This window comes from Tasmannia lanceolata, unplaced genomic scaffold (genome assembly GCF_043159265.1).
Source record: "Tasmannia lanceolata isolate RefF3 unplaced genomic scaffold, GAP_Taslan_0.1 ptg000003l, whole genome shotgun sequence".
NCBI classification, from domain to species: Eukaryota; Viridiplantae; Streptophyta; class Magnoliopsida; order Canellales; family Winteraceae; genus Tasmannia; species Tasmannia lanceolata.
Window position 1 is genome coordinate 6756805 of NW_027518680.1, and position 144179 is coordinate 6900983.

The 144179-nt window shown below is 38.5% G+C and overlaps 10 protein-coding genes and 1 long non-coding RNA gene across 14 annotated transcripts; 6 read left to right on the plus strand and 5 right to left on the minus strand.

The window, feature by feature from the left end:
- Positions 1–3026: 3026 nt before the first annotated feature.
- Positions 3027–13458, minus strand: LOC143849665 (glucosamine 6-phosphate N-acetyltransferase-like). Of its 3 annotated transcripts, none has more exons than XR_013235757.1 (4): positions 12926–13458; positions 4096–4161; positions 3392–4018; positions 3027–3302 (listed from the first exon to the last, which is right to left on the minus strand). XR_013235757.1 is itself a non-coding variant. In XM_077358784.1 (2 exons), exon 1 carries the CDS (start codon positions 13419–13421, stop codon positions 12954–12956), a length of 468 nt encoding a protein of 155 aa, XP_077214899.1. In that variant the 5' UTR covers positions 13422–13458; the 3' UTR covers positions 3027–3302; positions 12926–12953. The 3 variants fall into 3 exon arrangements, 1 of the variants encoding a protein (XP_077214899.1); XR_013235758.1 differs by lacking the exon at positions 12926–13458 and adding an exon at positions 5520–5977; XM_077358784.1 differs by lacking the exons at positions 3392–4018; positions 4096–4161.
- Positions 13459–21449: 7991 nt separating this feature from the next.
- On the plus strand, positions 21450–25310 carry LOC143860640 (inactive rhomboid protein). 2 transcript variants are annotated; one of them, XM_077371386.1, is made up of 7 exons: positions 21450–21860; positions 22279–22455; positions 22631–22774; positions 23448–23567; positions 23662–23748; positions 23870–24363; positions 24927–25310. In XM_077371386.1, exons 1-6 carry the CDS (start codon positions 21492–21494, stop codon positions 24335–24337), a joined length of 1365 nt encoding a protein of 454 aa, XP_077227501.1. In that variant the 5' UTR covers positions 21450–21491; the 3' UTR covers positions 24338–24363; positions 24927–25310. The 2 variants fall into 2 exon arrangements, with proteins under 2 accessions (XP_077227501.1, XP_077227506.1); XM_077371391.1 differs by having other exon boundaries at positions 24968–25310.
- Positions 25311–29954: 4644 nt separating this feature from the next.
- Positions 29955–39596, plus strand: LOC143849672 (ras-related protein RABA4d-like). The gene is made up of 2 exons (XM_077358803.1): positions 29955–30569; positions 39042–39596. The coding sequence occupies exons 1-2, from the start codon at positions 30343–30345 to the stop codon at positions 39490–39492; spliced, it is 678 nt and encodes a 225-aa protein (XP_077214918.1). The 5' UTR covers positions 29955–30342; the 3' UTR covers positions 39493–39596.
- A 4479-nt stretch (positions 39597–44075) lies between these two features.
- LOC143849680 (uncharacterized) lies at positions 44076–49453 on the plus strand. The gene is made up of 5 exons (XM_077358816.1): positions 44076–44360; positions 44575–44996; positions 46792–47075; positions 47496–47723; positions 48824–49453. Exons 1-5 carry the CDS (start codon positions 44353–44355, stop codon positions 49295–49297), a joined length of 1416 nt encoding a protein of 471 aa, XP_077214931.1. The 5' UTR covers positions 44076–44352; the 3' UTR covers positions 49298–49453.
- Positions 49454–50065: 612 nt separating this feature from the next.
- Positions 50066–51004, plus strand: LOC143849688 (Histone superfamily protein). The gene has a single exon (XM_077358835.1). The coding sequence runs from the start codon at positions 50450–50452 to the stop codon at positions 50858–50860; it is 411 nt and encodes a 136-aa protein (XP_077214950.1). The 5' UTR covers positions 50066–50449; the 3' UTR covers positions 50861–51004.
- Positions 51005–51714: 710 nt separating this feature from the next.
- LOC143849693 (Bifunctional inhibitor/lipid-transfer protein/seed storage 2S albumin superfamily protein) lies at positions 51715–52508 on the minus strand. Its single transcript, XM_077358848.1, has 2 exons — positions 52088–52508; positions 51715–51972 (listed from the first exon to the last, which is right to left on the minus strand). The coding sequence occupies exons 1-2, from the start codon at positions 52410–52412 to the stop codon at positions 51956–51958; spliced, it is 342 nt and encodes a 113-aa protein (XP_077214963.1). The 5' UTR covers positions 52413–52508; the 3' UTR covers positions 51715–51955.
- LOC143849683 (uncharacterized) lies at positions 51715–65383 on the minus strand. Its single transcript, XM_077358822.1, has 8 exons — positions 64710–65383; positions 55832–56005; positions 55634–55726; positions 55344–55412; positions 54716–54922; positions 53618–53743; positions 53340–53509; positions 51715–51972 (listed from the first exon to the last, which is right to left on the minus strand). The coding sequence occupies exons 1-7, from the start codon at positions 64986–64988 to the stop codon at positions 53357–53359; spliced, it is 1101 nt and encodes a 366-aa protein (XP_077214937.1). The 5' UTR covers positions 64989–65383; the 3' UTR covers positions 51715–51972; positions 53340–53356.
- A 10076-nt stretch (positions 65384–75459) lies between these two features.
- Positions 75460–78414, minus strand: LOC143860651 (DNA double-strand break repair RAD50 ATPase). The gene is made up of 2 exons (XM_077371404.1): positions 77880–78414; positions 75460–77097 (listed from the first exon to the last, which is right to left on the minus strand). Exons 1-2 carry the CDS (start codon positions 78087–78089, stop codon positions 75595–75597), a joined length of 1713 nt encoding a protein of 570 aa, XP_077227519.1. The 5' UTR covers positions 78090–78414; the 3' UTR covers positions 75460–75594.
- Positions 78415–92762: 14348 nt separating this feature from the next.
- On the minus strand, positions 92763–98766 carry LOC143849698 (cytochrome P450 93A2-like). Its single transcript, XM_077358855.1, has 3 exons — positions 98195–98766; positions 97344–97781; positions 92763–93612 (listed from the first exon to the last, which is right to left on the minus strand). The coding sequence occupies exons 1-3, from the start codon at positions 98717–98719 to the stop codon at positions 92959–92961; spliced, it is 1617 nt and encodes a 538-aa protein (XP_077214970.1). The 5' UTR covers positions 98720–98766; the 3' UTR covers positions 92763–92958.
- A 4937-nt stretch (positions 98767–103703) lies between these two features.
- Positions 103704–117647, plus strand: LOC143849705 (uncharacterized). Its single transcript, XR_013235788.1, has 4 exons — positions 103704–103940; positions 104340–104475; positions 104575–105840; positions 117339–117647. It is a non-coding gene; the product is annotated as an uncharacterized LOC143849705 (long non-coding RNA).
- Positions 117648–137916: 20269 nt separating this feature from the next.
- On the plus strand, positions 137917–139486 carry LOC143859529 (polygalacturonase inhibitor-like). The gene is made up of 2 exons (XM_077370210.1): positions 137917–137923; positions 138711–139486. Exons 1-2 carry the CDS (start codon positions 137917–137919, stop codon positions 139484–139486), a joined length of 783 nt encoding a protein of 260 aa, XP_077226325.1.
- Positions 139487–144179: the final 4693 nt, after the last annotated feature.

A 144179-nucleotide genomic window follows, 5' to 3' on the forward strand; every position in this document is an offset into this window, starting at 1 on the left:
CAATACTTTGGGAGAGATATCTAGTTTAAACCCCAAAATCAGTTGAGAAAATCCCTAATTTTTAAAAAATTAATCGTTTAGACAAACAATTGATAACAAATTATTAGTTTAAACCCTAAGTATTTTATAAATCAGTTGATAAAGACCTAAATTTCACAAATAGTTTAAACTTATACGTTCACATACATTATTGGTTGAAACACTTAAATTGTGAGAAATCATTGGTTTAAACCTCTAATATTTCTGAAACCACTTGAGAGAATTCTTAATTTTTTAAAAATCAATGGTTTAAAACCTATAGTTTTTAACCCATTATTGGTTTAAACCCATAAAGTTTGAGAAATAAATGGTTTGAAGCAATAATTTTTAAGAATTCATTGGGTTAAACCCGTAATATATAACAGATTAGTTCAGAAAAGTCCTAATCTTTTAAAGATCAATGGTTTATACAAATAATTTCTGACACATTATTGGTTTCTACCCCTAAAGTTTGAAAAATCAATGGTTTAAACCACTCATTTGTGAGATATCATATGTTTAAACCACTAATATTTTCAAAATTAGTTGAGAAAACCCTTAATGTCTTAAAACTTCATGGTCTAAACCTACAGTTTGTCAGAAATTATTGATTTAAACCACTAAGTTTTGAACTATTAATATTTTAAACCAATACTTTGGGAGAAATATCTGGTTTAAACCCCAATATCAGTTGAGAAAACCCCTAATTTTAAAAAAATTAATGGTTTAGACAAACAATTGATAACAAATTATTGGTTTAAACCCTAAGTATTTTGTAAATCAATTGATAAAGACCTAAAATTTCACAAATCAATGGTTTAAACTTATAAGTTCACATACATTATTGGTTGAAACAATTAAATTGTGAGAAATCATTGGTTTAAACCCCTAATATTTCTGAAACCACTTGAGGAAACTCCTAATTTTTAAAAAATCAATGGTTTAAAACCTATAGTTTCAAACCCATTATTTGGTTAAACCCATAAAGTTTGAGAAATAAATGGTTTAAAGCAATTATTTTTGAGAATTCATTAGGTTAAACCCGTAATATATAACAAACCAGTTAAGAAAACTCATAATCTTTTAAAGATCAATTGTTTATACAAATAATTTCTCACACAGTATTGGTTTAAACCACTAAAGTTTGAAAAATCAATGGTTTAAAGCAATAATTTGTGAGATATCATATGTTTAAACCACTAATATTTTCAAAATCAGTTGAGAAATCCCCTATTGTTTCAAAGATCAATGGTTTTAATCAATAATTTCTCAAACATTAATGATTTAAACCCCTAAGTTTTGACAAACAATGGTTTAAACTAATATTTCTGAGGAATCATTGATTAAAACCCGTAATATATCAAAAATCAGTTGTAAGTTTTGAACGATCAATGGTTTAAACCATTAGTTTCTCAGAAATTATTGGTTTAAACCCGTAAAGTTTTGAAAATCAATGGTTTAAACCAATAATTGTTAAGAAATCATTGGTCAAACCCTTAGTATTTAGAAAATCAATTGAGAAAACACTTAAACTTTGAAAGGTCAATAGTTTAAACCAATAATTGATTAGAAATTACATGTTTAAAGACATAATATTTCTAAAATCAGTTAAGATAACCTCTTATTTTTGAGAAATCAATGTTTTAAACCTATAAATTGTTACACATTATCGGTTTAAATCTCAAAAGTTTGAAAAAAATAATGGTTTAAACCAATAATTTGTGAGAAATCAGTTGTTTTAAATACTGAAGTTTGAGAAATCAGTTGAGAAAGCCCGTAATTGTTAAAAAATCACTGGTTTAAACCATCATTCCATTGCATTGCACCAATACTAACCTCTCTTCCATGGAAAGGTATGTAGTTCCCTTTCCATTCTCCTCTCTTTTCATTTTTAGCACGCTTAAATTGCTTTAAACAACGTCTAATCAATTTTTAATTTTGTCTTTACAGGAGAGAGGAACGAAGGGCTTTTTTTGTCTTACATGTCGACGGCATTCTAAAGGATGTGGTATCATTTGAATACGTCGGCGGGAAGAAGTTGCCTCTTATTGTGGGTCGGGTAACAAATTTTAGAAATTTTGACAATCTAATTCATAGCAAAATTGGGACCAATCGAAGTGACGTTTCTCTATCTATAAAGTGTCGATATATTTTTGACCCATCTCAGATCATCTTATATGATATTCAAGATGATGACGACCTTGATCTCAGATCATCTTATATGATATTCCCGTTGGCACTTGCAGTAGTCGAGGCCGAGACGTATAATAGCTGGGTATGATTCCTGCATTTGTTCCGTCAGAATTTCATTTCAACAGGACGAGATGTCATCACGATTGGGTCTGATCGAATGAAGGGGTTGCCTAGAGCCGTAGCGGAGGCTCTGCCAAGGTCGCACCATTTCTACTGCATCCACCACCTCAGTGCCAACTTCCATGGAAAATTTAAGAGTGAAGATCTCCGAAAACTTTTTATGAATGCTGCATATTCCCTAAGGGAATATGCTTTTAAGGATGCGATGGAGAGTATTAAAAGCATGAGTAAAAGCGCAGAAAAATGGATATTGGAGATTCCTAAACGAAATTGGACCAGCGCGTATTTTGAAGGTTCTCAAGACCATGCATAAAATCAAATGAAACATTTAAACAATTGGCTGACGTGTTGAATTTTTCATGTAGGTGACTTGTTTTTGCACCCAATACAGTTTCAATGTTAGATTTCTTTAAGAAGTCCGGGGTCGTCAACTGAGCAATTCAACCAGTGAGGATTCATCTGAAGATTATGAAGTTATATGGGAATGGCCTAGCATTATGTCTAGATATGTTTTTTGAGAAATTTTACTGTTTTATAACCTATAATCTACATGCTTGAATTTGCGCCTAAGAAAATTATTTAGTCTCTCTATATTTCTCTCCATGAATGAAGCACACTCACTCTCACAAGAAAAAGATATACAAATAAAAAGCCTAAAGTCTCTCAAGAATAATCTAGGCTCAAAGCACAAGAGATAAGCCTAATACATCCAAGGGATCTAACCATCATATAGCAACTATAGAAATATAAAGCTAATACAGCCCAAAAAAATCCAACAACCATCCAAAAAGAAAATCATAATACTGTCCAAACCAACAGATGGCTAAAGGTGCCCACCCATCACGGATTTGTCTGATAAGGGCTGCCTGGTTACTCCTCCGTGTTTCGATCCCTGTGATCCACTTTAATAGGCGTGGATGTGCATCTGGAGCTGAAGGTGCCCACAAGGTAGTATGCTCGAAGAGCCGCACCTGGAATGAAGACAGACAGTCAGTCTTTAGAGAACAAAAAACCAAACTAACAAAAGAGTAATCATGTATATAATATATGTACTCTTTACCTGTAGCACAATAGCGCATCCGGTGATATATCCCGTCTTCCCGTTTTTGGAATATGAATCTAATGACTCTACCAGGAAGTCGTAGACGGGATATGCCCAAGCAATTCTCCTCACGGTCTCTGCTCTTAAGTAGGGGAAGATGCAGGATTTCGTCCTGTGATCCACAGGGTCAGCCCAGGCAAAAAGCACAGAGCAGCACAAGAGCGGCAACACATGTCTCACTGTTGCCTGGACCGATGCAATCTCATCCGATCTGGACTCTGCCATGATAACATCTGCAATCTCACCAAATCTCGCCCAAGCATCGGAAAACCTCAAACCTTCGACCTCCTCTGTCGAATGCCAGTCTACCTGTATTCTATCCCCTATAAGGCTTAGGCTCAATGCCAATGCTAAATCCCTGACCTCAAAGGGGACTAATATGCCACCTATTTTAAATGTCCTCGACTTCGGTATCCAAGACGCAAGAGGACGGTCACTATTGCCTTGTGCAATTTCAGACCTTCTAGATTAAGCAAGGCCCCAAATGCTGCTCTCTAACATATCAGTATGTGCTTTCCTCAACTCAAGGGACCTGAAGAAGTCGTGAAACTTAGAGGGGCAGCATCTCGACGTAGCATAAGACGCCTGCAAAACAAACCGTTATCAAATATATACAATATTTAAAAAAAATACAAGGCTTAAAAGAATAACGGAGGCATTACCATGGTTTGATGAGATGATCATTAGGTGGAAAAGATGAAATCAAATCCAATAAATCAGATTTGGACCTGTTCAGACAGAATGTGATGAAAAATGTTAACAACTGATTTCTCAAATATTAGGGGTTTAAACCAATGATTTCTCATAAATTATTGGTTTAAACCATTGATTTTTCAATATTTAGGGGTTTAAACCAATGATTTATATCAAATATTAGTTTAAACCATTGTTTTTCAAAACTTATGGGCTGATTTCCGAAATAGAAGGGGTTTAAACAAATGATTTGTCATAAATTATTGATTTAAACAATTTATTATTCAAGATTTAGGGGTTTAAACTAATAAGGTGTGAGAAATTATTGGTTTAAACCATATATTTTTGAAAAATTACGGGTTTTCTCAACTGATTTTCTAAAAAATAGAGGTTTTAACCAATGATTTATAAGAAATATTGGTTTAAACCATCATTTTTCAAAACTTACGGGCTATTTTCCAAATAGAAGGGATTCAAGCTGTTTTTCGAAATAGAAGGGATTCAAACCAATGATTTTTCAAATATTATTGGTTTAAACCATTTATTATTCAACATTTAAGGGTTTAAACCAATAATGTATGAGAATTATTGGTTTAAACCATACAGTTCTCAAAAATTAGGGGTTCTCTAAAATGAATGGGATTTTAACAAAATATTTCTATCAAATATTGGTTGAAACCATTGTTTTTCAAAACTTAGGGGCTGATTTTAAAAATATAGGGTTTTCTTAACTGATTTGGGAAAATATAGGGTTTCCTAAACTCATTTTCTCAATTATAAACTAATGGTTTCTAACAAATTATTGGTTTAAACCAAACTTTGGGGGTTTAAACACATAATTTGTGAAAAATGGAAGCAATTAGGGGTTTAAACCAAACTTTAGGGTTCTAAACCATACATTTCTAAGAAATTAGGGATTCAAACAAAACTTTAAGGCTTTAAACCACATATTTCTAAAAAACATAAGGTTTTAAACCAAACTTCAGGGCTTTAAACCATAGATTTCTAAAACAAATTAGGGTTTTAGTTGCTGATTTTCCAAACTGAAAGAGAGAGAGTGCCAATCCTAACTTATTGTTTTGAGTCTAAACTGATTTGGAAAAATTAGAAGGTTTTCTAAACTGATTTTCCAAAATATACGGTTTTCTCAACTGATTTGGGAAAATATTGGGTTTTCTAAACTGATTTTCCAAAATATAAGGTTTTCTTAACTGATTTGGAAAAATATAGGATTTTCTAAACTGAATTTCTAAACCAAACTTGGAGGTTTAAACCTATAATCTGTGAAAAAATTTGAAAAAAATTAGGAGTTTAAACCAAACTTTAGGGCTTTAAACCATAGATTTCTAAAAAAATTAGGGGTTTAAACAACTGAGAGGGAGAGACTACCAACCTGTGAGAGGAGGTTCGCTCAAAATCAGAGGCTACCGGAGAGAGGTGCACGGACCTGCGGGGCGTTGTGGCCCTCTAATGGACGGTTGTGATCATCCCATGAGAGAAAGAGGGCATTGTGGCCCTCTAATGGATGGTTGGGATCATCCCATGAGAGAGAGAGGGGCATTGGGGCCATCTAATGGACGGTTGGGATCATCCCATGAGAGAGAGGGGGGCATTATGGCCCTTTAATGGACGGTTGGGATCATCCCATGAGAGAGAGAGAGGGGGGGGGGCATTGGGGCCCTCTAATGGACGGTTGGGATCGTCCCATGAGAGAGAGAGGGGCATTGTGGCACTCTAATGGATGGTTGGGATCATCCCATGAGAGAGGGGGGCATTGTGGCCCTTTAATGGACTGTTGGGATCATCTCATGAGAGAAAGAGGGGGGCATTGGGGCCCTCTAATGGACGGTTGGGATCATCCCAAGAGAGAGAGAGAGAGAGAGAGAGAGAGAGAGAGAGAGGGGGGGCATTGTGGCCCTCTAATGGACTGTTGGGATCATCCCATGAATGAGAGAGAGAGAGAGAGAGAGAGAGAGAGAGAGAGAGAGAGGCATTGTGGCCCTCTAATGGACTGTTGGGATCATCCCATGAATGAGAGAGAGAGAGAGAGAGAGAGAGAGAGAGAGAGGCATTGTGGCCCTCTAATTGATGGTTGTTATCATCCCATGAGAGAGAGAGAGAGAGAGAGAGAGAGAGACATTTTTAAAATGAGGGTATTTTTGTCTTAAACCCACGCAAATCAGTCATCATCACTTTAGATTGGTTATTTCCAAGTCTCCCCCCTTGACAGGTCATTATCATATCAAAGCCATTTTTTTTAGTCATTTTCTCTAAATAATATCATGAATTTAAAAGGATATTTTCATGACATTTTCACGATTCAAATAAAATATGGAGATATCTCAAGAGATTTTCAAAATCTCAGCAACATTTTGAAAATTTGTCATTTTAACAAAAAAAATTGCTAAGTATCAAAAGATTTGTGACTATGGTCTCATGAACATGAGGTTCTGCTGAACTGAAGGCAAGTGGTGCAATAGTAAAGCCAGATCGAGAAACTGAACTATATTTGATGGAGACCCTGCAATTAGTTCTAGAACGACAATTTTAACCTTAACGACTATCACCCATCTCCCCTGGACTAAGTTTGACAAGAGCCCTTTGATGGCTTGAAATCTAGAGACCTATAAGATGAGGAATATCTCTTTCAGATTTGAGATGTGACCATGCCACCCAGAATTTTAGCAACTCTTTATTTTTTAGTGGGAAAGGAAAACAAACAGCAGAGAGATCTTCCATATATTCAGTTCTTTGGTTGAACTAAAAAGTTCAAAGGTGGAACTTTGGACCAAGAAATGCTTTGGGAATATGTGGGTTCAAATTTTTGAAGCTCAAAAGCTGACTAATGATATCGACAATAAGGGTTGGACGGATGCTTGGTGGGTTGCAATGGTCAAGATTCAAGCTAAAGAAGTCATGTAGCAAATGGCTCAAAGAAGGGAAAGGAATACATTATTCTTTCACGACTCAGTGATGATTCAGAATGAGGGCTTTTACACCTAGGATTGAATTCTCAGACGATTTGTGGATAAAATGAAAGAAGATAGTGTTGGTGAAGAAACTGGTCACTATTTTAACCATCTTTTGAGGCCCTATAGTGCAAGAGAAATGCTTTTCTTCTAGAGTATACTCAAACTATCAACAAAGTACCAAAAGTAAAACAAGTGGAAAAGTGGACCAAATCAATAGGAAGAGATGAGAAGAAGTGGAAAAGAGAAAGAAGAGATGGAGAAATTTTGTGTGTGCGCATGTGTTTTGAGCATGGGAGATGGTTGGGGGTATGAATGTCGACATCTCACTCTCGCCTCTTTATATTATTTTATTGCAATATAAGCAATAATGCCATCCATAAGTGAAGAAGGATAAAAAGACCCAATAACCCCAGTATAACACACATATACCATGTGTAACACATATATACCTCGTCTCTCAACACTCTCCCTCAAGTTGGTGCAAAAATGTCACTCATGCCCAACTTGCTAACTCTTAGAGACACTTATGAATGTCGACATCTCACTCTCGCCTCTTTATATTATTTAATTGCAATATTTACAATAATGTCATCCACAAGTGAAAAAGGATAAAAAGACACAATTAGCCTAACACACATATACCATGTATAATGCATATATACCTTGTATGTCAGTTCTCAACACTTCCCCTCAAGTTGGTGCAAAAATGTCACTCATGCCCAACTTGCTGACTATTTGAGACACATGGTCAGTAGTACAACTTTTGTAAGGTTGTCAACCAGCTGTGCTAGGGTAGGAATATAAAGCCTATAAATAAGTTCATGCTTGGGCTATTCTTGTATGAAGTTCTGATCAACCTCAATATGTTTTGTGTGATTGTCTTGAATAGGATTATTGTGTGATACTGGTGACAGCTTTGTTATCAGAAAACAAGGTCATAACACCAGATGGAGAAAGTCATAACTCAGATAACAATATCTTAATATATATTAGCTCACATACTCCATGACCCATGGACCTATATTCTGCTTAGCACTGGAACTTGCAACTACTGACCGTTTCTTTACTTCACCAGGTGACAATAATGCCTCCAACGAATGAACAATAAACAGATGTCGATTGCCTATCCGTAATGGATCTAGCCTAGTGAACATATGTATATGCCTTAACTCTCTAGTGTTCATGCTTCCCAAACAAAACCCCCTTACCAGGGAAGCACTTTAAATAACTTAAGATGCGATATAATAAGTCCAAATGTGTGGTCCTTGGGTCATGCATGAAGCCATGAACTGACTGACAACACTCACAGCATAAGCAATATCAAGTCAGGTAAGGGATAGATAAATCAATCTGCGTACCAATCGTTGGAAACGAGTAGCATCAACCAACATCCCACCATCCTCATCACTTAGCCTATGATTCTGTTCAATGGGAGTCGTTATCGGTTTTGCTCCAAGGTTGCTTGTCTCCTTCAAAAGATCAAGAATATATTCTCTTTAGGAAAAGAAGAAGCGGACAAATCAGGAACTGACCAAGACAACTATTGCACTGCCCATGCTAGTTGCCCTTCCAAGTAGCAATAAATTGTGAGAGGAACTAAAGAACCATGTTCGCGTGCTATATTCGTCCTAGCTTGAAAAACATTGAAGCAGCATAATTAAACAGATTTCCTAAGAACCATGCTTTATTTAGTCATTCTGTATGGCTGCCCATCCTTTTTTTTGAAAGATGACAAATTTTCACTGATGCTAAGATTACATTGGGGACCAGGAGTCCCATCCTGTATTACAAAGTATCTGAAAGGCTGGTCAGGGCATACCATGGACCAGGAAACTTAAAAGCGGAAATTAAATACAATACCCAGAGCCTGTTTTTCTCCATTATACCAAGAACGAAAGAATACCAAGTGCGACCCAGAGAATTTCCATGGTACCCACCTCTTACACCACGCCTACCTTTACTCAATAATCTCCCCACAACAAAATACCAAAATTTCATCAACCCTATTTAAATACTCCTCCCAAGGCTAGTTATAGCAAAGCGAAAAGATCCAGACGAAGAGCCACTCAAGGCGAAAGACCATGGCCTCTCCAGCCTTAATTGGTTATAATATAGCCCAACCGGATGCAAACCCATTAATACAACTACTTCTATTACTGCCAAGATCATACTAAAGTTTCCTTGGTAATTTTGAAATTAAAAACCGGCAACTAAGAGATCCTAAAGGAACTTCTACTCCAACCTAAAATTCACCTACCTTCCCTACGATTCCACAACCAAGAAATCAATTTCAAGTCACAACCTTTCTCAAGGGATTGCGATCTACCTATGACTCAACACCTAAGGTAGTCTCCCCGACACCAGCCAATGCTCCTAGGACCCCAGAAATTTGAACACACAAAGATTTGGAGAAAGGTTTGCTAGAGATGGATACAAGAACTGAAACCTAAACTAAAGAGATTAAAACGCCTAGACAAAACAAAGCTAAGAGCCCATTACTTACCAAGGTCCCCCTCCCTAGTCTTCTTTGCAGTCTCTTTCTCTCTTTTTACTTCCAAATCCCTTGCGGCCATTGCCCGGAACATATCTTTTGTGGCTCCTAAATCTTCTTCATATCCAATCCTAAACACATCCCAAATTGACAGCAAATCATCAAATTCTTCTGAAACGTACCCCCGATCCTCAGATTTTCCTGAAAAATCTTCCACCATTTTTTTGTTGCCTTTGGTATCCACATTCGGACCCAAGTGCTCCCGAACTAGCTGACTTACTTCCATCCCCAACATATCTCGAGAGACATTAATGCTCTATTTGGTTGCTTGTAGATGGCTGGGAGATTAGGAGAAGAAGAAGTCAGAGAGAAAAAGACGAGCATGGAAAATTGGGAGAAGATTAGGAGAAAGATTTGTGAGTAGTGTTTGGTTGCGCGAGAAAATTAGCGGAAGATGTAGGGTGCCGTTATCAAAATATAGGGTGGAAGAGAGAAAAAGAGAGAAAAAAGAATAAGACAAGAATCTTCTCCTAATTCCCCATACAAATTTCTCCATTTTGATGAAAAAAGGGGAGAAAATTATGTGGGTGGGGGGGGGACATCTCCGCCACGTAGGCGCCGCCTAGGATAAAATGCAATAATGATGTCTACAAGTTGTCTAGTGGTCAAAGGTCTAAATGACAACCAAACATGCTTTGGGGTGATCTTTGGAAGATCTAAAGCATTTGAAACTCCTACAATCCCCCCCAAAATGAGCAACCACTCATCAATCGGGCCATCCTGCAACTGCTCTAATTTCCTTATTACCACCATCTTTTCCTCCTCTCACCAACGTCTACGGGAGAGCCTTTCATTTTCCAATATTTCACTGAAATGAGGGAGCTTAAGAAGGGGAACATGCATTTCCTTGTCATCCTTCTTTCCAGATAAACTGAAGCAGCTCCCCTCATTACTTTGAGCCTCCATTTTGGACGGATTCCATTGCTTTTTCAGAGGACCTGGAGAAATTTCACTTGGAGTAGGGAGCTCCTTCCTGGCCAGCATTTCGTTGTATTTCAAGTCCTTCAGGAGTTCTAAGTCTCCGACTTCAAAAGTAAATTCTCGAGCATTCTTTCTTTTCCTTTCTTGGTTAGTAAGTTCTCGAGCATTCTTTCTTTTCCTTTCTTGGTTCCCTTCCTCTCCCGACATGAATGGATCGGAAAGATTATCAAATCTTGAAGAATATGTTGAGATTCCAATACAAGCTTCATTTTCCTAATATCCTCTTTCCTGAAAAGGCCTTGGAGTCTTCTTTTAAAAACGGAGAGCCCGCCTCTAGTGGCTAATAACTGTGCCTCCGACTTAGCATCTCAACGCAATGAAAATCCTTTCCCGATACGTAAACGCTTGTGAGCCCTAGGTTGATTGGTACAAACCACCTTTTCGTGGTTCCCATTGAATCTTGGATTTCTCAGCTTTTCTTTCGTATGGCTGCCCATCCTTATCCTTTAATTTGTCGCAAGGAGCTAAAACGGGTGTTGGGACCTATCCAATATGTGAGGATCTCCTTGCCTCAATCCTATGAAACACCCAAAATAGTCAAGGAAACTCCCATTCAGGATAACAAAGAAATTGGTTGACGGTACATAGGAGCTCAAATCAACATGTTCTTATTTTTCAATATCCAATCATAAATTGTTCCCTTTGCTCCCCCTCCTTGAATCCAAGCATTATTGGCTACTTGTAATCCTATTGAAAGACTTTCCTTTAGCAAAAACTCTATGGTAAAATAGTATCTTCCAAAACCTCTTTTAACATTGAAACTTGTTACCATCTTGTACATACTACATACCTTATTGGTAAAAAAATTCACTGTTTTTGTGTGAGTAGAAATATATGCAAAACTGAAATCAATATAGAAATGTATGTGAAAATTGGAATGACTAAACATATTCACGCAGATGAACATATCCATAATCACTCACATAGAGATTAACATATACAAACATATATATGCTTTTGAAGCACCATGAGTGGAAGCATGGAAGTGAGGCAAAGTAATTTAGGGAAAACTCAAAAGGCTTAAGTAGGGGAGCATCCAAGCAAGGGCACAAGGAGGAACTTTCCGTTACAAGTGATCTTATGTCGGGCTCCTTAAATATGAAAGATTATTTTTTCTTCTTGACCTCTTCATCATAATCAATTAATGTTTGGATTTTGTTGCATGATAACCTAACTGACCTCACATAACCATAGTTGCTTCATGGGTTTCTCCTGCACTCATTTGATGCTTCAACTTATCATATGGCTGGCTTGAACTGACTACTGACATTGAACACACATCTTATCAATGATTGATCGATGGAATCATATACTGCCCACATTGTTCATTTTCTAATACAGCTCAGGCTGTAATGCTTAGGTATTCTCGGTATTGAAGCAGCCCAATTATTTGCCATCAGCATAGCTGATTTTGACCAAAATATCTGCCAAGGTATCTCTGTTTATAGTAAGTTTTCCAAAGAGACGTCTGCTAATCACATAAATGCACTCCTTAGAAATTAACTCCACCTTATAGCGTGCCTTGCTTTCGTGGATTCCAAATCATCTGAATTCAATGAACCTAATGGGTGTATAAAAAGAAATATGCAGACCTATCAATTTTCGACACTGAGGATTTCAGATTTCTATCACTAAGTTGGCAGCATATACATATAATTCATTCCCCAAATATCCCCACTGATTAAGCAAATTTGGTACCCATTTTCTGTCACTTATCTTGAAATAACCCACTCATTAGATTGTAAATGTGAAACACATTGAGCTTCTCATACCCACTAAAATAAATTAAATAAAATTAAAACCAAGAAATAAAATTACATAAGAGAACCATTCAAAAAAATTAGCATAAGAGGAAAAAAAAAACATTGAAGCAGTTAAAGAAGTGACTAAGATCTTCCTTACTCTTCTCCATAGATGAAACGATATAACCCAAGTAACAGAAATCGGATTTCCTATCAACTATTAATCAAAAAATAATAATAATAATAATAATAATCATGCCACTACATTATCATCACATAAATCTAAAGAAAGAAAAGAAAGACTGTTTCTGATCAGGGCCAGTATTGCCACCCACAAATTTAAGCAACACTCTTGCTACTTTGTTCTGTTTGATATACTTTCACTTTTAAAATCCAAGACAATTTGACATGGTGGAAGTGCCTATACCTTCCCCCTTTCAAGAAATCATGGGTAGGAAATGTCAGAGGAAAGGTAGTTAAGATAAATTAGGCAAATAGTTAATAATAGGAGATTAATAGAGATTAATCGAATCAATAGGAAACTGTATGTTACCAATGGAAAATTTAGTGCTTCAATTTCTTCAATCGAAATACGTTGCCATCTGGATGCTTTTCTCTTTAAATCCACACTTCTCATAGAAACCCTTATTCTCAATACTACAATCTAGGATCACTTTGTAGCAACCAACTGATCGGGCGTGCTCGGAAAGATATCGGATAATTTTTTTCCCTAAGGATTTTCCTCGGATGTTGGAATCTACTACTACATCTTCGATGTGGCCTGCTTTCCCACAATTTCTTAAGAATTTCTTCTCAATGAAGATACTTCCAGTGGCAATGATCTTATGGGATTGATCATCTTCGATTACGCAGATCATGTGGTCATCGCCATGGGAGGTGAGATCTTGAAATCTGGATTGGAATTCTTGGTCGGATATAGAGTCGGAGAGACTCAGCTGATTTAGAAGCTCGATGAAACCCTTATTCTTGTCTGAGATTTGGAGTCTTCGAATGGGGAAAGATTCTTCCGCTGCGTCTGATCTCTGCATTTTTTTTTCCTCGGCCTCTTGCAGAGCACTGTTTGGATTTTTTGTTGGAAATGATAAATTCGCCCTTTTATGTACCTGGTTTAATCGAAATACGTCACTAAGAAGGGGTAGGGAACCGTAAGTGGAAACGAACAAATAGCCTATTCGCACGTTTTTACTTGATTTTGGGTCTTTTCGTCCCTTGAAATGGTAGACCTTTCGCATGCCACATGGCATGTGGAGATTTGTTTGGTTCCGCTCCAGGTTTTACTCCCAGTCTCCATAGAAAAAGAAATTAGGGATTTTTTTAATATTATGGCATAGGGTATCCTCACCCCAATTTTTAGGGCGGGAAAGAAGGGGAGATAGGGGTCCCCTTGTCTCAACCCATAGTGATGGAGATGCTCTCCTGCATTATCCAAGGAGTCCTCAGAAAAAACTTCAAACACCATTCAAAAGAGGTAACCTTCACATATCTCATTTGTTTTTTGCTGATGATGTCTTGTTCTTAATGTACTCCTCCCCATAAAATGCTTCTTATATGAGAGATTGTCTGAGAAGATTTCAAGCTTGCTCCGGACTAGAAGCCAATCTAAACAAATCAGAAATCATGTTTTCAAACAGTACAGGTATCCAAAAAGATCACATTTGTGATCTCCTGCAGATGAAAGAAGGAAAATTACCCTTCAAATATCTTTTTTTGTAATGGAGAATTTTATTTTATTTTTTTGAAATGGTACCCTTCAAATATCTTAGACTCCCAATTTCCTCAGGAGGCTTACCTCTTCGATGTGCAAACCTTTGATTAACAAAGTCAGAAACAGAATTGCAGCTTGGACTAACAAACACTTGTCTAGAGCAGGCAGAGTGGAATTAGCTAAGACAGTCCTCCATAGCTTCCAAATCTACTGGTCCCTTGCCTTTTCCATGCCAAAGGAGACTCTAAACGAGATCGATGCCATCATCAGAAACTTCGTTTGGAGTGGACCTTCTCTGATTAAAAAGTACCACCCCATTGCTTGGAACATCCTTTGTAGGCAGAAGGAGGAAGGAGGGGTTGGAATGAGAATTCCCCAAGATCTGAACAAAGCAGCTCAAATAAAAAGCCTATGGAGGGTGCTCAATCCCTCTCTCTCTCTCTCCCCCTGGACAGAATGGTTCAATCAAAAATATATGAAAAAGGGAAGCCTATGGACCTCTAAAATCCCCTCAAATTGTTCAGCAGCAGCTAGGGGAATTTTCAACTGCAGGAAAATAGCCTTTGAAAAATTCTGCTATAATATTGGAAATGGGAAGGGCATAGACTTTTGGAAGGACCCATGGCACCCAGACGGACCCATTCAGAACTAGACCTCCACTATATTCACCTCCTCCCCTCCGAGAATTTTTGTGGACCATCTGTGTATAAATGAGAAATGGGATGCTATCTTTGATAACCCTCGGCTATCAGAACTCAAGAAGATACTTCAGACAACATCTTTTTCTGGTAAGAAAGAAAACACTCATGTCTGGAAACCGTGCCTGGATGGCATCCTCACAATGAAATCAGCATGGAACCAGGTTCGAAAGAAAAAAAATGAGAGTTCCTTGGTACAAAACTGTTTGGTTCAAGGGACATATACCCAAACATGGGTTCAATGCATGCCTGGTGCTTAATTACAAGTTGGCAACAAATGATAGACTCCAGCTCATTGGGATCCAAGTGGATACTAGATGTCTTCTCTGTAAAGCAGAACCAGAATCCATAAACCACATGTTCTTTTCATGCTCTTATACAGCATGGATCTGGAGATCCATCCTATGGAGATTCAATCACAGAAGGAAACCAAAGCCCACTCTCACTGAGGAAGAAGAATGGATCAGATCGAATTTTACAGGTGGAAACCAGGGGGCAACGACGATCAGAATTGCCTTTGGGAGTGCTCTATATGCCATTTGGCTGGAGAGAAATAACAAGTTATATGGGGGGACCCCAACCCACAAAATCACCATCCTAAGGAACATCCTCAGCCAAGTCCAAGTGAGAACTCTTCACAGCAATCTAATGGACTCCACAACGACCAGAAATAGACTCATTGCTGAAAACATGAATCTGCCTATTATCCACAGGGTGAAACATACTAAAATAGTGCAATGGCAGAAACCGGATGATGGTTGGATAAAGCTTAACACTTATGCCTCAGTTATGGAAGAAGGTGCGAGCATAGGGGGTGTCATTCGAGATCCGGAAGGAGCAGCAATTGTAGCCTTCTCTCATAGTATTAAGAAAGACAGCATCCACTTGTTAGAATTGGATGCCATCTATCATGGGCTACATCAGGTAGTATCCAAGAACCTCAAGAAAATATGGGTCGAATCTGACTCCGTGATGGCGGTGAAGACTATTGAAGGCCATTTCCCTTGCCCCTGGAAAAGAGCTAGTACGGCAGAAAAGATCAAAAATTTGCTTTCAAAATGTGAAACATGGAAGATATCTCATATCTGGAGGGAAGGAAATGGGGCAGCAGACTACCTATCCAAATGGAATTGCCCTATTAAAGGTGAACAATGTGATAATTTCCCTGATGATTTTTCTCTCGTTCTTTGTAATGATGCCTCTGGCACTCTATATCCGAGAGTGTAATTCATTCTTATTTTGTTCTTAATATATTTGGTAGGGGTCTGCCTAACCCCAGTTTGCTCGTCAAAAAAAATAAAATTTTTTAGGCCGGGACTGTTCCCTAGGTCTTCTTTCCCTTGATGCCGCAGACAAAGGACCAAGTTTGAGGATTAGTGTTGATCTTCTTCAACAGTCAAAGATTGCAAACAAACCGTCAGGTATGGTAAGATGTAATGAATGAGAGCGCAGTGATTGTATCTTCTAGTCTATAGGATGACGGAAACTAGAGGTACGCCAGAGGGGTCCAGCGTGATCCCTGTTTCTCTGCCAGGGATGGTAGCCCCTACAAGGGACTCCAAGCGCCTTTGATTAGAGAATCTAAATCAAGCCTACAGGTAGTAGATCCAAATGTTTTTAGTGTCGGGCATGCAATCACCCATAAACCACGCGCATCGGGTAAGTCCAGGGGATTCGAACTCATGTCACTGAGGAGCATACCCATGACTTTAAGCCAAAGAGCCACATCCGTACGGGTTTAGACATTAGGGATTTGCTTGGCAATTTTGTGGGAAGCATTTCGTGGCCGGCTTTTGCATGTGAGAACAACCACACTGGTCGTCTTTTTGGCAGACTTTGTCTTATTCATTTAATTCATACGAGGTGGCTACTCTCACATGCAAAAGCCAGCTGCGAAATGGCTTTCAGCGAAATTGCATAGCAACTGTCAAGAAATTATTACCTGGATCAAATACCAAGGGCGGCTGCTGCCCTGACAGTGCATGCACGCTCACTAATCATATAGAATCGTGCAACTAAGCAAAAACCAATTTCGTGGATCCTCTTGCTTAAATAGAGAAAAGCCACCCCGTAGCAAAGTTTGCGTATATGAGGTCTACTAGCATTCTTGGCTCCCACGCAATGCATGGGTGAAAATAATTGGGGACCACCACATCGAAACATGGTGTAAAATGGTGGGACCCATTCTATACATGGGCTTGGGTGGAGATCGTGGGACCCACAGCCATCAAAACATGAGGTAAAATAGTGAGCCCCACCCGACATGGTTTGAGTGGAAGATGGTGGTACCCAGTACCCACATTATCAAAACATTGTGTACAATGGTGGAACCCATCATCCTAGGCGTGGATTTGGGTGGAGATAGAAGGCCCACACATAGGCCTCCTCTTATCAAAACATATTTGTAAAAGTGTAAGCCCCACCCCATGCTATGCACGAGTAATAAAGAAAAAAATCCAGTATAGAAAAAAGTTTGCTTTGTCTTCATCTCTTTTAGAAGGAGGTTGTTCGAAATCATATCTCTCTCAACATTCCATAACAGTTAGCACATCATTTGCAAAATTGAATAAAATCCCACAAATAAATTGGCAGGATTCTCTTACTCAAATTCTGCAAGATTTTATCCATGTATTGGCTAGGTGAGATTTTCTCTTCCCATTTCAACTCAACTACACGTAGGGTGAAATTTAAAAAATTGACTAATTAACCATGAACCTAATGTCAAGAGGTGAGATTTTCTCACACAATAACTACCCGATTTCTGTTCTCTAAATCAAGCCTTTATCTTTCTTTGTTAGAAGCATAATCTGGTTCGACTGATGACAATCAAAGGTTGTCACAATATAAAAGGGTAGCCTAACTACCAATATAACTTGCGATCAGAATTCTAAGTGTCTGTGAAGAGGGTTTCTCACCATCAGTTAGTTCACTTTTGCCAATTGTCCACATTCTTAATTGAAGATGGGGAAGGAAAATGAGAGAAAATAACAGCAATTCGCCTATACTTTGCACGGAGTCAAATAGTTTATCCATGATTCAAAAGGTCTATAGAGAAATACGGATTTCACAACACCGGAAAATCATCTTCTCAAATAGTGAAACCAAAGTTTACACTAGCCCAATAACAACAACCAAAGTAGAAGAAGAACAATGCCAAAAAAAGATGTGCTTCAATATATGAGAGAACAACTAAACATATAAGATAAAGAGCACAAAAAGAAGAAAGCTTCAAGAGGAAAGCTTGCACACAAGAGAGCTTCAATGAAGGTCTAGGTGGTGGAGAATCTCTACAAAAGTGAAGTAATGAGAATTAGGCTTGGTCAAGGAAAGTAAAGAGAAGATAGCTTAGGTAAGTGGTAGCGGGCATGGGAAAGTGGTGTCTTAAATGCTTAGGGCAGTAGTGGGTTTGGAGTTCCAAGTAAATTTTTGAATTTGAAATAGGTAGGTAGTGGTAAAAGATGGAGCAAACATGTGTGGCTCACACATGTGCAAGCTAGGCAAAAAGACCAACATGCCCATGGACACAAAAGTACATATTTGCCCTCACTACAACACTCAAAATAAAAATAAAATAAAGCTACCCAAAAAAAAAACACTTTAAAATTTAACACTCCCCCTTAGAGTGATTTTTTGGAAACTACTCCAAGCTTATCCCGAAGTAGCTCAAATGGTCCTTTGGAAAGTGACTTAGTAAAGATGTCAGAAATGTTCTCTTTGCTCCTCACTTCCACTACACCAATTGTACCATCTAACACTTTTTCACGAATGAAATGATGCTCGATCTCAATATGCTTTGTTCTTGTATGACAAACCGGATTTGTGGCAAGTTTGAGCGCACTTTGGTTGTCACCAAGAATAGTCGTCGCATTGTGGATAGGTAAATGGACAACTTCAATCAACCGTCGCAACCAAACACATTCTTGAGACGCAAAAGCGGCGGCCTTATATTCCGCTTCCGTTGTTGAAAGAGACACCAAGTCTTGTTTCTTACTACACCAAGAAACACCCGCTGATCTACACAAAAACACATAACCGGAAGTAGATCTCCGATCATCCAAGTCCCCTCCATAGTCGGCATCGGTAAATCCATTCAACACAAAATCAACCCCTTTCTTGTAAAGCAACCCAAAGTCAAGGGTAGAATTTACATACTTCAAAATTCTCTTTGCCGCCTCTAAGTGTGGTTTCCGTGGCGCTTGCATATAGCGACTAACAAGCCCAACGAAAAATGAAATATTGGGTCTTGTGATAGTCAAGTAGATGAGACTACCCACAAGAGCACGATATGGCTGTGGATCCGGAAGAAGCTTGCCTTCTCCCCCACCTTATCTTTATGTTGGGATCAAGAGGAGTAGAAGATCTTTTACTTTGACTCATCCCAAATCTTCCAACTAATTTCTCCACATAGCCTTTTTGAAAAACTAGCACATCATCCTTCAAGGTCTCCACCTCCAAGCCAAGAAAGTGACTTAGCTCTCCCAAGTCCTTCATCTCAAAACGAATAGATAGCTCCTCCCTTAGCTTTGCAACCTCAACATCATTGTTGCCGGTAACTATCATGTCGTTGACGTAAAGAAGCACAATACAAACAAGCCTTTGTCTTTCTTCACAAATAAACTAGAATCAGAGTTAGATACAAAATAACCACAAAATTGTAAGTATTCGACAATCTTACCATACCACGCCCTTGGAGCTTGCTTCAACCCATAAAGAGCTTTCTTGAGCTTGCAAACATGAGCCGGATGATCACTTAAATTGTAACCCGGTGGTTGCTCCATGTAGATGTCTTTGTCAATCTCACCATACAAAAATACATTTTTTACATCAAGTTGAAACAATTTCCAACTATGACAAGCGGCCAATGAAATTACAACTCGAACGGAAGTCATCTTGGCAACGGGACTAAAGGTCTCCTCATAATCATCTCCATACTTTTGAGAGAACCCTCTAGCCACTAACCTTGCTTTGAACTTATCCACACTCCCATCCGCTTTCCACTTGAATTTGTACGACCATTTACATGTAACCGAGTTCACATCATTAGGCTTAAGAACAAGATCCCAAGTCTCATTTTTCACAAGTGCATTCTTCTCTTCATCCATGGCATCCTTCCATTTTCTCACCCCTTTTGCTTCATCAAAGCAAGAAGGCTCATTGTCTTCAAATGGACCGGAAAGGAAACAAGAATAAGTGCTCACCATGTTTTCATCCCGATATGAACCCTGAGCCTCATGGCTTCTTCCTAGTTTGCTCCAGCATGGTACTACACGATGAATAATAAAGAAAAGAAGGGAGCCAAAACCACTTGTCCAACCAAACGGAGCCTCATAGATTCGATTTTTCAATGGCCACTAGCCTTACAATATCCGATTCCTTTTAGGACTTCTAAATACTAGCATGAACAATGTTAAGATTTGTCATATCAGAAATGGGAAAGTCTAACCGTTGGATCATCTTGGAGGTAGATTGGGCAAATTGGTTAGTTTGGGTAATCTAGATATATTAAGCAGTTAGGTTGAATTAGAATAATATCTTTTCATAGTTATCTAGATTTGATTCTGTGCTTATCATCTAAGTGCTCTATATATATATTAATGAAATTTTAAAATTTATCAAATAATGTTAATAGTAATAAGGGGTTGAGACTCTAGCTCACTGCAAAGGCTTTGTTCTTTAACCTGAGGTGGAAAGTTCAATCCAGCTTATATACCAAAATTTTTTTTAAAAAAAAATCCCTTCTAGAAACTTTTAACTTAAGGAGGAATGATAGATATAAGGGAGCCCATGCATAAAGAGCCGCAAAAGGCGCAAAAGGGCTTGTGATTGGATCCACGTCATCAACTGTAATTGATGTTTCTTTTTCATCCCATGAAAAGCCTTTTTGCGGCTCTTTATGCAAGGGCTTCCTTGTATCTATCATTATTCCAACTTAAGATGAACGGAAGAAAATAAAACAAGTGACTGAAAACAAGACATGTGAACGATGTAGGCCCCATTACTAATACTAATCCTACTAATAACTGCAGAAATTTAACCCAAGTAGGCGCGTAAATTACAATTAACCAATCAGAGGCTTACATTATAATCTACTAATTAGATGCTTACATTTGTACGATCATATGATTTTCGAGAAGAACTAGCCCACCTAATCAACGGCCGCAATCATCTCACCTAAATGCATTATTGACGTCGTATGCCTCATTGTGGGCTGCCCTATTACAAGCAACTTTCTACATTTTACTACACTGGCAACTGGCAAGGGATTAGAGATTTAGAGGGGATTTTCACCTTCTGATCTACTTAGGAAGAGTACAAAAATAACTTTATTTTTTAATAAGCATTTTGAATTTCCATACATAAGATTGGAGGTTGTTTCACCTCCGTCAGATATCAGCCTTTGGCTTTGTCAATAACGGCTGAGATTAAACTGACGAAAAAAAGGTCAATCTACACCAATAATTTCAACCCTGAGGCTATTCTCGTCATTTCAGTAACCTAACGGCTAGGACTGCCTTCGTTTAATAGGCATACTGCCACGCGTTCTTCTCCAATTGGTCCGCACTTACAAACTTCCATGTATTTTGCCTTCCCTCCCATTAGAAATTTTGAAATACTCCGCTGTCTACACCTAATACCACTCTCTCTCTCTCTCTCTCTCTCTCTCTCTCTCTCTCTCTCTCTCTCTCTCTCACCTAATGGAAGCCGTGGATCACGCTCTAGGCGCGGCTCCTACGCCGGGACCGTCTCTGGTCTCGCTCGCCCCCTTTTCTCCCTGCTGTTCCCCCTCTCCGCGACGGCTCTCGAGCAATTTCTGCCAGCCGAGCCGTCCAGTTTCGGCTTCCCGGCGCTTGTCCTGGTTGTCTCTCCAAGGCCGATTGATTGGCGTGGCTGAAGCCACATCTGCTAGAACCATCGGGCCCGGCTTGGAGCCGGACGAAGCCGTGTCATGGGAGCTCTTCAGCCCAATGCATCGACTCCTCCTTGTCGCCGTCGCTGCCGTGGCCTCAGCTGATTCGAATAAAAATAGGCAGATTTTTCATCTTCGGCAATCTGTAGAACTTAGGGTTAGTAAATGAGCTCCTTTTACTACTATATTTCTTTTTCCTGTTTCTATTTTATTTCTTGTTCTTGACATTATCCATATTGAAAGGTTAGTTTCTTATGTTTCATTTATTCCTCAATTAGTGAATTTTTGTTATTAACTTCTTATTCTTCATTTTCTAAATTGGATTTACATGGATTTGTAAAATCCTGGATTTTATAGGCTAAAACCTGCATTTTACAATACTGAAAATGCACAGCCTAGGTTTTAACTTATAAAATCCTCGTTTTACCTTGTAAAATCCAGGATTTTACAATGCTGTATTATAAAATCCTTGTATCCAAAGGGCCATTTTAGGTATGAATGTTGGGGTTTTTTTATTTTGAAAGATTTAAGGGTTTTTTTTTATATATAAATTTTTCGTTTTTTTGGTATTGCAGGATCAGGTGCTGTCGAGCATGCAGCAGAAACTTGACGATTTGTGTGAGCAGATGAACTCCATGAAGGATCGATCAGAAACCGTTGCTGACAAATTGTTTCCGGAGTACGATGGTAGATATAGTGAAACTGGCAAAACTAAACTCTGTAATTGTGAGCATCTTATTTCCAACTTTAAGGTAAGAAATGTGTATATTGAGAAGAACTATTAGTATGGAAGAGGAATTTCTTTGGTTTTTTATTCTATTATGGTATTGATTCGTGGTAATGGGAGTGGGAATTTGCAGAGTTGATAGCAAAATTTGCTTGTTTTCACTTATGAAACTCTCATAAGGTTTTGAATTATTGTATTAGAGGGATGCAATCGACAAAGAATCTGGTGGTGATGAGGATTTCAAGTTGCATCATTCGAACATGAATGTAGCAGAGCAAGAGGAGCGACGAATGTCTGATTTATCTGATTGGTGTTCGAGTGTCACGTCGGCTGCTGATATCCAGGTAAGGAACACTCCAGACAGGTTTGAGGGTACAATTTTCCTCTGGAATACTTTGTCACTGTTCAGCTTATGTTGGGAGGTCTGTTGCATTCGATGCTTAATGGATTCAATCGTACTCGATTGCCCTAGTGGGGTCTCAGTTTGTACAATGGCGAGAAGTTATAGAACTGTCTGTTTAAAGCTACTGAGTTTCATATTTGAATTTATTGGCTTGATTTTGTATCACTTAAGAGATATTAATGTTTCTTAACTTCAGATTCAAATAGGATAATGCTTTGGTAGTGAAATTGTCAAAAAAAAAAAAAAAAAAACACCATTGTTTAGTAGTTCTACAAATATCTGGTCAAGCTAGACTGGATTTCAGGTTTGGATTCTGTGGGTTTGTGCCATGTGCTCAAGTAGTAGTGCTTATAAGTTACAGTCTTATAGCCAGATGCTTAATCCCATCTTACCTGCTGAATAGAAAAGGCATTTTAGATCCGCACTGAATTTTTGGAAAAATCAGTCCCCATTGAGCACTAATCACTTTCTGGATTTGGTAGAACTTTCTACACTTCATTGCCGAACTAAGTTCGGATTTCACTTTTAAAAGTAGTTTGGAACTTAGTTCTCTGTTACCTTTTCTTGCACTGACCCAAAATTTTAATCATCAACATTTGAATATTGCTATGCAGCTGAATGCACTAGCTGTAGAACAAGATATCTATAATCTACAAAAGGCGTGTGAAGAGAAGGATGCCACCATTAAGGAGCTGGCTGCTATTGCCCAAGCATCAAATGTTGCTGGTTCTAAGGTCCTTAAACCCTAACTCTTCTTTCCTTCTTGTACATGTTTTTTTATGAAATTAATTATTTACATGGCTTATTCTTCTTTTCTCTGGAGCACAGAGGATTGCAGACTTGGAAGACATCATCAGAAGGAAAAATACAATAATTACAAGACTGAAAAAGGATATGATGATTCTAGAACAGAAGGTGAGAATACTTTACACTTATGTTTATCTATACATTTAAATTCGTTTAGTTTACTTTGTTTTTTAAGCATATAGATATTTCCTCTCATGCACACATACTGAATATACAAGTTCAACTACAGTTAATGCACCTAACAAGGCTGCGAAGACCATCTTTCTCTCCCTCGAACTCAAATAATATGCCGCTTCCAGCCATGGCAACTAATCTTCTTTATGACATGGATAGTAGCACCAGCCCATCATCTTCTGATTCTGATTGTCCCATTGACCGTCAAAATTCTCGAGAACACCTATCGAAACATTTAGACACTCATGAGGATCAGAACATTCCTCATCAGAATGACATTGCTGAAGGGAAAAGTCAGAAACTATCTTCAACAAAGGTTCCTATCTCACTATCAAGATCAAATGGGTATCCAAAGCAGCGATCTGTCAGCCCTCTTAAAGAGAATTCCATGAATGAAAGGGCTGACTCAAGTATGGTTTATAGGCCGAGGCAATTGGTATCTGCCAGTGCATATTCTACGAGGAACAGGAAGCATATTCCACCAGGTTCAAAAGATACAGCAGCACATAAGAGATGGGTCTAGACTTCTACTGTTCTGCATTCATCTTGGTAATTTTCCTTTGTTTCATTTATTGTTCTACTTTTGTTACGCTTGAAGAACTTTTACTTAAGTTTTTAAAGGAAACCACAATACTTTTTTTTTTTTAAATTAAAGGAAACCACAATTCTGTTATAGCATTTACTATCTAGAAGCTGGATTCTCTGTTATGATTTTCACAGGGCATCAGCATCTTATAGCTTTTGCCCTTACAAGAACTCTGAAGGTTTAAAGTTTTATCATCATTGTAACCTTCTTTTCTGACTTCTCAGCAAAGCAGTAAATTTTTTTAAGGCCTTGAATTCTTGTCAAACCATTTATCGATGCGCCATAGATTTTCCTGGATTTGGAACTTTTCATTTGTCTCAATAATCTTCTTTTACTTGGCTCACAAAAGCATTATGTTTTGCAATCATAATACTCTCTTCAGAACTTCAACTCGTGCTTTTCTAGGAATCGGCATATTATGATGTCTTAATCATCTTGGTAATACTTTAGTGGTGAATGACATGTATAAATATTTCTGTTTTGCTCTCATTTCCTGCATTTTCCTTTTTTTTCATGCTATTCCCAGTTATAGAAGATCATGATATCAGGAATTTGGTATCTATGTAGTTTCAAGTGTTCTCAATGGGTTCGGGCCACTCCAGTTTGAACCCATATGACCCAGCATCCAAAATACAACCCAGAGGGGAGGGTAAAGGCCCATGGCTTGCAAGAAAATCGCCGGAGCTCATCTTATATTGTATATATAGGAGCAGAGATGGTAGGTCTAATGTTTCTTGTTTTATTACTTCATAGTTTAGCAGCAAAGACCTTTTTAAGGGAGATTGTAGTTCTTAGTTTGGATAATTCAGTGGATGATTTCCTGTTTTATTATTTAGTAATTTAGTAGCAAAGACCCTTTTAAGGGAAATTGTAGTTTTTATTTTGGTTAATTTAGTGGATGATTTTTTCAGTACTATTAACCTTTGTTTGGAAACCTGTGCGTCGATTCAAACATAAACTGAGTTGACTTTGGCTCGTACCATAAAAACTCGATGAGTTGATAATGAAAAAATCTAGTAAGGAAATTGAACAACTTACCTTGGTTAAACTGTTGGCGATTTTCTAGTATCATTGCCCATTGTTTGAAAACTAATCGACTCTGACATCAGCTAAACTTACTCTGATATTTCATCGATGAGTTGATTCTATGCCAGACTTAGTGAGTTTCAAATAGACTCGGATCAGCGTTGGAACTTTCAAAGGGTAAGTAATCATGATTTCTTGATTGGTAAGCTTAAACTTGTGGATAACAAAATGTTCATCAGTGTGGCCTAACACTGTGTCATATATGTGTGTATGCGAGTGATTTTAGGTTCTGGTTTCTACATATATCCATGAAAGAGATGAACAATTTGAATTATGGTGGCCTAACACTGTCATATATGTGTGTATCATAGATATGCCAATCTTTTAGGGCCCGTTTGGATACCTCATGCATTTGTATTTTGATTTGGATTTGAGTTTTGGATACAAAACACATCAATCATCTTCATGATCATGTTTTGAGAGAAAGAGAGAGGGAGGGAGAGAAGAATGTCCCGCTGCTGCCGGAGCAACGTCGAGGAGCAACAATGGTGAAGGAAGTTGCCACAAATATTGATTTCCAAATAATGTCTCGTAGAACAGATTTGAAAATCGGAATTTTTTGCACTGTTGTAGCTGATTTGGAAATCTAAGGATCTGATCCAGTTCAAAATATTAACTAAATCCAAATTTAAATCTTGTTGGTATCCAAGCGTGGCCTTATTGTCTTACATTTCTTGTCCATTTTTACCACTCGTTTGTTTGAATATTGAGTGGTTATGAAACAATTCAAATGAATTTTTAAGCTCACCTCTTTACTTATCAAGAAGAGAGAGAAAATTCCCGAATGAGGGTGATTTGATGTATAGTATATACACTGATCATTATAATTTGAATTTGATGGCTAGATGGGGATGATGACTCAGTTGCGAGGGGAATTAAGGAGGGAAACATGTTTCTTCTTAGCAGTGAAATCGACGAGAATCTAGTTGTCCCTGAGTTCTAGGATGTTAGTGTCGAACATGGACAAGTAAGGGTTCATATCATTTGGACATAACTTTTTCTATGGTAGTGCCCACCCCACCTCACCTAGTGCGAAGTCTCTAAGCAACTTAGGAATAAAGAGAAAAGGAGAGGTAGGAACGACAGAAAGACATTTTCACCCCTTTTGTTTGTCTTTATTTTACATTTCCCAAAATACGAGTGAATTTCCTCTCACCCCTGTGTATGTCTTTTCTTGAAAATAAATTTATTTTTAAGGCAAGAAGAACCATTAGTTTTAAATAGTATAATACCATTTTCCAATATATTTTGGTATCGGCATGCTTCTAATTCATCGTATCAGACTATATTTTGTGATATTTTAAGCGGCGATGATTTATCACCCTCCCTAGAACGGATGCGCCCCCCTTTTAACAATACTGGACGTAAAAAAGCGTAAGTTGCCCACAATTTACGTTGGGGGCATCCATCCAACAGGGGGTGAAAAAATCATCTCCCTATTTTAAAGGCTACACATTTTCATACTACCATCTTTTGGTAATGGGGAGAACTTACCGTGTCTTGGGATTTGCTAGGCAATTTCGCAAAAAGCCATTTTGCGGCTCACTTTTGCAAGAGAGAACAGCCACAACACACATGTTCACTTTTTAGCAGATTTTGTCTTATTCAGTTAATTCATATGATGTAGCTGTTCTCACCCACAAAGTGAGCCGCGAAATGACTTTCGCAAACTTGCCTAGCAAATCCCCTTGTCTTTTATTTTTGGGATAAATACATTTACACCCCTTCTAGTTTATGACACATCCACTTCGACCCGTGTAGTTTAAAAAGTGACAAAGACATCCCCTCTAGTTTCAGTTTGTCTAAGGTTTGCCCCCTCAACTGAAGGTTTGTCCATAGATTGAAGGGTTAGGATGATCCGATGGAGCTGATTTTTTGGGCACACCCTATCTATGTCAGGGCCCATCAAATGAACGCTTTGGATCATCCAAATAATGTGGGCAAAAAATCAGCTCCATCGGATCATCTTAACCCTTCAATCTACAGACGAATCTTCAGCTGAAGGGGCAAACCTTACACAAATTGAAACTAGAGGGGATGTCTTTGTCACTTTTTAAACTACAAGGGTCAAAGTGGATGTGTCAGAAACTAGAGGGGGTGTAAATGTATTTATCCCTTTATTTTTTCTAATCGGTTCGCGAGTGCGGTCTGGGAATTGTAATAAACTTTGACAACTAGTTAAGTAATAAAAGACGAGTTGAGTTTCGTCCCATTGTCAAAAAAAAATACGGTACTGCGAATATAGTGGCCTATTTTAAAATACCATTCTGGGGCTCCCATTTGAAAGAGAGAATAGCTACCTCAATTGAATTAAATGAATAAGACAAATTCTGCTAAAAAGTTAGCATGTGTGGCTGATCTCTCCTTCATGGGATTTGCTAGAGTCTATCGCAAAAGGCATTTCGCGTATGGTCTGTTGCATCTGACAGCAGCCACCTCGTGAATGAAGACAAAATCTTCTGACAAGTGAGCTTCTGTGGCTGCTGTCAGGTGCAACAAACCATTCGCGCGAAATGCATTTTGCGATGGACACCAGCAAATCCCATATTTTAAAGCTCTTATACAACTCAATATTTTGAAATAGCAATATTTTAAGGAAATGATATTGCCCCCTTTTCTTTCCGGGCCACCCCTTTGTAATGCCATATTTTAAAATTTTAATACAAGGGTTATTCACTGTTACATGCTGTACATTTGAAAAAATGACGAGAAAATATTGACTTTTGAAAAAACTCTAAGAAATGCTATTTTATTAAAAAAAAATAACTTTTTAGGATGAAACTACCCTTAACCTTACTTTATCTTTCTCTTCTTTGTTTTTACACTTTTTTACTTTTACTTTCAAGTTTTACAGTTTTATTTCTAGGTTTTACTCCGACCCTTTTTGTGTGAAACAACCCATTTTCCGGCGATAGAAGCCTTCTTCTCCGGCGAAACATTTTCATTTCTCTGGCATATGCTCATTTGTCTTGAGAGTGTAGAAGGAGTTCTCTAGAGACGCCCCTTTCTCATTTTCTTTTTCCTTCTCAAAATATCCAAAATCTCATTATCTTTGTAAGTATTTCCCCTTTTCTAGTGGCTGTAGCCAAAATAGGTGGCTGTAGCCAAAATTAATTGCCTAAAGAGCTCTCTCTAGGCAAAAGGGTAGTGGAAGCCAAAATGGTACTCGCACGGATTATTCATAGCAAAAAAATAGGTTACTTGAAGCTAAAAAAATGTAACTCGAATCCAAAATCGATAGCTCAAATTCACAAAGTGATAGTCCAAGCCAAAATAAGAAGCAAGGCACTCGAAGCAAAATGTAAGTTATTTGAAAGCAAAAATGATAGTCGAAGCCCAAAAAATGCTAGTTGAAGCCAAAAAAAAGTTACTCGAAGCCCAAAATGATAGTTGAAGCAAAAAAAATGATAGTCGAAGCCAAAAAAAATTTACTTAAGCCAAAAAACTAGTTGATGCCCAAAAACAAATTACTCAAAGCCAGAAAAAGTTACTTGAAGCAAAAAAAAAGTTAGTTGAAGCCACAAAAAAGAAGTCGAAGATAAAAAAAATTTAATCGAAGCCAAAACGTGTTAGTCAAAGCGAAAAAAGAAGTTTGTCGAAGCCCAAAACGTGATAGTCGAAGCCAACAAAAATTTCTCGAAGCTAAAATATATTAGTTAAAGACGAAAAAAGTTCCAAATGTTACTGGAATTCAAAAGTTTTAGTCGCAGCAAAAAACATGTTAGTCGAAGCAAAAAAACCAGTTATTCGAAGCCTAAAAAAATTTAGTCGAAGTGAAAAACACAACGGCGAATGTTACAGGAAACACATTTTTCACTTCGACCAAGTAATTTTTTTCTTCGACCAAGTAAATTTTGGCTTCGAATATCCTGTTTTGGCTTCAAGTACTTGTTTTTGTGTTGAGAAGAAGAGGCGGAGATCTCGAAACCCTTTTTGAGAAAGATTTGACGAGGCAGAAGGCTGATGGGTTCAATTTTGTGCATTTCAAGCAAAAAAAACCTTTGAATACCTTAAAAAATGGAAGAGAGAGAGAGAGAGAGAGAGAGAGAGAGAGAGAGAGAGAGAGAAGGAGATGATGTTAGATGGAGTTTTGAAAAAAAAAATAGAAATATAGAGAGAGAGGGAGAATGAGATTTCAGGCTTACCTTCTTACGTATTGCCGGAGAAAGGACTAGGTTTCGCCGGGGAAGAAACACTTCAACTAGGTTAAAAACAGGATAAAAGTAAAACTATAAAAAGAAGAAGGGAAGCATAACAAATGTACTGAGAGGCATTTTGGTCCTAAAATTTTGATTTTTTATAAATCAGCATTTATTCGTTTTTTCTCGACGTGACAATTTTATGTCAATAATCTAACTCTCTTACACGTAACAGTAAATAACCCTTAATACAACGAGAAGGACAAATGAGGTATAGTGGTCGGTGGGTGGGTTTTGGCCTGTAGGTTGAGGTTGGGGAAACCGTTGATGGCCATCCGCAGAAGCCGTTGGTCTTCTGCTGACGTGTCTCCTCCGTCAACGAGATCATGTCAAAAGCACAACTCTCTTTTTCTCTCTCTCTCTCTCTGCTTTAATTTCTTCACCTCTTTGCTTTCTAAAGGCGAGAAAGAAAAGAAAAGTTCATAACGATTCTTCGTTTCCAAGGTCCGAGAAATAAAATAAAAAAGAAAAAAAAAAAATGCTCATGAGAGATTTTCATATCTCCCAAATTCTTCTCCCCCCTTTTCTCAAGAACTCGAGCTCCAGATCGTGTCCGGTTTCACCTGATCTGCTGTTCTTATTTTTCTCCATTTTGTCTTAAATCAAATTGCAAGCTTGAAAGGGAGAACAGAGGAGGAGGGATTTGATTGGAGAGAGATGACGAATTTGTATGGAGATTTCAATCAGAAGATTGATTACGTTTTTAAAGTGGTCTTGATTGGGGATTCGGCGGTGGGGAAATCTCAGCTCCTTGCGCGATTCGCGCGTAATGAATTTAGCTTGGATTCAAAAGCAACGATCGGAGTCGAATTTCAGACGAGAACGCTCGTCATCGATCACAAGACGGTCAAGGCTCAGATTTGGGATACAGCTGGCCAAGAAAGGTATTCTTCCATCTCTCTTCTTTAATTGATTCCGATCCATGAATTCGGATGATAGGTTTTCTAGGTTTTTCAGTTTGGTTGACTTTTGGATTTTAATAGTAGGGAATGATTTGGAATTTATTCCTATTTTGTTGAATTGGGATTTATGTCATTTGTTTAAGATCTATAAAATGGGATGCAATTTATTACGATTGTTCTATTTTCATTGACTGAGCAATTGTGCTTATTTGAGGGCCTTGTATTGTCTGTACTTTGTAGCAATGGAATTGAATGTTTTTTCTGTTGTAATTAGACATAAAGTATACTAACTATTTTCTTGAGATGAAGCATAAAGTGTGTGCTTGGATTGAAACTTGGAAATCTTGAAACCACTACTTTTCATTGTTGATTCAAGTGATCTTGATTGTATGCTTTAGCAGGATTAGCCTACCCTATTGCCCGACTTCAAATGGGGTCTAGGTTTCCTAGGATTTCATCTTGTTATTTATGCTTGCCATGCTTGCAGGCACTGTCCTTGATGTACCTTCGATAAAATTACTTAAGGGCCCGTTTGGATACCTCAGATTTTGTATTTGGATTTGGAATTGAGTTTTCAGTACAAAATGAATAGATTTGTCAGCTCATGTTGAGGGAGACAGAGAGGGAAGGGGGTAAGTCCTGCTGCAGGGGAGAGGTTGAGGAGCCAAGAGGGCGAAGGAAACTGGCAGATCTGTAGATTTCCAATTTCTTATTTTCACAGCTTATTTGGAAATCTGATTTTTTTCACTGTCAGTCGCTGAATTGGAAATTGAAGGATTTGATCAGGATCCAAATGTCAACGCAAAAAAGGCTGCAAATGTGAGAATTCCAAATCAAAATCTTCTCAGCATCCAAACGGGCCGTAAAGGTGACAATGAGTATTCTGATTTGGGGGGTTGTTGCAATTGGGGAACTGGGTTGGTTTCACTTTTAGACTCACTAATATTGGTCTTAGATGCTTCAGGCTACAGTGGAGGAATTATAAGTAGATGGATGGTGCTTGGGATTTTCCATCTACACCACAAACTGTTTTCGATTGAAGGTGTCTTTGCAGAATACATTCCAATGAGAGGGAGACCCCTCCTTCAAGGATCATGGCTGTTTTGGCAATGTCTTTGTTGATTGCGTAATTATGGTAAAATGTTCAAACTTTGGAGGGCAATTCCTGCCTGAATACCATATTTGAGATAACACCACTCTCATCTTCTTTGCTTATGCATTAAACTTTTCCAGTCAGTTTCTAGATTCCTGACTTTTAAATAGCAAAGCAGAAGTAGCCACCCTTGATCAGGCAGAGTCATATGTCATGGACATTGTTTCAATCCAGATTCTTCAGTCTGTCTTCAGATCCCTGCGTAAGATTAGGGACAAGCATATTGTGCTTATGGAGTTATGGTACCTCATCATAAAAAACTTGGTGATAGCTTGTAGATTAATCAACATCTAGTCTGAAAGAATTACTTATTAGATATTGAAAGAATTAACAGCAATAGTCTATCGAATCAAAGCGATCTGAAGACACATGGTGGAGAGGGTGGAAAAAAGATTGGACACACGGAAAAGGAACTTCGTCTCCTTGGTGGGGGTGGGGATTACTCTAATCAAGATAGTACTTACAAATATTCCTATCTATCAGCTATCAGTATTCAAATGTCCACTGAGCGTGGTGAACAGGATAGAACAAATGCAAAGAAGATTCTTATGGCAAAGGGCGGATGATAAAAAAAAAGATGCACTTGGTGCGTTAGGAAGAGGTGTGCAAACTAATAAAGGTTGGAGGCTTAGTATAAGAAAGGTGAAGGATGTAAATATGGCTCTCTTAGGAAAGTGGCTATGGAGATTTGGGGACGAAGTCCAACGATTAAGGGTTAAGTTGTTAAAGTATAAAAGATTAATAACGCCTTTCTCCAACATCTTAAGCTTTTGGAGAAGTTGGTTATTTAACATGGTATCACAGCCAATGGTCTCGAGTTCAAACCTCCTGGATAGCAAAAATCCACATGTGATGGTTGGCCCAAAGTGGGGCCACATGTGCCACGTGTTTGCCAAGTGGGCCACACGTGCGGGGGAGTGTTAAAGTATAAAAGATTAATAACACCTTTCTCCAACAGCTTAAGCTTTTGGAGAAGTTGGTTATTTAACAAAAGTAATTGAGGGAAAGTACGGGGTATCACTAGGGCGATAAGTATCAGAGGATAAGTGGTGGCATCGAGGAGCCACTGTGTGGAGGGATATTTTGGATCGGAAAAGAAAGTTCAATGAAGGGTCACGTTTAGAGTATGTGATGCAGTTGGAAATTGCCAAGAACATGCGGCGTGGAAGAAGTTCTATTTTTAATTATTATTTTTGTCATTTTATTTGTAGCCTCCGTTTTAGGCATCAAATCACATCCATTTGGCATGATTTTGGTATCTTTAGAAAGATTTTTCAATTACCTATCTAACGAGCCCAAGATCACACGATTTGGTTGTGATTTGAGTGAGTAATAGGCATTTTACGGATATGGTATATGCTTATTATGGGATTACTATTTTAGGTAAGTATTAGTCAAGATTTTAGGTTCTATTTATGTTATTTTAGACGACGGCTATGATTAGTTGCTTGGGTATTGAGTTAGCTTTGGGGTTTTCTCTTCTTATAAATTAGATGTTATGAAAGCATTGTAAAAGAGACTTTCTTTGATTATTGAATGGAAATTTGCCTTTAGGCCTTTTGGGTTCTTTGTGAACTTTTCTATTTTATTTGGCTCGATCTCTTAATGTTTTACTAAGGATCTAAGCACGTATTGATCGTGGTTCGCTTCTTTGTCTCATTGTTTGTTTTGAGTTTTGGAATATATTTGGGGAAATCTAATGTTCTACTAGATTTGTCGAAGTATTTCCAACCTCAGCCGACTTTGATTTGCTTATAATCCTGTGGTTTTGCTGCAATCTCGAATGAGATTGCATCAGTATGCTTGGGAGATAGAATCAAATTCTGGCTTCACACGTGGTGTGGAAAGGCCCCGTTGAAAGAAAGGGTCGACCAATTCCTCCTTCATTGCAAGATCGCTAGGTATGCATGGAGTAAGATTCTAAGCAGGTTTGGAATAGCTCGGGTGTTTCCATCTACGTTTATAGAACTCTTGGATAGATGATCGTCAGCTCCATGGCTGAGAAAAGAAAAGATCTTGTGGAATGTATTATTATTGGCGGTAATTTGGGTCTTATGGAAAGAGAGGAATGTTAGGGTGTTCAAAGGAGTGGTAAAGTCTCCTCATTTCCTCTACATAAGGACAATTGCCTTAATAATAGCATGAGTTAGAGCCTTGCCAAGTTTCCAATTTGTGTAACCATATGATCTTTGGAGGGGGTGGCTAGAGGTTTGTTTTGGTAGAGAGGCACAACCTACGATCACTCAGGCTCGGAACCTCATGACAATGGTGTGTTAAAAATGAACTTCGATGGATCAAGCTTAGGCAACCCGGGGCCGGTTGGAATTGGGGGATTCTTAGAGATGAAAATGGAGCATCACTGCACAAAAAACTGGCCAAACTGATAAATCGAACCGAACTGGGCCTTTCGGTTTGGTTCAGTTTGGTTTTCCTAGGCATTGGTTCGGTCACGGTTAAGACTTTTACCGGCTTGGTTCGGTTGACGGTTTTTGAGTTTTAATCCGAAAATGAACCGAACCAAATTGATGGGAAACTGTAGACACCCCATTTTGGCCACCCCCTTTAGACGCCCATTTTTGGCCGCCCCTGCTTAACTCAAAATTGCACCTCCTTTTTTTGTCTTCTTATTAGAGGGCATTTTTGCCATTTTGGGCAGTCTAGGGGTAATTCTGTCCTTGTAGTCACCCTAAGGGTATCAACCCTTGATATAAATGCAACATAAAAGCCTCATTTGAGGAAGGATTTTTTTTTTGGAGCTAGGTTAGAGGTGGACAGCTACAGATTGCAGAGAGAGGAGAGGGTTTGAGGAGAAATGGTGCAAAATTTGATTCATAGTAAATAATTAATTGTAACTTAACTTTTATGTTTATTTTTCAGAAAATATCTATGGATTCGAGGAGAAAGGATGCAAGTTGCTGGCTGGATTGAGTTACTTTCATCTATTAAACTTATTTATGATTGTGTATTTGTGTTGATGACTTCATTTGGATATGTTTGTAAGTTGATGGCTGGATTGATGGCTAATTTGGATAGATAAACCTTTTTTCCTTGGATAGATAAATTTATTTAACTGCTTGATTTGAATCTGTATTAAAGTTGAACAAAAAACCGGATAAACTGTGAAGCGAACCAAACCGAACCGATTTTGACCGGCTTGGTTTGGTTCGGTTATACCCCCCATCGGTTCGGTTACGGTTTGGATTTTCTCCAAACCGATGGGATCGGTTCGGTTCAAGAAAACCTCCCTATACCAAACCGGACCGAACCGTGTGCAGCCCTAAAATGGAGATACGATTTTGGGTCTTTTCAGGCCCGATGGGGATTGCTGACTCCAACGAGGAGGAGATTAGGGTGGTGCATCAAGGAATAAAGTTGATGGAGAAAGGTATCTTAGACAAGGTCATAGTGGAAGGAGATTCCTTGAATGTGATCAAGTGTTTAGAAGGAAAGGCAGCTCCTCCTTGGCCTTTTGCTCAATGGATCGACGAAATCCATGATCGGGTTGAGGGAACATCCATCGTGTACCGTCACATGAGGCGATCGGCGAATTCCGATAGACTTGCTGGGGATGGTTGTGCAAGGGCGGAGATAGAAGTCTTTGATTTTTTCCCTCCCTGAAACATGCATCTAGGGGCTTCACTCTTTTTATATTTCCATTGTATTGCATGTGATCATCTCGATCTCTGGGGTAGTCCTTTTTTTTTACGACATAGGGTATCCCCACCCCATTTTAGGGAGGGACTAATCCCTATGGATGCGCGCAATCACCCGTAAACCACGCGCATCGGGTTACTACGGGGGGATTCGAACTCACGTCACTGGGGGCAGTGCATGTCTTGTTCCTTTCTTCCATCTTATTATTTTAATTCATTATCACTGAAAAAAAAAAAAAACTGTCTAGTAATTCAAGTCTTTCAGTTTGAAGATAGGTCCACCTTCAACCTTGAGTTTTTTTTATTTAATTCCCAGCTCTCTAGAGTTGGGAGATGGTGAGTTTCATAGCCATTCATACATGAGTTTCTGGGATTCAGTTCTCTGTTAACTGAAAGACTTTTGTTGAGTTTTAATGGTGGTACTTTTAACATTCATTGATGGAACTGTTACTTTACTGGGAAAATTTTGTCATGTGGACCATCAGAAGAATTGACAAATTGTTAGAGCTCCTTTCAATAAGGGAGGTGGTCCGAATTCCCTGTTCCACAAACTTAAGGAAAATCCACATTTTTCTGGCTTGAACGTTCTTTTGGGTTCTTCATGGTTCATGCTGGTTTCTGAATTTTAGGAAATGGCACTGACATGCAGCTAAATACAGGGGAAAGTGAAATGGTAAACATTATGTAACAATAGCCTCTGGTTTATCTTCTTTTGTCTCTAACTTCTAGGAGTCCGAAAATATCTTGCCAGATCAATAAATTTAATGTCTGATTTGGAAAAATTGTTGCTTCATCAGAACTTATGATTGAATTTTTCAGGAGCGAATAGAAGCATTATACAGGGCACATTTTGTAGATTTCTGAAAAGATGGAGCTTCTTTTTAGAATCAGAAGATGGGACATTTTTAGAATTGCAAGGGTAGCTTAGCTCTTTGTATCTGCAAGAGAGGAAGACTTCAAGTGAGCTTGGGAGTATTTTTGTTCAATAACCAGTGCTTTTTCTGTAGAGGAGAGGACTGTGGGTGAACCAGCCATTCGATGTGATATATTTGACACGGGCCTCATTTTGCTAAGATTACATTTGGAGGGGATTAGATGGATATCGGTAAATTTAAGTTTCCCTTTGCATGAAGAAACCAATATTACCTTGGCTGTCGTTTTCTCTCAAACATTGACTGGTTTCCAAAACATCAGTTAAAGTTATCATCGATAACTCTTATGTGCTACCCATTACTTCAACCATACAGAACTCATGACGTTGGAAACCGATTTCCTCAATTAGAAAGTTTGTATGAAAGACCTTGGCCTTTTGAAGTCCTTGGACCTGATGTGAGATTACCTACTACCGTAACGCAAGATCTGGGTTTGAAGGAGAAGGTGAAACATTTTTGTTTTTTTTCTTTGTATATGAGGGAGTAAGATGCAACAAGACTGTTTCTTTATAGCCATTAAGATTGTTCTCAACTGTTTTGATCAGAGGGATTTTTTCTAAACACCTTAGGTGAAGGAATAGAGAGATTAATTATCATTAAATAGCAAACCAACCATTTACCTGCCTCACTATAAATAGGGATAAACTTGATTGACAGAGGTCCCACGCCTGGTTTAATAGACCCAGGTCTCCATCTCATTGCCGAAGCGCCAACGGAAACCTATCCCAATTTGATCCCAACGAATGACATTGAGGGAATCGCTCTCCACTACAAGGAGCTCAAGGACCTCCGCATTGTTAGAGCCAGCCACCCTGATAGGACCCCACTAAGCAGGTGTTAGTTTCCATGTGGAAGCTTATGGTTGAACTCTCATTAACGTCCATGATCAAGGACTGAGAATTAAGAGCTGTTAACACTTCTTTCCTCGTCAAGTCTCTCTTTTGACTAGAGTCTATAGAGCCTTTAGTTTCTGTAAGACTGTAACTGCTAGGATGTGAAATCCAAATCAAGTTCCTACAACTGATTTCACATAACCATGACTCCTGCCAACCAATCATTTAATCCCATATCTTATACATGCAGTTATTTTGAAAATTATATAGTTTTTATGAAAACATTTTATGCAAGTAAACTAGGATTAGGGATTATATACACATGTTACAAGGTTTTGACTAAGCTCTGATTTTACCCTCATGATATGATAAACTATTAAGAAACATCTTAGGAGAATTTTAATGAATCTTGCATGGAGACCTTAAACTTTAAGTATGCCCATATGGGCTCTAGTGAGTATGCTTCTTTAAATTAATGAAGCTACCATTGACTTGAAGGGATGGGATCATGTTGTTTGTCTAGTAATCTGTAGTATTCAGTGTGCTCTATGCAAGAGAAAATCATTCTCATAATGGCACACCCTCTCATTCCCTTTTTAAATACATTATTTATTTGAATGACCAAAATACCCTCTGGAACAAGGGCAGAGATTTGAGAAGCCAGGAAAATTGGGAGAACAGAGGAAGAGGGAGGAAGAAAGAGGAATAAGAATAGGAGAGACTTCAGCAACCAAGCCTTTTCACTATCACCTGTGACAAGTCAGTCTTTGAATAGATCCTCAGGTTCCTAATCAAAACATTCAGAAACCCTGTCCTCATAGTGCCTCGCCAATGTTGAGGATTTCCAGGGATGCTGCTATCTAGAAATGTTGGCCTGACTCCTGGCTGCTCCTCCATGTCCATTGCCGAAAATTCACTTTGTAAGTGGCCGTCTGAACTCAGGGTTTAATTCATCCAATTTGATTTGTCCGAGTCTAATTGAGTTGCAGAGACCCCGACACATGAATCATCCATACTGGGGAAGTCAAAATCAAAATTAGGGTAGCCATGACAAACTCATCCAAATTGCTTGAGGTGGGGAACAACTGATCTGTCAACAATGTTTTTATGAAAAAATTGGGTAGATCATGTGTGTTTTATTTGTCATGCTATGCCTTTTTTTAGTTTTTGGGTGTGACCATGTTTTGCTCCAGAGGATATATGGAAATAGCAATTCGGTTCCTTCGCTGAGTCATCCCATTTTCATATCAGAGGGCGGAATAAAAGAGACGAGACTTGGGCTGATTTCCAGAAAGTGAAAGGAAAGAAGAGATGAGAAAGGGAGAAATAGGAGGATGTGTGTGTGTGTGTGTGTGATATTGGAGTGATTGAAAGTACCCCCAAGATCGATCAGAGATTTTGATAAGGTGCAGAATGTGTTTTAATGGTTGCATCCACTCAATCTCTCACTCTGTGATTTCTCTAGCCTTTCCCTTACAATTATTGCCATGGTGTAACCTCTACTATCTTACTAAAAATAAGTTTTACAAACTACTCTCACTACCTTCAAATATAGAAAGGTACTGTAACTCCTATCAATAACTTTAAATGTAGAAAACTATTGTAATTTATACTTAAATTGACATCCCGAGCCGATTCCTTTGTAAAACATAAGATGACCAAGCCTAGATTTTAAAAGTCATGGATTCAACTATTGTCGTTTTCTGGAGCTTGTGGGGCAGATGAAAAATTGGCAAAGGCAACTGCGATAGAGTGATTTATCATGCTCTGTGAGAGTTATTACCGTAACATTTACGTCAATCATAAGTCATAACAAATAGTTTCAACTTTCGTTTAAAACTCTTCATCACTAGCCATTGGCTGACACTTGGATGGGGATCTAGGTACCGAGCGGTGACAAGTGCTTACTACAGAGGAGCGGTCGGGGCAATGCTGGTGTTTGACATGACAAAACGTCAGTCATTCGACCACGTGGCAAGGTGGTTGGAGGAGCTTCGTGGTCATGCCGATAAAAATATTGTCATCATGCTCATTGGCAACAAGTCTGACTTGGGCACCCTCCGAGCAGTCCCTACGGAGGATGCCAAGGAGTTTGCGCAGCGAGAGAACCTCTTCTTCATGGAGACATCCGCCCTTGAGGCCACAAATGTCGAGACCGCATTCTTGATGGTCTTGACAGAGATCTACCGGATCATTAGTAAGAAGGCCTTGATTGCCAATGATGAACATGAATCCGGGGGGAACTCTGCACTACTCAAAGGTACCAAGATCGTCGTCCCTGGCCAGGAGAAGGAATCCGGCCCAAGTAAGTCCTACTGCTGCTCGTCCAGGTAGGATCGCTCTTTTTGTACCGTGTGTTATGTGATATTCTTGATCTCTGTAATTTTTGTCCTATATAATTCGGATTTTTTGGTTTAATTGCCTATCTTTTTTATGGATATCTTTTTTTTTGTTGGTTAGTTGATGTAAGCTCGTTGGGTACACAAGAATCTGGACAGACAAACATTGTCAAGATAAATTTAGGTGGTTAGGAGGAAATGAGAATGTAGGGAGTCCTGGTGTAGTGTGCATACTAACGCACGATTTTTATATACTCACTTGTATTGATAGGAACGCCCCATCCCTATGGGAAAAAGTTTAAAAAAAGCTTTGCTATGGAAAACGGTGGTAAATTTTTTTGAAAAAAAAAAAACTTTTGAACTTCTCTCATGAAAAATGACTTAAAGTACCCATATCTCATGAAAAATAACCAAAGTACCCCTATTTCATAAAAAAATAACTAAATAAAGTTGGGACGGACTCTAGTAATTAATGCTCCATAAATTTATAATGTGTTAACTCTTACTGCTTAGACTAGGAACCATCATTGTTCCTATGCTCATAATTTATATTTTCTTATTTCTAATACTTAATACAAAAATCCATTGATGTAAGATATAAGATAGTGCCTTGTTATGAAATGTTGTTCTAAGTAAATACTGGTGAACAATAATGTTGTTCAAAGTACATATTTTATTTTTCTTGAAAAGCAAAGTGCATATTCCATTTAGGTACATCATATATACAGGTGCATAGTAAACGTTCTTCAGTCTCTTCAGTGAAATCTTCAATGGAATCTATTGTGGCGGTCTCATTAGCCATAGGCTCACTTTTCAACAGATTTTGTCTTATTAACTAGGTGGTTGCTCCCATGCAACAGCCAGCCCGCGTAATGCCCTCTGCGATGGTCCCTAGCAAATTCCATGATACATACATCTACCTCTTCTATTTATAGAGTTTTCACCATATCAAAACTCATGTCAACACTATTAGGTATCTTGATAAGGGAAATGATTTCAGCACTCCATTGTTTTGATAAGATGTGCACATCATCTTGTCGTTTAGTATATAAAGCTCTTATAAGAGCTTTTTGAGTACTGTAAAATCCTCTTGTCAGCCCTTTAAATGCTAGAAGATAAGATGCTTCGCGCATCTTATCAAAACATTGGTGTTTTGATATCATTTCCCTTTGATAATTGATATAGATGACTTTGAAAAAGATGAACAGTATTATGTTCTTACTATGTGGTTGAGATTAAGGTGACCCAACATGGATAAGAATTTTTTGGAGTTTAATTTGTCTCCAAATTTTTATTTTCCATCTAAAGTGACGTATCAGATATTTTCGATACCTTTAGATTTTTTTAGTATTAATTTAATTCTGAGGAGATACAATGTATCTCATTGATAATAACCAATACTTTCCTGATGTGAACAAGTCGTTGATAAAAGATCTTGAAAAAGTGAGTCTCTGGATACATTGTTTCACAGAAGTATCCCTCTCATAGAAAATGACCAAACATACCCAATCTCATGAAAGATGATAAAAATATATACCTAACTCATGGAAAATGATAAAAATACATATATTATAAAATGATAAAGATGTGATTGAGATAAAATGATACATGCATCTAACCAAGGTTTTAAATTTCGGTTTCGGTACCGATTTCGGACCCCACGAAATCTGAAATTTCGGACTGAAATTCTGAAATTTTGGCAGAAATTTCCAATTTCGGGAAATTTCGGTTTCGGTCCCCACTGAAATCCGAAATTTCATATTTCGGTCGAAATTTAAAACCATGCATCTAACCCTTCGATTTGTAGAGTTCACCATATCAAAACTCATGCCAAGACTATTAGTTATTTGATAATTGATATAGATAACTGTGAAAAAGATGAAATCGATTATGTTCTCACTATGTGATTGAGCGTAAGGTGACCTAATATGGATAAGACTCAACTCAACTCAACAAATCCTTTGTCCCAGACTAGTTGGGGTCGGCTAAATGAATCATTTAGAAAAATTTCATGAAGAAGGTGACCTAATATAGTAATATGGATAAGAATGGAGTTTAATTTGTCTCCAAAATTTTAGTTTCCATCTAAAGCAGAGTATCGAATATTTTCGATACATTTAGATTTTTTTAGCATTAATTTAATTATGAGAAGATACAATGCATGTCATCGATAATTATATCAAGCAAGTCGTTAATAAAAGATCTTGAAAAAGTGAGCATGTGGCTGTTCCCTCCTGCAAAAGTGAGCCGTGAAATTGCCTAGCAATCCCATTTAATAACATAAGGTACCAAAAAAAAAAAAAAAAAAATTGTTCCTGATTTCCTACTATACACTGCAACTCCTTTTCACGGAATCAACGAGGTCCTGAAGAAGAATACCATAATCAGAGAAATTATATGGTGAGCAGGCCGACATGCTCGCATTTGTGGTACGATATGGAAGTACCACCCTTGATATTTAATCCAACAGCAGCTTCTTAAAAACTAGGCTGCTGCTTTTGTATCAAATATCAAGGGTCGAACCTCCAACCTGAGCATGTCCGCCCATTCAGCATGTAAGATCTCCCATTATCACTACTGCTCTACATGAATTAAATGTTCATCAATTAGCAAAGAGGCAAAGAAGGGATTTGTATTAATCGTGGACCAGTTATTACAAACCTTTGTGACAAACTGCTTTCACCGTTTGCTATTTAGCCCCCATTTATCAGTGCCGAATATCCCAATTGGTAATACTCTCTCTCTCTCTCTCTCTCTCTCTCTCCATATTGTTGGCTGGGAAAATTATATTTACACCCCCTCTAGTTTCTGACACATTCACTTCTACCCCTATATTTTGAAACGTGACAAGTGCACCCCTGTAGTTTCAATTTGTACAAGGTAGGCCTCCTCAGTTGACGGTTCGTCCACAGATTGAAGGGTTAGGATGATCCGATGGAGCTTATTTTTGAGGCACACTCTATCTATGTCAGGGCCGATCAAATGAACGCTTTGGATCATCCAAACAATGTGGGCCCATATCCGAATCTAAACACTACCAAAAACACAGTGGGCACACACTCTTTTTTATAGTCTTCCATATGGTGTAGTTATCAGTTAATGGCCTTTTAAAGAGGCCTTAATGTCCATTTGCAAGTTAGTCAAAATTAAAATAATCTAGTTAGGAAATAAAAACTAATTTTGGTGGCATAGAAAGAGGCCCTTACCCGCGAGTAGGATTTGGGAGAGGTTTCTCCCAAGGAAAGGGAGATGATTTTTTCAACCCCACTGTAGAATTATGCGCCCCCCTCTTAAAGTCACTTATGGGCAGACTGGAACGCTTTTTAACGTCAAATCACTTACAAAGGGGGTGCATAATCCTACATGGGGGGAGAGGGGGAGGGGGGGGGGGGGGGTGAAAAATCATCACCCAACGGAAAGTGTCACTCGCACGTTATCCTCCGTATTACGTTTATTCCGTGACCTCTTCTTTAACAACGTCAACGACGGCGGACTAGCTTGCCTGCCCACTTGCTAAAGGTGGAGGAACCCACACTCTTTGTTATTTTTTTTCTTAAAACGTGCAACATGTGGGGCCGACGCTCATCATTAACAAACTAGTTCATCGGAAAGTGGGCTTGAAAAAACATTTCATTGGATACTAAAAGGGAAGTGATATTTACGCCCCTTTTCATCACCAGGACACCCAACGCCAGTGTACGTGGCAATCAAGGCCACTAGATTCTTCTGACATCAAGTACATTAGGCCCCCTTTAGTCATTGGTATACTGGCACCAGGTGTCCCTGGTGATGAAAAGGGGCGTAAATATCACTTCCCTAAAATTATCCTGTAACTCTAACGTCCTATCATCGTCCACCGACATTCAAGACTAGAGCTCGTTGGTCAGATGGTGGGACCCACAGGGTCATACTTCTAAATGAAGTTCCGAATTCCGATCATGGTTTCAGATTTCTGTTTTGGAATGAGTTTCGCTCCTCACCGAAACCGAAATTTCGTACGAAATCCAACTAATATTTTATCTCCTACAAAATTTTGGCCGAAATTACTGAAATTTTGGTAATTCGGCAGAAATTTCAGTAAAATATTAAATAACGAATATAATTCAGATTTTTTTTGGTAATGTTCCTTAAATTTCAGACCCAAAAAACCGACGGAGAATTTGAAATTTAGGCCGAAATAAAGAAATGTTTCGGGTATTAGGGATTTCGCTTTTGGTCTCCACCGGAATTCGAAATTTCGGATTTCGGTTACACGTGTGTGGATTCGTCTCACTGCAAATGAACCACCTCGGAAAAATCACACCTGTCAAATGATGGTAGCTTTCTCGTCAACGACTGCAAATAGATGATGAAAAACAAAATAACAAAAGTTGATTGATCTATTTTGAATCGGAGTCCATTTACAATGCGGGGCCTACCATATGGACGGACTAGATCATCCGACACGTAGTTTTTTCTGTAGAGTTGAACTTTCAAACGTCAACGCCGAATAATACGGCCATAAATTCTTCGTCTGAACACGCCTCTATTTTTCAACCCACGAAACTTCTGGCGACCGACAAACCCTACACATGGAACTCTCTATTTCATTTCTATCTAACATATAAATCCCCTAACGTTATCCGTTAAGTTTTAAAGGCAAAGAGAAACGTTAAAGGGGGTGAATTTATCTTCATGCACTGAACCTTTCTCACAGAAACCGTTAAAAGGGGATCTCGAGAAGATGTTCTTAAAAATAGGCAACCAATCAGAGCATTTGTTTATTGGAATATTAAACACAAGTATCCGAGGAAATTTCAAGTTTTGCTGAGTTTCTAGAGAAGATTGAAATTTCAGATCTGTTTTTCGTGGCTAAATGCAGAGGTATCTACTCAAGAATTGACTCTTCTTTCCGCTTTCGCTCCAATAATCATCGGAATTTCGCACAACTGATGAGTTTTCTTTATAGAGTAGATAGAATTCAGTTCGCTCTTTGTTTTCATGAAGTTTCTTTTCAGTAATATCTCTCTCTCTCTACATATCTCTAAATTACTGGAAACTAACTCTGAAGAGAAAGAAAATACTTGTTTTTATTAAGGAAAAAAATGCCAATGGATCGAACTCAGTCAAGCAGAAGTCAAGAAGGAAAGGGAGCTCCTGTTGTAGCGATCGAGTGCTTAACGGGGAGTTCGAAAGCCGACGAGTGGAACGGGGACATGCTCCAGACCGGAGACATAGTCGAAGAGCTAAAGATCGGGAATTCCCCCTCTCCGATCCGATCTCCGTTCAAGAACGGGAAGAGCGGGGTCCAGAAGCTATTACACAACTCGTTCAAGAGAAATGAGACCTCGATCCAGGTCCGAGTCAGACGCGGACGAGACGAGTTCATTGAATTGCAAGCGTGCATCGTGCCCAACGTCACCACAGGGCGGAGGCATTACATGCTCAGATCGATTCACGATCCAAATTACGCCGTTGGATTTGTTGATCGCACGGAAGGCGACTGCTTTGCTCTCCAAGGTAATTATAAGCTATTTCCGCTTTTGTTTCTTTTCTCATCTCTCCAATTCACTAGAACGAAAATAAACACCAAACATAAGCCATTGCTTAATTTGCGTGACTTCATTAATACTAGCTAGTAAGGAGATTCTAATTCATTTTCAGGCAAATTAACAAGTGTCATGTCATTTAGGCCACGTTTGGATACCAACAAGATTTAGATTTGGATTTAGTTGATATTTTGAACGGGATCAGATCCTTAGATTTCCAAATCAGCTCCGATTTTTCAAATCTGTTCTCTGAGACATTATTTGGAAATCAATATTTGTGGCAACTTCCTTCAACATCGCTGCTCCTCGGCGTTGCTCCGGCAGCAGCGAGACATCCCCCTCTCTCTCTCTCTTAAAACATGATCATGAAGATGATTGATGTGTTTTGTATCCAAAACTCAATTCCAAATCAAAATACAAATGCATGAGGTATCCAAACGGGCCCTTCCAGTTTTGGTAATTTCGGATTTCGGCCATTTCAGTTTCGGTGTTGATGAAATCCGAAATTTCGGATTTTTGTCGAAATTTAAAACCATTCTTAGTAGTGTATATATTTTTTTTTACTATAAAACATCTTATAAATATGAGCTTTTCATCTATAGCTATACTATATATAATAGAAAAATATGGGTTTCAAGAGGTTATGTAAAGCATTATAGATACAAAGTTAATTATTAAATACATCATAATTGTAGATATCTTTATTGCTATTAAATTTTATGCGTTCAAATTTCTTTATAGTTATTAAGTATTTTATAAATGTAAATTTCTTTATAGTTATTTAGTACTTTATAAATGTAAATTTCTTTACAGGGATTAAAACTTACATTTTTAAGCTCCAGATTTATTTTATTTCATAAAGTTTAGTCAGAAAATTAAGTATTTTTCACATGAAGCGCACAACGCCTTCCATTCTCTTGTACTATATATAATGGAAAACTTGGGTAGCTACAATGTTATATAAACTTTTCTTTATCTATTAGATATCTTATAAATGTAAATTTCTTCCTTGCAATTTAAATTCGTAATCTATTTTTACCTAATCAAAATCTATAGTCATAAATTGCGTCACATAAAAAGCAACCTATGTTGTGATGCCCATGATGCAGCTTTATTGTAATTTGGTGTGTATCCAAACGCACAGCATTCTACTTAATTCCTTTCTAAGATAATCTAAGATAATGATCTGAATAGCATCTGGTGGAATGTGGGCCCACAATTTTCCAACTACTTAGGTTCCTTCAATGCATGTAATCATGAAATCGACTGACTAGTGCGCAATGCAAGAAATCTTGACGCATCTATATAATGGTCTTTCTCCTCTTTTCACGAAACAAGTACTAGATATGAATTTTGGAAGGTGGTGCAGGTGCAAGGACAGCTAGTCCTTCCTACAATCAGAAAAGTGGGTAGTGCGTGCTTCATTTTCTTTCGTACACATACATGAACACCGAGAGTCAGTGCGTGCACCACCCAAACGCTTCTCTAGCGGTTCTACTTTTGTGAATATATAGTTTTCTAGTGTAACTCGAGTAACACGAGTCAAATAAATTACTAGAAGTCATATTTCCACATCCTTTTATTTGTCTTGAAAATAAACTCTTCCGGTAAAAGACAAATTAACAAAGGGAGGGGAACATCATTTCCTATAATTTGCTGTGAGAGTGCATTGTTTCACATTGGTGTAACAAAGTTTTTTATCAGTTTGGTGTTGCCTTGTATAAATGTATTGTGTTTCAAATGCGTTTCAATCTCATCATTTATAGGTTCTAGGAGCTCGAGGGTGGTGTGTGCGCTTACTAACGCTCAGCTTCAAGACGGATACGTATCCTATCCTTGGGAGAAGAAGATGAAAGAGTCTTTGCCCGTTGCAAACTCCAGCTGCTTCCTTTCCCTGCTTCTCCTTCCAAAGGCTTCTGATCGTGTTGCATCTCGCTACAATGACTTGGAAGACACGCTGGCCAGGGCAAATGCGTGGCTCATTTCCTCTCAGGCCTCTGGGGTTCCTATTGTCTTCATCAACGTACAAACCGAAGCCCTACTTACCAAGGTAATTAAACTCCTCAAACGTTTCAACTGAATCTTTAGCAACTTGGTATTATTCCTCCTCATTTGGATAGCCTGGTTTCACTCAGGAAATTGATTTTTTTTTTTCTAACCCATGAGGTTTTATTTTGTGAAACAACCAATATTTACTTCAAAAGATTATGCTATTAGAGCTGGTGTTATTTAATCATTTATATTTCTAGTGTGGCCCCTCTTTTATGGGTTGGCATGTGACCCCTCGTTTGGGTTGATCATACACCTGAATTTTTAATATGAAAGAGCTACAGGGCTCTGGTTCGACGTAAAACCATCCAATTACTCCAAAATCTTAAGCTGTTAGAGTTGGAGTTATTTAATCATTTATACTTCAACAGATTTAATATGCGAACCCCCTGTATATTCTAAGCTTTTCTCTATGTAACAGATATCCGGAGAGACAGCTTCTTCAACTGTCAATACAGGATCATTGTCTGATCTTTCAAACCTTGCAAATGTAAGCCTTTATGGTTTTGAAGATTATCACGGAGTTGATATTGGAGTAGTGAGGGCAGTCCGTCTCTGGTATGCTGCTTTCGCAGGAGAATATGCACTGGAAATCAAATTAAAGGAAGGCGATTCAAAACTTGGGTTTGCCATAAGTCGCACGGAAGAGGTTATTTTCAGCTCACCACCTCTATGATATATCCTTTGTGCATTTTCTTTACGTGAGACAGTTTGGATATTTCATTCTCTCCATCAATTCTCTTCATTAGAATAATAGGCTCTATGTTATTACTAAAAAAACCCAATTTTTGAACCTGTTTAACCCATTTTTGAATTTGAAATTTCGTCTTCAGAGACTGAATATCAAACTTTGATTGGCGGAAGGAAATTGATGGAATGCCTTCTAGACCGAACCAACGTGTCGGTTGTGTAGATGTATTAAGGATAAAAAAAAATATCAATCTTCCGCATAGATTTTGGACACATACAGACCGAATTAATTTGTGTCGATAGAACTTACCCTTAAAAGTCCTTATAATTAAGCCCATACCACTGTTGAGACCCGGGTAGAAGTTACCCTTAAATGCATGCTGTTAAGAACAAATTAAACTTGGCTCCAAATCAGTTTGGACGAACTTCCTCCAACTCCTCTAATAGCAAGGGGTGTCGAAATATCAAAACTTGATGTGGGATAGTTGCCAACAGAAAAGACCCAATAACATATCAACCACTCTTCAATATTTTTTCATTTGCAGCAAAATATTTTCGTTACGACCGAGTTTGATAAAAAAGAAAAAAAGATGTGTTTTTTCTTGGGGGGGGGGGGGGGAAATGCTGTTTCACAAATTAAATCACAGGTATCTTGCATATTAAGACCAAGGTTTAAAATTTCGGTTTCTGTACCGGTTTGGACCTTGAAAATTTGAAATTTCCGTTGAAATCTGGTAAAAAAATAATAATAATATTTTATTCATTATTAAATTTCGGCCGAAATTTGGGTGAAATATTAAATTAATATTAAAAAAAACAGATTTTTTGTGTCAAATTTCGGAAAAACCTAAATTTCGGCCGAAATAAATGACCATTTTGGTTTTGTGTGGTTTCAGTGTCGGTCTCCACCGAAATCTGAAATTTAAAACCATGATTAAGACTACCATGCATTCATTTCAGTAATATTTGTATTCGATTATTCTTTCGAGTTTTACATTTCAATTAGTATATCAATATGATCTTTATTTCATTTTGCCTTTTTTTATTCATAAACTGCAGGGTTTCATTTACATATCCTCTGTAATTGATGACGATGAAAACGAAGTAGCTTCCACACGATCAGGGCTTAGACAACTGTACAAGGAGGCAATGGGTGCATCAAAGCTCCTAGTGATTTCAAGAGTGTCTAATGAAAAAGTTCTCCCTTGGATGGTTTCTTCAACAGGAGCCGTCCGATGCTTCGACACAGTGTCCCTAAGCCAAAAGCTCTCACTGCATCGCCATGCACTGCGTCCGATCCTCATCCACGTGTTGATGTGGGACCCGTCGATTTCAGCACAGAATGGAAGTGTTACCAGGAATAGGGCAACCATGATGCCACTAATGTCTTTCCCTCCAGAGGTTCAATTGCCTCCACCTCCAATCCAGAGTTTGGCTCCAACCGATGTGGCTGGGACTAGGCTAGAGAGAGACACGGCTGGGGAATTATCTTTCAGATCCCATGATTTTTCATTTGCGAGCAACTGGGTATGACTTCCTTTTCCTTTTATTTTTGGGGTTCCATTAGTCTATGTAAATATATATGTTGTGACTAAAATAACTTTTTTATGTAATTAGTTCATGTACTTGTCCTAGTTTATGCACTCGTTATAGTAGAAGTGAGGGTCTCTTATAGTAAGGTTTTGATAAGTGTTGGTGTCAGGAATTTAGAGATGTTTTTTTTTAAAGGGGAGTGATAAATCAACTCCCCAAATTGATAAATCGACTCCCCATGTGTCTATCTCTCTCCTCTAGCTAGTCGATTTATCCAAATGGGGAGTCGATTTATCACTGCCCTTTTTTTTTATTATGACGTGTAATGCCATAGGGTGTGTGTTATTAGCCATTGGATCTTAACGGCTTTGGATATGAGTATACGAGTTTTTATACGGTGTAAGCCCTTATAGCTCCATATTTTTCAAAAAGTACTATAAGGATGATCAAAACCGTCCATGTGATGGGTTACAATGTAAATACTAAATAGGTTGTGCCGAAAAAACAATTTCTTTAGGATGATCTACCCCTCCGATCTATAGAGGTTATCATAATATGTAGTTCCTCTATAGTTCGGAGGGCTAGGATCATCCTAAAGAAATTATTTTTTCGGCACAACCTATTTACATTGTGGCCCATCACATGGATGGTTTGGATCATCCTATAGAGTGGTCCTAATAGTACTTTTTGAAAAATACGGTACTATAAGGGCGTACACCGTATAAAATCTCTAGAGTATATAAGCTAATCCCCTTTCTCTTGAGTAGATCTTCTGAAAAAACGCATCAATGAATGTGTGATAAACTTTGAGAGCTGTTTAAATAATAAAATGCGAGATGAGTTAGTGAAATTATTAAAACATGGTAGTGCCAATATCAGTAGCCAAAACATCTTGCTGCCGACTAATCCCGCCTATGACAAATGTAGAAAGAAAAAGAAGCAAAGATTGCGATCCGTGTGACTACACTCTAAATAAATCTAAACCGTCAATACGTTTCTCAATCGAACGGGTACAAATTGTTTCTGGAACAAAAGATTCAATGTGAAGCAAATAATTCGTGCCTACAAAAACACCCTTCATCACTCACTGACAGACAACACCTCTTCATTTCTTATTTACTTTTTTGTACGAAAAAGCAAAAGGGTTGATCAATGGCTCGTACGAAGCAAACGGCGAGGAAATCGACGGGCGGGAAAGCGCCACGTAAGCAGCTGGCAACCAAGGCTGCGAGAAAATCAGCTCCGGCTACCGGAGGCGTGAAGAAACCTCACCGATTCAGGCCAGGGACGGTGGCGCTGAGGGAGATAAGAAAGTACCAGAAGAGTACGGAGCTCCTCATTCGTAAGCTTCCCTTTCAACGCCTTGTTCGTGAGATTGCTCAGGACTTTAAGACTGATCTGAGGTTCCAGAGCAGTGCTGTTTCTGCCTTGCAGGAGGCCTCGGAGGCTTACTTGGTGGGTCTCTTTGAAGACACCAATCTGTGTGCCATCCATGCCAAGAGGGTCACTATTATGCCTAAGGACATGCAACTTGCTCGTAGGATCCGTGGTGAGAGGGCTTAAATAGGGTCACAATAGAAATGCCCAAAACTCTGTTTTGGCTTCTAATTTTATCTTTTTTTTTCTGTGGCGTTTTGGATCTTTTGAATCTGAGTGTCGATGTAAATCTTTGGAAATGAATGCAACTTTTTCTGTTTTTTATTTTGACCCAAAGCCTATTGATGGATCCTCTGGTTCATGCTGGAAATAGCAGCTGGATCCTGTTAGAGTGTAAGAGATTCTCACAGTTGGATTACTTGCTACATGGGGAAGCAAGACTAGATTATGCAATTAAGCTTTTGATTGAGCATAATAAGATCTTATCTTCCAAGATTTCATTTGGGTCGATGGGGGCAGATTAAGCATGTGACCTTTGTATTTTGAGATTATCTATAAGAGTCAAGCTCCCAACCATGATTCAAGTAATAAGATGAGTGAATTAGAACTTCTTAGAGATAATTCAATCTGATTGGAGTGATTGGTTTGGGTCTTCCTCCTTGTATTCCTTTTTTAAAAAACCCCAGCTTACTAAAAAAAAAATAAAAAATGGAATAAATGGATGACATTATCATTCACTAGTGCCCTACATTCGGATCTAGGATGCTCCATCGGATTATCTAGCTATGTATGAGCATGATCCAAAATAATTTCGTATACTTGCGCCCCCCTCCATTCGGAACTAGGATTCTCCTTCGGATCATTTAGCTAGAGCATGGACACAAGCCCCATCCATTAATGCTCGGATCTTTTGGACCCATCTGACCATTTGGTTCCATTGACACCACTGCTAGATGCTGAAATTTTTTTCCCAAGATCCAAATTTCTCAAATAGTAAAAGGAAAAAGAAACCACTGTAAACTAAAAGGTTAGAAAACTGATAATCCAATCGAATCATATCATGTTGATGCTGAAAACGCAATATCATCTCCTCAGTACAAGAAAAAAAGAAAGAAAAAAGAGAGAAAAAAGGCATGGATCCTCACAAGTTATTACAGGAGCTTGGCGATATTATTTATTATATTAGCAAGAGTAAGCATACTACATAAAACTAGCCTAATAGGCTAATACTACTCTAATAGATCTTTATTCCACGGGTCCATAACATCACATCGCCTTCATCTATGCTCCAACATTACCTGCACAAGACGGAAAACCACAACACCACTATCAGACCACCAATGGAGTGGGAATATCATAACTCCAAACAAAAAAAAATTTAAAAAAAGAGAGCCAAAGGCATTAAATAAATACAGGGTTCGAAATTGATGGTGCATTTCCCCGGGAGCTGCATGGCCATACTGCGGTCGACGCCCGTTATGGGCGGGCCATTAACGAGCACACAAAGGCAGGGTTGGCCGAGTGCCCTGATGGCACTGCAACAGGCCTCACTAGGCGGTATAGGGCTGAACGGGGCCACCGATGGCCTACATGGTATCAGTTGAACAAGAGCTGAGAAAAATGTGCTGGTGCAGGCCTGACCCACCCCTTGTTCCACCATGCTACCCATCAAAACAAGGAATACCAACCACATTACTACCTCACCACGGCCAACCTTCATGGTAGAAACTCTTCCCATCACTTCTAAGAATGTTATATTTTCACCCTTTTCTCTGAGAAATGCAATTTATAAGAGAGTTTTCATGCTTTCTAGCATTTCTATCCTAACCCAGTTCACTCAATCATGCAGTCTTTATGCTAGCTCTTGGGTAGGTACTTAAAACGGTTCTAAATTCAAACTTCATGACTTGTTTTTTCCTGGTGAAGCATTTCTGAGGAATGACCTTGCCGTGGTCCAGTACCATAAAGCATAATTCCTATGTTAAAAAGGGACCTGATCTGACTCAATGAGTAATACAAGTCCTGTTGAGCCAAGTTTCCTAATGAATGTTTCATTTATGGGAAATGATATCAGAACGGCAGTGTTTTGATATTTCTGCGGAAGCTTCTTGTCTTTTAGTATTTAACAGGCTTGTGAGAGCTTTTTGTGAACTGTAATAACCTTTTGACAGCCCTTTAAATAGTAAAAGACAAGAAGTTTCCGTGGAAATATCAAAACATTGCAGTGCGGATATCATTTCCCTTCATTTATTTGTGAAACTGTGCGACTTGGATTGAGCTTTTGCTAAAAAATGAATTGGAATCAATTGAAAAATAAATTGGTAAAAGCTCAACCCGAATTCCCAAAATGGACACTAGTTGCACCCCTAGCATTTTTAGCACCATCAAAGGGAATTCATGGTACCCATACCACTTCACATTTTTTTACCACATCAGAAACAATCAGAGCAGTTTGTGATACTCAAATATGATCTTTTCATTGCAATTTTCTGCAAATAAGAACACGAGCAATATATGAATTTTCAAAATAGAATTTTAATTAAGTCACTAAAATAATGTTCAAGTGGGGCTCTTCTACGGCTCGATAACTATGCTAACAAAGGAAAAAACCATCAAGAATCATTGCATCCTAACCACCAAAAGCAGGTAAATGTAAAATCGGCACCTTGTCATTCTAAATAATCATTGCTCTTTCTTCCCTTTGAGATTGATTACTGCAAGCTCTAGCTCAACATACTCCCCTGCATGAATGGTTGGGTACTTGTCCGCGAGCGGTGAGTCCGCAAAGTGGCCTAAGGGCTTTAACACAGCATCAGAAGCAATATGTGCGAACAGCTGATCATGCCAAAATATAATTCATATTTAAGTGAAAGATTAAAAGGAAACTAATGTACTCAAACTCTTGAAAGACCAAGATTTTACTGAGTAAGTTGCTTCACTAACCGTTGAAGAAACTCTCCACAGGCTACGATCTTGCTGTCGTGCTAATTCAATAGCATCCAGTGTCCTATTTGTCACAACAACCTCATGCATACCAGCTAAACATTCTCCTCCAGTCAGCCATTCCAGCTGCACATGAGCAGAAATAGCTTTAATGATGAAAAGAATGAAAAATACACAACGAATTCTTCTAAATGGGCAAAGAATCCGTGTCGTACATGTCTCGGATTCCAATAGTTCGGGATTCTTTGAGACACATCTAGATCTCTTTTATTTGTTTTCTCTGAATAGTACAACCACATTTTTACAATTATCGCATGTTTTAAGTTTTATCAGTCCTAATAGTAAGTTTCTTAAATGAAAATAAACATTATATCTACTTAGACTGTTAGAATTTTCAATATATTACTTGTTAGAATCAAATTTGTCAACTTACCAACTTCTCCAAAAGCTTAAGCTGTTGGAGAAAGACGTTATTTATCTTTTATACTTTAACACTCCCCCGCACGTGTGGCCAACTTGGCAAACACGTGGCACATGTGGTCCCACTTTGGGCCGACCATTGCATGTGGATTTTTCCTATCTGGGAGGTTTGAACTCGAGACCTTTGGCTTTGATACTATGTTAAACTACAAGTTACTCCAAAAGCTTGAGCTGTTGGAGAAAGGCGTTTTTAATCTTTTATACTTTAACAATATTATTATGTAAAATAAAATAAATTTGAGGTTTAACTAAAATATATCGGCGAATCCACGAATCATTCTTTTTTAGGTTTGCCTACACTTGATACCTGTGTCGGATTGCGACACTCGTATCCATACTGATGCAACATAGGATGAAACATTCTGCATTATAGTTAGCACAAAAGAGGCTCTAAAAATTGCAAAACCTCATTCTATCAGAACCAATCAATGTTAGAGTAAAATATGAAACAAATAGTTTTTTATGAATATTTTTTCCTTCTTTTGCTTGATTCTAATCTAGCCTCACCATTTAGCTCTCAAACTGCAATTACTCTGTCCCTCCTCTTAACAAATCATTAAACAGAAGTCTCATATTTATTTGTGCATTGCACTAGGAAACTATTAATATGGAGTATACCTCTTTTCCTGTCTGGATGAGAAGGCACCCAACAGGAACCTTTACTTCTACTTTCTTTCCATTTCTCAACCAAATGTTAAGACCAGGGAATCTGCTCCTGCCATGGATGGTTAAGAAGTTAAGATCGTAGTGGTATCCTGCAAACACAGTGCCCTCACGTCCATAACGTTGAAGGTCACTTCCCGTTGGAGCAAGCAAATGAGGTCCCTGGTGTTTTGAGGAAGAACTGTTGTCAATGAATGCAGGTGATATGAAATTGTAGTTACACTTAAACACTAGATGAGAAACAAATTCTTATGCATACATTACTCCATAGGAAAACCATATTACATGGAACCAAGTATTTGCCACAAGAAAGGAAACTTGCACTTGTCAAATAACTAAAATGTTTCAATTGCAAGAATTCCTTTCCGCTTTAATGAAGTAGGGAAGACGGATGGAAGCACAAAACAACTACCACAACACATGCAAGCATACTTACCAGTCTACATAATTAAAAAAACACCATTTTGTTGAAAAGGATTTCCAATAGTCATAGACTTGCTGTAGAGTTGTGGCTTTGATTTGGACTATTTTTCCAACAGGACATTTGGCAATAAAAATGCTGATTTACAATATCACCACTTACCATTTTCATTAGAGAAGTGAATGCATCTTTTGGTAAGCCAAAACCAATAGCAGCCATTTCAGCAACAACCTGCAGAAGAATTTAGTCGAGAAATATATTGTTACTAAGCCATCAACAATTTGGGCAGATGCTGCCATATTGACAAACTCAACATAATTTAGCTAGGGGTGCTTTAAGATGTGATGTCTTGGGCTTCCAAGTATTCGATGTAAGTAATTCCAACATACTATTGGGTGTTGAGGTAAAAAAAAGGCACAGTCAATTAAAAAAAAACACAAAAGCAGTTTAACCTCAATTGCAGAAATCATTTTTGAGCCCCATGAGTCCATGTTTTCTTTCCATTCAGGAAAATCTTCTGGTACAACAGGTTCGGAATTCAGTTCCTGCACGAAACAGAGGTGATTGTCAATGATTGGAAACAAAATGGATGCACTCAATAGACCGTTAAAGTTTACAAGGTGTTGGGAATACAAATGATGAAATGAAACCTGAAAGCGAGTGTTCAATGGTCGCGGGCCCACTCTCCACATGTATCTCCACTTAGGATCTGGTCCCACTGGAGTGGATGGTTGAAACTCCTTTGGCATTGTTCTTATTTTCTGTTGCATTTCCTCATCTACCAGACTGCGTGGAACCTCAACACCTTCTGGTGTCACACCAACCTGTTTGTGTCCATTCACCCAAATTTTTTTAAGCAAAGTTAGAAGTTGGCATTTACCACCTTTTGTCACCTTAGCATTTCCGCTAGTACCCTATAACAGACAAGAAAAAAAAAAGTCCGAGATAATACTAATTATTTTGCTAATTATTTGAAATTAATTAGAAATATTAACACGTGGGAGACTTAAATTCTTGGAAAACAAGATGCGGATGACTCAACATATCATTACGTTCCCCCTCAACTTTTAATCAGTTATAGCATTTCATGCCATTTTCTCTGTAGTAATGAGCTATATGTAACTTCCATAAAGAGAAGCACAGGAAAGAAATCAGTCTCGTGTGTTTTCCAGAAATCAATTTGATCTTTCTGTCGAACACAAGGCATAGCAAACTTTGAAATTTTTTTACAACCATGAAGGTACCTGACATTCTATTTTGAAGTTGACATTTAACCCATTTGATTCATGTATGACTCAAATGGGATTCCAATTCAACCTTTTGTTTTTATGAGAATTGATGCAAACCATAAGTTGTATATCATAACTAAGATTTTAACAATAATAGAATGAACACTCATTTGATGTCTTATCCAATAATTCTCGAAGAGTTTACTAAATTAAGAGCTATGAAAATGTAATATTTCTTGGATCGGCTATACATGATGGCATCATTGACTTGAAGAAAGAAAAGGGAAAGGTGAGGGCATTCAAGCTTTTATAGGCCCAAAACATAAGGAAAATTCCATTTGATGGTAATCCTTTGGGTTCATTATTATGACGAAATGCCTTTGCATTCTTTTTTGTTTGTGGAGGTCTTGATAAACTAGGAAGCACGGGTACTCTCCCGGGGCTCCCATACCCGTACCCGACACGTATTGGGTGCGGGTACGTTCGGGTACGCCCTGGGTACGTCCTGGGTACGTACCCATATTTAGAAAGAAAGAAAAACCCAATTTTGGTTGTTGGGTGCGTGTCGGGTGCACACCCACGCGTACCCGACACATCCTGCTTCTCTCATCTGGTGTAAATCCTTCCTGCTTCTTCTCTCTCTTCTCCTGTACTTAGTATTTACATGTAAACCATTTAAGTAAATGTACTTAAGACTTACATGTAAATAACAGAATACCCCCCCATTTTGGATTTATTAAAAATAGTTTCAAGACCCAAATCTAAAAGGAAAAAAAGTCAACTTTCTTGTTCTAGTATAAAATTTGAAGAAAAAGGGTCGGGTCAAAATTTTAACTTTCGTAACTTACAAACGGGAGGGGGGGGGGTGTTATTTTTCAAAATTTAAAATTCATAAAATCTATCATATCCAAACATTACTAAATCCCAAAAGTCCGGTATAAAAAATCTCATAATTTGGTCTCTAAAAATTATTCATCTTGTCAGGCACTGGTCAACACTGGCGACATACTTTTTTTCTAATGAATGATGTATTGATGCCCTATGTTATGAAATATGGAACTTAATCACTTATGAAATGAAGAGTAATATTAGAATTTTCCATTTTGGTGATGTTATTGTTATTTGATTGATGTCCAATTTTTTTTTTTAATTTTTATAAATATATAATAAAATATTAAAATATATGACTATATTCGGAGTACCCGAACGTACCCGCACCCGTTTTTTTGAAAAATCACGTACCCGTGTCATGTCATACCCGCACCCCGTACCCATGCTTCATAGTTGATAAATACCATGGTCAGGACAACTTGCATGGATAGTAAAATCATTAGAAATTTCATGTCATCTTTGCTTTGATGCTTGAAGAGATAGTTACATTTGTACTGAACGGAGACAAATTCCCATCACTTTACTCATGCGGTTGACACTCTTAAGTCTTAACTGCCGGTAATCAGAGAGAAAGCAACATTAGTAGATGATATGTTTGATTTCCATAAATGAAGTTTGGAAATTGAAAATTGGAATTATCTTCGATGCATGCCTGAGTATTTTTCTCTTTGACGATTGCATGTTAGGATCTTTCATTTCTTCTTATTTATCATGAAGTTAGGCGTGTGTGTGTGTGTGTGTGAGTGTGAGTGTGTGTGTGTGTGTGTGTGTGTGTGTGTGTGTGTGTGTGTGTGTGTGTGAGAGAGAGAGAGAGAGAGAGAGAGAGAGAGAGAGAGAGATTATCTGTTTCCTTCAGGAGAGTTTATACAACATGCACATTGAGGAATGAGGATTTTGTTTGCGGAAGATGGTAATATATGAGTGTCTCTTGCTATCTTTAGTCTTAGCATCCTTATTCGACGATATAAGTATGTAGCTCTTCTTTGCTTATTTCTAGGAAGCTGTAATACTTGATATCTGCCTATAATTTGCATAGAACACAATTAAGATGGATTTAGTCTAAAACGGAAAATGAATCCCTAGAGAGTAATGTGTTACCTTGACTTCGCATGCTTATGTTACTTGGTGACTTTTGCCAGGCAGTCAATTGGGCTTCTTTATATGCTACTTACACTTTTATAGGTAGGTGCTGGTCTACATAGTCTATTGAATTTAGGAACACGAAATGTTGGATGCATATTTAGCATACCCATTCACTTTTATATATTATGAAACTAATAGCATATTAGACCACGTGTCATACTTGCCCATGTATGTGCAGAAATACATATTATTCTAATTGCTGGCTATATATATATATACTAGTAAAAAACCCCGTGCGATGCACGGGCCGACAAAGAACTGTACGGACCACATCATAGGTTGATCCAAACCGTCCATGTGATGGAACACAACATCAATAGGTTGTGCCTGTAAAATCATTTCCGTAGGCTGATCCTAGCCCTCCAATCTATAGAGGTTTCCATAATTAAAAAAGCATAAAGGAGGGGGGGGAGGATTGAAATTATGTGGCTTTAATGGGTGCCTTTGTTAAAAAGCATAAAGGAAGGGATAGGATTGAAAATATGTGGGTTGAATGGGTGCCTTTGTTAAAAAAAGTCAAAAAAAGTGGTGTGTAATTCTCATAGAATTTTGGGAGAAATTCAAATAATTCTCTCCTGCTATATATATATATATATATATATATATATATATATATATATATATATATGAGGAAACTATTGGTGCACTTAAGCTCACCAAGCTTATGGTGCGCTTAAGCGCCCAATCACATGGGTCCCACATTTTCTGTGGTGATCCAAACCATTCATTTGCAAGGCCCTATCGTAGATAGGGAGTGTACCAAAAATCAGCTCCATAGGATCATCCTAACCCTCCATTTGTGGAGGACAAAAATGGGCAGATTTGTGGACAAACAAGGTCTGTCCATTTTGACCTCCACAAATGGATGGGTTAGGATGATTCTATGGAGCTGATTTTTGGTACACCCCCCCATCTATGTAAGGGCCTTTCAAATGAATGCTTTGGATCATCCTAACAAAGTGGGCCCCCGTGTGATTGGGCGCTTAAGTGCACCAACAGTTTCCTCTCTCTCTCTCTCTCTCTCTATATATATATATATATATATATATATATATATATATATATATATATATATAGTGTTCCTGCGCAGCTGCTCAGATAGCTTATCTGAGCAGCTGCGTCAAAAACTCATGTGGCCCACATTTTTGGGGTGATCCAAAGCATTCATTTGAAAGGCCCTTCCATGGATAGGGTGTGTACCAAAAATCAGCCCTATAGGATCATCCTAACCAAATCAAAGGTGGAGGGGAAAATGGACAAACACTGTTTCTGACCATTTTTTCCCTCCACAAATAGCAGGGTTAGGATGATCCTTAAGGGCTCATTTTTGGTACACACCCTATCCATGGAAGGGCCTTCCAAATGAATGCTTTGGATCAAGTTTTTGAAGCAGCTGCTTAGATAAGCTATTTGAGTAGCTGCGCAGGAACACTTGTGTAGGTAAGTTACCTACACACTAGCTTAAAATACAGTGGGGGCCCACATTGTTTGGGTGATCCAAACAATTCATTTGAATGGTCCTCACATAGATAGGGTGTCCACAAAAAATCAGATCCATAGGATCATCCCAACCCTACGATTTGTGGAGGTAAAATGGACGTGTATAAACCTTCACAAATTAGTCCATTTTTTGCCTCCATAGTTGAATGGCTAGGATGATCCTATGGATCTGATTTTTTGTGGACACCCTATCTATGTGAGGATCATTCAAATGAATTGTTTGGATCACCCACACAATGTGGGCCCCCACTGTATTTTAAGCTAGTGTGTAGGTATACCTACACAAGTGTGTAGGAAATGTTCTCTCTCTCTCTCTCTCTCTCTCTATATATATATATATATATATAGCAGAAGAGAAAAGAAGAGATTTTTTTGAAAATTCTATGAGAATTACACATCACTTTTTTTGACTTTTTTTAACAAATGCACCCATTCAACTCACATATTTTCAATCATATCCCCTCCTTTATGCTTTTTAACAAAGGCACCCATTAAAGCCACATAATTTCAATCTTACCTCCCTCCTTTATGGTTTTTTAATAAAAAATCTATAGAGTGATCTTAACCATCCGATTTAAGAGGAATTATGGAAACCTCTATAGATTGGAGGGCTAGGATCAGCCTATGGAAATGATTTTTGGGGCACAACCTATTTACATTGTGTTCCATCACATGGACGGTTTGGATCAACCTATGACGTGGTCCGTACAGTTCTTTGTCGGCCCGTGCATCGCACAGGGTTTTTTACTAGTATGTGTGTATATATATATATATATATATATATATATATATATATATATATAGGAAAAGGATTGTACGCTCGAGTGTACCTAACCTTAGGTACGCTCGAGTGCCAAATCACATGGGTCCCACATTTGTTTTGGTCATCTAAACCATTCATTTGCAAGGCCCCATCATAGATAGGGTGCATACCAAAAATCAGCTCCATAGGATCATCCTTACCCATCCATTTGTGGAGGTCAAAATGGACAGACACTGTTTGTCTACAAATCTGCCCATTTTGCCCTCTAGTTTTGGAGGGGTTAGGATGATTCAATGGTGCTGATTTTTGGTACACACCCTATCTATGATGGGGCCTTGCAAATGAATGGTTTAGATGACCAAAAAAATGTGGGACCCATGTGATTTGGCACTCGAGCGTACCTAAGGTTGGGTACACTCGAGCGTACAATCCTTTTCCTCATATATATATATATATATATATATATATATATATATATATATACATATATATATATATATATATATATATATATATATACACACAATTTTGATTGCTGCAGGGCTTCAATCTTTCAATTGCCTTCAATGCCCAGTCACCTAACTATCCATTTCGGAAATCAACAAAGCTTGTTGTTCCTTAGGCATGGGGTTGCTTGAGAGAAGAATCTGGCTTCAAACTATCCTGTCCTGATGAATCTGTTATGGTTTGAAATTTTGCATAGAATTTCAGTTCAGAAAATGTCTAACGCAGTTCAGATTGAGGTTCAATTCTTGATTCTTATGGATAAGAACTTCAATTTCAATTACAACATTGATGCAATCCTTTCTTCCGTATTCTCATATTCTGCAGTGAAATGTTAGGGGAGAAGTTGAGTATTGTTGTTTTTTGTTGTGTTCAAAGAGCTATGGTGTAGCAACTCTGTTCTTTTCACATGTAATTCAAGAGTCAAGACTGACTCAAATTCTGTGATTTGTTTTTTAATGTTGCTGGTTTTTTACTTTGTTTACTGGTTTGATGTTTCAGTTTAGAAGCTTTTGTTCTTTTTCTTTTGGTTCTCATATCCTCTTTTCATCCTTTAAAGTTCCAATTCATATCTTCAGTTAAAGATCAGTGCTCATGATTTGTTTTATAAGAATAGGGCAAGGGGTTTGATAAGAAAGTAATGCAATCAGATGTACTAGCAAATAATGTGGTATTAAAACAGGAACTGATGCCAACAGAGCTGGTTCTTCCCATGAAAGACATTTCTTCCCAAAAGTCAAGCTTCGATAGGAGGGCTCTTTTTGCTCCAAAATCTGCAGGTATCTTAATCAGTGTCTAGTGTTCACCATCGATAATTCAAATCTTTTGCAATCAGAAATGTGAAATTATTGTCAATTTTTTTAGCATGCATACAGCTCAATCTTAATTAGTCAACTTTCTGTTTATTTTCTTTCTCATTCTCTCCTCATTTCTATCCTTCACTCTCTCTCAATCCCTTCAACCATGGGATTCCTTATTTCACTCATTCACTCTTTCTCAATCCCTCCAATCATGGTATTTGAAAATGTAATACATTTTGTTTATATGGCTTTCACAGCCAAAGAAATACACGATTAGAATTCAAAAGGTCAAGATCTTCCAACATCTCATGGTATCGGAGCCATAAGGTTGCATCTACCTCCGCTGCCTTCTGTTTCTCTATTTTTTTTCTAATTACCTATGTGGCTTCTCCACCATCAGATGCTTCACACACACTTCAACAACCCTGTTCCACCCTAAGCCAAAGAAATACACATGACCCTTTTTTTCTTCACCACTTTGATAATTGAGGACTGATCCTAGTCTCTCACCCCCCCTTCACGAGTGATAACCATGATTTTAAATTTCGACTGAAACCGACATGAAATGACCAAAATGTTTCTGTTTCCATCCCGACCAAAACCGAAACGACCGAAATGCATAAACTAAAATCTTAAGTGTAATAGTAGTATACAATATTAGTATGTATTACATAATTATGTTTGTATACATTGCATACAAAATGTGTTGCATGTATTATGTATATGAATTAAATATATGTACTAAAAAGTATCAGACATGTGCGACAGTGCATGTCACAAGGTATTCGATGTTTTTAACCATTATGGATGGGTGTGTTTCTTATAAGATAGTTTCTAAGCGTGAATTTGTGATTATTTTAGCATTTCCTAAAGATTCATCTTTAAATTCCTATGATTTGTGGACACAGACACGAGTGTCGCGTCTCGACACGGACACAGCAAACCCCCAAAATTTAGAAACGGGTACACAGTTAAAATAGAAAGTATATATATAATCACGATTTGTGGATACGGATTTGTGTGTCGAGTTTCAACACGGATACGGGTTGCCTGACATGGCAACATCCAAAACTCTAGAACTGGTGACACACACATACATATAAAATCACTCATTGCTATCATAATTTGTCCTCACGCCCACATTAAGTCTAACACTTCTAGTAGTACATTTAAAAGTTCCAAAGGCGTGTCGGGACACGGCAGGACACGTGTGTTGGCAATAAATTCTGTCATTTGAAAATGTTTCCTTGATTTTACAGGATTTTCATGGAAATTTCCAACCGAAACCGAAACGTTTTCGTTCCCGTGGCTACTGAAATGGAAACCGAAATTTAAAACCTGGGAGATAACTACCTTACTTGATGCTGTGTAATCTTCATGGCCTTGGTCTCCATTACCAAAACCAGCTTCATCGATAGTTCCTTACTGAAGCCTAATGTCCATCATGGATTCACTATGTCATCATGGTCTCCTCATGGATTCTCAATGCTATGATGAAGAATCACTTTGTTCTACAGCCATGAAATAAACAAGACCCTTTTTTTCTTCACTACTTGGGTAATCCAGGACAGTTCCTAGCCTCTCACCTCCTCAACAACGATAACTACCCCACTCGACGTTGTGCAATGTTTATGGCCTTGGTCTCCAAGAACAAAATCGGCTTTGTCGACTGTTCCATACCGAAGCCCAATGCCCTTCATCCCACATACACAGCATGGATTTGTTGTACACCATGGTATCCTCATGGATTCTCCATGCTATGATAAAAGATCTCTCTAATAGCTTCTTCCGGTCTCCTCATGGTTTCTCAATGCTATGATGAAGGATCTCTCTAATAGCTTCTTCTATTGTGATTCCGTTCCTGCCATTTAGCGTGAACTTCGAGATCAGTTCTCCCAAACCAATAGACCTCGTATTTTCAAAATTCGAACCAACACCGTCACCCACTAAGGAACAATCATTGACTGTGATGTGACCTTCACATGTCTTAAAGCTTATTGGGATGCGATGAGTTTCTACCTCTCCCTTCCAACTTGCATTTCGGTGCTGCTAAGGTCCTGCTTGTTTTATATTATGACAACCGATTGTAGTCTCCCCAACTGATTATTGGACTGAAAATGGCACTAAACTTGAGTCCAATAATCGGTTGGGGACTCCAAAATCGGTTGTCATAATCTAAAACAAACACGCCGTAAGGCATTCATAGGAATGCAACAACAAATGTATCTTGCTCACGTTCTCGTGAGATTTTGGATGAATCCTAAGCGGCTATTCGCAGCCAACTACTCCTCTCAGACCCTTTGCCTTCAGTAAATAAGGCTTATTCCCTCCTCCTCCTCTGAGATTAACGTCATTGCCTTGTCGTCCTTTCGGCAATCTGAGAGTCATCCATACTCATTGCTAATGAGGTAAATGCTACTGCTATCAGCAGTTCACCTATTCACAACCCCAATCAGAGGACCAACTATGCAATTTCGCGTAGTACCCACAAAAAAAAAAAAAAAAACCATCAAATAAAAAAAACGGAAAACCCTAGACCACAAAAAAGAAAAAGAAAAAGGCATGTTACTTCCATACACATTCTATGAAAAATTACCCACCTACTAACATTGATGGCCAAACTAAAAATATCAATTCATTTCCTTTTCCTCTACATATATGAATTATTAAGAGAGGGTGAGAGGGGGAAAAGGAAAACCTGGTAATGAAGATGGGGGCGCTCTTGAAGGAGCTTGAATTCGTGTGATTTCTCAAAATAACTCTCCATCATGTCAATAAATCGATCACTATCTATTGCAGAGCATCTCGGATCTTTCACCAAAAGCGCCCCTGTTTCTTTTAGAATTTGACTCACATCCAAACAAAGGCGTTCTAGTTGGGGATCGAGCATCGCCTCAAAAGTTCCATGATCTGGATCGCCGTTAAATTTAGCGGAGAATTCTAGATAGGGGGATAGATCGATCACAGGGATCTCCATCTCAAAATCGAAATCAAATGGGAGAAGAGAAGAGAGATCATTAGATGGCGGGAGAAATGTTTAATTTGTATTTATATTTAGTCTGATTACTGGAGAATTTTCTTTCCTTTCTGGGGAGTGATGACTGATGATAACGTGCGCCGAGGAACACCGTTTATGGAACTCCATCCCTTCTACGGCTGCAACAGGGTCGGGTTTTTCAAAACCCTAGCCCAACCCTGGATCCCTTTATCTCGGCCCTGAAAAACCTCAACCCATTGCCCGCCTTACACGGCTACGCTGAGCCATCTCGGCCCTGAAAAACCTCAACCCATTGCCTGCCTTACACGGCTACGCTGAGCCAGCCCCGGCCCGCCCTGATTGGCCCGGGCCAGGCCAGGCCAGGCTGACCCTGATTGACCCTAGTGCAAATACCTATTAAAAATGCTAAAAATAAAGCAACTACATATCATATAGAACAAAATGATCAATAAACAGAGAAAGGAACAAAATAAGACAATATGAATTCAATAACATGATGGGTAGCAAATACAATCAATTAATAATAATAATCTAAAGAAACATCAATTCAAGATAATTGAAAACATTAGCAAAAGAAACATGCGCAAATGGTTCAATTCTATAATAGAAAACTTAGGATCGGGCCGGGTCGGGCCAACCCGAGATATTAACCCTACATCCGACCTGACCCTGACTCAAGGCCAAGAAAATGCAGCCCAGACCCTGTTCGGGCTCAGGGGCCAAACTTGCGCCCCTAATCCCTTCTTTGTTTTTTTGTTTTGTTTTTTGGAGATGATTTTTTCGCCCCACTATAGGATAATGCGCCCAACTTTTAACGTGATTTGTGGGCAGACTCTACGCTTTTTGACGTCAAATCACGTTTAAAAGGGGGCGCATTATCCTACAGAGGGGGTGAAAAATAATCGCCCTTTGTCTTTTGGGCAATGATAAATCAACTCCCTTTATATCTTAATTCGACTCGTTTGTTTCTCAGACTTATGTTGGACGCAGGTTTGTAGAAGGAGGCGGGACTAAAGGCTGGCCCGCAGAGTTGGTCCCACCCCTGGGCAATCTCAACCGTCCATCTAGTAGATCCAATGTTAGATCCCCAATAGGTCAAAGACCACGCCAATTATACAGTCATTAATGGCCCAATTAAATATGATTTGGGTCAATGAATGAGCCCCTTGGTTGCATCTATTGAAAACCAATGCTTTAATAGGGCTATAAAATAAACAATTAGGATCAATCGAAGGTGGGACCTGCTAGGGCTGCAACTCGAGCCGGGTTTTACCCGACCCGCATCGACCCGACCCGAAAATAGCCTGGGTTGGGTTCAGGTTTCATGGGTTTCGGGTCGAGCCGGGTTCAGCATTCAAAAGCCCGCATGAATCTCGGGTCGAGCCGGGTTTGAAGGAGCCCGACTTGACCCGACCCGAGTTACATAAGTTATAGTATGTACATTTTTTTCTATTGTTAGTTAAAAGTTAAAAGTGAAAACCCACGCACCCACTGTTATTGTATGTGAGTGTAATTTCTACTTCTATGAGTTGGGTTGATTCAAGTGTTTGATTCAGCATTGTTTGATTGTAATTACAACATTGTTTGATTACAACATTGTTTGATTCAAGTGTAATGTGAGTGTAATTACATCATTGTTTAATTCAAGTGTAATGTGAGTGTAATTTTTGCTTCTATGAGTTGAGTTGCCTTGCCAAACAAGAATTTTTCTTAAAAAATTGCGTCAACGTGGGAAAAAACCCGACCCGACCCGAACCGACCCGAGATTTATCATGGGTAGGGCCGGGTTTGGGAATTGTGGGTTTTCCGAAAAAAAAACCCAAACCGACCCGACCCGACCCGAGATACTTCTCGGGTAGGGTTGGGTTCTCCAAAACCCGACCCGAGTTGCAGCCCTAGGACCCGCCATGTAACAGTGGGCTGCCTTCATTATGTCACGCTGCACCATAATAGAGGCTTTCCGCGTCTCCTTTCGTTGTGGAGGCCGCACCATAATGAGGGATACTGTCTACGCTGCACATGTTAGTGAGAATCATGTGAAAAGATTCGATACTGTCTAGGATAAAATTTGTGCTGTTTCCTTTTGCGTGTTCGGTTCTATTCTTTAGACTTTTAGTTAGTCCTTTTTCTTCTTGGCTAACAACATCAAGACACGCTTGTGTCAAGGTTTGTTCCAAACAGCCCTCAAATGCTGCCACTTATAATGGTTTGTTTGTCATTTCATAGACAAGGGTTTTATTGTCATGAAAATTTAGTCTCTACCATATGTTAGAAATATGTGGCGCAATAAGGAGAGGTGTTAGAAACTCTTTTAACACCAGCGGGTCTTCAAAGCAGCTCTCTAATTTGCGTGTGCTTCTTCGTTTCACAGCAAGCGTCACGGGCACGTAAGTAACAAAGACATTAGCGTCTTTATTGGTTACTAGTAAAAAACCCGTGCGATACACGGGCCGACAAAGAACTGTACGGACCACGTCATAGGTTGATCCAAACCGTCCATGTGATGGAACACAACATAAATAGGTTGTGCCCCAAAAATCATTTCCATAGGCTGATCCTAGCCCTCCAATCTATAGATGTTTCCATAATTCCTCTTATCTTAAATCGGATGGTCAAGATCACCCTATAGTTTTTTAATTAAAAAACCATAAAGGAGGGGGCAGGATTGAAATTATATGATCTAATGGGTGCTTTTGTTAAAAGCAGGGGGGGTGTAGGATTGAAATTATATGAGTTGAATGGGTGCATTTGTTCAAAAAGTCAAAAAATGTGACGTGTAAATCTCACGTGGTTTTCAAAAAAATCGAAAAAACTCTCATCTTTTCATCCCAGCTTATTGTATTAGACTAGTAAAAAACGCCGACAAAGAACGGTACGGACCACGTCATAGGTTGATCCAAACCGTCCATGTGATGGAACACAACATACATAGGTTGTGCCCCAAAAATCATTTCCATAGGCTGATCCTAGCCCTCCAATCTATAGATGTTTCCATAATTCCTCTTATCTTAAATTGGATGGTTAAGATCACCCTATAGTTTTTTAATTAAAAAACCATAAAAGGAGGGGGGTAAGATCGAAATTTTACGGCTTTAATGGGTGCCTTTGTTAAAAGCATAAAGGAGGGGTAGGATTGCAATTATATGATTCAATAGGTGCCTTTGTTAAAAGCATAAAGGAGGGGGGGTAGGATTGAAATTATATGAGTTGAATGGGTGCATTTGTTCAAAAAAGTCAAAAAATGTGACATGTAATTCTCACGTGATTTTCAAAAAAATCGAAAAAACTCTCTTCTTTTCATCCTAGCTTATTGTATTAGATAACTCCCACGAGGCATTTTGTCTTTTATGATCTTGACCATTGATTGTAAAGAAATCTTGACCATGGGATTGGGTACGGTACATTAGCAATTTGATAGATTAACAACTCAGCTAGATCGATCATAGGGATCTCCATCTCAAAATCCAAATCAAATGAGAGAAGAGAATAGAGATCATTAGATGGCGGGAGAAATGTTTAATTTGTATTTATATTTAGTCTGATTACTGGTGAATTTTCTTTCCTTTCTTAGGAGTGATGATAATGTGCGCCGATGAAGCACCGTTCGTGGAACTCCATCCCTTCTTTGTTTTGTTTTTTGGAGATGATATTTTCGCCCCGCAGCAGGATAATGTGCCCAACTTTTAACGTGATTTGTGGGCAGACTCTAGGGGTGTAAATGGATATTCAAAAATTCCATTACCGTCCGCAACCAAATCCGTTTAAAGCGAATATTATCTGGTTCCGTTTCAAGCGGATATTTCGTTTATGAGATATCCGGCTCTTAGCGGATGCGAATCTGGTAAATGGTATATCCGATCCGTTTAACATCCGAATCCGAGAAGTAAATCTTTTTTATTTATTAATAATAATATCATTAATATTTATTTTTAGTAACGACACACTATCTTTTGTTTCTAAAAGAAAAGTGAATTTTTTTTTTTCAGAAAAAACAAAAACAAATAGTGTTTTGGGTAGGAAATGAAGTAATCTCTCATTTTAAGGGCATTCTTGGATTTTGACATGGCTTCTTTATGAAGCAACAAATGTGGGTTATAGGATGAAAGAGACAAATGGATGATGATGATTGAAAGAAGATGTCATAGTTTTTTAGAGAATTCTAGAGCAAAAAAGCCATAGTCATTGATGGTAAATGGACGGCTCAGATCAATTTTCCAACTTATGGTTATATAAAAATCCAAAATGCAATTAAAAGAATGGACTTTTAAGGTTTGCAAGGAGAAGCAAGAGAGAGGAGAAAAGAGAAAGTTGAGACACTATCTTCGGCATTCCTTGGTCTAGATTTTGCAAGGAGAAGCAAGAGAGAGGAGAAAGGAGGAGAAGCAAGAACCAGGATGGAGATTTTGAAAGTATGGATGAAGACTTTGAAATTGACAAACTGTACCTGAATAGAATTCTAGATTTTATAAATTTTGTCTTCAACATTAGACAAATTGTAGTATAATTATTTAGCTTTTACGATTATACTTAAAAGGAAAATGATACATTTCTCCCTTTTCTTTCTTGGGCCTATTAGGGAAATATGCTAAGCGGCGAAGGGATTTAAAATATTGGTGACAAGGCACATTCCTTAAGGAGTAGATTCCTCCACAATCGGGTAATATCCAAAAATAAAATTCAGAGGCTTTTGAAATTAACGGCTGCAAACAGTTGAATTCGCAATGCTCAAGTGCATAACAATAAGTAAAAGATTAGTAGGATGGGACATGGTCAATGGAAGTAAGATGGAGAGAATTAGAGGGAGCACTTATTTTCTAAGTATTTTTCCACAAATTTTCTAATTAATGTGCCTTTTAAGACACAATTCTCTTCCAATGTCTCTTGGGAGCATCATTCTCAACCATTAGATGAATTTTCCTATGAATGGTTGAGATCAAACTGTAATGAGGAGACATACAAGTATACAACGCAAGAAATCTTTTTGTTTTGGAGCATCATTCTGATGAGACTTGAACCAATAAACTATAATATAGTAACTCAAATCACTCAATATTCTCAAATGTGTTTTCAGGAAAAATGAACCAATACCATTAAATTTAATTTTTTTTTTGAAAATACCTTAATAGGATCACCCCTTGTAGTATTAAAAAAAAAATCATAAATACACTAGAGAGGGCAAATATATCACTTCCTTATAATTAATTATGTTGCACTTGGAAATAGTAGATCTCTGTCATTTTCAGATTTATAAATATTATCATCTTCAGTTTAGTAGGATTTATGAGTCTTCTTTATTTTTATTTTTTTTGGTAGGTAAGCTGGGATTGAACCTCCGACCTCCGGTCTGAAGAAGAAAGCCTTGACCATTGAGCTAGAGGCTTAATCCCAATAAGCGATGACAATTTCTCAATTTGTGCCTGTCATCCTTGTGAGGGCCATATATGTCTTATATAGAGCACTTCTGTGATAAACATGGAATCAAATCTGATAACTATGGAAGGAGATTATTCCTATCAAATCCAGTTGCCTAATCTATCAAGGTTACCCATTTAACCAACTTGCCATCTAATCCGACGGTGATATGCCATATATTCTAACATGCCCCCTCAAACGTATGTGGATTGGAAATCAACATACGTTTGTACCAAAATTACAAATGTCCCGGAATCTAAATGCCCCAAAGTACAAATATAATCAAAATCTGCCAATGCGATGCAATCTATCAAAAGTTGATGATGAAGATCGTTTGATGTTGCATGTTGCTGTATGTCTAATGCCGAAGGATATGCCGCTTTTTGATGTGTCGCGAAGAGATGAATTATAACACATTGACTCAAGCCTTGATGGGCGAGTAGGAATGTGTCACTATGTACCAATGCCATGATGGGCAAGAATGACTCAAGCCTCATTGGGCGAGTAAGAATGGGTCACGATGGACAAATGCCACAATGGGCGGGCAAGAAAAGGCCTCGATGGGCAAGAAAACATGGGTCGGTTTTGCCGATCCGATCCTCATGGTATTGGAAACTCTCCTTCAGACACGCACTTCAAAAGAAATGAAGCACCTCAACTGAAAGGAGAAAATATTTCAGGCATGCGCCTGAAATGAGGCACCTCAACTGAAATAAGAAATGAGGGTTTGTAATATAAGAGAAAAATAAAGAGGAAAAGAAATAGATGAGTGACAATTAGGGCTAAAAAAATGTGGCGGCAAATATCAATAATAAGGTGACAACTCTAGGTATTTAGATGGTGCAAGGGAAATTAGGGGTGAAAATCAAATATAGAGGGTGAGTTCCATGAGATGAGATGAGGTGATGGTTATTTGGAGATTTCATGGAAGACAATATGACAGGACCTAATCGGGAAAAAGAAGGGATTCAAGTAAGACCACTCTTAAAATGAAAAGGGGTGCCATTTGGCAAAAGATGGAAGACAAGGGACCATTTGGCAAAAGAGGGAAGAACAGGGTGTCTAGGGAGTAAAAGAAAGGGGTGATAATTTCTGCCCTCTTCTTCAATTTAGACTACCGCACTTAACCCAATTTGGCTCTGATACCATGTTAACTAACCACTTCTCCAAAAGCTTAAGCTGTTGGAGAAAGGCGTTATTTATCTTTTATATTATAACACCTTGTGTTAAACTTGCATAGAGCTGCATCTGTTTTCTGAAAATTTTCATTAATTTCCAAAAATATTTAAATTTAATTCTTTAAAATTAGTATATTATTGACGATTTTATTCAAATAATGTTTTGAGGGATTGAAAGAGACATTTAATCTCTATTATTACCGTCTCCATTTGTTCTTTCTATATTTTTAGGGAAAGTACTACTGTATTTTGATGAGAGCACTCCCCACTTTATTAAAGTACGGTATGGCCCGCACCATAAGATGATCCAAATCGTCCAGTAGATGGGCCATGGGCCACAGCCTAAATAGGTTGTGCCCCAAAATTTATTTCCATAGGTACCTCATAGATCGGAGGGTTAGGATCAACCTATGGAAATGATTTTTGAGGCACAACCTATTTACGCTGTGGCACATCTAATGGACGGTTTGGATTATCGTATGGTGCGAGCCATACTCCATACTGTACTTTTAATAAAGTGAGGAGTGCCCTCATTAAAATACAGTAGCGCTGATAACATTTCCCTATTTTTATCCCACAAGAACGTAGTCGGAAAAGCTGAATAATGATTATTTTTCTTGTTGGGAGTTGAAAAACCTTGTCTCAAACCCAAGTAATAGACTACTGGGAACGACGAAACTACCCATTTTAAAGGAAAGTCACGACACCATTCATTACAAGAAAAGCGTGTCCCTTGAACCCGTCGATTGGAAAGCAATCCTATCAAGTTTGAGGGAAGAAAGACGATAAAAAGGTGGTTTGCTTTTGCGAAAGGCAGCAACATACCATCATTCCACCATTGCCAAAACCATGCGCTATCTCACATGCTTAATCTGAAACCCTTATTTTCTCCGCTTTCTACTCTACAATTACGGAGTTTCAATATACTCATTTTTCATGTGACTGCAAATTTCGAAAGAGTTTTTATATGGTGTTTTCACACAAGGGTGCACATTTTTTTTAAATAAATTGAGGGACCACTTTGTCCAAAGATCCAAACCATTCATTTGTTGAGGGCCCACTTTATTCAAAGATCCAAACCCTTCATTTGTTGGGCCACAACTATTAATAGTTGGTGTTCCAAAAACCTACCTCCTTCCAATTTGTAGGGGTTTCTATAACAATGATTATCATATGGAGATGATCCTCGGGGCAAAACATATTTACATTGGGCTCAAGATGGTCTGGATCTACTAACAAGGTGAGCCCCACTGTATTGTATTTATTATTTTATTTTATTTTGTAAAATGCATGTACCTACGACCGGTGGCCATAAAGAAAACTCACCTAAATATATCCACTAATAAAATGTTTCTAGCCAAATGCCTGGAGCTTGCTAGTGCCAACATATAAATTCTAGAGGCCGTCTAGGCTCCAGTAGGACAAACTTCTATATTGTCCGTCTTGTTTGTTTCAATGCGTCACACCTGGTAGTGACCATAAATTCAGCTACTAATGTCACATAAATTCTGTAGTCAATTTTGTTGGGGGGGGGAAATGATATATTCACCCCCTTAACTTCCTTGGGACAGCCCCTTATAGTATAAAAGGGTAGTCATAGAGGGGGATGTCCCGGGGAAGAAAAAAGGGGGGCGAATACATCACTTCCCTTTTGTTGGTTTTAAATATGTGGAGAGGTCCCTCTTGGCTGGACTGAAAGTGAAATAAGATGGCTCACGACATCTATGGAGGGACCATGCCTTGAAAAGGAGAAGAGGCCTTTGTCTTAATGCTTAAAGATCAGAAGCCAAAATGGTGGAGCATGGGAATCAAGTCAAGGAGTGATTGCATAATGACACACTGAAAGAAGTGTTAATACACGAGAACTAATTAAGGAAACATAACGACAGTATTATCCGGACATAAGAATATTAATGTGACATTGCCAACCTCAAGAAACAAACGGTGGCTAGGTGATCTTGCTAGAACTTTGAATGGGTAGGGGACCTATATATTTCTCTATCAGGCAAGCTGTGTGGGGTGCAACTTTGAGTCCTCACACTTGAAAAGATTCGAACCCAATAAATGTCAAGCTACTGACTAATTGTGAACATAACAAAATAAAACAAAAACATACGGCACACCAAAATTTAAGTGGTTTGAGTGTGCCTATGTCCACAAAGGAGATGGAAAGATTTTCACTAGCTATATCTGAGACAGTGTGCCTTTGTCCACTAACGAAAAGAAAAGATTTTCACTATATATGAGAGTAGGGTTATTTTTTCTCTCACCACTCTTAGAACCCAAAGTGTAACAGTTTTACTTGCCTCAAAATGAAGCCTTCCTAAAAAAAAGATGCTAGGTACAAATACTGAGAATACCTCCAATACTAATTGGTGATCAGCTACCAACATAATACAAGACATCTATCACCACACCAATAATCTTGACAAGATGTATAGTGTGTAAGCTATCCTCAAATTTGAACTAGATTTTTTCGTAGAAGATTAGTGGTCATGATAGTGAAAGGATTTGTCAAGATAGACCAATACAAAGTATGGACATTAAAGCCATGTTTGTTAACCATGAAGTTATTTTCCACGGAATATTAGTTTAGCAAGTGATGAGAGAGGGCTAGGTAGGGTGGGGGAAGGAGACTTGAGAAGGTGGGAGGAAAGTCCTGAGAGGGATTGAGCGAGGAGAGGGAGAGAAAAGTAAAGTAGACGGTTTAAATGAAAGATAATCCGGGCACTACTATCAGAGAAGGAGCTCCTAAGTGTGACCAATACCATATAAACCGAGGGATGCAACTTCGCTTTATAAATATGGAGTTATGTGGCTTTAAACCAGCAACCTAAACCAAAACATGCCAAAACGTGAACCTAAACAACAATTCGATATGAAACATTAATAAACAATAAGAAATTTTGAGTCATATAGTTGAGGCAAAACAATCTTGCACGAAATGGATGAGTGGATAAAAAATGACAGTTACATGTCAAACTTGAGCTTTTACGTAAGCGAAGTAAGAAACACTTGGGGATACCTAAAATTAATACAAATTTGGGTGATAAACCCTTCTATTGAGAAGAAGTGATTGCTGTTTCTTTGAAGAAGGTTTTCCTATAGGGATGGGTTGTAAATTTGTACACAAGAGCCCAGCATGGTTTAGTTGACAAATCAAGAGGAGGACTGACTGAGAAATGTGAATGCAAATTCATTAGGAAAATAGATCAATGATGGGATTTCTCTGCTGTTGTTTGAGTTCTAAGCTAATTGGAATTCTGTAAGAGCTTATGCAAGTACCCATAAACAGGGCACAAGAACACAAAACAAATTCTGGAATAGTATGCTTTATATATATACCTTGCAGGAAGACAGCCCACAGACTCACTTTGCTATAACAACAGAATAAAATGAACGATCAAACTAGCCCACCACACAAGAATGTATTCGGAGCTTTTTTTTTCATGCTGAACCTAGTTTAAACTTTACACCAACTGTGATGAAGGTTGCACGCCTAAAGTATGATATCCAACCATATTTTGGAAAGAAAATTTCACCAATTACCTTAGCCCTCATCTGTCATTTGCATGAATAAATTGATTCTTATTGAGGGAGTGTGTCTATGGAAGTTGAGTTGAAACCTACAGTTCAGACTCTAGATTATCAATATGGAGTGACAAGCTTGCTTGATGATACAGACTAACAGGCATGTTGAACATGAAAATCATTAACATTTGAAACTAATTGCATTGACAAGATCAGTGAATTCCTCTTAATCATCTACCATTCTACCAAATCTTGCTTCAAATCCTATAGTTAGAGACGAATAAATCCTATCAGAGAAATCGCATGTACTTCATCCAATTCAATTTCAATTGGGAAAAAAAAATCACCTTTTGATATTAATTAATATGGAAATTACAAGCTTCTCTAGTCAAGACTACTCAAGAGCAAACAACATGTTGGTTGCTCGATCTAAAAAAGAACGACAATGACATGGAATTGAATTGTTATGCTATGGTTTTATACCTGCAGAGAACCTTGCATCTCAGCATCTTGTCCTCAACATAAAATCCAGGCATTACCATGATCTTAACCTTGGCTGGAGACTGTGATCTCTGTCTCTCTAAGAGAATATCCTCCATATAGAGAGGGTCAAAGCTTCTATTCTCTTCAACCCTCAAAATTGCTAGTGGTGGACTGAATGAGAAAGCAAGTAAATGGAGCAGCCAAATGCATTTAGCAGCGACAAAGAATGATTGGAGGAGCTGCTCAGGCCAAGGTCTTGACCAATTCAATACAGAAATGATGCAACTCATTTTCTGATCACAAAACTTGCTAAATTCTTCACTATAGTATTTGGTTCCCTTTCTCAAAACCTCATTCCAACTTAAGTTTCTCAGAGCAACAAATGCCGAGAATTTCCCCTGGCGGTCTTGCTGTGGGTCTAAAACCTTTGGCGATCCATTCTTCTGGAATACACAGTTCTCAAAGTCCTGGTGGAGGGAATGGTTTATAAGAGACTCCAAATGATATAACACCCCTTTTGAGTACTTGGAATGTAGTGACAAATTAAGCTTCTCCATTAAATTATCATCAGTTTCTTCAATATGGCCAATGAGAGTCTTGCAAAACTGTTTAACTGATAGCCTTGCTTCCGATACTATCTGTAAAAAACCTTCCACCATTACTTCATGACTGACGGGCAATCCATCAATTGACTTACCTCTCTTCGTGAGATTAGGAATTTCTGGGACTTGGTTATCTTTTCCCTGCACTGTGTGTTTCATAGCCTTCTTAAGCTCATCACAATACGTCTCTAAACGTACTAGTTTCTGGGTCAGCTCTCCCAAGGAAGATCTCATTTCAGCGACCTCCATCAGAGCCGCATCTCGGTTCTCATTGGCCTCAAGAAGCTCTTTCTTTAAAGATTCGAGAGTCAATAATCCCCAATCCTTCGAAATTTGAAACATATCTTCAGATTCCACTCTGCTTGGTGATGTTTCAGCCTTGTTCTTCTTCTTCAATCGTGGAAACAGCCATGAAAAGCTTGATCCTTTGCTCTTTGATTGTGAATGCAATGATGAATGGGAATCAGTGAGTGGCATCACTGAATTATAACTCTTGCTGTTCTTGTTATCGATATCATTTTCCCTACTGATAGTTGCGGGTTTGCACGCATTGCAAGTTGTGACAGTTTTGAATTCTCCTGAACCGGTTCTCCAACCTGATTTGAAAATTTCAGTTCCTGGTGATGTTTGAAGAACAGTAATATGATTAATACATGCGCCCGTGTTGGATTTGTGATTTTCTTCTGCACCAATATGCTGTTCTCTGCGAACCAAACTAGAAGACAACACCTTCCTCGAAGATAGACTAGTTTTCCTATTCTCAGACAGATCTGCTTCATCCTTTTCTCCTAATTCAAGCCCAATCCCATCCCAAATTTCTGATAATCTCCTATTCTCTGGCTGCATATGATGATACCCAGGTATGGGTTCCTCTTCATAACTCTATGAAATTCCATCATATTAGTATACTTAACAAGATTCTTTCATAAATCTTCATTTTAAATTATGCATATACATATGAAGGAGAGTACACATAGATAGAAATCTTTTCAACAGACTTACTGATTAATGTTAACGAGAGAGAAATATTTTCAATTACTGGAAATTAATGAGAATAAATTGCTAGAATTACTGACTCATAAGTCCCATATTAGTAACCTCAACAAGATTATATCATAAATCTTCTTTTTTAAATTATACATATACATATCAAGGAGAGTGCAGTAGATAGAAATCTTTTCAACAGGCTTCATGATTACGGTAAATCAGATAGAAATATTTTCGATTAGTGTAAATGAGAATAAATTCCTAACATTACCCATTCAGAAGTCCTGCTAAACCCAAGCTTACTCACCAAAAAAATAAAAAGTTTTAAACCTTAAAACTTCAATTGAAATAAACTGTTTAACACAAAACAATGAAAATGAAAAGCAAGCCCTTTCAAAATTGTTTCTGCTTAAAGTAAACGAGAAAATGTATCTATTAGTTTCTAAACAAGAATCAGAATCAATAGAACTAAAAAATAGAAAAGTAGATCAAAAATATTCTTAAGCCAGAAAATGAATAAATTCCATTTTACAGGAAATTTCAACTGCCTCATAACTTAAATCCATAACCAAACTATCTGATAAGCAAAGAAAATCAACTCTAATGATCAAGAATAAAATCCCACCTCTAGAAATCCACGTAAAGTTAAATTGAAACATGAAATTCAAGGAACTCACCGGTGTAAAAACAGGGTAATCTTCAGCAGAGAACTGATTTGAAAAGCTATGAATAGATGGAGAAGCACAAGTAGGAAGTCTCAGATTTGAAGGGCTGTTACCCTGAAGCAAGGCAGAGTGAAGAGCCCTCAGCTCAACTGCTTTAGCAATGGCTGCTTGGATTTCTTGCCTGCTAATTTCATGGTTGGTCTGAAAGATTTGAGCAGCCATGGAATAAGTGAGCTGAACCCAGAAAGGAAAGTAGATTAAATTCAAGAGTTTGGGAGGAAGAACATGAGGATGGAAAAGTGGAGGTGGGAATCTAACGGTTGGGTTTGATTTGAAGAGATGGTGATCATATCCAAAAGAGAATTTAGGGAACCAAAAGAAAAAGGGAAATGTTTCTTCCTGAAATTCTAATATGGCATATTGTGCTAGTCCCTGTATTTTTTTATTTTTTTTAAAAAAATTTTAAATTTTTTTTTGTCTTCGCTTCAAGGGAAAAAGTCGAAAAGCATGTGGTAACAGGGAAATCCTATTCGAGTGCCATGAGTGGAGTGCAGGGACCAAAAGTAGCCTCTGTTATGATTTATGGATACATCAGCATATCCACAGGGAAATGATATCCGCACTCCCCTACTTTGATAATTGCACTCCCCACTTTATTCACTGCTGAGTGCTGAGTCTGCTCACTGCTGACAGCCTTTTTGGAAATGATTTAACAGCCTTTTAGGCATATAAAAAAAAAGAAAAAGAAATGTTTAAACTAAAGAGAGGATTACCATAATACAAGAGAGTGTGGATATCATTTTCTTATTTATTGGGGAAATGATATATTGGCTCCTTTGTCTTCCTTAGGCCACCCACTTGTAATGTAAAAGTGTAGTCATAATCGAGGTTTTAAACTTCGGCCAAAATCCGAAATTTCGGATTTCAGTCAGGGCCGAAACCGACACGTTCCAAAACCGAAATTGCCGAAGTTTACCAAATTGAAATTTCAGCGAAATTTAAGATAAAATATTAATTTTGTATTCCTTTAGGGCCCGTTTGGATGTCTAGAGGATTTTGATTTGGATCTCTCACATTTGCAGCCCTTTTTGCGTTGTGAGTTAGATCCAGATCAAATCCTTGGATTTCCAAATCAGCGACTGACATTGAAAAAAATCAGACTTCCAAATATGCTGTGAAAATAAGTAATTGGAAATCCACTAATATGGCGGTTTCCTTCTCCCTCTTTGCTCCTCAATCTCTCCCTTCCAGTAGGAAGTACCCCCTTCCCTAGCAGATCTACTCATTTTGTATTCAAAACTCAGTTCCAAACCAAATACAAAATATGAGGTATCCAAACAGGCCCTCACATAATTTCAGTCGAAATTTCAGTAATTTAGCCTGAAATTTCAGCCCAAAAAAAGACATTTCGAGCGCCCATTACCGAATTGGCCAAAATTACCTCCGAAACCGAAATTTAAAACCTCGGTCATAATTTCAAAAATACGCTAGAGGGGGCTGGCCCGGGAAAAAAGGGGGCAAATATGTAACTTTCCTTTTTATTATTCGTTAATTGAGAAAAATAATATGCTCAAACCCTTGTTTCAATAATGGGACTGATCACTTTTAGAAATATAATTTTCAGACCGGGTGTCAACAGCTTTTGGGGAAATATAACAGTCTCAGCATTAACTAGAAACGTGTAATGAAAGAGAGAAATGCCATGATTTAAACGAAGGCGTTCAAATATAAATCATGTTTAAGAGAGGAGTGCAAGTCCCAGCTGTTACTCACCTTTATTTAGAGAAAGAGAAGTGATATATTCCCGTTTTTAACTTGGGACAGCCCCTCTTGGCTCAAAATTAAAAGTAATTTAATTTTGAGTCCAATAATCGGTTTGACACTCACAAACTGCTTGTCACAATCACAAACCAAAATGGCCTTAGATTGTCAACATCAGCGGATTAATGTGATTTTAATAGAATGGTGCTCACCGATAGGATGGCAGATAAATACAGATGGAGCACACACCAAATCCCAGTGTATTATATCTTTGGTTTTTTGGTAGTTAAGCTGTAATTCTAAAGGGATTTTTGGTAACTTGATAAAGAGGGATATTTAAGTCATTTGAAAAAGACCCACGCTACTGTTTTGATTCTTTGCCGAAAGGTAGCGAAGTGACAGACAAGAATCCAAGAGCTTCAGAACAGCGGCGGATGCCTTGTTTTTTTCTCTAGCTGTGTATCTTTGTGAAACGGTGGGGACCAAACAGGGACTCAAGAAATAACCAAATTCCCAAAATACCCAATACTTCATGACAAGGAATATAACTTCTTTGTTGGAAGAAGAAGCAAGCTCTGGGGTGCCTTTTAAGAAATTGTTTAGGAGAAAGGGGGCATTTTTGGGAATCACACATACTTTAATAATCTCAAATGGCTGTTTGCTTTATTCCGTCGTCTTCTTCAGATGGAATTGTAATGGGTGGAATAGTAATATTTTAAAGCTTTGGTATTTCCCAAGACTCCTCTTTTCAGTTGTTTATTGAGAAAATGTTGTTAAGCAACCACTCCAAAAGGAAGTGAAGTTTGTCAACCTCCACATGCCTGAAAAGCAGCTTTACGATTAACAATTTGACAGGAGGGATGGAAAAGACTACAGTGACACATCTCACCAGAGGTTTATGCATAGGAGATATAGCCATCAAGATGTCAAGTCGATTAGGAAAAATCATGTTTATTATATAACTTCAAGGCCAGGTAACCATGAATTTTTTTGGCTAAAAAATAAGGAAAGGGTCAATCTTTTTTTGGGTGGAGTCTTTTTCCCCTTGTTTTTAAGCTTTTCTTATCCTCTCCTCACTGACAACTCACTCTCTCTCTTACCTATCCCTCTCCCATCTTCTCTCACCATTGGGTAAGCTAATATTCCAGGAAAAAAAAAACATGGTACCCAAACGTGATGTAGGACGTTCCTTAATTCTGGATTGGTTTCTTTAATTTAGGTCTCTTCAGTCAGTTAGCATGAGTTTAGAGATAATGATCGTCTCTAATCTCTCTTGATTTGTTAGGTAAACATATATTTTATCCTAGTTGGAGATAGGATTTGAATAGGATAGGTATCCAATTTCTATAACTAAGGGACAATTGGCTGTGTAAAGATCATCTTAGATTGAAAACATTTTTCAGTTTCTTATCTACCGTCACCTCCTCATTAAAAAGTTCACTGCTTATGCTCTTATTTTCCTGTGAGTAATGCCATTTCAATATACCAACTACATTGATGCAATTTAATGCATCCATATGGTTGATGCTTATTTCAATGGCGTTTCTTCTTTTCTTATTGCTTGGAGAGACTTGGGGTTGACTCTTAGTACGGAACGAGCCAAAAGTTCTGAGTTCAAACCTCCCGGGTAGCAAAAAAACCACATGCAAATGGCCAGACCCAAAGAGGGGACACATGCGTCACGTGTAGGCTAACCTAAAAAAGATAGGCCACACGTGAAGGGGAGTATTAAAGTATTAAAGATTAAAAAACGCCTTCTCCAACAGCTTAAGCTTTTGGAGAAGTTGGTAAGTTAACAAATTTAACCAGTTAGAACTCACCCCTAAAAGCTAGCTGTTAGAGGGAGGGTGCCCATTCTCTTATAACTCAGTTAGGGGTGTAAATAGATATTCGGAAATTCGATTACCGTCCGCATCCGAATCCGTTTAAAGCGAATATTATTCGAATCCGTTTCAAGCGGATATTATCCGAATCCGTTTATGAGATATCTGGCTCTTAGCGGATGCGAATCTGGTAAATGGTATATCCGATCTGTTTAACATCCAAATCCGAGAAGTAAATCCTTTTTATTTATTATTAATAATATCATTAATATTTATTTTTAGTAATGACACACTATCTTTTGTTTCTAAAAGCAAAGTGAATTTTCTTTTTAGAAAAAAAAATAAAAAATGGCCCAAACCCATTCCATCATATAAAAAAAAAAGAAGGAAAAACCCAAAAACCACTACCAACACTGTCATCCATCCCCACCGCCTCCCTCTCTCTCTCTCTCTGCCTTTGTTTTAAAAGGAAGAAGAGGATCTCATATATTTTAGGGTTTGAGAGTTAATTTTGTGAAGAGAATGTAGAGGTCTAGTTTTAGGGTTTGAAAAATTCATTCGAGTAAGAAGGAGAAAAAAGATAAAGTGCCGCAATAAAATGTTCGAATTTACCGAATAAACGGATACGAATAATATCCGAATTCGAACAATATCCGGCGGATACGAATTCGGTAATAGATATTAAATATTCGTCTAATCCGAATCCGAATCAATTCGGATAGTGTATACTGTAATCGAATTCGGATATAGCCATATCCGCTCCGAATTCGATCCGTTTACACCCCTAAAATCAGTCACATCCACTCATTCTTTCCTATGTGGGATCTTGCTTTTGCTTGGATCTTCACACCATTTTCTTTCCACGGCCACCCCTTCTAGTGTAAAAGTGTGAGTCATAAATACATTAGTGTGTAGTAGTAAAAAATACACTAGAGGGGTGACCCTGGGAAGAAAAGGGGACAAATATATCACTACCTTATTTAATTCAATTGTTCATTAGTGTTTGTGAAGATTAAAGTCATCACATATTACGCTTAAGCAATCACTCCACAATTTCCCAAGAGACTTTTTTATTCCAAAAATTAATTTTTTAATATATGGACTTTAGTAGATGGAATATGACCTAGGATCACTACAAAAAAAACACAGAATTTTGACTGATTTCGAACAGGTGACAATGCTAAGGACATGAGCACCACATATCTGTCTTTTCTCCCCTAAGATGTGAGGTTGGTTCCAATGATCATTGGCATGGTGGGCCGCCACTTGATTGAATAGTGCTTAAAGGTCCCACATCGAATGGATGATCTTAGCCGTCAATCACAGCCATCAAATGAGAGTGTTCAAAATGGTTGGTGAAAAGCTAGTGTTACCCACCATAGGGGAAGGTCCTCATAGAGGGATGCACATGCATCCAAAGCATTGACAGAGGGACAGAATCGGGAGCAAAGAGTCATTTAGGCCATTAGACCATGTGGAGAATATACCATAGAGAGCAAAGAATAGAAGCCCAAAGCATAATCAGTCTGTGAATTGAAGGAATTAGGGCTTTTAGGGCCCATACATATGGGACTTTAGAAGGTCAGTGGGAAATTTTCTGCCAAAGCAGGCCAAATTAATGCAGTCTATCCACCTGAAATAATTTATCACGCCAATGATGCCTCTAATATCTTTCGGATTGAGCCAATTTGGTCTTCAAATGTCCCAATCAAACTACCAAACCGATCAATGTGCTAGATTTAATAGAAAATAAAATAGCTAAACTTGTGTACCAGTGCAAGGAAGCTAACAGAAGATTCAAATAGATGATTCAATTGTCTGGATGCGCTCGAAACAACCCTGTTCATAAAGAGGTGCGTCTGATTGTAAAGATAAGCCTCACTGGCCCTTGGATCAATAAAGTGACATAATAAATGGCTCTATGGACTCACAATATATGCTCAAGACCCTTATATATACATCATACGAGGCACTGCAACCACGCCCAAAAACATATCCCCTGTAAAATACTTAAAGAACCCCCAAAATATTAAACCCTAGTTAGTATTCTAGTCGCATGATGCCTACACATGTGAAGCCTAACCTTACACCATAAACACCAATCTAAAGGTAAATAATAGAAAGGTCCATCCTTTCACTCAAATTAATGGTGGATCTATAGCAGATTACATTAATTGAAGCAATCACCTTAATCACCTTCATCTCTTCCCCTGTCTCTAGTGATGGTAAAAAAAGGTCTTTCTTGCGCTTGTTAGGATAATCTTTAGACCCATCTTTTCCCCTTCGTTATTACCCTTCTCAAATGAAGGCCCTGTTCGTTTGAGAATATGACAACCGATGGTGAGCTCCCAAACCTGATTATTGTACTCAAAATTAATGTAATTTGGGTCCAATAGTCACTTTGGAGGCTCACCATATGTTATCATAATCTCAAACGAACAGGGCTCAAGTGTGTGTAGATACATCATGACAAGTTCCAACTCTGTCTAAGATCATTGATGACCACTGGCTTTCTGGTCTCCAACAATGCCAACTGGAAGAGAAATTTGACAGTAGCCCTAACAGGAAGGAGGTGCATCATTTGATTTCAAAAAGCTTGTTGAATTTCGGAAATCCTCCACTCTAGATTTTGATGAGGCTCAAAGGCGTAGAAGCATAAAAAATTGAATGATTAGGACAACATTATAAGGACTTGCCATTCAAAAAAAAATTTAAAAAAATTGAAATAAAGAGGAAAAAACAAAGAACCAAACATTGCAAAACAGTTTAATTAGGTAACTACGTACACTTGTTAGTTTTTAACCAATGAAGTCATCTGAGAGTTATAGAGTGGTGCAATAGTAAGTAGCCCCATGATCGATCTAGGGGTTGATGGTGTTGCAAAATAAAATGTAGAAAATAAAACAAGCATAAAAGAACATGAGATTTACATGTTTCAGCATTGGTGCCCACATTGATTGACATAAACAATAAAAAAGCTTCCACTCCATAAATATTTCAAAGTTACATCAAAGGTCGATTATATAAGAACCCATTGATGATAACTATTTTAGCCCAAAAAGAGGAAATAGACTTGATCAAACTCTAAATTCACGACAAGATACATGGCTAGAAGATTTATCTAAATTACTTCGAGTAATAGTCTCCTAGTAGAGGAATAGTCTCCTATTATCTCATTCTCAACTTTTAGAATCACTAATCCTCATTTTAGAAACTTAACAGAGTAAATTAATACGTCGGTACATTCACAACGCTTGGCTGTTGATGGAGATTCAATTCTAGTAGCAACTGGGCAATAGGGAGAAATAACAGGAGTGTTTGCATAACAGTTTTCATCAAGAGTAGTACAGAACAAAAAAATTGTTTTGTGAAGGAAGAATCACATCCGAATTTTCTTCAGATTGGATATTTGATTTTACAAGATACGACTCTATTGCTTCGAATGAAGCTTAGCACTCTTAGGAATCAAAGCAGCTGCACACAATAATTAAGGTCGCATCAGAGCATATTCACAAGCATGTTTTGTTCTGTTTATTCTTTCTAGCATAATGTGTTCTTTTTTGTTTAGAAACTTGTAAGACAAGAATCCGTCCATGATAAAACCAAGTTGACTTGGGTGAGTCGGTGGTTAACATAGTGAATTCTTTATTAACTTGGGTGAGTTTGATGTAGAAGCGGAAGATAAAACCGGTTATTTCAAGTTACTGAATTTTGTAATCAGTTTGGAGCTTGGCAGTCAGGGAGAGAGAGTTTCAGAATTTGAAGATTTATTAGTGTTTTTTTTTTTGTGTGTGTGGGGGGGGGGGGGTGGCTGGGTGTGGAACTTGGCACTAATAAGGAGCAGACACGTGGCGGGCGCCCAACCAGTAGCCCTAATCCTTTCTATAAATAGGGGCACAATCTCCCGGGTACACAATTGCTTTTGCATTCATTCAATTGTAGAGCTCATATTACTGTTGCCGGTACTGACTTAAGCATTAGAGAGCCCTCTGGAGTCCAAACGTTGGGCGCTTTCTGACCGTTTGCTCGTGAGCACAGGTCAGCTCCTCATAAGTGCTTCCAGCCGGGACCCCATTCAACTTTAGGTCAGATTTCAGCGGCAACAATTAGCAAAACAAACTTATGTCTAGAGAAGAAACACTTTCACAATAGAATACTTGTACGAACCCTTGGCTAGATACAAAAGAAGTGAATCAAATGGACTCATAGCAGTTAGTGTCATCTCTAAACTATACGGAAATAGGCTAGCGACAAGAATTTTGTTTTTAAAAGGAAGAGCAGTGTAGTGAATGAAGTGCCACTGGAATTTGAAGATTACCGGAATCATGAAGGTTTTCTTACAATTAAACCAGAGATCGACAGATCTATATTCCCTCCAGATTTTTTTAGTAATTCAACACATAATTCCTGGAGGATTTTCATAGATCAAAAAGAATTATTTCAATTAGTGAATGTAGTTCACAGATCATAGAAATGTTATGATACAAATGTTCGACAGCCATAACTTGTCAATCAAAGTAATGAAACTGAGAAGCTAGACCTGGAATTATAGCTCAAATATAGTTTGATTAAGATACACAACAGTATTACTACCCAAGATTGCAGTGAACTAACGCAAACATGATAGAAGAACGGAAAAAATGATGGAAAGAGAACCTGATGTTTCAGAAATGAAATCATCCATCTAAATGTATATAGCCGTCTACTATAAATAAACAAACAAATAAAACCCACCTCAAAATCAGAAAAAACATATAAAAAGCTTCTATAACCATTCATCATAATCTATGCCATAAAATATCGGAAGTGATATATCGGCCCCTTTTGATTACTTGGGACACCCAGCAGCAGTGTACACAGCAATCAACCCCATTGAATCTTTCTGATGTGAAGTACATTAGCCCCTCTGCAGTCATTGATACACTGCTGCTGGGTGTCTCAAGTAATCAAAAGGGGCGGATTTATCACTTCCCAAGATTAAGTAAAACTTCAGTCTCATTTGCTCTATCATGGTTGAATATAAATAAAACTAAGCAATATAAAAGCTTTAAAAAATTAATACATTACTTCAACAGTGAGATAAAAAACACAAGAAAAATGCAAATCCTTGCTAAATCATCCAACATTATTGCTAAAACATTGGAAACATTAAAATCTCATAATTTTAGAGTAAAGGCCGTTCTTTGAAATAAATGTTAGATGGGCAGCTTAAAATGACAAAAATCGTCATCAGATATAAAGACACGAGTCGCTGAATTTCTTTTCTTTTTTGAATGATATCCCAACAAGCAGATATAACAAGAAAACACATACCTTGAGTTAGATGATTAAGAATAGGATCCCAAGTCCCTTGAATTGATTATTAGGCCACCATAGCATCTTGCCACAAGACCCTGTCTTGCTTATCGTAAACATACTTGTGGCATAAACGATGACAAATCTACACCATGCATCCCAAAGGAAACATTAACAACGAAATTAAATGAATTATTGGATCATGTGAAGCAGACACTGAAATGGGATAACATATACAATCAAACGTGCTTCGGCCTCTACTACTAGTTTTTACTGTTGTACAAAATGTTACTTAACTAATACAGCTTTCATAACTCATTACATCCTTGATTGCAGGTAACTTCCAAAGCAAATGATAATGATGAAACCGTGCAAAACTTTGATGGCTCGTCATATTTAATACAAGTGTTGATGATCAAAACAAATGAAGATATGTAAAGAATCCCTCGCACTGTTCTACTATTACTGTGCAAATGCCCTTTAGTCATGCATATACATTAAAATCTGTCTCTATATATCCCCCATTTAGTAGGGGCTGTTCTCCACAGGAATAAAACTAATTTTTTTATCCAAGAGGCGGCAACATGGACTTGAGAATTTCATCGAACAGGTTGTAAGCAAGAACCATTTTATTGCTTCTATACCAAAAAAGAAGAACACACTGATGGAATACAAGGGCATTTTACTTTATAAGAAATGGATCATTTCCACGTAAAATTCCCTTGAGCTTTAGAATGAAACTTGTACCAAGTCACTTTGTTGGGGAATATTTGTTAGAGTAACTAATTGTTTAACCCCAACTTCAATGTCCTAAATTGTAAGAACTACGAAACCCTATGAAATCTTTTTCAAGCAATTAGTCAAACACTTGGACTGCAACAATACAACCAGTCCAAGATAATGGATTAGAATCTAGGATCAATAACATGAATTAGATAATTTCACGTCAAGATAATGGCATAAATTTGATAAAGGAAAAAAAGGACAACATGAAGTCATTAAAAGGCTTACTAGAAGAAATACCTCAAGAATAGTATGGCTGATAATTCCTTGAAAATATCACATATGCCAACTAAAATAAAAACAGACATATCATAACTCCTTAAAATAATGTATCACGTTGGCCAAATCAAGTTAAGGAAAAGATAGACATAACACATCTCATCAATTTCACAAGTACAAGGAATGAATCGCTGGAAAAATTAACAAGAGCCAATAAAACCATTACCAAATTCTTAAAAAAAAAAAAAAAAAACCAAACACAGACATGCCCATATGAAACCGATTTACTTCTTGTCATCAGCACATTTCATAGCTCTTTGTTCGGGGAACACAAAAACCAATTGGAACGGTGGATAAGCAAGAGGATCTGTTTTCTTTCTTTCGTGTCATATAATCTGGTTCGACTGCTAATTTTGAGTTCTTCAAATGAAAAAAAGGAACTTAAGAAACTGTGGGTTTCTCAATTTCCATCTAAAAAAGAATATACGACCCAAGAAAAGTGAAAATCCTAACTTTTGCAGTCTAGCTTACTCCATTTCCACAATCAAAACAGCAAAACTAGACAACCATCAACATCCTATTTAAGCTGCGGAGCCAAGCTCTTCTTCAATCCTAAGTGTTAGGCCTAAAATTGGTAACAGGATATGGTAGGGCTGGATGGTCCGAGCTAACAAGTCACGACTGAAGGGCTGGTTGAGTCCTGCGCTGCACAAGGGTACAGACAAGAAAGAAAAGGGTCAGAGGACCAACCCGGAGTGATACTCCGGACGGGCGCTTCGACACTCAAGTCAGTATGAGCAGGAGTGCAGAGCAATGTCAGAGCAAAAGCTTAGAGTTTTGATTCTCAGATTTCAGGACCTTTACCTTAGTACAAGTGAAGGCTATTTATAGTGATTCTGAGCCACCTGTCTAGGACAGGTGGTAGTTCTGAGCCACCTGTCCAAGACAGGTGGTGGGCTCTGTATGGACCAGGTCTCATACCTAAGGAGGGCAGGTGGAAGTCCCTGATTGGTCCAGGTGTCACACCTAGTAGGGACAGGTGTTGGCCTTCCAACGGTCCTTGTGAGGGCCACGTGCCAGCAGCCAATTGGATGCTGAGTTCGGACCCATCAGTGCTGAGTCCGGATTCCCTCAGTGCTGAGTCCGGACCCCATCAGTTGCCCCCTGGTTCTTCGAGCCATGAGAGTGGCTAGAAGAAGCAAAGAGAAGGTAAAGACAGCGTCTGGCCGGCCTTAAGGCCTCTGGGCAGCTCTGGACGGACTCAGATTCAGCTAGGAGAAATCGTGGCCGGACAGGAGCCTCCGGGCGCCCTGGCCTGGCCTTGAAGTTTGGCCTGAAGGAGCAAGGCCGGGCAGAAGGCTTTCGGTTATCCAGTATGGCTAAATTTTGGACCAGAAGTCTGGCCGGCGAGGCTTCCTGGGCGTCATAGCCGGGCGTAATTGGTTCAGGCGGTTCATGCGGTCCTGTCCGGCTAAGGCTGTGGACGGCCAGCCGGGCAGGTCTTTGCCTTCTAGCGCTTTTTGTCGTCTAGCGCTTTTTGTCTTCTAGCGCTTTTGTCGTCTAGCGAATGCGCCATATCCTGTCCGGACAGTCGGACAGGTCTTTTGTCTTCTAGCGCTTTTGTCGTCTAGCAAATGCGCCATATCCTGTCCGGACAGCCGGACAGGTCTTTTGTCTTCTAGCGCTTTTGTCGTCTAGCGAATGCGCCATATCCTGTCCGGACAGCCGGACAGGTCTTTTGTCTTCTAGCGCTTTTGTCGTCTAGCGAATGCGCCAAGACCTGCCCGGCCGAGCCGCCCAGAAGGCTCGGCCGGACAGGATATGACGCGTTCGCTAGAAGACAAAGACCTGCCTGGCCGAGCCGCCCAGAAGGGCTCGGCCGGACAGGATATGACGCGTTCGCTAGAAGACAAAAGACCTGCCCGGCCGAGCCGCCCAGAAGGCTTAGCCGGACAGGATATGACGCGTTCGCTAGAAGACAAAGACCTGCCCGGCCGAGCCGCCCAGAAGGCTCGGCCGGACAGGATATGACGCGTTCGCTAGAAGACAAAGACCTGCCTGGCCGAGCCGCCCAGAAGGGCTCGGCCGGACAGGATATGACGCGTTCGCTAGAAGACAAAAGACCTGCCCGGCCGAGCCGCCCAGAAGGCTTAGCCGGACAGGATATGACGCGTTCGCTAGAAGACAAAGACCTGCCCGGCCGAGCCGCCCAGAAGGCTCGGCCGGACAGGATATGACGCGTTCGCTAGAAGACAAAGACCTGCCTGGCCGAGCCGCCCAGAAGGGCTCGGCCGGACAGGATATGACGCGTTCGCTAGAAGACAAAAGACCTGCCCGGCAGAGCCGCCCAGAAGGCTTAGCCGGACAGGATATGACGCGTTCGCTAGAAGACAAAGACCTGCCCGGCCGAGCCGCCCAGAAGGCTCGGCCGGACAGGATATGACGTGTTCGCTAGAAGACAAAGACCTGCCCGGCCGAGCCGCCCAGAAGGCTCGGCCGGACAGGATATGACGCGTTCGCTAGAAGACAAAGACCTGCCCGGCCGAGCCGCTCAGAAGGCTCGGCCGGACAGGATATGACGCGTTCGCTAGAAGACAAAGACCTGCCCGGCCGAGCCGCCCAGAAGGACTCGGCCGGCCAGACCTCCAGTGCAGATTCTGTTCGGCCGAGCCGACCAGAAGGCTTCGACGGACAGACCTTCAGTGCAGATTCTGCCCGACCGAGCCGACCAGAAGGCTTCGACGGACAGACCTCCAGTGCAGATTATGCCCTTTCAGGCCGCCCAGAAGGGCTTGGCCGGCCAGACTTCTGTTCCAAAATTTGGCCGTACTGGATAGCTCAGAGGCTCCTATCCGGCCGTGCTCCTTCAGGCCAAACTTCAAGGCCAGACCAGGGCGCCCGGAGGCCCCTGTCCGGCTGCAGTTTCTTCAGGCCCAGTCTGAGGCCGGCCTGAGCTGCCCAGAGGCCTTAAGGCCGGCCAGATGCTGTTTTTAACCCTGTCTTTGCTTCTCCCAGCCACTCTCATGGCTCGAAGAACCAGGGGGCAACTGATGGGGTCCAAAATATGCAACCAATCGGCTGTTGACACGTGGCCCTCACAGGGACCACTGCAAAGCCCACACCTGTCTCCTGCTAGGTATGCTGCCTGGACCAATCAGGGACTTCCACCTGCCCTTACTAGGCATGAAACCTGGTCCAGTCAGGTGTTACCACCTGTCCTGGACAGGTGGCTCAGAATCACTATAAATAGCCTTCACTTGTGCTAAGGTGAGGGTGCTAAGATCTGAAATCCAAAATCCTAAGCTCCTCAGTTCGGAATTGCTCTGCACGCCTGCTCATACTGACTTGAGTGTCGAAGCGCCCGTCCGGAGCACCACTCCGGGCTGGTCTTCTGACCCTTTGTCTTCTTGTCAGGCCCTAACAGCGCAGGACTCCATCAGCCTTTCAGGCCCATATCAGCCCTTCAGGCACAGATCAGCCCTTCAGGCACAGATCAGCCCTTCAGGCACAGATCAGCCATTCAGGCACATATCAGCCCTTCGGCCCAGATCAGCCCTTCAGGTCTAGGGGTCCAGATCAGCCCTTCAGGTCCAGATCAGCCCTTCAGGCCCAGATCAGCCCTTCAGGTCCAGATCAGTCCTTCAGGTCCAGATCAGCCCTTCAGTCGTGACTTGTTAGCTCGGACCATCCAGCCCTACCATAACCTGTTACCAATTTTAGGCCTAACACTAAGCATCTGGTTATATTCAGCTAAAAAGAGAAATGAGAAGGGGACGTACCATTTTATATTTACTAAGGCGTCCAGATCTGCATGGGATGATGAGGAGCGAGAGAAATGACAAGGGTTACTGTGATGAAAAGAGGGCGTATTGCAGAAAGGGAAGCGGGGAATGAAGTTTGGTTAGAAGATTCATGTTCTTTTTACCGGCGGTCATAACAAACCGCCGATATATCATCAATAAAACAAAGTCCAGGACAAGCTTCACTCTACTGTATATTGAAACCAATTACTAGGATTGGATTTTGTTGTCTTGTTTCTTTAATTTTTGAATTAAAAGTCATTTATAAATTCAAAATTATTATTTATTTATTTATTTTGTGCAAAAATACACATGTATTTTAAAATGAAGAGAAGTACCACTTCAGTAGTGCACATCCTTGGAGCCTTATCATTGTATCCTGGAGGCACACGCTGGTTATTGCTTTCTTGCTTTATTATGTTCTTTTAGTTATATAATCCAAAACCTCCATGCATTTTTTCAAACAGATTTAATTCCAATGAACTCTCAAACAGCTCCCAAAACCTCACACATCTAGAAATTTAAGCAATCTTCAAATCTACTGTTTTGCAAAAGAGGGGCTTTCCTCTATTTATAGGAAAGCTTGGAAGCTTCTAGCCTTCTTGGAAGTTTAAAGCAACCCCATACACGGTTGTATCCAGCAAGAGTTGGCTGCCCAAAAGATTGAGGTAGTTGAGTTTGTTGAAAGGTAGTTATGCCTATGTGGCATTTATGTGCAGCCCGTTCTTTCCTCATATACTCCACTTGATCAGCCTCCCTATTACTTGATTTCTTCTCTCCCCTTTTCGTTAGCTCCACTACAACTGCAATGCACATTCACTCAACCAATACCCATTATGACACACATTCCTACAATCACATACTACACCACTCCTCAACTCTAACTGCACATTACATCACACATTCTGCAATACCTTTTACATGGGCTTTTACATGTTTTATTACAAGAACATGGAAAAGACAAAGCTACTCTCTGGGTGAAGCCCAAAGATTCGTTGGCCAAAAAATCGCTCTACATCAGACTTGACGGAGCGTTTTATTGACTTACTGCTAGTCAATGTTCAAATAAGATAATTTTCAAAACCATATTTTATTCATCAATTAGGGCATTAAACCCAAATCTTGATCTGATTTTATGGTAAAAGCTCAACCCAAATTCCCAAAAACCGACCCTAATTGCACCACTAATATTCATTGTCATTGGGTCAATTAAAGCCACTAAACAACATGCAATCTCATAATTAAGCAACAAATCCTACCAAAATACAATCTTCTAATACACAACAAATCATAGCAGCATTCACCTCATTAACAATTAACAGCAGAATTACTCCAATGGATCTAACCAAATGTTTCCCACGACATGCCTTATGAGACTTATTTTCGCATGAGCTGATGATTCTGATCCATTTAAGTTAATGCATCAATCGAGGGGAACGGATGTAAGCGAGCAACGGGGACACACACTAAGGGTTTTCGCCTGGGTAGTGTTAACCCTGCTCCCTCTTCCATGTCCACCCTAGCATTCCCTTCGCCATTGCCTGCCTTCCATGTAAAGCCTTGAATCATGATGGCTAGTGCTGCATGTACAACTTGTAGTGCTAGAGTTGCACCGGGGCACCCTCTCCTTCCACTCCCAAATGGCAAGAGACTGTAATGTTGCCCCCTAAGGTCGATCGGACTTCGGTTGTTCTCATCAGAAGGCATGAATCTCTCTGGACGAAATTCGAGTGGATTGTCCCAATGTTTGGGGTCTCTTCCAATGGCCCACATATTGATGAAGAGCCTAGAGTTCACAGGGATGTCATATCCTCCAATCTTGCAATCTTGGGTACATTCTCGTAAACTTATAGGGCTAGCTGGGTGCAGTCTTAGAGTTTCCTTTATAATTGCTTGAAGGTATGGGAGATTTGGAATGTCCGATTCTTCCACAAGTCTACTTTTTCCGACCACCAAATCGATCTCTTTTCTTGCCTTCTCAAACACAGTAGGATTATTGATGAGCTCTGAGAGTGCCCACTGGGGTGTTATGCTGGATGTATCAGTGCCTGCTACAAATATATCCTGAAAAAAAATTCCAAAAAAGAAAAAAAAAACTAATAAATAAAATAATTTCCATATGGTGTCGCACATGACCCAAATTCTACTAAAAATATACCCATACTAATAAGTGGGGCCTGCCGAGGTATAAGGCTAGGTGGGACCTCACCAGGTATGGCGGTATGAGATGTGTTTAAAGGGCCTAGCCTAAGCGTTCCATCAGCTCTAGTTTTGGCATGTCGGTTAGGTGCCTAACAGATACACATATTTTCGTCTTATGTTAATTTATTGGTTTCTTAAGGTCCCTTGCTGAATTGCTGGGTGCTCTTTTGGGATAGTCTAAACAACACAAAACCTCTTCTAGCGATATTGCTCTAGTAGGGCGTGATTTCATTCTAATATAATGTGGTTACCCTTATTACATTATCCGTAATTTTTGAATCAAAATTTACGGATAGCCGGTAGTTTTAGCTTTTACAACCAAGAAGGGCGCCATACAATCCAAAAAACATTTTGCCCTCTTCTTCTTACCTAATTTTTCTTTTCTTTTCCTTTTAATCTCCACCACCATCAGCATAACGGCCTTATAAAGGGACCCTCATAGCTGAACATAAGGGTACACGAATAGAAACAAAGTAATATAGGACTCTCAGTAAGAATCTTGTACTCAAATAATGGTGGCAAAATAAGCACACAATCGGTAAACAAAATATGGTCATCGAAGAGAGATGTAATAAAATGAGGGACTAAGGCTGCACCTCGGAAGAGGAATGGAGAGGAAGAAGATGGATGAAGAGTAAGAAGATGAGGGGAAAGATAAGGTAGAAGAAGAATAAAAGAGGATGAAGAATAAGGAAAAAGAAGAATCACCCACAAAAAAGGTAAAGTGTCAGAAATATTAAAATAAAGGAAAAGAAGAGGAAGAAAGAAAAAAAGAAGAATTTACAAAAACAACCGGGTCAAATAGGCAAAATTGACAAAAAAAATGGCGAAATATCAAGTCAAATGAGCAAAAAACTTGGGTTAAATTGTCAAAGATTTGGTTGACTCGACAAAAGATCGGGCTAGCTTGCGAAAAAAGTCAAGCCAGCTTTTTTACAAGTCAACCCTACTTTTTCGCAATTTGATTCGATAAATCTTTTGCCAAGTTAACCTTATCTTTTATCTATTTGACTCGATCTTTGAGCTCAATCCAATCATTTGCGGATTTGAACCCAATTTTAGTTGATTCTTCTTCTCTCTTCTTCTTTTTCTTCTTCTAATTTTCAGTGACTTTCCATTTTTTATGTCACCGACTCTTCTGTTTCCATCTTATTCTTTTTCCTCTTCTTGTCTCCCTTTTCCTTTTCCTCCTCCTCTTCTTCCTCTTCCTCTTTCGAGTTGCAGAGGCGGTTGTCAGCTATAAAGATGAAAAAGCAGAAAAAATTAGAGGACCCACCGACCCAATAGTACCGGCAAAATGATTTTTTTTACTATACGACACTCCTAAGTAAAAGAGTTGAAACTACCAGCCATCCTTCAAATCAGACTCAAAATGTAATTATTGAGGTTAAAAAGTTATTTTAATTTCCAATGTAATAATTTTCTATTATTTTCTGCCTATTTGTTCCAAAATCTAGAGGTTCTAGGAAGACACACGTGTCAAGAATATTAGTCTTTGTATTATTTTCCAACGTAGATAATTCCGCTTAAATCCCACGCCTTGACTCAAAAACCTATCCGCATTCACTGCTTAAGCCAGCACTCCAACCTTCACCACCATTCAACCACCACTGCCACCCTAACCACCCCCTGCTGAAATCGAAAGCCTAGTGCCAGAAAATCTAAAATAGATTTATAAATAGAGAAAACGGTTCCTACACATATGTGTAGAGAGTTCTCTACACACTAGCTTAAAATACAGTGGGGGCCCACATTGTTTGAATGATCATAGTGTGTAATATAACATGGGATTTGGTGGCGTCCATCGCGGAGGTATGTTGCATATGACAGCAACCTCCTAGTGAATGAAGACAAGATACAAACCAAAATAAATGCGGGACTGAACCGTTTGGGTGGTAGACTTGTGGAATAAATTCATAGTAGGCCTCCACAGACCCACAGTGTGTAGCGGTAGTACTTGTAAAATAAATGCGTCGGTTGGCCCACTCTGAGCATTGTGCCCTTGTAAATTAAAAGGGAAGTGATATATTCGCCCCTTCTTTTTACTGGGGACAGCTCCCCTTTAGTGTAAAAGCATAGTCGTAAATACACTAGGGGGGACTGTCCCAAGTAAAAAAAAAAACACACAAGGGGCGAATATGTCACTTTCCAAATTAAAATAGATATAGTGGGACCAAAATTTGTGTGGCCCCCTACAATATTGGCACATGTGGTAAGAAGTAAAAGTTTTAGGCTGATGAGATAAATGTTCCCCTGGTTTAACTATGGCAAGCCTTGTTTATTGTTTTGTGGCTTCTTTCAATAGTTATGAAACCACTAGAAAGGGGTATACCTGGTAAATAAAAGGGTCAATTTATCAATTCCAAAGTTTTATTGTCATTTTGGGTATTAATATGATGATGTTGCACCCGTGGCACAGTGTAGACATCCTTTTAGCTTCATAAGGCTTGTTTGTCATATGAATTTTTTCTCAACCTTGTGGTCGCAGGTTCATCCGGGCATACCTAACATAGAAGTGATAAATCACTTCCAAAACGGGATTTTGTCTCTCCTTCTTTAAAAATATTGGTTGGGCAATATAAATTGGGAAATGATATCCCCCTGCCTAAATGGATAAAATCACCCCCTGTAACGGTTTATGTGAGAATTGTTCACTGCTTGAGGATAAATTCACCCGTTTTAATGTTTTTCTTTGCTTTTAAAACTTAATGGATAATGTCAAAGGGTGGGATTTTACCTGTAAGAGGGGTCAAATATCATTTCCCTATAAATTCCAATATATTGTTTTGGAGAACACTTCCAAAACGGGATTTTGTCCTGAAAATAAAGACTAAATTGAAATTGACCAATGATTTCATAATTTCTAGTGTATTATTATTATTATTAATTTTTTTTTTATTTTGCATTTTGTGGGGATTTTAGCTCACTTGACTTCTTTCACGTGTTCCATGACATGGGATTTCGTCTTTATTTTCCAAACGAAATCCCATTTTCCTAGCAGCCCCCAAGTTTTATTTTTTTTGCAATTTCAGAACAGAGTTTCGTTTTGAAAATGCTTTCCTATCAATATCAAATATCAAATGGATGCTGATATATATTAAAAACCATGAATGCATGACTTTGTGTTTTGCCTTTCCTTGAAATCTAAGGCACTTTTGAGTCATGACCAACAAAAGTTTACTCAATTACCTAATACCTATAGGAGAAGCGCTGAGATTTAAGGACGTAGATACTAACCAATTGAGATTTAGCCATGTTAGTTATAGTGCTAAGACATACATATTGGGTCTTCTAGAGGGCAACGTGTCATTGCAGGCATGAACCATGAACCCACGTCCATGTGTATAACGTTCAGGACCATCAATCTTGTTGGACATCCAAACGTTCAGCCATTGCTTTGACCTCACCCTCATCGATTGATCCTAGGCCCTTGATTTGGGTGATGTGGACCCATCGGGTCACCCACCAATGACCCATCAGACTAAGGCAGTGATCCAAACCGTACATTTGATAGGCATTGCTTAGTATCTAGCTAAACATCTAATACGATGATGAATTTGTTCATGAAATAGATTTTTCGAAAAGGATGTTACCATGATAAAAGCTTTGATGTCTTCTCTCCTCAGTTTTATCTCCGCCTTGTCATCTTCCGATATGTCAAGCAATATATCCAGAATATCCCTCACGCCATCACCACCCATCTCCTTGTTCATCTTCTTCGCCTTTCTTGCTTCTTCATGTTCTCTTATAATCCTTTCCATCATAACATCAAATCTCTTGTGCACGTCCTTAAGCCTATTACTGATCCCCTGCAAGTCAAATCTACGAAAAAAACTAATATAATCTGCCAAATTAAATGTCCCAACAAGGTTAGCCACGGCCTGCACCACGGTCTGCACCTCGTCCGCCTCCCCTTCTGTTTCCGAACACCTCTGACTCATCGCCATCCTTGAAACGATGTTACTCGTCAGCCTTACGAGCTCTCGGCTGAGATTCACAGCCTCCCCGGCTTTTGATTTTTCAAACAAAACCTGTTAAAGTATAAAAGATTAAATAATGCCATCTCCAACTACTTAAGCTTTTGGAGTAATTGGTGATTTCACATTGTATTAGAGCTACGGTTTTGGGTTCAAAACTCCTTGAAATTCAAAATTCACGTGTAATGGCCAACCTAAAAGTGGTGCCACATGTGTCATGTGCAGGCCAACCCTAAAAAGAGGGGGGGCACATGTGAGGGGCAATGTTAAAGTATAAAAGATTTAATAACTTGTAGGATGATTCACACCCCTTTAATGTGAATTGATCTCAAAAAACGTTACAGTTTGACACTTTTTGATGTCAATTCAAGTTAAAGGGGTGCGAATCATCCTATAAGTGGTGCAAATTTAACATCTTCCTTCAATATTGGCTTAAGCTTTTGGAGTAATTGGTGATTTCACAAAACCTTCAAGAAGCTTCGAATCTCTTCCCTCCTGACAGGTTCGAAAAGGTCGATAGTTCGGCCACCAAGGAGCTCAGAAACACATAGCTTCTTCATGAATTTCCAGTAAGGTCCATAAGGGGCGAAGGCGAAGCCGTACGTGCCGTAGGTCAGGTGACCTACGGCGATGTTTTTGGGGCGGGAGGAGAAGTGAAGTTCGTGGGTTTTGAGGAATTCTTTGGCGGTTTCGGGGGAGGAGGCGACTATGCAGCTGACGGAGCCAAGGCGGAGTGAGAGTAATGGGCCGTAGGCTGTGGAGAGCTTGTAGAAAGCTTGGTGAGGGAGTGGACCTAATAGGTGGAGGTGTCCTAGAATTGGTAGGGACATTGGGCTCGGCGGGAGGCGGACCTTGGTTCGAGACTTGAAGAAGATGGTTCGAACCAGGAGAAAGGTGAGGAGGAAGACGAGGAAGAGTGTGCAGAAGGAAAGAAGGTCGGCCATGGCTTCTGCAATCAAAGGAAACGGAGAAATGTTGAGCGGGAGTGACATGTTGTTTGGGTGTTTATATAATAACTTTGGGGGTGACCATGCCTGCTTAAGTCTAGAAGAGCTGCGAAAAGATAAGCCTTTGACTAAATATGCACATAAGGCTTACTGATATTGGCACTACCATGTTTTATTAATTGCACATACTCAACTTGTCTTTTCTTTTTGAATTTGCCTAGAAGGCTTTTTGGGAACTGTAATAACCTTTCACAGCCAGTTTTTTTTAAAAGGCAAGCAGAGTTTGTGCGGTTATCAAAACATGGTAGTGCCAATATCAGTAGCTTCATAGTAAAAGTTATATGCTAATTGTAATTGATCACCCTGCGGTATCTTTTTGTGCTTGCAATTGAGAAACTTTGGCATTTTTATTTCTTAAGCCATGAAGATAAAATGGCCATCACGTTTTCAACCCCCGTTCTTTTAATAATGCCCACTCCTTTTATTTTATACATTTTCGTTCATCAGATACACGACATTTCGTAGCAACCAGTAGAGATAAATGACACCCAACTCCCACGTATCCTACATTCCTACCAACCATTTAGAACCCTCGTTTTTTTAAAATAATATTATCCGGGTCAAACTTAACAATCACTTTGTGGGTCCCATAGTGGAAGCTTGAAGGAGTAATGGAGGCCGTTGATTAGGGCTGCAACTCGAGCCGGGTTTTACCTGACCCGCATCGACCGGACCCGAAAATAGCCTGGGTTGGGTTCAGGCTTCATGGGTTTCGGGTCGAGCCGGGTTGAGCATTCAAAAGCCCGCATGAATCTCGGGTCGAGCTGGGTTTGAAGGGGCCCGACCCGAGTTACATAAGCTATAGTATGTACATTTTTTTCTATTGTTAGTTAAAAGTTAAAAGTGAAAACCCACGCACCCACTGTTATTGTATGTGAGTGTAATTTCTGCTTCTATGAGTTGACTTGATTCAAGTGTTTGATTCAGCATTGTTTGATTGTAATTACAACATTGTTTGATTATAGCAGTGTTTGATTCAAGTGTAATGTGAGTGTAATTACATCATTGTTTGATTCAAGTGTAATGTGAGTGTAATTTCTGCTTCTATGAGTTGAGTTGCCTTGCCAAATAAGAATTTTCCTTAAAAAATTGCGTCAACGTGAAAAAACCCGACCCAACCTGAGATTTATCATGGGTAGGGCCGGGTTTGAGAATCGTGGGTTTTCCGAAAAAAAACCAAACCCGACCAGACCCTAGATATTTCTCGGGTAGGGTTGGGTTCTCCAAAACCCAACCCGAGTTGCAGCCCTACCGTTGATCTTGCAGATCATCATGAGATGACCCATATAAATGATCAAACAAACTAGGATCATCCAATAAAGGTCAAAATAATTTTGTTATTTCATTTGGATACTCTTTTCTTTTCTTTCTTTTTTGATAGGTAAGCTGGGATTGAACCTACGACCTCCAGGTCGAAGAACAAAGCCTTGGCCATTGAGCTAGAGACTCAATCCCTTTGGGTACTCTTTTTGTGCCAAAAAGCGAAAAAAAAACTACATATTGAATGAAAAAACCAATTTTTATGTGTGATATTCCCTCGTCAAAATATGTAGAGAGAGGAGAGTGGTGTAGATAGGATTGCGTGTGCAAGAAAAAGAGAGAAATAAAGGGCTGATGTGGAGAGAGAAGGTTGAATTTATGGTTAGAAGAGGGGTATTTTGGATCATATGCTTTAAGAGAGCAGTTTTGGTCAGAAGTCTAGAGGTTTAACTTTTCAAAGTCATTGCCAATACCCTTAATGAGAGGACAATGGATGAGGTTTAGTCTTCATTATATGGATTTAGTAACTTTCATAGTGATATCAACTAATAATGATGCCTGCCACTTGCAGACCCTATCGCAAGGGGAAGGAAAAAAGACGTTTTAAAACTGTTTTAAAGCACCCTTCAAATATATAATTCGAGAGATAGAGAAAAAGAGAGAGACAGCAAAATTTGGTTTCTTGTTGACCAAATCAACATAAAACACGACTCATAAAACCCGATATAGATGTTCATGTTGAGATTTTATATGGTGAAAGCCTTTATAGTCACGTATTTTTCTAAAAGTACTGTACCATAGGATGATCCAAACCATCCATTTGATGGGTCATAACATAAATATATATTTCCACTATATATCGAAGGGCTATGATCATCCTTTGGAAATAATTTTTTGGCCACAATCTCTTTACATTGTGGCCCATCAACTGGACGGTATGGATCATCCTATGGTGCAGGCCATACAATACTTATAGAAAAGTACCGGACTATAAGCACTTACACTATATAATGGGCGAAGATATTTTCACGCCCTGCAGTACGCATTCGCCCCCCTTTTCTCAGAAAAACAAAGAAAATTTTGATAAAAGATAATTGAAGAAATTTTTCTTAAAATTGCAGACGAAAAAATTCATAGATAATATTCTTATTTAGTGATTTCCAAAGTACAAACCCCACTATTGAATCAGCAAATAAGATTAAGGAAACTTGGGAAGAAACAAATCAAGAACCAAGCGGCCTTGGGAATGTAGATTTGTCTTACATGTAGGAAGCACTTTCACATCAAAACCTCTTATCGAAAATAAGAAAATCTGATAGAGCTCAAGCACAACATTTATCAGAATCCTAATGATATCAACTAAAGATACCGAAAGATACTCCAGCTCAAATCCTAACAACTCTTATTGGACTATTAAAATAAAGACTCTTGGTCTCTTAAAATTAAGGACTCATAAAGAGACCACAACAAAATGAGATGGCCTATGTTTTAAAAGGTTTTTTTTTTCTTTTTTTTTTTGAAAAATGAAGAAGTTCATAAAAAAGATTTAAAAAATCCAGCATTTCAGAAAAAATAGGGAAGCAGACTCATAATGAAAAATAGAGAAAATAAAATCTCATATTCAATAACTTGGAAATTTCAAATAAATAAATAAAGCTTACCACAATATTTGATGAAATCATCATCAGACCATAGAGAAATACATGAGACATACAACATAAAATGGATATTTAGGTAAGAATATCCATAAAATTGGAAGTAAAAGCTGAATCTATAGATTTGTTAAATGTATTTAAAAAATTAATGATAGTAAATCAGAATTCAAGATTTTAATGAAGCATAGATTAAAATACAGAGCCAATATAACAGTAAAAAATTGCTCAACAGAACGTTTCGAATATTATTACAGAACTGAATTATTTGATGCGCCTCCATAGGTAAAGCAATTAACGAAAACATCCAATTCTCCCAGACGTATCCACTGCCTCATCAAATACCACCTCCTCCACTCCTTCCGCATTCAATCTTATCACTTCAATTGAATTGATTCCCTTATAACCTGGCCATAAAGAATAAAAAACATTTAAAACCCCAAAAAAACCATCAATCAAAGAATAAAAAGAAAAACATCCAGCCCCACAAAGAGGTAATTTATTGATAAGGCGTTACGGTCCTAAGTGGGGGCCCGCCTAGGTATGGGACTGGGTGGGACCCAACCTGGTATGGGACATGTTTAAAGGGCCTTGCGTAACGCATTCCACCAGCTCTGGAGCTTTTGGCGTATCGGTAAGGTACTTAACATTTGGTATCAGAGCAACCACCACGTCCCGTGTTCGAGTCACGGAAGGGGCGACCTGTGAAAAGTGGAATGTTACGTAACTATATATATATATATATATATATATATATATATATATATATATATATGAGAGAACGGTTTCTACACACATGTGTAGATAAGTTATCTACACACTAGCTTAAAATACAGAGGAGGCCCACATTGTTTGGGTGATCCAAACCATTCATTTGATTGGTCCTCATATAGATAGGGTGTCCACGAAAAATCGGCTCCATAGGATCATCCTAACCCTTCGAACTGTGGAGGCAAAAAATGGACAGATTTGTGAAGGTTTATACACATCCATTTTACCTTCACAAAAAATATGGTTGGGATGATCCTATGGAGCTGATTTTTTATGGACACCCTATCTATGTGAGGGCCAATCAAATGAATGGTTTGGATCACCCAAACAATATGCCCTCCACTGTATTTTAAGCTAACTTATCTACACGTGTGTAGAAACCGTTTTCTCATATATATATATATATATATATATATATATATATATATATAGAGAGAGAGAGAGAGAGAGAGAGAGAGAGAGAGAGAGAGAGAGAGAGAGAGAGTTAAGTGAAGCTACACATACGTGTAGCTAACTTAGCTACACCGACGGCTTAAAATACAGTGGGCCCACATTATTTGGGTGATCCAAACCATTCATTTGATAGGACCTCACATTGATAGGGTGTGCCCAAAAAATCAGCTCCATTGGATGATCTCAACCCTTCAAACTACGGAGGCAAAAATAGACAGATTTGTGAAGGTTTTTACACGTCCATTTTTGCCTCCACAAATCGTAGGGTTGGGATGATCCTATGGAGCTGATTTTTTGGGCACACCCTATCTATGTGAAGGCCCATCAAATGAATAGTTTGCATCACCCAAACAATGTGGGTCCCACTGTATTTTAAGCCGTGGGTGTAGCTAAGTTAGCTACACGTATGTGTAGCTATACTTTTCTCATATATATTATAGCAGAAGAGAAATTAGAGAATTTTTTGAATATTTCCAAAATTCTGTGAGATTTACACGTCCATGTTTCATTTATTTACCATAAGGCCCTTTAATATTATAGTTCATCTCATCTAATATCTCTACAGTCAAGGGTAAAATGGTGACCATAAGGCCCTTTATAGTTTATCTTCCTTTTTCCCACCTTTTTCCCACCTACTACAGATATTCCCACCTACCACAAATATTCAGCAGAAGACAAAAGGAAATGAGAAATACACGTCCATTTTAATTTCCACCTACCACAGATATTCAGCAGAAGACAAAAGGAAATGAGATATACACGTCCAAAATGCTACAGATATTCCCACCTACTACACGTATGAGATATACACACCTCCATGTTGATTTCCACCTACCACAGATATTCAGCAGAAGACAAAAGGAAGATATTCCCACCTACTACACGTATGAGATATACACGTCCAAAATGCTACAGATATCAGCAGAAGAGATATACACGTCCAAAATGCTACACATATCAGCAGAAGAGATATACACGTCCAAAATGCTATGAGAATGCTATGAGATATACATGTCCCACCTACAGATATCTTCGTCTTCCTCACGATTCTGTAGAAAGAGAGAAAAAGGGTTTGTATGCTTCTTGCTTTCTAATTTTATACTTCTTTTTAATCCATCCTCTCTACATTTTTGTTTTAAGTATTCTGCCTTCTTAATTTCTTGATTTTCCCCTCAAAAACTTTCCTAACAGAGTTATTAAATTTTTTGGGTGTCTGACTCTGTTATTTTCGTCGTTCCTGGCTACCTAATTTTACTCTTACCTTCATGCATTTTTTTAATCCATGCTCTCTACATTTTTGTTGTTGTTTCTGCCTTCTGTTATTTTTTGGTGTCTGACTCTGTTATTTTCCCATCAAAATGGGTTTGTGTTTTTTCGATAGAGGGTTTTCTCTAATTTTTTCCCTTTTCAAAAATTTTCCCTTCCATTACTATCTTCTCATTTTAGGGCTTGGGTTTTTCTTTTTCCAGTTGCTAGGGCTTAAAGACTTCGGCTTCTGCTCTTGGTTTTAGGTTGGGTTTTCGGTCTAGGGGTTTCTGCTCTTATTGTTTTCTGGTTGATAGGGACGAACCATTTTGTGCATCTCTGTGATTCTGGGGAATCGAGGTAATTCATCGTTTTTTTAAATTGTTTGATTTTACTCCCTGCTCATAGAATACTAGCTTCGGCTTCACTCTGGGTTAGAACATTTCTTGGTGGCTGCAGGTTTCATGGAGATAACCAGGCTGAGCGAGATACTCTGTTTTTATTGCTCTAGCCCATCTAACCAAGAAAAAATAGATAAATGCTCTTCTCTATACCCTTTTATCTTTTATTTATATTTCTATTTATCTTTGTGGAATTGAATTTTCCCTTTTTCCTTTCTGATCTTTTTCAGGTATTGATATTTCATTTTAACCTCCATAGATTTGACATGCAACTGATTAGGATTGACCACACAACAAAGACCAGTATTGATTACTTAAAAAGGCTTCTTATTAATTGATACTTTTTAATTTGCTTTGTTTATTTTTTTATGTGGTTTTACTATTAATTGTTTAGTTTAGTTTTTGGGATGATTAAGCTTTTGGTAGCTGGGTGTTATTTTGATTACATTTTCTGGAAGCATGGATTGGTAATTTTTGTCTTCAAGCATCACAAACAAGTAAGAAATTGTCATCTGTTTTTATTTGATTTTTTTTGTTGGGTTGGTAATTTCTATTTGGATTGTTTGGTGCAATTACTTCTACACTTTAGGCGTCTGGGTTGATCCCTCCTTTTGAGTATTATTATGAAATTTATTTGGAATCTCGATTTTGGTACATCCTTTTCAAGGGGTTCAATCACACTATTTATTGCATTTTCCCCCATTTTGACTCTATCAACAAACTACAAACATGACATTGAAAATTACACTGGCTGTTCCTAATCTTTTGTTCTTCGATCTTTTAGAACTATAAAATGGGTGCCCAAAGTTTAGGTAAATAAATATGATGTTTTATGGTGGGTAGACATGCCTGCCAATGTCTAATTTGTTGGCTTAAGAAGGCTGCTTATTAATTGATGCTTCTTGCATGCCCTAACCACATCTAAAAAAAATTAAGAAACATCACTACTTTGGTTTTCCTTACATATATATTTTTTTAAATGCAGGTACCAGCTTCTTAAGAACTGAATTAATATCTTACTGTCATTGACAATTCCTACTCTTTCTTCAGTAAAATATTATAACTGTTGTTTTTCCTTAAGATCAGGAGTTGTTACATTCAGCATATTTATACGATGCGCTCCTGTAATGGATTGGTCACGATAATATCGTTTATAACTCTCTCTCTCTCTCTCCTCTGTTTATGTAATTTTATTTCATTCATTCACCTTTTGATTTGGGTAAAGTATTTTTGTAGGTATCTTTCTGAGAATGGATGAACTACCTCGATCTTTCAACCCCTCTTGCTAATGATTGTGATAGAGCAAAGTTGTTCAGTACACAAGGTAATTTTAATTTCTGCTCTACATTTGGGTAGTGTAATCATTTCCCATTTCATATTACCATGGAATTTGTGAAAGGTGTGTTTGCTACTTAAAACACTATTCAAATATATCTCAATTCCTCTGTTTTTTCTTACACCCTGCTCGACACAGTCTGTTTTAGTTTCAAAGGTACTTCTCTAGGCTGGGCTAATAATTTGTTATTCTATGCCCATTTTGGGTAAGTATTGTAGTCTATGTATTGGCCATTGGTTATTATTCAAATGAGAATGTCTCTAATTCTTACTCTTAACTATCCACAAATATTGCTTTACTGTTGCGTTTATAATTTATTAGGTAATACGTAGTTAGCAAGCTTCGTTTATTATCACACTTGCAGACTACAAAATTTGTTTTATTTCTCTATTTTATGATGTCTCAAATTCAATATGCAATGTTATTACTTATTAATTTTTCCTCCATTCCCGTGCATCGCGGGGTTTTTTACTAGTATATATATATATATATATATATATATATATGTGGGCCTTAGATAAGCTTATATATATATTTATGATATTTTATAATAACTATATAATAACCATACATATATTTTCCTATATATATACATACATACATACATACATATATATATATATATATATATATATATATGTATGTATGTATGTATATATATAGGAAAAGGATTGTGAGCTTGAGCGCACCATCCTTATGGTGCGCTTGAGCTCTCAAACCCATGTGGCCCACATTGTTAGGATGATCCAAAGCATTCATTTGAAAGGCCCTTACATAGATAGGGTGTGTACAAAAAATCAGCTCCATAGGATCATCCTAACCCATCCAATTGTGGAGGTCAAAATGGGCAGACCACAAATCTGCCCATTTTTGCCCTCCACTTTTGGAGGGGTTATGATGATTCAATGGAGCTGATTTTTGGTACACACCCTATCTATGATAGGGCCTTGCAAATGAATGGTTTGATCCTCACAGAAATTGTGGGACCCATGTGATTGGTGCACTCAAGCGCACCAACACATTTCTCATATATATATATATATATATATATATATATATATATATATAGAGAGAGAGAGAGAGAGAGAGAGAGAGAGAGAGAAAAGTGAAGCTACTCGGTCGTGTAGCCAAGTTAGCTACACCACAACGTCTTTTCCCTGTCACTTAACGCTTAAGTAGTGTGGGCCGTCCGATCAAACCCATCTCAGCCATTCATTTTACAAAAGTGAAGCGTTAGAAAAAACCTATCTTCTCCAGCGAGCGACAGAAAGAGCAAGGGGTTTGGGCATCTCCATCTCTCTCGTATCTCCATCTCACACGAACCAGGAAGAAGGGGTTTGGGCATCTCCATCTCTCTCGCATCTCCATCACATCCCCACTCGAAACCCTATCGTTTCTCCATCCCAAACCAATGAAAGAGGAAAACGAAGAAAACCTCCAACGAAAGAGGAGGAAACCCTATCGTTTGCAGAACCAGGAAGAAGGTACGGTCCTCACTTTTCTACCTTTTTAAAGCTTTCTCCTTATTCTCTCAAACAAAACCCCCTCTCTCGTTGGTTCTAAGGGTTTCGGCGGAATCTCTGTCGTTGGTTCTCAGGGTTTGGGTGAAAGACGAAATCTCTCACGTCTTTCTCAGGTTCTTAGGTTTCATGAAACCCTAATCGTAAGCTGAAATTTTTACTCTCTGAATCTAATATTTTCAAGTTTTCTGAAGCATTTATAATTTTTACGCTACGATTTTTGGAGGGCTGTAATTTACTCTATATTTTTGGGAGGGCCTTCCAGATGTGTATCTCATAATCATGTGTCTCTGAATCTAATTTACTCTCTGTGTATCTGACGATCTTTGAAGCCTTTTTCATCTATGAAGTCTATTTGCCAAGCAATTTTTCATCTCTGTAGCTTTTTTTTATCTCATTGTGTAAATGAAGTCTTTTTTACAAGCAATTTGTACAACCAATTGAAGTCTTTGAAGAGTTTTCCATGTCTGAAGCATTAACATTCTCTAAAGCATTTTTCATCCCTTAAGCATTTTTCACCTCTGAAGCATTTACACTCTGTGGATGTGTAAATGAAGTCTTTTCTTGTAAGTTACTGTTTTTTTCTTGTATTTCACTTTTGGCCTTGGATGGATGAAATGCCCTTTTTACAGTGCATGCTCTAGATCTACATCATAATTTGATTTTCCAAAGCTCTAGATCCACAAATTTAATTTGGTTTACAATTATAGTGCATGCATCTTGTGCATCATGATCTTGTGCATCATGTTATTGTGGTTACTCTTGCGGTTTTCCTGAAAATTTCATCTTAAATATCTCTCTATGTATGTTTGGTGATAAAAAGATGGAAAAATTATCTTATTAGTTTGAATTAATGTTGCTGAACTATTATTGTTTGGACTTTCAGCGTAATTGATGATTCGTTGTCGAATGTTTGGGGGTTATCTATTGTTGAGGTTGACGCCAACAAATTACTTATGGATGATTCTTTGTCGCAACCCGGTGGCTTATTAAATGATGAGGTTGGGGGTGGTTTGGTTTCTGTTGAGGAGGATGAAAATCATAATGATTGTTCTTTGGTTGGTGTTGAGGAGGATGTGGAAAATCCCAATGAGGGTGTTGTGGTTTGTGTTGAGGAGGAAATTCCGATTGAGGGCGGGAGCAATGTACCTCATAAACAGGTGGACAAACAGCAGTTTGATAGTGAGGACGCTGCATACGATTTTTACAATTCGTATGGGTTGTCTACCGGCTTTGGAATACGAAAATGTAGAATCATCAAGTCGAAGAAAACAGGAGAAATGATATGGAGAAGATTTGTGTGTGATAAAGAGGGAAAGAGATATGATAAAGATAAGAGAAAGGAGGGTAGGGAAGTTAAAAGGCGTCTCATTGTAAGAGAAGATTGTAAAGCAAAGATGGAAATCAAACTGAAAAATGGGAAGTGGGAAGTTAGCGATTTTGTAGAAGATCATACTCACGAACTTACCTCTCCACCGAGGAGACGTTTGCATCATTCGCACAACAAATTTCATAAGAATGCCACATGTAAAAATTTGATAACCGATCTCGATAAGATTGGACTGGGGCCTAGTCAAATTAAAAAGGCAATTAACGTTACATGTGATGGATCAGGTAGTGCTCTCACAACAAATCAGGTGGTCACCCATTTGAGAGCACAGAGGGCTAACAATATGGGAAGAGAAGCAGTCGAAATAGCCATAAAATTCCACCAGAAACAATCAGAAGATCCAAACTTCTTCTTTAAAATGGAGTTGGATGTTGATGGAAACTTAAGATCGATGTTTTGGGCTGACTCACGGGCAAGGGAAGCTTACTTAAAATTCTGTGATGTGATAGTATTTGATGTCACATACAAGACGAATAGGTATAGGATGCCATTTGCACCATTCACTGGTATTAACCACCACAGGCAGTCTACCTTATTCGCTTGTGCTCTTCTAGCCTATGAGAAAGAGAAGACATTCACTTGGCTATTAAGCAATGGTTGGATTGCATGTTTGGAAAAGCTCCAGGTTGTATTATTACCGATATGGATGTTGCGATGAGAAACGCAATTACAACCGTTTTCCCAAACACCCGGCATTAGTTTTGCTCTTGGCATATTAATAAGCACCTAATCGAGCATGTTCGTGCCATGCGAGATTCCACTAATGAATTCTTTAAGGAGTACAATCATTGGTTTTACAGGAGACAGATAGAAGATTGTTTGACAAAATGGGAGAAGTTAGTGGAGAAACATCATGTTGATGGAAAAAGTTGGCTAGGAAAAATGTGGGAGCTACGGAGACACTGGGTGCCAGCTTATTTTAGAGATACCTTCACTGCCGGCATGACTTCGAGTTCACGTAGCGAAAGCATGAATGCTTTCTTTGATGGTTTTGTGAACCAGAACACTACATTACAAGAGTTCGTGGAACAATACGATAACGCACTTAAGGATCGGCGTGATAAGGAATCTGAAGCAGATTTCAAGTCTAAAACTTCAAGTGCTATATTGAAAACAAGGAGCACTCTGGAATCACAGGCGGCAAAAGTTTATACGAGTACAATATTTAACATATTCCAAGCACAATTTAAAGATAGCACCGACTCTTGGGATGAAGAGTTGGGTAAGAATGGCACCATTTCAGAGTTTCTTGCAGGATTGAGCGATGAGAATAGGTGGAAATGGTGCAAGGTTGTCTATGAGGAATCTGAATCTGAAGGTGTGAAGGCTACAAGTCAGTGTGCGATGTTTGAGACCGAAGGCATTTTATGCAAACACATCCTACGCATTATGAGAGAGAAACGTTTACTTAGCATTCCCGAGCGATACATCTTACATAGATGGACAGTTAGAGCAAGACATCGTTTGGGTGGTGGGGTGGCTACATGCCAAGGAGGTGATGATGATGATGAAGGAAGTCCTCTTCAGAGATGGTACCGAGTAGCGTAGTTTCACAGAGTGCTAGATAAACTTCAGAAAAATAAGAGCCTTAGCAAGAAGGTGGATGAAAGTTTAGATTTATGGTGTGCGGAAGGTGAAGAAGGTGAAGAAGGTGAAGAGGATGAGAGAGACAACCCAATTGTTTTGCCAAACACTAGTAGCCAAGTACAGTCGAATTTTGTGAGCGAATCAACTGTGATATCTATTCGCGACCCCATGGTTGTCAGAACCAAGGGTCGGTCTAAGACTGCCACACGGTTTAAATCTGGTGTTGAGAAGTCTAAAGAGATGCCGATGTAACGAACGTGTGGTAAATGTGGAGGAAAAGGGCATTATATGACTACTTGCTGTAGACACCCCATTTTGACCGTGCCCTAAACCATCCAATTTTGTGCAAAACCCCCATCAAATGAATGAATTAGGGTCCCAAACTTCACCCTTAGCTAGGTCAAGGTCCCAACTAGATCCCTGGAAAATTTTGTCAGAATCTGAGCAAAATTACCAATTAAAATGAGCGAAATAAGAAGTGCAGTCTTATCTAAGCTTGACCCTAAATTTCCATGTATTTGAGGGAAGTCCAAGTCAACCTAAGTCTCTAAGTGTTCATGACCACATTTTTGAAAACCTTAGAATCTCAGAAATCTCCCTGCAAAATTTCAGAAATTTTCGCCAAGAAATTACACTAAAATACAGAGCAAGTTGGTGCAGTTATCAAGCAATAGGGGGGTGAAATAGCCTGTCAGAATCTCACATTTGTGCAGATATTAATCAGTAGTGCCAATATCAACAGCCAGAATATATGTATAAAAAAAATCAATCAAAGAAAAATCAGAAGGGGGGTTTTTATTTTTTTTCGTAACAGAGAAATAGAGGAGACCAAGAGAGAGAAGGGATTCCCGAAACCCCAACCCCAAATCATCTTCTCCGGGGAGATTCGACCGGAATCGGGCCAGATTCCGACGGATCTATCTTCCACGAGATTTGTTAAACCCCCTTCTATTGAAGCCGTCGCCATCTCCATTGCTTTTGTGAATTTCCTCCTCCTTTTCTCTATTTGCTAGATCTGTTCTTGCAAGTTTTTTTTTTTCTCGAAGTTTGGATCCAAATTCCGGCAAATTCTATAAATTCCGGCCCGGAATCCTACGATCCGCCATAGATTCCGCCTTCTTCTCCGAGCAGATCTGGTCGGATTCAGACCTAGCTCTGGTTCCATAGCTCCGGTAGCAAGGATCTTCATTACTAGTTTGAAAATAGAAGAAGAAGAAGGGAGGAGACAAGCATCTGAGAGAGAGAGAGGAGATCTTACCTTACTTTATCTTCTCCGATCGCACCTATGATCGGATTCCGGCCAGTATTTTCCCTCCGGTCAGCCGTCTTTTACCAAGCTTCCATTAAAAGCTGGTCAGAGCTTTTGCAGAGAGCGAGCAAGAAAGAGAGATATATTTTTCCCCAAATCCCTACCCCATTTTCTTCATTCACCGATCCCCTTCTCCGGCGAGCTCACCGGAGCTCCGGTTGAGATCTTTTTTAGATCTGTCTTAGAAGTTCTGAAATTTTGTTTTTCCACATTTCAAACCCTAACACTTTCACCTTCAAGATCCATCACATCCGGTGGAAATTTTCACATTTCCCGATCATGAAGCCGGCTAATCCTCTGGAATTAACGAGATTTTGAAGAGCACAGAGATCTGTTCAAGCTTGATTTGATTCTTTGCAACTTCGAAGGATCCTTAACAAATCTGGGAATTATTTTCTTCGTTTCGACCATCACTCAGGTAATTGTTTCCCTCTTCTTTTATTTTCTTTCAAGTGTGTGGCGCATTTGCGATCTCTGCTTGTGGAAAATAGAAATGATCTTCTCATTACTTCTCTGCAACTCAAGGTTTGACTGAGAATTTAATTTACTATGATATTGTCGAGTCTATGATTAATCGATTTGTTGCTATAATTTGGAAGAGAGTTCATAATGAGATCAATTCAACCATGTCTTATCCCTTACCCAATTTTAGCTTATCTTACCTTTAGAAGGAAGTGATGTCAGTTCACCCATATGTTGACAAATATGCAGCTCCACTCTGTTTTCTTTCAATATTTGTTTGTAAGTGGGTGATATTTTCTACCAATTCCAAATGTATTTTGTGAGAATCCTTTTTAGGAATGGTAAAGAGCACTTGATAATTCTTTGAATAAAAATAAGACAGGTTGAGTTGGGGCAGTTCTAAGAGGTAACAATATCATTTTTTTTTGAACTAACCTGTTGTATTAACCTCAGTAAATTTGGTTATTTGCACAACCCTGTTTTGATCAGATGAGTATTCCAGTTTTAATTGAATCGTTGGGTGAGATTTGGAAGGTGTATGGTGATGTCAGGTGTATGGTGATGTCGTGAATGTTGAGACACAATTTGTTTTAAGATGTTTACATGGTTGAAAGTTATCTCATTATGACACAGATTAATTTAAATTGTTTGTAACGCTTACATGTTTGTGTGTAATTTAGCTAGAGATAATACTGTTTGTTTGATAGATTTTTTGATCAGATAGGTGGAAGTGCTTGTTGGATATATGTAGTTCATTTACATTGTGTTGATTTGAGAGCTTTGGAAGCTCATTTATGTTTGCTGAACTGATAGTTGGAAATGGTTTTGTTTATCCCATGAAATCTGCAAGTTCTGTTAGTTGTTATTCTTTTGGATCATTTGGAAGTTGAGGTATTGATATCACTTTGTATATCTGCTACTCCAATGTCCAATATAACTTCTAGTGAGATCATTGGTATTATTTGTTTTTCCAATTACTTTGATGGTCTTTGTTCAGTTTGTTACAGTTTCATACTACTCCAATTTATCTTCGTATATTCATTTGAATTGAAAGAATTTTCATGATTTTTCATACGTAGTAATAGTTATGGGGGGTTTAATAGCTATTATTTAGTTTAGGTTAGTCAGGGTGATGAAGGCGTTAGCCTAAGCTCATCTTTAGAGGAATTCACTAGGTCATAGTAGTACCTCATTCCCTTTTCCTTCCCCTTCTTAAAGTAGGGATCTCTTAGCCTTTTAGGTATCTATAAACATCAGTAGCCCTTGGTCATCGTAGGGGCGATGAAGGCGCTAGCCTAAGCCCATCTTTAGAGGGATTTACCTGGTCGTGGTAGTACCCCCTTCTTTCTTCTTCTCTCTCTATAGACTTACAAGCCTTTTAGGTATCTATAAACATCAGTAGCCCTTGGTCATCGTAGGGGCGATGAAGGCGCTAGCCTAAGCCCATCTTTAGAGGGATTTACCTGGTCGTGGTAGTACCCCCTTCTTTCTTCTTCTCTCTCTATAGACTTACATAGTCTTTAGAAACCTTTAGAATTTGTCCTTTCATTGCAAGGGCAATGAAAGAGTCATCTAGAGCCTTTTTAGGGAGACAAGCTATGTCTCAGCATGAAATTCAAATCCTTAAGAGACAGGCTTTGTCTAATTATTGAGTCGCGCGTAGGAGGCTTGCTTAGCCTCATTATTAGAAACTCCTTTTTTTGAAGACCAACTTGGTATGGTAGTTGTCCTAATCCTTTCATCATTGCAGAGGCAATGATAAGGATACTTGGAATCCCGTTTCTCTTTTAGGAGACTTGCCCAGTCTCACTAACACCCTCTTTTATCTCTTTTCTTTAGAAGACTTGCCTAGTCTTTTAGACCTTTGGTTCCTTTTTTCATTGCATGGGCAATGAAAGAGTTCTCTAGAGTCCCTGTTTAGGGAGACAAGCTATGTCTTATGCAGAGAAAATCATTTTTCTTTGTCTTGATAAATATATAAAAAAACTGAATAAAGAGTACTTTGAACTAAAATTTGAGAAGATTTCGATAAGGATTTCCAAAATTAAGCCTATAGTCCAGTATTTATAAATTTAATACTTCTGTTTCATACTAAGCTTTGAGTTAGGGTTCGAAGACGGTAATAAATGGATTGTTCAGGTGAGATTATCTCAAAGCTTATTATACTCATTCCTTTTTATTTAAATAAATTGTTTAATAGGAAGAAGGAGATCAGATGACTACTCTATTCGATATTATCGACATGAGTACTGTCTGATTTCAAGGCGGGATATAGAAATATTATCATGTGTATATGATATCAGATGATTACTTTAGCATCATCTGATTTCATCCCCATATTGGGGTGGTGTTTGTGGTTGGGCATAGAAGTGTTTGATATTGTTTTCTTTTACTTTATTAGGCTATCCAGCGGCTGGTCTAAACTAATTAATGTTGTTTATCATTTTATGATTGCTATAGATTTTTTTTATTGAAAATTCTTCTTTGCTTAGCACTTGATTTATTTTTATAAGAATAGAATGGAATTTACGATTATCTGGTAGCCTTTTCTTCTCTCTTTGATAGACTAACACAGTCTTATAGATTTCTGTTAATTTTCTTTAGATACTAGAATCCCCTCTCATTGTAAGGGCTATGAAGGAGTCATCCCGAGCCCATTATTTTAGAGGACTTGCATAGTCCTAGTAATGTTTTCCCTTCTAATCTTTTCTTCATTTTATGAGACTGTTTAAGTCTTTCAGGTTTCTTTCCATTGTCATTTCAAGCCCATCTCTAGGGGGACTTGCACAGTCCAAATAGCATTCCATTTTCTCAAAAGACTTGCCTAGTCTTTTAGATCCAAATCTTTGGAGACAGGCATTGTCTCATTAATGAATCAACCTGAGTCAACCCCTAGGAGACTACCTCTAGTCTCACAGGTCTTAAACCCTATTCTAGTCGAAGACCAACTTGGTCTGTCAGTTATCTCATTTTCTTATCATTGTTTAGGCAATGATAAGGTTACTTGGAGCCCATCCTTATGCTTAGGAGACTTGCCCAGTCTTGCTAGCATTTTTCTCTATCCTACCTCTGTGTCTAAGAGACTTACCCAGTCTCATTCTCTTGCTAAACCTCCTCTTTGTGCGTCGTTTGGTTTTGGGAGAACACCTTACTCGGCTTGGCAGCATACCCCTACCCTTATGGGTATTGGGTTGCACATTTGTTGCACCCTAGGGCTAGGCAGCTGTCCGGCCCGGCTGGGTGTTTTTCCTTTGCCAAATATGCACATGGTCTCTTTTTTCCTTATTACTGGTGAGCTTTATTTTGGTTTGATAGTCCACTAGCATAGGAATCTGTCCTTAGTCTAGAGAGTCAGTCATCTTGTTCAGGAATCAAATTCTATCATCATAGGGGTTAGGATTTTATCCAACCTTTCATCAGATCATGTTCTTCTATCCGCTCTTGCAAGGTATAGGATACTGTCCAACCCTTGTAGAGTCGTGTTTCTGTCTTTTCCCCCCGCAAAGCATAGGATGCTGTCCAACCTTTGCGGGATATCGGGAGCCTGCCCTCCCCTTATGATGATAGGATTTTGTCCTCTTGAGTAAAAAACATCAAAAACATCTGAAAATCCAAAAATCTCAAAAATCTTGAGTCATTTAGGAGTAGTTAGGAAAATCGTTTCCGAACTACGTTGGCTTGATCCCTATCCACAGGGTACGTAGTGCAGCTTGGGATCCATATCCTAGGTCCAGCCAAACCTTTAAAAATAAACATTTCAAACCTTTCAAATCTTCCAAAAATTCTTCAAAATCTTTTCAAAAAGATCTTCCGCCAGAGTTAGGAGTATGTCCCAGCTATTTGGCTGTTATAGAGTTAGGAGTCTGTCTTAATTTGTTGATATGGTGTGTCCCGTCACGTGAGTGTCCTTAGAGTTAGGAGGCCTCAAGTTGATCGGTTAGACACTTAGTCGAACCGATGGCTAGACTAGGAAGCATATAGTCATCCCATGGTTTTCATTAGGTTGCACAGCCTAGATACACATAGGATGTAGGGCCTACCTGCATTAGCTTAAGGCTAATCAACTTGCATTAGTTAAGACATATAGAGAGTCCTAAAAATTACAACTCACATGAATTTAAGCAATTGTACAAAAAAGCTTTAAAAATCAGTCGAGTCTAGTGGAATCGAGTCTAGGATAGCAGTTCTAGATGGTTAGGCATAGTAGTTTAGAATAGAGCATCGAACTACGTTGACTCCGATTCTTCCCGAGGCCGGGATACGTAGAGCAGCTGGGATGGACGGCCATCTTGGTCCGAGTCAGGTCGCATTAGAGTTAGGACTCATTTTGTCCAGTCATGTATAGAATTGAAGTGTGTGTTTTGCTGTGTTTTCTTACTTTTATGTACAGATCCTATACCTTTAGCTGTAGCATGCATGTGTTTGCACACCAGAACTCAGAAACCAATTAGGTATGACACTCATAACCTAACTATTATTAGGCGACACTTCTTTCATTTCTATTATGTGTGCTTATTATTCATTTCCGAGACATGCATGATTAGACAAATGTCTTCTCGGAGATATTCGTTCCCATTTCATATGACTTTCGCCCAAAACTCTTCATATTTATTAAGTAAATGGCATAAGAGACCAGGTGCTTGCACTTGGGCGGATGAGGTGCTCTTTAGACCTTCCAAATTCGTAACCAGGCACGAACCCTCTTTTTATAATCTCTGGTTATCTGTTGCAACAGAGCATAGTATGGGATCCTTGGCCTACTTCCTTGGATGGCGACTCTTCTTTGTTTAAGGTACGCCTCGAATCTGGGCTAGTCCCCGAATCGAGAGGTATCTCACCTTATATCGCCACTCATGCTGTGAGAGGCATTCTTCTTTCGAGAGTTCCTTGGTAGAGCTCTCCATTCACGTGGATGATCCTGAGACTGTTCGCGCGTGGGGACACGTCCCCCGCCGCCTCTCTCGGATCGGGGTCCACACTTGCAAACAGGGAAAGGGAGAGGAGGAGCATGAGGAAGGGGAGGAGAATGCTTCTTAATCAATCATTCAATTTCCTTGTAATAATATAACTTCTTCATTTCTTATTTTGATAACTGATAGTATTTAAAAAAATTGAAGGATAGGATTGTATCAGATGTTCAAGTAGAACTTGGTATTTTTGTTTTAATTTCTTATTTTGATATATTCATTATTCTTAATCACACTTTTATCTCATGCAGGTGATGGTGTAAAAGCGGAGGTCGTTCAATCAGTTCAGCTGTCTGGAATTATCAGCTGTTATAGTTGTTGTGCTATTATGGTTCTGTTGAGATTTTATGAAATGGGCTTTCTGTAATGCTTCTGGTAGTAGAATTACATTGTTTGAAGTGTTCAACTAAATGGTTCTGTTGATTGAACAATTAAATTGTTTTGTTGATACAACAACTATGTAATGCTTCTAGTAGTAGTGCTTCTGTTGATACATCAATTATGTAATGCTTCTGTTGATACAGAAATTATGAATGCCTCTGTTGATACAGATTTTTGGTGTTATCTAATGACACTGTTCAATTACATGGTTCAGCTTGCAAAGATCCCAACTGTATTGTGTGAACCCATTCACACTCTCAAAGCTAAATTGTTCAATTACATGAAAGTGTTTAATTACATGGTTCAGTAGAATTACATTGTGTGAACCCATTCGCACTCCCAAAGCTGAAGTGTTCAATTGGGTGTGAAGATCCAAGGTCTAGGATCCCAACTGTATTAAATCCGTCATTTTTCATGGAATGCTTCTGTTGATACATACTATGTAATGCTTCTGGGTTGGGGTAAATTGCAAAGCTACCATACCCTTGAATTGGGCAACCCCCTTGATATTTGATCCAACAGCAGCCCTCTTTTTCATCCTTTTAAGGGGCTGCTGTTGGATCAAATATCAAGGGCGGTACTCTTTTACCAGAGCATGCTCGATATAATTTGGGAAATGTTATCAGCACTACTGTATTTTGATGAGGGCACTCCTCACTTTATTCAAAGTACGGTATAGCCCGCACCATAGGATGATCCAAACCGTCCATTAGACGGGCCATAGCCTAAATAGGTCGTGCCCCAAAAATTATTTCCATAGCTTGATACTAACACTCCGATCTATAGAGGGTTAGGATCAACCCTCTAACATTCAGATCAGAGGGTTAGGATCAACCTATGGAAATGATTTTTGGGGCATGACCTATTTAGTCTGTGGCCCATCTAATGGACGGTTTGGATCATCCTATGGTGCGGGCCATACCGTACTTAAAATAATTGAGGAGTGCCCTCATCAAAATACAGTAGTGCTGATAACATTTCCCTATAATTTCTCTTCCAAATGAACATTAATGAGATCATTAAGTCCACTAAGGCCCATTTCCATAAAAACTACTGGAAAAATACCAATTTAAAGATGAAGTGTTGTTTTTCAGGTTTTTGGAGCTCTTCATGCTCCATTCACTAGTCCCTCTGAAGTCTCTCTCCCTCTCCCAAAATTTCTCACAACAGGCCCACAGTATCCTTGGAATATTGTTTCATGGTTGCTAAACATGGCCTAAATATCAGACCCTGTGATTGCTCTTATTCAGATGAAGGATCAGCTGACCTATTTGATCTAGTTCATTCAGATGCACTTATACTCCTCAAGAGTTTGATTACATTCATCCATTACAACCCACGATGCAAAATAAGATCCGTGGCTACGATCATAAAGTTTAAATGTACATAAACCAAGCCAATACAATCCCTAAGATCAGAGAAATAAACATGCTACACCCAGCTGATGCAAGAACAAAGCAGTCCTTCAAAGGCGATGTTCCTCCACTGCAACCGATCCTTCTGTAAACTGCGGTAATTGGAAAGCATAGTAACAAACATCGCAGTTAAACCTAAGTGGAAGAGGAATTGGTCACAACAGAACTTGTTGAGGCTTGGGAATCCCCAGGAATGTTGGTCTCTTCTTTCCTATCTTTGCTAGGCCCACTAATGCCATGGAAAAACGCATTAAGGTCAGCTGCTGCCTCCTCCCTACTCGTATAGGAATGAAAGCACGCTCCACTAAACCCATTAATTTGAACATGACAGTGTTGCCAACTGTCATATACACCTACCTGCCTTCCCTTAAAAACCACATAGAACTTGTTTTTCGCCATTAACTTGTAGAAATACAATTAAAAATAACTACATAACTGAGAAAGGCTCGACAACAACAGTACGGAAAACAACACTACTGCATCTATAAAGTCCACATAAACAGAATAACAACCATTCTCTTAAAACCGAAAAACCAAACTTACCGGGCTGGCCTTCCTCTTTCTGCTCGTCGGCTTCGCTGGTGAGGGGAAGGGGGAGGAGCTCTCGCGAGAGACGATGGTGGTTGTGGCCATGGTTGTTTTTTTTTTTCACATTTACTGTTTTTTCTACCCTGAAACATCCTCTCCAATGCCTCGGGCAGTTGAATGGGAATCTTGAGTCATTTCAAATGTCGCTCCCATTCCATTTCCACAAAAAAACACCAATTTTGGGGTATACCATTCGGCGTTGAGGAGAAAGCCATGTGGACCGACAAGCACGTAACAACCCCAGTGGTCAAAGAGACTTTTAACCCAAAAAAACCCATCCAAACGGTGTGTGGAAGTTCATATGCTACTCAAGTCTCACGAGACTTCCACATTTATATGCAACCAAACAGAGCCTAAAAGAATTATTTTAAACTCTTTTAAAGAGTTTTATTTATCAATAACTAAAGAAATTTTTTGACACCAACTAAACAAAAAGATTATTGAAACCCTCAGCTTTAGAGTATCACACCAATTGTTTTACCAACAACAGGTTCACACACAATTTTTTTTTCAATAACAGGTTTAGGGTTTCGAAATGCAACCAAGAAACTCCCAGATTTAGGGTATCACTCTCAGATTTCGTAAGTAAACAAACCACGAAAGCTTAAATTTAATGTCATAGAGGGTTAGGTTTCATCGATTATTATAAGAAGTGTATAATCCATCATAAAATTTGCTATAGAGAAGAAGCAAAAAAAAAATTGGGAAAAAAATGCTTCAGAGATGTACAATAATACATTTATTGAAACAAAACCCTAAGAAGAAAAAAAAACCCCAAATCTGTTCATGAGAGGGAGCTCAAGAACAAAACAGAAAGAACCAACGAGAGAGGGGGTTTTGTTTGAGAGAACAAGGAGAAAGCTTTAAAAAGGTAGAAAAGTGAGGACCGTACCTTCTTCCTGGTTCTGTAAACGATAGGGTTTCCTCCCTTTCGTTGGAGGTTTTCTTCGTTTTCCTCTTTCGTTGGTTTGGGATGGAGAAACGATAGGGTTTCGAATGGGGATGCGATGGAGATTCGAGAGAGATGGAGATGCCCAAACCCCTTCTTCCTGGTTCGTGTGAGATGGAGATGCGAGAGAGATGGAGATGCCCAAACCCCTTGCTCTTTCTGTCGCTGGAGAAGATAGGTTTTTTCTAACGCTTCACTTTTGTAAAATGAATGGCTGAGATGGGTTTGATCGGACGGCCCACACTACTTAAGCGTTAAGTGACAGGGAAAAGGCGTTTGTGGTGTTGCTAACTTGGCTACACGACCGAGTAGCTTCACTTTTCTCATATATATAAGATTGTGCGGTCGACCGCACCAAGCTTAGGTGCGATCGAGGGCCCCAAACTCATGTGGGCCCACTTTGTTAGGATGATCCAAAGCATTCATTTGAAAGGCCCTTACATAGATGGGGTATGTACAAAAAATCAGCTCCATAGGATCATCCTAACCCATCCATTTGTGGATGTCAAAATGGATAGACACCGTTTGCCACAAATCTGCTCATTTTTGCCCCCCACTTTTAGAGGGGTTAGGATGATCCAATGTTCCTGATTTTTTGTACACACCCTATCGATGATGGGGCCTTGCAAATGAATGGTTTTGATCAGCACAAAAAATGTGGGACCCATGTGTTTGGGCCCTCGACCACACCTAAGCTTAGGTGCGCTCGACCGCACACTCCTTTTCCTCATATATATATATATATATATGGGAAATGTTTTATGCACGATACCTCAGATAAGTTATCTGAGCAAGTGCTCAAAAAAACATATGGGCCCACATTGTTTGGATGATCCAAAGCATTCATTTGCATAGTCCAAAGATAGATAGAGTGTGTACAAAAAATCTGGTCCACAGGATTATCCTAACCTTTCGATTTGTGGAGGTTAAAGTGGATGGGTATAAACCCCCACAAATCTGTCCATTTTTAACCTCCAAAAATCTAAGGGTTAGGATGATCCTATGGAGCTGATTTTTTGGGCACACCCTATCTATGTAAGGGCCTATCAAATGAATGCTTTAGATCATCCAAACAATGTGGGCCCACATGATTTTTTGAGCTCTTGGTCAAATAACTTATCTGAGGTATCGCTCAGAAAACGTTCCCCCCCCCCCCACACACACACACACACACATATATATATATATATATATATATATATATATATATATATATATATATATATGAGAGAACGGTTCCTACACATATGTGTAGAGAGTTCTCTACACACTAGCTTAAAATACAGTGGGGGCCCACATTGTTTGGGTGATCCAAGCCATCCATTTTAAAGGCCCTCACATAGATAGGGTGTCTACAAAAAATCAGATCCATAGGATCATCCCAACCATACGATTTGTGGAGGTAAAATGGATGTCTTTAAACCTTCACAAATTAGTCCAATTTTTGCCTCCACAGTTCGAAAGGTTAGGATGATCCTATGGATCTGATTTTTTGGGTTTGTGTTGGGTTCTGGTTGAAGGTTTTGCAACCTGCCTGAGTAAAGCCCGACATTTTTTATGGTTTTTTTTAAGCTTAGAAACTCAGGTTGGGTCGGCCGGTCGAACTCAAGTCGGGAAAGGGTTCCTTGGGTCGGGTCGGGGTGAAGCTCATCTGGTTGGAAATCGGGTCAGATCGGGTTCGGGTTAGAAAAATGGTTTCTCGGGTCAGGTTCGGTCTGCCTCAACCCGACCAGAGTTGCGCCCCTACCATCGTTGTCATGTGTAGATTGTCAAATCCGTTGAACTGACAAGCAATCATAAGGCTAGCAAAATTGCAACTGGTCCCATCACAATTGTAAAATCCAAGAACCCTGATTAGTAAGCCCTCTTGGACCCCACCGACAGTAGCTAGACCATTGATTTTTCTCATTGTCCATTTATGAGTAAGTTGGACTAGAATCTTGCAATTTTCCTCTTGCAAATCTATCAAATCAACAGTCACGATTATGTGTCCTATAATGCAGTCATGTACAATTTGATCATTAAGATCGCACCTTAAATCATTTGGATAGTAAACTGATGACAATCTAATCATAAGAGCTTGCATATTTTTCATGAACCATGTTGGGAAATAGGACCTGCAATTTGCTTGTATATTGATGCAGAGATCAATTAGCAAAGACGATCATGTATTGATGAATGAAAATGATCACAGATTCACAACTAAATGACCACATAGCATATGGTGTGCGTGGTGATAGAGACAGTTGATCAAATCCGTCAGGTGACGGTATGGGTGTAGTTCCAGTGATAAACTGAGATCTCATTCGCAAGATCGAGGCACATGAAAATTTAAGAAAACGTCTCTCTGTGGTCCTTAATCAAAGGTCTAAAATCATCCGTTTAGAGTAGGGCCAAGGGCAATATGGCCAGATTTGTGGTGAAATGAGAGTAGGGCAAAGGGTAATACGGCCAGATTTGTGATGGCTAACAATGGATCCATCAAGTAATAGGATATGATTGTTTTTCTCTTCTTTTTTTTTAATTTCAAAAGGCTTTCATCTGATCATGGTTTTAAATTTCAGTTTCGGGATGCGTTCCGGCCTTCACCAAAACTGAAATTTCAGCCAAAATCGGGTACACCATTAAAAAACTAATATATTATTTAAGAGTAATGCATGGGAAACCGAGAGTAAGACCTAAAAGGGGACATAACAAATTGTTTCATGCCACACCATCACTAATGACTTGAGAAATCCGTTTAGTTTAGGGAAATCACCAAAAAGTAATTTTTTCTTTACAAAGTGGCATATTCTCTTCGCAGGTCCCGTTTTAGGTGGTACTCTAGGTGTCCCTATCATTTTCCATTATTTAATGCCAAATTTCAGCCGACATTTTTGGAATAATGCTATATAATAAATAAATGGGCAAATGATTAAAAAAATGCAAAGTTTATGCTAAATTGTGAATAAAAGGTAGTGATTTGAAATTTATAAAAAATGTGTTGTCAAGTGAGAGAAGAAGGCTTTTAGGACAAATATACCTCTTTTTTCTCTCCACCTTTTTGCACTTATCCCTATGCACTTATTACCTTCTCACCTATCACCTTCTTCTTCCTCAAGACTTTTCTAACGTGGAAAACTCCATGGAAGGGTTTTGAAGGTTGCCTTTTACAACATGGTTTGGTAATCATGAGGGTTTATTCATGATAAACTTATCGAAGGAGTGTTACAAAATGCAAAGAAAATGAATTTTGAGCTTAAAACTGAATTTTGTTGTTTTCCCCATTTTCAAGATAAATCCATTTTCTTTGCATTTTTTATTCTAAAACATCAAAATCAAGCTTCAATTTATGGTTCCCTGCATGACACTAAAATCACAATGTATATCCCTATTATCCTTCGAATTTTTACTCAATTTGAAAATAAAAATCTTTGGAATTATCCCTATTCTACTGGCTTCCGTCGGAAGTCCGAACAAAACTTCGGACTTCCGAATGGAAGCCAGTATACATAACCAAAATATTGGTTCCATTCGGAAGTCCGAAGGTTTGTTTGGACTTTCGAGTCGGACTTCCTAACAAACGTTCGGACTTCCGACGGAAGGCAGTCAAACTTTGTAGTTCGGTAATTGTCATATATTAGTGCATCCTTTTGGTATTTTTTTTGTAATTTTAATACTTTGCTTCCATTTTTTAGTAATTTTTCATTTAAAACTTAGCACTTGAGCCACAAATCCCTAACGATTACTATTTTTTGCAAGTAATGATTACTATTTTTTACAATTATGCTTTTGCTAGCCACCTTTGCACCCATATTACTTCTGCATATCTTTGCATCAAAGGATGGGCCACAAGCCGAGAAGTTGCCTCGGCAAAGGTGGCTAGCAAATTCCCATACAAAAAAGGGAAATGTTATCCACACTATTGTATTTTGATGAGGGCACTCCTCATTTAATTAAAAGTATGGTATGGCCCCCCATAGGATGATCCAAAGCGTCAATTAGATGGGCCACAGCCTAAATTGGTTGTGTCCCAAAAATCATTTCCATAGGTTGATCCTAACCCTCCGATCTATAGAGGGTTAGGACCAACCCTCTAACATTCTAATCAGAGGGTTAGGATAAACCTACGGAAATGCTTTTTTGGGGCACAACCTATTTAGGTTGTGGCCCATCTAATGGACGGTTTGGATCATCCTATGGTGCGGGCCATACCGTACTTTTAATAAAGTGAAGAGTGTCGGTAGTGCGAATAACATTTCCCAAAAATATCTTAAAAAATACGGCAAAAATTTGGGTGACACGCGGGTCGACCCGGCCCGTACGGGCCCGACGTGAGAACCACATTTTCTACCCCGGAACCACTATGGAACCAAATTTTATACCTCGGAACCACTAAGGAACCACATTTTATACCCCGGAACCACTAGGGAACCACATTTTATACCTCAGAACCACTACGGAACCACATTTTATACCCCATAACCATTACGGAACCACATTTTATACCTCAGAACCACTATGGAACCACATTTTATACCTCGAAACCACTAGGGAACCACATTTTATACCCTCGAACCACTACCGAACCACATTTTATGCTTCGGAACCACTAGGGAACCACATTTCTACCCCGGAACCATTAGGGAAACACATTTTATACCTCGGAACCACTAAGGAACCACATTTTCTACCGGAACCACTAGGGAACCACATTTTCTACTCCAGGACCACTAGGGAACCACATTTTCTACCCCGGAATCACTAGGGAACCACATTTTATACCCCAGAACCACTAGGGAACCACATTTCATACCTCGGAACCACTACGGAAACACATTTTATACTCTGGAACAACTACGGAACCACATTTTATACTCCAGAACCACTAGGGAACCACATTTTATACCCCGGAACCATTACGGAACCACATTTTATACACCAGAAACACTAGGGAACCACATTTTCTACCCCGGAACCACTATGAAACCACATTTTATACCCCGGAACTACTACGGAACCACATTTTATACCTCGGAACCACTAGGGAACCACATTTTATACCCCAAAACCACTAGGGAACCACTTTTTCTACTCCGGAACCACATTTTATACCCCGAAACCACTAGGGAACCACATTTAGTACTCCGGAACCAGTAGGGAACCACATTTTATACCCCGGAACCACTAGGGAACCACATTTTATACCCCAGAACCATTACGGAACCACATTTTATACACCGGAAACGCTAGGGAACCACATTTTATACCCCAAAACCACTACGGAACCACATTTATACATCGGAACCACTAGGGAACCACATTTTATACCCAAAAACCACTAGGGAACCACATTTTCTACTCCGGAACCACTAGGGAACCACATTTTATACCCCGAAACCACTAGGGAACCACATTTTCTACTCCGGAACCAGTAGGGAACCACATTTTATACCCCAGAACCACTAGGGAACCACATTTTATACCCCGAAACCACTAGAGAACCACATTTTCTACCCCGGAACCACTATGGAACCACATTTTATACCCCGGAACCACTATGGAACCACATTTTATACCTCGGAACCACTAGGGAACCACATTCTATACCCCAAAACCAATAGGGAACCACATTTTCTACTCCGGAACCACTAGGGAACCACATTTTATACCCCGAAACTACTATGGAACCACATTTTCTACTCCGGAACCAGTAGGGAACTACATTTTATACCCCGGAACCACTAGGGAACCACATTTTATACCCACTAGGAAGCCACATTTTCTACCCCGGAACCACTACGGAACCACATTTTATACCTCGGAACCACTACGGAACCACATTTTCTACTCCGAAACCACTAGGAAACCACATTTTATAACCCGCAACCACTACGGAACCACATTTTCTACCCCGGAACCACTAAGGAACCACATTTTATACCTCGGAACTACTAGAGAACCACAATTTATACCTCGGAACCACTAGAGAACCACATTTTATACCCCGGAACCACTAGGGAACCAGATTTTCTACCCTGGAACCACTACGGAACCACATTTTATGCCTCGGAACCACTAGGGAACCACATTTTCTACCCTGGAACCACTTCGGAACCACATTTTATACCCCGGAACCACTAGATTCTAACATGTAATCAAACATGATTGTATGCATGGAGAGAGATAGAGAGAGGTCAAGATAAACATTGCAACCAAACAAATAGTCTCATAAATAGGGTAAAAAAACCAAAGCACAAAAAATATGAAAACATGAAGAGAAGATGTTAAACCTAACCGAAGCTATGTTTAGCACCCAAATAAGCAATAGAGATTTTTTTTTCCAATCTACAATGGCAATGGAGTTATATCACGTTGGCAATGGGCTTTTTTCCAAAACTACAATGGCAATGGACTTTTATCACGTTGCAAATGGAGTTTTTTTTTCAACACTACAATGGTAATAGAGCTTGGAAACATTGGCAATGGAGCTCGGAAACGTTGGCAATGGAGTTTTTTTGCAAAACTACAATGGCAATGGCAAGCTTCAAAAACCTTCCATGAAGCCTTGAGGAAGAAGAAGGTGGTAGATAAATGGCAACCTTCAAAACCCTCTCATGGAGTTTTCCATGTTAGAAATGCCTTGAGGAAGAAGGCGGTAGGTGAGAAGGTAATATTGTATAGGGATAGGTGAAATAATAGAGGGGAAAAAGAGGTAGGAGGGGTATATTTGTCTTCAAACACATTTTCTCTCACCTCACACCCCTTATTTTATAATTTTCAAATCACTACCCTTTATTAACAATTTCCATAAAACTTTGCATTTTTTTAATCATTTGCCCTAAATAAATATGAGATTTTTGGGTTGAATGCCCAAGTACATTACCATTTAGGGTTTTCCAATTTCGGTTTCGGTGTTGACCGAAAATTCGGGTTTCGGTCGAAATTTAAAACCACGCATCTGATAACTGTGGACTTTGTCTTTGATTGATAATAGCCATGTCAATGTCCCAAAGACTAATTGGGGTGGGTATCTATTCAAAGATTTTCATTGACCACTCAGAGAAACAAAAGACTGACATCCGGACTTCCATGTGGAAGGATACGGCCCGGCGAAGACCGGATCAAAAACAAGGAAATTTCCCAAGACTCTTAAACCAATTAATTATAATAAATCCCCAGATCTTTAAATTATATTATTTACGACCAAGAACCGATCAAATAAAGGAAGTCCCACGACTTGCAAACATATAAATTATAGTCAAGTCCCTGCTTCTTATAAAATTTTGAAGATATTGGGAAGTTGCATTGCATTCTAACATCTTATCTTTCCTTTTTTTTTAAATATGAAAAACTGCTTCCTAGAATTAGGAAAATCGTTTCAAAATCAATTTATTAAGTTCTTAAAACATAAGGCTTAAAAACTAATAAAAAACACTAATGTATGCAACAGGGATTTTGCAGATGGTCTGTCAGACCAGCCACCTCATGAATGATGATAAAGTCTCCTGAAAAAGTGATCCTCTGCATGCGACGGACTACCTGTGAAATGCCTATTGTGATGGACGCTAGCAAATGCCTTCAGAAATTATAACTTTTATATGCTTAAATCACCTCAACCTTGTTTGCCCCGGTTGTGCAATTAATATTTGGGGCTGTTTAATTTACCGAGCGGACGAGCAAGGTTAAAGAGACTTGTAAGATAAACGTGCATAATAAGTGTTAGAATATTATGAGAAGGCATTTCAGGGACAGACTGTTGCATGAGAAGGCAGCCACATAGGCTAGCTTTGTAGAATATGAGGAACACAAAATACTAAAAAACAATAAAGAGAATAATAGAAGATGCTTTTTTTTATTGAAGGGAATGAATGTTACTGTTTTCTTTTTCTCCCATATTCTCACGTCAACAGCACACATCATATAATCTATCTAACTACTATATATAAAAGCAAAATGATTGGTTAAGTTCTTCCACCCTTTGCCGTTATTTCTGCTTGTGTCACACTGCCATAATTCCAATTGTATCCCACATGTAAGGGCATTTGTGTCTTTTTCCGTTATTTCCGCTTGTGTCCCACCTTTGATCCACTCGTCAGCATTACTCTTTTACCATTATCCCCTTTGCTGATATCTAACATCTGTCTCTATGAGAAATTATTTGAGGGTAAAATCGTAATCTACATACAAAAAATACCGACATAGGTTACCTGTCTATGACAATTACGGCAAAAAACTATCAAGAAGAGGTAAAGACATATGACAATGACGAAAGAACTACTTTATATTACTCATGCAGGGCACTTGCAAAATATTGATGGATTCCGGGCACCTGAAGAGGAACAAAAATTATGGAAACCCCGATCGATTGGAGGGAAAGGATCGGCCTATATCGATTGGAGGGCTATGATCAACCTATGGACATGGTTTTATGGGCACAACCAATTGATGTTGTGTTCCATCACATGGACGGTTTAAATCAACCTTTAACCCTCTATAGATCGGAGGGTTCGGATCAACCTATGAAAATTATTTTTGGGGCACAACCTATGTAGGAAGTGGCCCATCCAAAAGAATTTTTTTTTCTTTTTGTCTGGGATTTACACGTCAGCATTACTGTTTTACCATTAACTCCTTTGCTAATATTTAACACCTATCTCTATGAGAAATTATTTCAGGGTAAAATCGTAATCTACATATGAAAAGTACCGACCCAGGGTATGGGCCATACCGTACATTTTAATAGAGTGAGGAGTGCGATCATCAAAATACGGTGAGTAGTGCCACTATAAAATATGGTAGTCAGGACATTAGCACTATATATAATTTCAAACCGTCGTTGTTACTTGAATGTTCCCACGCAGGTCAGGTTCAACCTGAACCCGACAGGTTCAACCCGAATTTGGGTTGGGTCGGGTTAAGCTTTTTCGCAAATCGGGTTGGGTTGGGAAAAATACACCCCAATTGGAAATCGGGTTGGGTCGGGTCGGGCTGTCGGGCAACCCGACACGAGCCGAAACCCAAATTTGGGTTCCATCTGAAGAAGTTTTGTATATGTGTGTTTTTCTTTTTCAACATTCAAATAGTTTCCATAGTCCACAATGGACGGTTTGGATAATCCTATGGTGCGGCCCATACCGTACTTGAATAAAGTAAGGAGTGTGATCATCAAAATATAGTAGTGCGGATAATATTTCCCTTTGTTAATTGTTAGTCCTTGTTTGGTTTGGATTTTGAGAACCGATTGTGAGTTAAAACTGATTATTGGTGACTCACTATTGGTTCTCAAAATCCAAAACAATCCAGCTTGAGTTGAGGTGGTCAACAATTGGTACCATATCAAATCGGGTCAGCCCGACCCAACGCAACCCGAATTTGGTCGGGTTGACACCCAAGTTGCACCCCTAACGATGATGAAAAAACTATTTTTCCTTATTCACTATATGCGGGTCAAATTACAGAAATGTTGATATTACGAATGCAGGACACCTGTAAAAATATTGACGAATTCTGAGCACCTTGAGGAACAACAATCATGGAAACCTCTATAGATTGAAGGGCTAGGAACAGCCTATGAAAATGATTTTACGGGCACAACCTATTGATGTTGTGTTCCATCACATGGACGGTTTAGATCAACCTATGATGTGGTCTGTACAATTTTAAATGGATAATTTAAATGTTTTACTAGTCCTTATACTATATATAAAGTGTGAATCATGGGTTAAATTCTTCCTCAGTTTTTCGTTATTTCCATTCATGTCCCACAGCCCAGCCCTTTTCTTTAGCTTTAATTCCACACTTATCCTCTAGCGCAACACCTTTTTCAGTGAGATTTGCGACTTTCATTAGGGGTATTCTCGGTATTAAGTTCAACCACTTTTCCCCTGAAGAAACTGCCAAATCCTCGCCTCTTGTAGCGCCAATAAAATTTCTTTCTTCTTTCTCAGCTCCAGTAGCAATTACCGCTATTATTATTTTGTCCTTTTGCGCAATAAATACCCTAGCACAAACGTCCAAAAAAACAATGCAAAAAACAATGCCACCTGTTACTTCTTTTTCTTCCGCCATACTTTGCTAGCGTGCATCACATAGGGATTTGCTAGCGTCCATTTTTAGCCAATAAATAGGCTATACCCATAGGGATAATCTTAACCGTTATGGACCTTCAAATAAACGGTTTGGATCATCTATGAAGTGGGTCCTACTGTACTTTCTGGAAAAATATTGCACTTCACACAGGTCGTGCCTCCTACACATAATTGGGCCACTTTTACCTTTAATCCTAAAAAGCAATTTGTAAATCCCATATTAAGAGGCATAGGGCGGAATTTTTTTGAGATCAAGGCCATTGATCTTGTAGAACATCATGAATAGACCCAAATGGTCTCGGTCCCATTCGATTGAACATCATGTGCGTAAGATAACTGACTAAATAAATCAACGGTGTAGATTCTCTCAATCCAGGCATGATGGATCAAGGGCATAGGATGATCAGATCAAGAATCTAAAAGAGATTTTCCATATTAGAAATGGGATATTTTGCAAACTTTAATTTAGGTCATTAATTCATATTGAAATATCTACAGTGCCAAGCACATATTTTTCATTATTTATTTCCCTTTAATAAATTGAATTTAATTAATTAAATCATAGTGAAAAATCTGCAGTGCCACACACTCTCCTAAATAGAATCTATTAAACCCTATCTACGACTGACAAAAAAAAAAGAAACTATTTCTCCTTGTTATAGTTTCATTCAACTAAGCCTGAGCTTCATCTCTGCTTGATTTAAGGAAACCCCACGAATATATAATCCATCTCCGTGTGGGTTAGTTTTTTTTATTAGGCCAAATAAGCATTTTTTTTCGTTTATAGACCCCTTTTTTATTTGACAGGCCTCTATTGGAAATGATGTTTTCACATCTCTTTTTTCCTACATTTTTACTTCTCTTCTGTGATTTATTTAGAATTGAAATAACCATATTTCTAACTCTCCTTAAAGAAAAGACAAAAAAATAAGCGTCAAAAGGGATCAAAGGTTTCATCAAACTCGGCATATCATCTCTATTCGTTTTTTTTTTGGTTTGAACATTAGTTTAAAATTGTTTCATCAATCCAAACATAATTGAAATTAAACTCATTTAAATTTTGTTCAACCAAAGTCAATCTGATATTTTTAGGCTAAATATTAGCTTCCAAACATGTTTTAGAATTGATCTTTGGCCTCCTAGAGAAGCAAGTTTTAAATTCACATGCTGATTAGTTTCCTGTTATCTGCTAGAGTTCCCTCTTTAATCGGATTCTCTACTCAAAGCTGTCCAATTTATGATATCATTAAAATTGGCTTCCTTGTCCATTTATTTCATTTTTTCAAGTTTTTTTTTCTTTTCTTTTCTGAATACCTAGTTTTTCGAGTTTCTATTACAATATTATTAAAATTTGGTTTCTTACCCATTTCTTTTAGTTTCTTGCTTGTACTTATTGAATTGAAATGGTTTTTTAATAAGATTCTCTACCCTGAGTCAGTTTTTTAATATATCATTAAATAAATGGGTTTTTTGACAAAAAAAAAATTGGATTCCTTAGTTGCCTTTTCCTATGAGTGTAGTCATAGGATTTTGATTGATTTCTGTCATAATCTTTGAAGAGAAAGACCTAAAGGTTCTCTATAATGAATTCTTGGAAAATTGTTAACATGATTGCATTTAGGCCTCAAAAAAAGAGTGGCAATATCAATGTTTTTGTTTCTTATTAAACCATGTTAACATTTTTTTGCTTATAGACTCCTTTGGAAACCAGTAACTATAATTAATGGTATAGTTAATGGATTTTTTTTTCTTATAGTTAATGGTTTCTAAAGAGTGTCAATATTAATAGGAATTGACACAAATACTCATTCAACTATAGTTGAATGGTGTTGCCTTTCTTCTATAATATAGTTTTTTTCTTAAATTAACAACTTATTTTTTTACTTTTAAAGTATTTAATTACATAATAAAATAAAAAAAAATATTTTAATATTATTCTAATTCTGTAATAATATATAATATTATTATAGAATAAAAATGGAATTCCTTTATAGAATAAAAGAACAATAATCTTTGGAAAATGATAAATGAACCCCTTTTCATCACTTGGGACACCTTAGTGTACTTTATCTATGACTGCAAAGAGGCAGTTGTACGTCACATGGTAGGATTGAAGGGACCTGATTGCCACCGTACAATGCACCTGGGTGTCCCAAGTAATGGAAAGGGGCGCATTTATCAATTCCCTAATCTTTGGGTAGTGATATTTGCACTACCATGTTTTAATAATTACACAAAATTAGCTTGTATTTCCTTTTCAATTGGCTCTAAAGAGCAATAACATTTGATAGTTATTTAAATAAAAAAGACAAGATTAATTATTGCAATTATCAAAACATGATAGTTCCAATATGAATACTTTAATATTTGATTTTCTTGCTTTTGTGTGTTTATCTCTCCTATGTATATTTTTTTTCCCGTGTATTCTATTTTGTTGGCAATTAAGATTATGAATTTTGATTATATCCCTCCCAAGCGAGCTTTGATCTGTGCTTTATTAGTTTGGATGGAATGGTTTAACAACTCTATGGTATTTATTGTCTATACTAGATGATTCTGTTAATTAGTGAATTTGTTTGGTTAGTGTGTTTATATTGACTGAATAGAGTTGAGATTAGACATACATCTAAAATTTTGTCCACACTGTGAGGCAATAGCTAAGTCCAGGTTATGACAAAATGCCCAAAAGATGATATCGATTACTCCCCTTTGGCCTTTAAACCCCCCTTTCAAATAATCAAATAGAAAATGCAGGTAACGCAAAGTTGAGACCAATTTTCAATCCAAAGTGAGGAATTGTTCAAATCAATTTTCAGCTAAGGATTCTGCAGGATGTGTTGGTCAAATCATGTCAGTCAAAATCTATGTAATCTGCTTAACCATATATAAACTTCATTGTTTTCATCAACATAAGTAGTTCCAACAATAATTTCCATTAGAACTGAGGTTTGTACAGGCTTTTGATAGATGAATTTTTTAGATTGCACTGCACATTTGTGGCTCCTCATATCTTATGCTTTTTTTGTATCATACATTTCAAAAATTGTATTAGCTCCATACTTGTCTTTGTTGTTTAAAGATTATTATTAAATTCATATGTCGATCGGAATAGTTCATTAAGACGCCGCACGTGCGGTCTTTTTACTAGTATATATGTAAAACAGAATCCTGGATGAAGTGGGTGCGCCACGTGGCACCCCTCCTCAAAAAACGTAAAACTCTCTCGATAAGCTGATATATTTGAATTGTAGAAAAATCTCACCATATCCCACGTTTTTAGCAAAGTTGTTTCTATTACTCAATATCCCACGTTTTAGCAAAATTGTTTCTCTCCCATTCAACGTTTATATTTGCTTTTAGAGTCTTTTTGTTTGATGGATTACTAAAAAACTGGTGGATAGCAATTGTTTAGAGTTTTTATTAATTAGGACCCCTCCTAGATAAATGATAAAGAGTTTGTAGTTAGCATGATAGGTAGGATTGATTTAATTGGTTGATTTTACCTACTCAACCGATCTACTTGATGTAAGATTTACCCAGTGCATCGCACGGGTTTGCAACTAGTCAATATATAATAGCTTAACAACTACCGTCTATGAAAAAAAACACAACTTTGTGGACTCTTCATATCCTAATTGCATATGGATTGAACTTCCTACTCATAACACCTGGACTCTATCTAGATAACTTAATTTCCTATCAAGTAATACCTCTACTCTAATAACACTAGCAAAACAAGGACTCTAAACAAGTCCACACGATGACTCTCTCAATTATTCTAGAAAACTATAGATAAAGATAAAATCAGCTTCGTGGGGCCCATTAGGTTTGAATTAATAATTCCAACATGCCCCCTTAATTCAAACTATGTGAATGATTGCACTTTCATCATATGACAAAAATTTTTAAACTTCTCTTCTGCCAAAGCTTTAGTGAAAGTATCTACCACTTGATCTTCTGTGTTGCAATGCTTTAGGCCCACTTCTCCTTTGGCCGTGACTTCTCGAATGAAATGATGACGAATCTCAATGTGCTTCGTCCTCCCTTGATGAATCGGATTATTTGTTAAGGCAATTGTGGATTTGTTGTCGCAAAATATCCACATAGGTCTGCTTTGTTCGTCCTTCAAATCACGCAAAATCCTTCGTAGCCAAATTGCTTGACAAGTTGTAGTTGTACCTGAATATACTCGGCTTCTGTGCTTGAGAGCGCAGTAGTAAGTTGCTTCTTGGATGCCTGAGCTATGACACCCGATCCAAGGCTAAAACAATAGCCCATTGTACTTTTTCGATCATTAATGAAACCTGCACAATCACTATCAGAAAAATAAATTAATTTATTGTTAGTAACTTTTGAGTACACAACACCAAAATTGATTGTGCCTTCGATGTATCTCATAATTCTCTTTGCTGCCCCAAGATGATGCTTACTTGGACTATGCATAAACTTGGAAATAATGCTAACTGCAAGCATAATATTTAGCTTTGTGTGAGTTAGATAAATCAAACCACCAACAATGCTTCTAAAATTCTTCTCATCTGCCTTCTCAATCCCATCTTGTAAAGTAAGCGTCTCATTAGTTTTCATAGGTGTTTTTGCAGGTGCATAATTTGTCATACCAATTTTTTTCAACAAATCCAAAGCATACTTTTTCTGACATATGAAAATTCCATTAGATCCTTGAATTACTTCAATTCTAAGAAAATAATGCAATAGACCCAAATCTGACATTTTAAAAATTTTCAACATGCTCTCTTTAAATTCCTTAACCATATTAAGAGAACTCCCAGTGTATATCATATCATCCACATATAAGCAAACAACTAGGATATTATCACCATGAATTTTAACATAAAGTGTTGGTTCACTAGCACTCTTTTGAAATGAGCTTTCAAGAAAATACCAGTCAATTTTATTATACCATGCTCGTGGCGCTTGTTTAAGCTCATAGAGTGCCTACTTCAATTTGTACACTTTATGCTCCATGCCTTTAATTTTAAAACCTTGGTTGTCCACATACACTTCTTCCTTAAGTTCTCCATTTAGAAGGCTGATTTCACATCAAGCTGAAAAACTTGCCAATTCTTTTGAGATGCTAAAGCGAAAACAGTTTTAATAGTATCCATTCTAGTAGCAGGTGCAAATGTTTCAAAGTAATCAATACCTGGCTTTTGAGCATAACCTTTTGCAACTAACCGAGCTTTGTGTCTTTGGAGAGAACCATCGGGATTGAATTTTGACTTGTAGATCCACTTAAGTCCAATTGCTTCTTTGTTTGGAGGTAAATCCACCATTGTCCAAGTGTTGTTCTTTGTAATTGCATCAATCTCTTCCTTCATTGCTTCACACCATTCTTTCATTTTCACTGCATCAACAAAACTAGAAGGCTCCATTGCAAAATAGGCAAACTCACATCAATCATATGTCAACAAGATCCTCATTCTAGTGGGAGTGAAATCACCAGATGAACTTGGTGACTCATTAGGATTTGGTAAACAAATCTCAAGTGAAGGTGTTTCACTTGTTGTGTTTTCATTTAGAACACATAAGGGGGCTTCCATATCAGTTTTTCAATTCCAAGCGTCTTTTTCATTAAAAATAACATCACGACTTATGATCGATTTTTTGAAAATATGATCATAAAGCCGGTACTCTTTTGTCTCCCCACTATAGCCAATAAAAATACGCTTTCTACTTTTATCATCTAACTTTTGGCTTTTTTCAGATGGAACAAAAGCATAGGCTATAGAACTAAAAAATTTAAAATGACTTACATTGGGTTTTCTTCCACTCCAAGCCTCTATGAAGTTTTTCCTTGAACTGCTTTTGTAGGAGCTCGATTGCATAAGTATACCGCCGTGGCTACTGCTTCAGTCCAATAATCATTAGGCAACCTTTTGTCTTTTAGCATGCTCCTTGCCACCTCAACAAATGTTCTATTTTTCGCTCTGAGACTCCATTCTGTTGTGGGGTATAGCTCGCCGTCAACTGTCTTTTGATCCCACTTTCTTTGCAGAAATCCTGAAATTCTTTGAAAATAAATTCAACACCACAGTCAGTATGAAGAGTAATAATAGAATGACCACTTTGGTTTTCGATAAGTGCCTTGAACTGTTTGAAGATAGAGAAAGCCTCATCTTTTTGCTTCAAAAAATAAACCCATGTCATTCTTGTATAATCATCAACAAATAGAATAAAGTATTTATTTCCCCTCAAGGATAAGGTTTGCATAGGGCCATAAATATCGGCATATACAAGCATCAAAGGCTTATATGCCCTCCAAGACTTACCACTTGGAAATTGCTCACAGTGGTGTTTTCCCAAAACACAAGCTTCACACACTTTTCCATCATATTTCAAAGAGAAAAACCAACAGTCTTATTCAATTTTTGCAATAAAGATAATCCACCAAAATTCAAATATAAAAACTAGTTTCATACTTTTCTTATCATAAAGTTTACATTCTCCTTCATCAAAGATAACACGGTGCCCATTTTTTATCAATTGACCCAAACTTAGCAAGTTTTGAGCCAACCCAGGAACATACATAACATCTTGAATTTGTTTCTTGCCAGCCAGTGTAGAAACCACGATAGGACCAATACCATGGGCATTAACATGATTATTATCACCCATTCTTACTTGTGGTTTGACGTTTCATTTATTTTAAGAAAATAATCCTTATTCCCGGTCATGTGGTTACTATAACCACTATCTAAATACCATATTTCATCATTCAATTCAACATTGACCGTTAGACATGACAAAAATACATTATCTTCTTTTTCAACTTTTTCATCACTTTTCTCTTCATGATAATTTGCTTGTTCCCTAGCCTTTTGATGACAATTTTTTTCAATATAACCATATTTTTTGCAATAAAAACATTGTGGTAAATCTCTATTTTGATTTCCACTATCCTTATACCAACAATCTTTATCAGCAAGGTTTGATTTCTTGCAAAAAGAACAAAATAATAAAGTAGATTCATGGTTACCTCAACTTTTATTTCTTTGATAACCATCGAATTGGCCTCTACTTCTTCCTCTTCCGCGGAATCCACCACCTCCACGGCCTTTTCCTCCTCTGAAACCTTTATTTGAATCATCTAATTTTTTCTTCGAATCCACTTTTGATTGAAACGCTTGTTCTAGTGGATTTTCTGTAGTCCTATTCAATCTTTGCTCATGTGCTTACAAAGAACCCATTCATTCATTCATAGAATATGTAGATAAATCTTTAGACTCTTCTATGGCAGCAACAACATGATCAAATTTATTTGGAAGACTCCTTAACACTGTTCAACAATTTTTTGATCATCTAACTTTTCTCCATAAGTTCTTATTTGATTTACAATAGAATTAACTGTAGAGAAAAACACTTGAATTGATTCAGAATTTTTCATATCCAAATTCTCAAAATCACGATGAAGGGTTTGTAACTTAACAGAGATTACCTTCGTAATACCTTGATATTTTTCTTGAAGCAAATCTCATGCTTCTTTTGATGTAGTTGCAGCCATGATCCTTGGAAATATTGGTTCATCCATAGCTTGTTGGATGAGGAAAAGAGTCATTGCATCTTTCATTTTACTTTCCTTTAATTCGTTTTTTTGTGCCGTGGACAATCTTTCCACTTCTGCAAAATTTTCATAACCATTATCTACCAATTCCCGTAATTCATAAGACATAAATAACGTTTTCATCTTAATTCACCAAAATTTAAAATTTTCACCTTTAAATAAAGGAACACTTTGCTGAAAATTTGAAGAATTTGTATTACCTGCCATGTTGCGAACTTATTAAACCCTTGCCGGTGTTTTCTGAATTCGCCTAGGCTTTTCTACTCTATGAAAATCCCAAGACTTTCTGCTCCACTTTGTAGAATATGAGGAACATAAAATACTAAAAAATAATAAAGAGAATAATAGAAGAAGCTTTTTTATTGAAGGGAATGAATGTTACTGTTTTCTTTTTCTCCCATATTCTCAGTCAACAGCACACATCAATATATAATAGCTTAACAACTACCGCAACTTTGTGGACTCTTCCAATCCTAATTGCATATGGATTCAACTTCCTACTCATAACACCCGGACTCTATCTAGATAACTTAATTTCCTATCAAGTAGCTAGTATCTCTACTCTAATAAGACTAGCAAAACAAGGACTGTAAACAAGTCCACACGATGACTCTCTCAATTATTCTAGAAAACTGTAGATAAAGATAAAATCAGCGTCATCGGCCAGATCCCGGTAGCCGTGGGCGACCTATCTCACCTCAAAACTCTATTCTTCCACCATCTCCCCCATCTCACCGGCACGATCCCTCCCGCGATTGGAAAACTCAATAACCTCCAGCTGCTCCAGCTCACCTCCAACAGTCTCTCCGGATCCATTCCTGAATTTCTCGGGACTCTCCAACCTCTCAATGTCCTCGTACTCTCGTCCAACAAATTCTCAGGCACTATTCCGTCTATACTCGCGAATCTCACCAACCTCAATGCTATCTGGCTCGACCACAACCAGCTGACCGGGAATATACCGGAATCTTTCGGGGGACTCCAAGGCAGCGTACCTGAACTCCACCTCGACCACAATCAGTTCTCCGGTTTAATACCTGCATCTCTCGGTAACATAGATTTCTCCGTGATCGATTTCTCATGGAATAAACTGCAAGGGGACGCTTCAATGCTTTTTAGCGCCAAGAAATCCACAGAGATAATCGATATCTCGCATAATCTTTTCGATTTCGATTTCTCGAATGTGATGTTTCCCCAGACATTAACGAACTTGGATATCTCGCATAACAAGATCCGAGGGAATATTCCATCGACCATGACCGGCTTACAGGATCTGCAGTTTTTGAACGTGAGCTACAATCAGCTGTGTGGGCAGATTCCTCAGGGCGGGAAGTTGCAGAGTTTCGATTCCTTTTCGTATTTTCATAACAGTTGCCTTTGTGGGGCCCCTCTCAACGTCACGTGCAAAAAATGAGGCGGGTTCTGCATGCGTATTGATTATAAGCACTTATTATTGCTCAAATAAGCCAGCTATAATATAAGGCAAATTCTTAATAATCCATATAGGGAAATCCTATAAAAAAAACTACTTTGGGCATTGATAAATCGACCCCCATATATCTTAAATCGACTCCCTATGTGTCTTTTTCTCTCCTCTGGGTTAGAGAGAGAAAGAGGAGAGAGGTAGACACATGGGGTCGATTTAAGATATACGGGGTCAATTTATCACTTCCCAAAACTTTCCTATGTATCTTTTTCCGACCGCCTTACACGTTGCATGTTTGATGTTTAGATGATTGGCTTCGATCTGGTATGCTGCCACATGTTACCATATTGTCTTTGTTAAATCAATGGTGATATCATATCACATAAAACTCCTAGTTTGGATCGGATTTTGAGAATGGATCAAATCCAGAACAAACATGGCCTTAAAATTGAGTCTGATAATCTGTTTTGGAACCAATCAATTCTCAAAAATAAAAATCCAAAACAATCAGGCCTTAGCTTGCTACTGGGACAATATTAGATAGCCATTCTTATTAGACTCGTGATTCTCGGTGTTATCTTGTTAAGGATAACACCCAAGATAACAACTATCCATCTATGTTATATAAACTGCCTAGTGTTGCAAATCCGACGATATCAGGGAGACTTTTTGTTGTATTGTAACTATATACACCATCTAGTTGATGTAACTGCAATGAATTTATTATATGTAACTTCAATAGTATTTAATCACTACAAATATGAAATCAATGTTAAAAGTAAGTTAATTAATGCATATCATTGTAAAAGAGTTAGGGGTCGTTTGGATACGCGGATTTTAGAATCTTAGATTTCCTCAAAATTGTACATGGAAGAGAAAGAGACCAGCCGTCATTTTCTGATTTTTCGTCCCTCTTTCCGATAGCAAGAGAGTAAGAGATTGTCCCATTTTTTCAGGTTTTAGAAATCTCAGGATGTGGGAAATTGCACCATTTCGATTCCTTTTCGTATTTTCATAACAGTTGCCTTTGTGGGGCTCCTCTCAAAGTGACGTGCAAAAAATGAGCCGGCTTCTGCATGTATTCATTATAAGCACGTATTGTTGCTCAAATAAGCCAGCTATAATTATAAGGCAAATCTATAATAATTAGGGGTATCCTATTAAAAAACTTTCCAATGTATCCTTTTTGGACCGCTTTACACGGTGCACTTCTAGGTGATTGGCTTCGATCTGGAATGCGGGCACAACATGTTACAATATTGTCTTTGTTAAATCAACGGTGATATGATATAACATAAAACTCCTTGTTTGAAACGGATTTTGAGAATGGGTCGTAAGTCCAATACTGGTTACCACTCAAAATTATTATGTATAGACCCTGTTTGTTTTGGATTTTGAGAAGTGATTGAGTCTAAAACTGATTGTTGGACTGAAATAATCGATTTTGGTTTCACGATCGTTTCTCAAAATCCAGCTTGCTACTGGGAAAATATTGGATATAGTCATTCTAAATATGAAATCAATGTTAAGAGTAAGTTAATTTATGCATATTAATGTAAAATAGTTAGTATGCAGAAAGAGATCGTTTAGATTAAAGGTAACATGTAATTTTGTGCCCTGCCAAAGGACATGTATGTGAAATCATGACCTTGGATCTTATAGAACATCGTGAGCCTATTTACATGGCCATAAATCTTATATGGAAGAACAACCCATGTGTAAGATAAAGGACTACAAAAAATCAAGGGGGAGGCATTCGTTTCTTGTTCTATCGTGATATACTACAAATTTAAAGGAAAAAAATTATCCTACTAATAATACTTCAGGAGATGTTATCGGCCTCCCACTTTTCATTAAATCATAATGACACTCTTTTGCCTGATTTAGACATGGATTAAAGACTATTGGGAGGCCTCCGAATTCTTAAATTTTCAACTGGTGGAACTAAAAACATAGGTGGCTGAAAAGTAGATCCAAAATATTTAGAACCACAATGCTGAATATGAGGAAAGACACAATCCACTATTTAGATCCAAAATAGTACAAGGTTATTTCCACCGGAAAAATCCACCAATAAAACCCTTCTCTCCAACCTTCTATGCAACCACAAAGCAACCCTCAAATCTCTACACCGACTATGAGAAAAACCCCTTTGAGAAACCCTTAAATACAGTGCTTCTCTTGCGAAGAAGAAAAACTTTGTTAAGAAGAAGAACCTTGCTTTTGCTTCACCACAAAAGCTCTGCTAAAACCCCAGGAGAAAACTCATCTTGCTTGCCCTAGCTTTCTCATCAAGAGGAAGAACTTTGCTTTTGCTTCATCACAAAGCCCTCTTAGGACCCCCAAGAGAAAACCCTATTTTCTTGAGGTAACATTTTCTCTTCTTCTTCAAAACCCTCTCTTTCATATACAATCCCTATATATAAGTAGAGAGAAACTGCATCCCACTTAAAAGGGCCAAGTTGGACCCACTCCATGAATGAAATAGAACTGGTGATTTTGTATCACCTACTCAAGAGAGAGAGATCTTGGTTTTGCGAGCATGCTTAGAGACGCGTGTTAAATCAGTGGATGCATGTTAAATCGGAAGGGAAGTTAGGGAGACCCGTGTTAAATTGCGGGGGAGGAGAGAAATGTGGTGAGGAGGGGGGAGGGGAGAACGGCTCTGCTCTCTATTGCGACCAAAAAATCTATTGCATAGTATAAAGGCATTTAAAAGCATATAAGTATGGAAAAATCTATTGCATAGTATAAAGGCATTTAAAAGCATATAAGTAAGGGCTTGATGGTAAATGTGCAAGAGGGAGAAAAAGGGAGAAAAAATCCGTGAGAAATCTAAAAAATCCCGATTTTGTGTCTCTGTATATTATAATAGGTAATGTAATTGCCTATTGTGGATCCACCAAATCAATGGTCTCAATTATATAAAGGGCAAACCCATCAAAAAAAAATTATATATGGGCAACTTATGACCTAAATTTGATAATTAAAATCACATCTTAATTAATTTTGATCGTGAACTGATGATAATCTAGTCATAAAATCTCATATATTATGCATCAATCATGTTATACAGCACGTAAGGATGTAGGCAAAACTACCAAGAACGTGCATCATGGAACAACTCTTTTATTCATCTTTTATTTTTGTCATCTTATGTATATACGACGCTTTAGGCATCAAATCTTATTCATTTGGATTGATTTTGGTATCATTAGAAAGGTTTTTCTAATCCTATCCGACGGAGCATTAAAAGGCAACCCGGGAAAATCCGGGTGTGGAAGAGTAATCAGAGATCATAATGCAAAAATCATCCTCGCATTTTCCCTATACTAAGAGATCGGATCCAACATGGTGGCCAAATCTCGTGCTCTGTTGGATGGTCTTAGATGCTGCTCGGCATTTAAAGTGCCCAAGATAATGGTTGAATCGGACAGTAAAGTTTTAATTGACCTCATCCTCAGAAAAAGGCCAAATCCCCTGGGCCATCCAATACCTCTGGAAAGAGATTCAAGATCTTCTTGATATCCTCTCCCCTAGCTGCCAACACCAATATCGAGAAGGCAATTCTGTAGCTGACTCCCTCGCCAACTTCGGATGCTCCTCTAAGAACAACCTCTTCTACACCTCCTGGGCAAATTTGCCTCGCCATTCCAGAGGGGCTGCTAGATCTGATGCTGCCGGCCTCCCTAATATCAGACCTTCCACCAAGGTATGCAGAAGAATCCACTAGGATTTGTGCTCCCTGTAATTTGGTGCCTCGGGCTGCTTTTTTGCCCCTCCCCCCTAGCCCAATTTTGGTTATTTGGTTGCTAGCATTTTCTATTTGTAATCCTACAGGCTAGTTGGCTCTGTCTCCTTTGTATTGACTGAGTCTTTTTATATATTCTTGGCAGTCCGCCCCGGGGCTGTTCAATTTCTGGGTTAAAAAAATAAATAGAGCTTTGGTTCTTTCACGTGGTTGAAGGAGCTTGGCTCCTTCACGTTTCATATTGGAGTTTTTCTCCGAAACCGTAGTATGGGGATTTTCAAACACCCACAAGTCGATATATTTGGTCCTTTGTGGTGTCCACCTTGTGTTGCTACTCTACAGCCTGCATAACATAGGACCTACAATTTCTTGTACATTGATACAAAGATCCATTAGCAGAGACTATCCCCTTTTGATGGATGGAAATGATAACAGCTAAGGGCACACATCGGATATGTGCTTGATAATTGAGACAGTTGATCTAATTAGGCCATCACAAGGAAACACAATGCATCTAGTTCCAATGCTAAACTGAGATCTCATTCGGAAGATTGTGGCATGTGCAAAATTGAGAATTTATATGTTGTGGGCCTCAGAAGTCTAGTATTTTTCAAAAAGCACATTGGTCCCACTTCATAGTGTTGGGGGTTCCACTTCGATCAAAAGCATATATCCCATGTAGGAGTAGTGAAATGGAAGTGGATTGGTTATAAGTGAATGACCACCCCCCTCAACGGCTAGCTTTTAAGGGTGAGTTCTAGCCAGGTCAGACCAATGGTCCAACACATAGGATGATCCAAGCCATTCTTCTTCTTCTTTTCTTTTTTTTTGAATGGTCACAAAATTATATATATATATATATATAAAAAGAGCCATACAAGAGGATTCAAGAATATCAATGGTCAGACCCAAAAAGGAAAACACAAAAAG

Coding starts and splice junctions, on each gene's coding strand:
- LOC143849665 (XM_077358784.1), bottom strand. CDS start 13,421: ATGCAGAGATCAGACGCAGCGGAAGAATCTTTCCCCATTCGAAGACTC.
- LOC143860640 (XM_077371386.1), top strand. CDS start 21,492: ATGGAAGCCGTGGATCACGCTCTAGGCGCGGCTCCTACGCCGGGACCG. Junction 23,568..23,661: donor CAAATGTTGCTGGTTCTAAG/GTCCTTAAACCC, acceptor TCTGGAGCACAG/AGGATTGCAGACTTGGAAGA. Junction 23,749..23,869: donor TGATGATTCTAGAACAGAAG/GTGAGAATACTT, acceptor GTTCAACTACAG/TTAATGCACCTAACAAGGCT.
- LOC143849672 (XM_077358803.1), top strand. CDS start 30,343: ATGACGAATTTGTATGGAGATTTCAATCAGAAGATTGATTACGTTTTT. Junction 30,570..39,041: donor GATACAGCTGGCCAAGAAAG/GTATTCTTCCAT, acceptor ATGGGGATCTAG/GTACCGAGCGGTGACAAGTG.
- LOC143849680 (XM_077358816.1), top strand. Junction 44,997..46,791: donor CGACTGCTTTGCTCTCCAAG/GTAATTATAAGC, acceptor CATCATTTATAG/GTTCTAGGAGCTCGAGGGTG. Junction 47,724..48,823: donor CCATAAGTCGCACGGAAGAG/GTTATTTTCAGC, acceptor CATAAACTGCAG/GGTTTCATTTACATATCCTC.
- LOC143849688 (XM_077358835.1), top strand. CDS start 50,450: ATGGCTCGTACGAAGCAAACGGCGAGGAAATCGACGGGCGGGAAAGCG.
- LOC143849693 (XM_077358848.1), bottom strand. CDS start 52,412: ATGGGAAGAGTTTCTACCATGAAGGTTGGCCGTGGTGAGGTAGTAATG.
- LOC143849683 (XM_077358822.1), bottom strand. CDS start 64,988: ATGGAGATCCCTGTGATCGATCTATCCCCCTATCTAGAATTCTCCGCT. Junction 55,727..55,831: donor CATTGAACACTCGCTTTCAG/GTTTCATTTCAT, acceptor TGTTTCGTGCAG/GAACTGAATTCCGAACCTGT. Junction 54,923..55,343: donor TCACTTCTCTAATGAAAATG/GTAAGTGGTGAT, acceptor TCAAAACACCAG/GGACCTCATTTGCTTGCTCC.
- LOC143860651 (XM_077371404.1), bottom strand. CDS start 78,089: ATGGCTGCTCAAATCTTTCAGACCAACCATGAAATTAGCAGGCAAGAA. Junction 77,098..77,879: donor ATTACCCTGTTTTTACACCG/GTGAGTTCCTTG, acceptor GGAATTTCATAG/AGTTATGAAGAGGAACCCAT.
- LOC143849698 (XM_077358855.1), bottom strand. CDS start 98,719: ATGTCACTCCCGCTCAACATTTCTCCGTTTCCTTTGATTGCAGAAGCC. Junction 97,782..98,194: donor AGATTCGAAGCTTCTTGAAG/GTTTTGTGAAAT, acceptor ATACTTTAACAG/GTTTTGTTTGAAAAATCAAA. Junction 93,613..97,343: donor ACATCAAAGCTTTTATCATG/GTAACATCCTTT, acceptor ATTTTTTTTCAG/GATATATTTGTAGCAGGCAC.